General features: G+C 44.0%; 2 protein-coding genes across 2 annotated transcripts; both read left to right on the plus strand.

Moving 5' to 3' along the window:
• Positions 1 to 18,535: 18,535 nt before the first annotated feature.
• TAF1B (TATA-box binding protein associated factor, RNA polymerase I subunit B) lies at positions 18,536 to 68,171 on the plus strand (the record flags this gene model as incomplete). The annotated part of the gene is made up of 15 exons (XM_084262021.1): positions 18,536 to 18,553; positions 19,413 to 19,511; positions 19,990 to 20,077; positions 21,990 to 22,087; positions 22,379 to 22,474; positions 23,074 to 23,203; positions 27,837 to 27,993; positions 34,597 to 34,696; positions 55,493 to 55,640; positions 57,779 to 57,956; positions 58,264 to 58,310; positions 61,053 to 61,143; positions 61,597 to 61,667; positions 63,728 to 63,953; positions 67,979 to 68,171. The coding sequence occupies 15 exons, from the start codon at positions 18,536 to 18,538 to the stop codon at positions 68,169 to 68,171; spliced, it is 1,740 nt and encodes a 579-aa protein (XP_084118147.1).
• An 8,872-nt stretch (positions 68,172 to 77,043) lies between these two features.
• On the plus strand, positions 77,044 to 116,403 carry GRHL1 (grainyhead like transcription factor 1; the record flags this gene model as incomplete). The annotated part of the gene is made up of 16 exons (XM_084261768.1): positions 77,044 to 77,090; positions 80,101 to 80,287; positions 83,213 to 83,283; positions 84,774 to 85,164; positions 85,944 to 86,020; positions 86,828 to 86,984; positions 87,469 to 87,580; positions 88,554 to 88,648; positions 100,994 to 101,152; positions 107,739 to 107,826; positions 110,012 to 110,151; positions 112,012 to 112,049; positions 112,152 to 112,240; positions 114,048 to 114,133; positions 115,612 to 115,676; positions 116,289 to 116,403. The coding sequence occupies 16 exons, from the start codon at positions 77,044 to 77,046 to the stop codon at positions 116,401 to 116,403; spliced, it is 1,917 nt and encodes a 638-aa protein (XP_084117894.1).
• Between the last annotated feature and the right edge of the window lie 2,377 nt (positions 116,404 to 118,780).

Here is a 118,780-nt window from a genome sequence, read left to right on the forward strand (position 1 = left end):
AATTATTTTTGAAAGGATTGAGTGTCTCAACCCTGTCTTTGAAACGCTTTTGCAGTCTGCCTTTTGAAACTGGTGGTGGTGGTGAGCTCAGCCCCAGCAAAGTGCTGCTGTGGGCGGAGGCCTTCCTACAATAACGCTTACAAGCGAAGGATGATGGCACTGATTCATGACTGAATAGCTGCTCAACGCTCCACAAGCCCTTCAATTACATCACCAGAAGTCCTGAGGTTTGGGGTCGTATTTTTATGCAGTCAGTGACCTCTACTGATTGCTGGATTGCAAAGATCAAGGTGTTGGACTCATCTGTAAGTCTGTAAGGTGGGTCAGACACACAGCACAGATGCTCTCAAGTACTCCCCAGGCAATTGTATCCGGAGGAATCATCTTGCCTCTGAGCTGACATGCAAAAATGCAACACAAGACCATGACTTAGCAGTAAATGCTGGACACTACTGATAGCTGAAGTTAAGCCTAAATTTCCTATTTACTATTGTGTTGACATTTTCATTTTCTTTTCATATGTATGCATAACACCAACATAAAATTCCAGTGAAACTCTCTTTCTGCTCTTGGTTTTATCTTTCTCCTCTGTGCATTTGTCACCCAAACCCAGGCTGTTGCTAGGAGCCAAAACATGTTTTGATAGCATCACCCAGCTGCTGGACTGTGTGGCTGTATTTCCCATATTCAGCTAGAAAGCTGAAGTGAAATATTATTTTCCTGTGCCTGCTGTGATTAGCAGGAGCTACCCATCGGCCTGTTAGAACTGACTGGTGTAAATACACACACGTGTGCCCGCTATACAGGTTTTCACACTGTACAGGTCTTCACGGTTCACAGTCCAGAATGGAAACGGACTCCCCTTGCCTTTCAGGCCGTTTCTGTTGATAGAAGAGTGTGAAAATAACTCCAGAGCATGAAAAAACAGGTTCTTTATTTTGCATCCTTTTTCCCTTGGTGTATTGCTTTTCCTAAGAAAACCAAGGGAAAGAGGATGTAAAATGGGGGTGCCACCACCTTCCTCATCCCCACGGAGTAGATAGGGCCCACTGGGTGCTGGGAGGTCAGCTCGGATTGCAGGAAAGCAGCGGGCTGCACCAGCCTCCTCTGCCATCAGCAAAGATTCAGGAACTACCCAAAGGAAGGCTTGGGGCACTACTGCACAAAAAGCAAAGGAGTAGGTTTATGCATGAGGAGCAGGACCCCCCAGGATCCTCCAATGGAAAGCAATAATTTGGTGACTGCAAGTCAGTCACGACTACTAGAAGGAGAAGATGGAAGAAATGTTCAGCATATACCACAGAGTCTTGGGAAATAAAGTCATCCTGCACCAAATCTCCCTGGCATGGTGAAAACCCCTCATAAAGAGAGCTTTGAGAAGAGTTTGGATTTCCATGACACGGTTTTCCCTCTGAGCACCTGCCCGCATGTCGTGTGATTAGATGATAAATTCTGCCTTGCGATCACTCATCAGGCCAAGTAAGACCAACAGGCACAATTAAATGCTGGAGGAAAAGATAAGGATCACTAATCAACTTGCAAATCATCTAATCAAACCATGCTGCTCACATCCCCCTGTTCCAGTGGATTTATAACTGTAATTATCCTATTTTAATTTTTTTCCCAATCAATTTTACATGAGCATTTATTTTTGTGCTCTAAACATATTGTCCTCCATAGACACGAGGAGTTTTTTATAGTCATGCTTCTTAAACAGCCACCTTGCATGGCAGCTCTTAACCTTGACACATATACAGACACAGACAAAAAAAAAACATTTATAGGGTATTGCTCTTAGCTAAAGTTCAGCATTTATGGTGTGTGTGTATATATATGTACATTTTGCTTATATGATTTTACTTTTCATTAGGGATTTTGTAAAAACCCTGAATATTTGTAGATGTTTTAGCTGCACTATAAAAGATAACAGATTAAAAGACAGACTGCGAGAGGTTGAATAATTTTTTTAGAATGGTTTGATTCCTAGAACAACTGAAATCCTCACATCTTTGCTGGTTTAGTTAGACCCTGTGTGGGCCTTGTCTTTTCAGTGAGACTTCATACATTATATATTACAAGAAGAGTGTTAATGAGAAGGAAACTATATTTAGGCTACCTAATAGTTTACATTCTAAACGTTTTTTTAAAGGAACTTTTGACAGAGTTTACTTTTTTCCATACAGGGCAACAGAAGTCCAGCAGGAGTGAGGCCTGTCTTAGACTTCTGAAAAGTCTCTTTTGACCTCGTGATGTTGAAAAAAGCCAAGGATCCTTTCCAGTTTTGTGTTCCCCAGGACAGAAAGCACACTGGAAAGGCATGGCAGGGAAAGCCAGACAGGTATAGGTTCAGGCGTATATATACCTGCTAGCTGGCTTCAATAGCATCATGCCTTAATGACTTTCGATAGCATCTTGCAGATTACACGAGCCGTTGAGTCCTGGCATGGGTTTTGTCAGGTAAGCACTGAAGTTCTTGGCAAGAAATTCAGAAGCCTCAGTCGAAAAACGGGATGGAAGCCACTGAGTTCATGAATTACCCATGCAGGAAAACGTAGTCCTGTCCGCTGTACTGAACCAAGGGGTAAAATGAAACTATGATTTCTGTGGGTAAAACTTGTCCTAAACAATATTGATGACAGTACATTTATCTGGATTGCATGGTGTGTAAAGCCAGGAAAAATGTTAGTCACTCTAAGCATAAAGCTTTGGAGCAAAGAAAGGGATCTATTTTCCACAGCTATAAATCAATCTTCACCTTTATTCTGCACTATTCAACCTGCTGTGACAAATCCCACCACGAAGACCCTTTTATGGACCTAAGAATTTCAATCCCCAGCCATGACTTTCTCCACTGCAATAAGAAGCAAAGTGGGACTCATCACAGCAAATATATGACACTCAGGATATTAGAAAGCTTTAGCTAAAAAGAAAATAAATCCCACCTTTTAAATCAAGTAGCTTTTGCGATCATTTATGTTTTCCATATGTGGTGATAGTGTAGGCTGAGCCAAGAACATCTTTACATCTCCAGTCTTAAAGCTTAGGGGTAACTGTAACATATCAAGCACAGCTCTGTGCTGCTACTGGAATAAAAGACTTCACCAAGCTGCCAAAAATAAAAATAAAATAAGCCCACTTTCTCAAATGCACTCCTGTATTTCAAACGGTGGAGAGGGGGTGACAAATAGCTGGCAGAGACAGCAGTTCCTTGGATCAATAGATAAAACACCTAAATTCCAGAAGAAGCCTTGAGAATGGCATTATTGAAAAATAAAGCACAACTGCCGAGGCAGCTCCTGCAGTCAATCACACCACACATTTAAGGCAATTCTGCTCTTTCTGGGTTCAAGGAAAGTTGACCAGGAAAGAAAAAAAAATCCCTGGAAGACATACAAAAGACAAAAGAGCTGCCTCTGCAAGCCTGGCTTTAGGCCTCAACTGGGGGTTAATCCAGATCGGCACTAGTAGACCGGAGTTTTCTGGCTGGGCTCCCCCATCGCAGCTTTACAAGCAGTAAATTCAGAAATACGAAATGAAAGCGGAGGCTGTGCAGCCCCCGGCTCCCTGTCTGACTCACGGCCAGCGCAGCTCCCCTGCTCCGTGGGATTTACCGAGTCTGGACCCAGCTGTCAGCAGAGGCTGAGTGTACACGGGAGACGGGCGTGGGCCCGGAGAAGAGCCGTGTTCAGGACTGCGCCAGGCAAACCTCCCCAAGGACCGGGGGCTGGCTGTCGGGATGCTGGGCACACTTGTCCCGCTGCCCAGTGGCAGCTGAACCACACTGAGTTCCCAGGCTGGTAATGGGATTATTAAATCTCTTTGTAATTCTGGCCAGATGTGAGAGTAATACCTGTTGTTTCTTTCTCTGAGCCATGCTGAGAAAGGATTCCTACAGATCTAGCTAGTTGAGCAAAGGTTTTTTCCCTGCACGGATGACCATGACCCATCCTTCATCACTGCCTCGAGAAAACTAGGTGTATACTGGAAACTGTCAAAACCCCTAACACTTCCAAACTTGCAAGGCAAATCAGTAAAATTAGAAGTGGAAATCCCAGAGTGACAGAAACTCTGGGAAGCCAAACATGATAAAGGAGTGGATGCTTACAGCTCGGCACTGAAGCCGCAGACACAAGCCCGTAGTATTTAAAATGTGTGATGAATTATCTGCTGTCAGTCTCAGTGGGACAATCCAGATAAATCAATGCAATGTTTAATGGGACGCTGGTGTGAAAGCAATGTTGGGATTCAAATAAAGAAAAAAAAATCAAGGTGACAGTGGAGGATTACATTTCCATTCATACTTACTTCATCAATGATGGGGACAACCAAGTGCACTCCACCAGGCTCCTGAGCTATTTATACACCAGAAAGCTGAAATAAGTGAACCTTTAGAAACACATAATTTGAAACTCTTATTTCTACAGAAAAGTCTTTGTTAAAGACAAGCTGTAAGATTTTCCAGAACAGGGATGTAAAGCTGTACATATGCCTCAAGGGGATTTTAAAATGTTTTGTCAAGTGCAGGTAAAAAATTATCTAAGGACAATGAGCTGAACATGGTGTTCTGAAGATGGTGGAATTCCAATAAGGAATTCAGCCCAATTGTATTATTTGGACACACGACAAATGATTCGTTACCGTAGTCATTTGCTTAAGGGTTAATTAATAAATATTTATGTAGCTGTTTCTGCTATATAAGGTTTATCAGCAGAACTTAATACTGTATGAATTATGTCATTTTAAACCAATATATATTTAATGGTTTATTCAAAGATAAATTAATGTATGATATTAAAAGTGATTCCTTTTTTTTTTTACTGGGAGGCATCCAGATACATACATTTATGGGAAGTACAAGGATTTGTTTATTAGATGGATTAACTGCCTTAGAGTTATTACACAAAAGCTTTGAAAAACACATTAGTAACAATTATGTGCACAATTTGAGATGGAACAAGTACATTTCTGAAAACAATATGCTGCGAGCATCTTTATTTGTACTGCTTGGAAGTAACATGGTGTCATTTGATACTGCAGAGTGTGTTAGGAGACTTCAGCCTCCATCCCTCTTGCAGGTGCAGCTCCCAGCTCCAGGAGAGGTTTGAGAATAAGCCCTACAGGCAGTGTCCTGGTCCTGGGCTCTCCAAGGAGGTGACTCTCTGGGCAGGAGGAAATGGCCTTTTACATTCCAGCCAGTTGAGATGCTGGCAAGGTCTTTGGAAGGGCTGGAAAGGAACTACACCCTGTTCTGAGTGGACTGGTTTTGTCTGACATCCTTAACCCCAAATCACCCAAAGGAAACTGGGAAGAGAACTGAAGCTCTCTTCCTAATGTAAAACTCACACATCTTCTCCAAACGCTGTTTCTGCCAATCATTTCCCCAGCTGAGATGCTGGAATCTTGCCCTAACGAGACACTGTGACTTTCTGCCTAATTCACTGTCTCACTGTAACACAAACGTGCCTGTCTACAGCCTGGATCCACATGAGATGACACAAGTCCACAATCAGCAGTAGGTGTAGGAGCAGTTGTGCACACACAGCTTACTTGCTCCTATCAATATTTTAGCAGGACCCGTGTTTCTACACAGTGCTAAAATACTGAAGTCGTAGATTCCATCACCACTAATAGTCCTGGGGCTGCACCTTTTTTTCAGCATGGAGACAATGTTTTATGCATCCTACTTTGCTTGTAGGACTGAACCTACAAGTAGGTGCACACATATAGGCACTTCTTTACTGCTTCTCATTTTCTGAATTAGTTATTTTTCTTTTTTCTTTCTTTTCTTTTTTTTTTTTTTTTAAGGCAATCCCTCTGATCTCCAGTAAGCTTTTGCTTCAAGAACATCATTACAAAACTTCCCATAGCTGTTATTTCTAAAGGCCTCAGAAAACCCTGGTTGTCTTGATGGCTCTGCAGCAGCTGAGGGCCAAGAGCCAGCCTTGCAGCTCTGCTCCAGGGCTGGGCACAGCTGCAAGGGTTGTGCAAACTGGGGCTGCATTTGAAAGTCTGAAAACTCCTTTGCACTCTCTGTATTTGTTTGGCCATATTTACTTGTTTCTGATTTGACAATCAAGCATATAAACGCTATTGGAAGGCAATCTGTGTTACGCAAGGCGACGTGGTGATACCAGCCTCATGCAATGCAGCAGCCAAAGCAAACTTCTGTCACGGTGTAGAAAGCTTCTTGAGAGGCATTGAGAAGTGGTTTAACAGTGGAAAGAATAATGATTCTTTAGAAAGTGTAATATGTGAAAAGAAGCTACCAGAGTAGGGGATGGGAAAGGAGGAAGGGGGTTTCCTCCAGGCAGGTTTGACAGCAGTCACTGCAGCAAGGCAGGTGGGGAGGTACAGCAGTGATACTGTGTGCCGTAGCAAACCTCCACAAAGCCCCAGTCTCCTCTAGCTGGCATCAAGGGAAAAGGAAACGGGGGCAGATAAGAAAATCTCTTCTCAGACAGGGAACTGAGAAATATATTATTTTTTAAGGTATCCTACGCCCTTCAGTGTAAGCATGAAGGCATGCAATTATGGAAATAGGGGCATATTGTTCCAGCAGCGCCTACTGCTTTGGGAGCACTTCATGTTTATCACACTGCCTCCTTTAGACATCTAACCCAAATATGATCCAAATGACTGAAATTAGCACCTTAACTTTATTATTAGATGTTCCTGATAAGCTGACATGAGAGGACTGGAGTGCACTTTCTGAGTGAGGGTACCATTGTTTAGTAGATGGGGGAATGGCCAGGCACAGCCTCTGCTGGGTAAAAAGCTGGCTGGATGGCTGGGCCCAAAGAGTCATTGCAAATGGACCTATGTCCAGCTGGAGATCGGTCACAAGTGGTGTTCCCCAGGGCTCAGTCCTGGGTCCAGTTCTGTTCAATATCTTTATCAATGACCTGGATGAAAGGATCAAATGCTCTCTCAGTAAGTTTGCAGGTGACACTAAACTGGGAGAAAGTGTTGATCTGCCTGAGCATAATGGAGGCTCTTCAGAGGGATCTGAACAGGCTGGGATGAGGTTCAACAAGGCGAAGTGCAGAGTCCTGCACATGGGACGTAACAACCCCGTGCAGCGATACAGGCTTGGGGAAGAGTGGCTAGACAGCTGCCTGGCAGAGAGGGACCTGGGGGTTTTGGTTGACTGCAGACTGAGTATGAGCCAGCGGTGTGCCCAGGCGGCCAAGAAGGCCAGTGGCATCCTGGCTTGTATCAGGAACTGTGTGGCCAGCAGGTCCAGGGAAGTGATTGTGCCCCTGCACTCAGCATTGGTGAGGCCACACCTTGAGTACTGTGTCCAGTTCTGGGCTCCTCACCATAAGAAGGATATCATGAATCCAGAAAAGAGCAACCAGGCTGGAGGGCAAATCCTATGAGGAGTGGCTGAGGGAGCTGGGGATGTTTAGCCTGGAGAAGAGGAGGCTGAGACGAGACCTTATCACCACCTACAATTACCTGAAGGGAGGTTGTAGAGATGGTGATGGTCTCTTCAGCCAGGTGACAGGAGGTAGGACAAGGGGAAACGGCACAAAGCTACACCAGGGCAGGGTGAGATTAGATGTTACGAAAAAGTTCTTCACTGAAGGAGTTGTCAGGCCTGGAACAGGCTGCCCAGGGAGGGGATTGAGTCACCAATCCTGGATGTATTTAAAAGATGGGTAGATGAGGTACTCAGGGACATGGTTTAGCAGAGGATGGGTATGGTTGGATGCAGTGATCTCAAAGGTCTTTTTCAACCTAGTGATTCTGGGATTCTGTGAAGAAGGCAGGGCAGGTGACTGGAAAAGAGGCCATAGGCATGCCACAGACAACAGGCTCCTGCATGATCACTGTGTACCAACCACAGTGATCGCATCTCTGGAGAACCTCACACTCTCCTGGTGATAAGCATCCCAGACAGTAAGAAAGTTACAGACCCTGGGGTTCAGTGACAATGAATTTGTGATTCACGAAGAGACAGTTGAAAAAAGTAGCAAACATTAATGTTTCTATATTGTTCTGCCTCAGACAAAGACATAGAGAAATATTCCATATCCTCTGGTTTTAGTGATGATGTTCTTCATGGTGCTTTTCTGAGTTAGGCCTGGAGAATATTTACGCTGTGTGTTAATTCATCCACAAGCCCCACTTCTAAATGCAAGACATACCCAGAAAGTGATGGTTGAGTGGAGAGCTGTGAGAACTGCAGCTACACAATACACTCATATGTATAAAACCAGCTATTTTTGCTTCTCCCCAGTCTCCTCATGTATTACTTTAGCTTCCTTAATGATGAAGTCTCTGCAGCAAGGAGTGCATAACAGCATTTTTCTGGGAAGTGCCTGGTAAGCCTAGGGAGCAGCAATGTCACAGCTCTGCCAGCCTGGCACATCCCCAGCACCATCTCCCCAGATGTTGGTGTACGCTCTGAAGCTGTTGATCAGCATTTGAGTGGGTCACCCAGGCTGTGGACATCAGAGAAAGCTGTAAAAACCTGGATCATATTTTCCATCTTTTTTTATAGCATATATGTTTTAGCCATTCTATCTCTTGATGGTTACACCCTATCCAAAGGGCGATGTGGAGACACAAGGATGGAGCATTCAGACCCAGCTGCGGGTCTCTGATCTGTTTGCCAGGTTGGACTTTCTGCTACCCAGCCGAGTGCAGTTTTTCCTTCACAAGGATAATTCTGGGCTAGACTGTTTTGTTTCCCTGTGTGCTGCTGCAGAGCTACTCAGCCATGTATGTTTTCCTGTGTGGGTGGAGATAATCTCTGTGCCTTTGCCAGCACCTTCTTAACTCTTTTGAAGCTAAGGGTCACATACAAGTACTTTCTGTTGTTGTCAGCTTGCGTTTCAAAGTTATTTCAGACTTGCTTTGTGACTGGATTATTTTAACATACTTTATTATATAATCTTGTTGAAAGAACATGCTTGCAAGTTTAGAAATCACAAAGTTAACTAATAAACCATGTGCTGTTTTTTCTCATGGGTTAGTGAATGAATAAGGGTGGAAAGTGGATAGATTTTCACTTCAGATGTTAATTCTGCACCAATTTCATATATTCACTTTGTACCTGCAGACTGTTTGTTTGCCAGGTGAAAGAACACACTGGGATTCAGCTGAGAGGCCAATTTCTCACTATCTTGCCAAAGCTCGAGATATCTCAAGGACCATCATCCTAAAAGTTCAAACCTCATGCCCTAGGCCCTAAGCATCAGGCAACTAGCCACACTTTCTTTGGAGAACTTGTGGATTTTGAGCTCTCTCCTGATATTTCCAAGACTTTCTTGTCCTTGGGTGTAGGCAGGGGAGAACTGTGGTAATTCCCACACCGCTGGAACATCATCCCTGATGCAGAAGGTCTGTTTCTCCTTTCATCTGCACACCAGTCCTCTTCCACACACCCATCCAGCCCCAAGTGCACTCCTCTGCCTACTCAGGGAGTCCATAAAACTTCAGACAGAGGGGAAAACACTGCGGGCTCCTTTATTCCACCTTCCCAGGTCTGGGGTTGTGCTGAAAGACAAGAAGGAAGACAGATGAAGGCAAGTCAGAACAGATGGGTTCTTCCTACTGAATCCCAGTATCTGAGAGGTTAACCAAGTTATGGCTCAGTCAGGGCTGAGAGTAAGCATGGTCTCCAGTATTCAGGCCAGCAGTATCACAGGGAACATGCCATTGCCTAATACTGTATGTTTTCACAGGAAAGTGGAAAAGATTGAACTGTGTGTGAGCTGCAGAAAAACATTTGGACAACTGAAGTATATGTCATTTTTCAATTTTTTAGCCCAACAATTATACCACTGTGGATTTTAAATATTTCATGGAAAGGTTTTTCTTAGCATTTCCCCTTGACATTTCCATTTTCCTGCAGCACAAAATTTATGAAAAAGGGAGAAGAATTCCCCTGATACCATCCCCCCAATTTATTTTTTTCAAACCTGCTTCTGCCTTATCTCTCCTTTCCCCACTTCCCTGCCTCTTGAGACTGAAATGGTGATCAGATGGGGTTTCCTTTCCAGACTGAGCTTTGAAGGGCTTCTCCCATTTTAAACAGGAGCTCCAATCCCAGCAAAATGTTACGAGCTACAGGGGGAAAAAACAACCAACCAACAAATGTTGGCAAGAACGCAAAATACAGAGTGTGTCTGTAGGAGGAATATATTCTCAGGCTGGGGAAATACTGAATTTTCACAACATTGAAGCAGATAATCTGGAGGAGGATGGAATTATTTTTTTTTCCCTAGCACTCCCTAGTACAAATAAACACCACTGAGAAAACAAACTTGTTTAGGTGAGAGAGGGTTGAATTAAACAGCGGTATCCATTTGTGGTCACCTAAAGCTGCTTCTATGCAGATCGCTTATCTTTGTTTACTGCTCTAAATTGCCTAAATGGTGTGAGCAATTCTGGGGATGGGTGTATGCTGTTTATGCCTTTGTTTGGGTTTGCTTGCCCTTGTCATATGGACAGGGGTAAGATGAAAATAAGATTCCTGGCCTGCCTTTCAGATCTCCTTTTTCTTACTTTGCGATGATTGTGAAGGATGTTTAGGGAGCATTAGGATTTTTAAATCAGTAGGAGTAGTTAAGTGACCCCTTCCCTACATTGAATAAACTCCCAAATTACCATGTAGTCTTACATGCATGGCTAAACAGAAGAAATGGAATAAAGATGGTGAAGGCAACAGTAATTTGGGCACGTGGCCTTTTTACCGCACACTACATTCATGTGAGAAAGCAAGCATCTATCTGGCTACCATCAAAACAATGCCCTGCGTAAAATCAAGCCCCAAATCCCAGTTCACACGCTACCTTCGGAATATGATCAGACCACTGAACAAAGATGACTTTGCTACATAGGTATGTGCTGGCTTTTCCTTGGAGCAAGGGTGGGATTCCTACAGTGCTCCATGAGTTGGGGATTTGCACCCCACCTTCCCAGTTTCAAAGTCTCTTCTGGGGAGAGCTCATTTGAAGATGAGCTCTAGGAGGGCAGCAAGAATAGGGAAAGAGAATTACTATCTTTTTAAACCTCTACAACCAATGTGAAATATTTTCTGTGTGCAGACTGACCCAAGAAGTGGGGCTTGTGAGAAAATTCATTAATTGTAAGTTCTTCATGTGCCAGGAGTAGAAAAGATGGTATAAATAAACAAATAACGAAGACACGTCAGGGAAAGGAATCCCTGATGCAACAGTGAGCTATCGCTCCCGAATTACGTGCTGCAGGACTATGCGCTGATGTGACTAAGAGAACTCGTGGTGTGCAGATCTACAGACCCATTTGCAAGTGGCGACAGCGATACTTCTGTTTCCCAAGGGTGAGCTAAGGCTAAATATATTCCCCTGTGATAATACACATATACCTAGCTCAAGTCAGCGTCCAAGAGGGCACAAGCCAAAATCCACTGAAATTAAGTGTATTTTTTCCCTGGGCTTTGGATGAGATCTTCAAGTTTATACTTTAATGAGCAGCCAAATAGTTTTATGGTTAAAACTAGGAAAACAACTGGTGCGGGAACACAATGAGTATTTTATGGCATTAAAAGGCCACCAGATGGAGAATTTTCAATCACAATTAAATCACTGTTCTTAAGTAGAGACAATATTTTTTAAAAACTAAAAAGTCTCAAGATGAAACATATCAATAAGCTGAAAAAAAAATTAGTCATCCCTAGTTTTCCTCTTGTCATCCTTACTGCGTGAATCTCCTAAAAGTTGCTTTCAGTGTTTTTCTCTTTATTATAACCCATGATCCCTTTGTCACTGCTAAATGCATCCTCTTAAGCCAAAAATTTGCCAGAACTGATAAAACCGGGCTGCCATTCCATTCGCTATGCTCAAGTGGCCTCAGGTGAATCTCAGTCCTGGCCAGAGCCTTTCTGCGCTGCTGATATTCCAATCAAATAATTGATACCTGACCCAAGGCATGTGCCCTCTTCAGCTTCTCCTCTGTGACTTTTCCACAGATCTACAAAAATAAGTTGTTTTAAGGATGTTACGTAGGGGTGAGACAAAAAGGAATCCTCACGGCTCTGTCCCCTTGCCATGCCCGTGTACCACCACCGCCACCACAAATGCCCCAGTGCACAGGTGAGCTTAAGCCGGTGCTGAACCTTGGGGAGGCAGGATATATTCACACTGGTGTGAAGCCATTGAGGTCCCACAGCACGCTGTCACTTACAGGTTTAGTCAAGCTTTGAATAGGGGTGGGGACCTTTTTCTTCAGAAACAAAGGACATAAAAATACATGGTGAGAAAAGGAGGGCAAAAGCCATGGCAAAATGAGATTGTAAGTCAAAGCAAACCTATGGCTCTCTTTTACTATGTATTAATTTTTGTTACTATAAAAGCAATTGGAAGTATTTTTCATAGCCTCCCCCTCTTTAAAAAATAGCTCGTGAACCGCAGGGCGTCCTCAAAATTCCATTGCAATTATTTTATGTTGCAGTTAGAATAGAAAATACATATTTCTAAACTCTCCTTTAAGCTCCACAATCCTGCATAAGTACCCACAATAAAAGCCATCAAAAAATCTGTCTTGTAGGTGGAGAATAGAGAATAAGAGATTTTTTTCTTTATTTAAGGGTATATCAAATATTATTTTCAGTTTATTTTTCATTGCAGAACATTCACTTTGCCAGGACCATGTCTAGTTTAGAATGGCATTTATCAAACATCCTTTGTAACCCTGAACACAACAGAGTTTTTGTTTTGAAGAGTACAGCATCCTGGCTAGGGTTATCCTACTGGTTCTTCTGGATCCTCCTGAATGCTGCTTCCTTCTCCTTTTGACAGAGACAACTTGGGAAGTGTGGGCTTGAGTCCAAAGCTTGGGAATGTTCTGAAAATACAGGTTTGCTCTCTATTAATTTCTATTACTTCCAGATTTGGCTCTCCTTCACTTCTATGTATTCTGTGGAATTACCTGTCGTGGGTCTTTTGGAACAAACACTGGAAACCTGCTCCTGGTGCTCTATGGATCCATGCACTGTGGCCTCTTGGAAGCATGAAGGAATGAAGTATGATAGGGAACGGTGCAGGGTTTTTGAGATTTCTGTGTTTTGGGAACCAGAACACCAGTTGTTGGCTCCTTGCCGTAGCCTTGGTGTGACTTTTAATGAATTTTCTCCTACTACCACGTCATCTTATATGTGGTTACATTTAAATTACATGGGGAAAAATTAAATCAATCTGAGGCAACCATTAAGGGTACCAATAGATATCACCTGTTTACAAAACAATGTTTGAACAAAAGGGAAATCTAAGCTCGATTAAGCATAAAGGATATGCTGGGCTTGTCTGTTAAGACTTGGCCTAAAAAGAATGACTTCTCAGGCTGCTTTCACACGCTCCCTGCTTTGTACCATGCTTTGGGGTGTCAATGACTGCTTGGCTAACACGGATTTTGAAAGTGGTATCTTTTTTTTTTCATTTTAATTTAACTTAGAGCTCTGCTAGTGTGTAACTAATTAAAAAAGCTTCTGGAGCTGAAATGTAGCTCACTAGAAGATGGTTAATAGCGTGTCAGACCTCTCACTATTCAAGTCCTGCTCTGGACTTGCCTGTGTCAGGATTCAACAACCAGAATGACTGCCAGCAGATTACGAGCCATTTACCTCAGCAATGGCTTCTCTAGCACCTGGAGAATGACTCTCACATCACAGTCCCTTCTTTTTTGTGTGTTTTTAGGTACATAAGGTCTAACCACTGAGGGAGACTTCTAAAATCTGTGCTTACATAAACCAAATTTTTTTAAGACACCATCTAATAACAGTATGTGCTGAAGATAAAATTGCTGCTGCATAAAGGTACTGCAAAAAAATCAAGTATCTCTTTTTTTTTTTTGTAAGACCATGTGCTAGTTTCCACATACTGGTACTGACAAGCAGCTCAGAGTTCATCATGAGATGGGAGAGAAATGGTAAAAGAAACATATTATAGCCCCTATTGTAGCTTAAGATCCAAGACTAACTACCCTTTTGTGCAGGATCAATGACCAGTGAATACTTCCAGTTATGGATTATGCCCATCAATGATTCCATCTTTGCTATTTCTCTGGTTATGGAGGACGGGCAAATATTTGGGCTCTGACAATCCTAATTCCTGATGTTAATGAATGACTGCAGGAGAAAATAAGCCCGTGACATACATCTACATATAATGATTCCAAACCTTATCAGCACTTTTGAGTACTTAATTGTCATATGGTGAAAAATGCCCTGCGAACACTCCCATCCCCCAAGGAAGGCTGTGTAGGACATAACGAGGGCATGACTTTGCTTCCCCAGTTCTGCTGCTTTCTGTATTTCCCCGTGAGCCTTACAGTCCCACCTGCTGCTGCCCATGGGTGTCTTTCTTCTCTGCCCAGCTTTAATCAGCAGAGGAGCTGTGCACTCTGCACTGAACACATGCAGACATGTGTGTGCTTACCAGATTACCAAACCCCAGGATCCCCTTGGATCTGAGTTGCCAGCAGTGAGTAGCTGTTCCCAGCAGCATTATTTGGACCCCTTTCACGAACCCCAGCTCCACAAGGTGGCTCTCGATTCCTTTGAAAATACCACTGCATTTCTGGATCAAACACATCCGACCACAGTGATCCTGAGAATGCTCTTAGGGGCTCTACAGACACAGAGTCTACAGTGTACACGAGATCCCCTTCAGTATGTTGTGCAATTTTCTTCCAGTAAAGCTGGAAATTAGGCAAAGTCTAACACTACTGGATTGAAGTATTACAATTTGAAGGAACGTTTCGTGAGGTTGACTGAGTTCAAGAACTGTCTGGATAATGCACTCAGTCCCATGCTCTGACTTAGCTGGCCCTGTGTGGAGCCAAGAGTTGAATTCAATGATCCTTACAGGTCCCTTCCAACTCAGGAGATTCTATAATTCTGTTTGCTGATGGATAAAATCTGAAAAAGGAAAAAAGAAAGGCATCACACACACCTGAATAAGAAGTGGGACACTGCAACACCCTCTGTCTGCTCTGTTCCTTTGTGGCTGCTAACATCACCTTCTCTCCTAAAAGTGTCCCTCCCCTATCCTCCAGCTCTGTGGGATCAGGTTAACATTGTGACCAGATACTGGGGGGTGCAAGCTCTGCTAATACAGAGAGATAGCAGCTTGGTGCTCCTCAGGAGAGATCCTGCTTTTGAAGGTCAGAAGCCACAATGAGGTTTCCACTTGACTCCAGCTAGGATGTCAGCATCCCCAGGCAGACCTCCCAAATCACTTTGCTGCTGACCACAGGTTAGCATGGCTTCAGATCACACAAGGAGGAGAGTTTTACCTCCTAGAGCAGATCATCTGAATGTGCGGTCCTCCCTCGTGCTACTCACATCCTAAGAACAGCTTATGAAAACTTGAGTAAACTTGAGGAAAAAAAGGTTACCGGCTTTCTCTTGGTTTGGATGTCTGAGATCTTAGTTCAGGTTCAGATCTTAGTTCAGGTTCAGATCTTAGGTTCAAGTTTTGGACAGCAGGGCTAGGAGTCCATTTAAAAAATAAAATTTGAGGGCTGAAGCTACATAATAAACACTAACTATCACAAGGCAATGCTGGGTGTGCCTAAGCTGTAACGTTAAATTCATTCTTCTTGTCGCTTCCTTCAAAGCTCCGCTGAGCTCAGCCCCTCCCTGGTTATCCTCCCCTGCCCAGCTTGCTGCAACCCCTACGCTTTGTGGCTGCTCCCACCTTTGTCCTTTCTCCTGCTGGCTCCTTGCACAACTGTCTCTGTGTCTTTGCCTCTGTCGTGCTTCTGCTTGGCACAGCTTTTCCCCATGATCCTTCTTGTGGCATGGCCTCTTTTAAACCATCAGTTAGAGGGAACCCATCTGCTGCTTCTTCCTAATTTCCCTTTTTGTTTTCTGCCTGCCTTCAAATACGGGTTCTTCCACGGAGAGGTGCAAAAAGCAAATTGGGGGGGGCTAATAATGATGTGTATTTCCTGTAAACAACGCTCTGGTAGATCTGCCCTGTGTTCATCTACACAATCTTCAGAGCAGTTGAGGTTGCCTTTCTCCTCTAACTCTTTGTAGTAGCAGTCTCACAACAGGTATGGACTCTGGAGAGCACCTCTGCTACCGAAGTTTATATCCTGGAGCCAGCACAATTTCATGAGCAATATCCCGAAGGACAGGCCAAGGGACATGTCTTTCAGGAGTCAAATATGTAGTTTCTACGTTTTCACATGTAGAAAGTCTGCAGTCAAACACCAGAAATGTGGTATCAGCAATGGAACCCAGTTCATTAAAAATTCAAATCAATGGAAACAACAGGACATATTATTTATCTAAGCCTTGAATCAATCTGACTACTACGCATAATGATCTTAATTAGAAAAGTAAGCCAAAGCAGGAAGACAGTCTGTCTCCTGGCTTTGAAATTATCCTACCCCTATCAGTATGCTTGGGTAACTTGTAATTAGGGACAAAGGTTACACATAATTTTATATGCTGAAAAACCGGTTTTATACATGTCATTTCAAAAAATGTTTAAGAAATAGATATAAGACTTGCTACCCCTACTATGCTTTGATTTTTTGCTACTAGATTACTAGTCTGCACTAATTAGTTCATGGTCTTAAGAAACACCGATAGAAACTTTGCATTTATATAGAGCCTGGTACTAATAATTAACTAGCAGTATCAGTATTAGTCTTTGTACAACTTCCCAAGTTTGGTAGCTTTCCGTGTCTGTTTCACCTGCATGGAAAAAGCAGCTCACAGGCAGTGTGTGCTGTCCAAAACCTGAGAGTAAGCACTTGCCTGTCCAAAAACTTCACTGGCACGGCACACCAGTATGCCCAGAATTATGCCAACAGAGCTCCCTGGGCAGCCACCCACCTTTTTCTCCTGATCTTCAACTGCTGCTGTTGAATATGAGAAGTTCTGAGTTTGACAAATTGTCAGTCCCGCAATTACACTTTCTTTAACAATTTTTTTCGACCAGCTGCAATTAGAAAACAGATGATCTAACTCCAAGGTCCTGCCTCATCAAAGCAGTCACCTCCACACTTAATTTAAACAAGTTCTTTGGTGCAGCTGAATCCACTGAGGAGACCCATTGCCTGCTCACAGCGTGGAGTAAAACATGAGCACCGCTCTCGGAAGGAGCAACGCCTTAACTTCTGAATTGGGACACAACTCTTCCTGTTTTTTCACAGATACAGCTACCCTGATTTTCTTCAAGGTAGTATTTCATCTCAGAAATTCATTAGAAAAAGATCAAACTCTTTCTGTCACACGCAATGGCCTTGCTTTCCCAGAACAGTACTTCCACAAACAAAAAATATGGAAATTAAAATCACAAGTAAGATCTGTTTCATCAAACTATTAGCTACGTTTCTGTGAGGCTGACAATCACCTTTTTAACATGTCAGGAATTAAATGCGTAATTCTCTTTAATGGGTGTTACAAATGTTCATCCCACACTGAGAAAAGATCACAGTTGGTATGAGTAATAACTTTTTTCTTGAACATAAATAGTTCCCCTCTAGCTCTGTACGTATCCTCCAACATCAATGTAACCACAGCTGTCAAGGCAGCCTCACCTCTCCCTATGTATATTTTAGCTTTAATTTTTTCCCATGCTTTCACTTAGTGGACTTTCTTTTTTTTTTTTTTTTCTGGGGCCTAAACCTGTTCCCCAATTTTGTGGGCAAATTCACTGCAATAACAGATCTCGGTGTTTAGACGTCTTTAAACATTATTATTAGCGTGCAAGAAATTAGAGACCTACACGAAGATCCGGAGGTTTGGGTGCTTCTTTTTTAATTGAGAGTGAAATTTCGGATCACAGTTTCTCTCCATCAGAGACCTCCAAGCGCTTTGCATGGTGAAATGAGTTCTCGTGGCCTCCTTTGGTACATGGTCCCCCTTCCACAGCCTCAGCGGCCACTCGCATTGCGTACCCAGCCAGGGCGATGCTGGGCAAGGATGCAGGAGCTCAGAGAGGCAGCATGGCAGGAGGGATGTGTGTTCCCTCTGGTCTCTATGACACCGCGGTTAGGAAGCATCGCACGTCCCGCTGAAGCACCCAGTCCTCTCAGGGAGGCCTGAAATGCCCCTTGAGGTGAAGCACCCACGTCCCCTCACTGAGGCACCTGTGTTCACCCAGCAGTGAAGCACTCACACCCCCTCGGCGAAGCACCCCGAGCTCCTTCAGAGGGGATGCAACCACGGTCCCCTCGAGTCCTGCTTTCCCCCTGGGGCCCGCCTAAGCCCCCGGCCACGCAGCTGCCCCCGGCGCTGCCTCAAGCAACGCCGGGGAGCAGAAACCCCTCAGCACCCTCCAGACACACACACACCCCCACAGCTCTCGGATGAGGGGAGACGGGACAGGATCCAGGGGCGCCCGGAGCGGACGGGAGGCGGCGATCTCCCCGCTGGCGACAGGCCTGACAAAGCGAGAAGCGCGCTCAGGGGGCCTGGGCCCGCGGCAGGCCCGGAACGCAAGTGCCGGGGCTGCCGTTTCCAGGCCGGCCTGCAGTGCGGGCGCTCGGCGCGGCTTGCCGGGTTGCGGGTCACGGCGCGGCTGCCGGCATGGACGAGGAGGCTACGGTGCGGGCCGGGCGGCTCCGCGGCGCAGGGAACGGTGGGGGCGGATGGTTTCACTGGGCCGGAGGGAGCTGGCGGAGTGTGCCGGCTGCGGCCGCGTGGGAGGCGCTTCCCCGCCGGGCGTTCAGCGGCTGGGGGCCGGGGGGGTGGGGGGGAGAGGGGTGTTCGGCGGCTCCGGCCGCTCCGGCGGGCGAGCGGAGGCGCCGCTGGGCGCTGGCTGGCCCGGCCTGGCCCTGCCCCGCCCGCCTGGCACGGCCGGGGCCCTGAGCCGAACCCCTCTGCTTGGCGGCCGCGGGCTCAGTGCTTGGCAGCCCGCGGTGGCGGGTGCTTTGTCCTGGCCGGGGGCCGGTGAGGAGCCGCGGGTGTGCCGCCCCCCGGGCCAGAAGGGAGCTGCCAGTCCCCAGCACGCTCGTGTGGGACGCTTCTGAAAAAAACTCCTTTAATCTGTTCTTTTTCCTCTCTTCTCTCCTGGCAGGTCGCCTCACCAGCTTGTGCAGGCTTCTTCCACTCGCGTGTTTCCTCCCGGTTCTTGAAATGTATTTTTTCTTTTCCCTCTCTCTCTCTCTCCTACTCTGCTCCCGTTTTGGGTGGGTGGTTTTCTCCAAGCCATGTGTGGATTACTGTTCCCCTCGTACTGATGTCCACATCCACATGAGCTGATGCTTGCCAGCCAAGATTACTTCCTCACAGTTATCTAGCCTGTGCTGTGATTACTTCTTACCATCCTTCAGCTGATGTAAAGGGCATACACTCCTCTGTGTGAATAGTGTCAGAGGCTGTGCAGTAGCCTAGCAGTAGTGCCGTTGGTTTTACTTGGACACATGTGAAACTCTGTGGTGATGTTTCCTTTTTTTCCTTTCAGAGAGATTTTAATGAACCCTGTGCCCAATGTTCAGAAGTAAACTGGGGTGTCACTGATGGAGGCAGATTTTACTGCAGATCTTGCCACAATGTTACTGAGGTAAAAAGCTAAGCTGTTGGCCTTGGGAAAGGCTTGTTTTGATTGTTTCTTGGTTTTCTGTTAAGAAAATGTTAGGGTGTTTTTTTCTTTTTGGCATTAGGACTTGAAGCCAGTGTTATGGTTCTTTTTCATGCTTTACTTGACACTGTTTAAAACCAACATTCCTTGAAATCACAAAGCGTACAATGAGCTGTCTCAAAATACTGTGTTGTAGCTGTGGTGCCAGCGTGCTATCTGGATGCCTGAGAAGTGTTGCCTGGGTATTGCAGTGCTTTGGTATAGTACCAGGGTAGGCAAACCCTGATGCATGTCACCTGTATGTCCAGCATAGTAGTTCTTTACTTTTGCGTTTTCTGAATGAAAAGCCCAGCATGCTCTCCCTCCCTTTAGTTTAGGAAATTTGAACAAGTTCCTCCATGATGCTTTAAGTTAGCTAGGCCTGGCCTTTTTCTTGCTGAGATATATTTCTGTTTTGCAGAGAACTAGAGAAGTTGTAAACAGTGAGTTTCTCTCTAATTCAAGAGTCCAGACAATTTCCAAAGGTTTACGAAAACAGGAAAAAAAGGGTATGTATGAGTTTCCCTCCATATTTTGCATAAAAGTGTCTGCTCAGCCAGGGTTCACCTAACCTAGTATGTCTTTGACAGTGGCCAAAACCAGGCTGCTAGGAAAGACTGTAAGACCAGGAACAAAAGATGCTGTCATAACCTTCAGCAGTCATCTTTGGTGACTTCCTGTGCAACAGGTGACCTCTGTAAGCCTGGTGATGTTTTGGGGGTTTTTTGCATTGAAGAGATGAATACACTACTGCCACTTGGATTTGTGGAAGCTGGTACTGGCTGAGGATACTGGTGGCATGTATTCAGATGCAGTGATTTCCTTTGTTCCTTCCTTGTGGTGTCTTTCACAAACTAATCAGAAAAGTTATCCTTGTAAGTGAGGTGTGACAGTGGTCCAGCTCTTCGAATGTCAGCTTGTCTTGAATTACAGGGACTTGGCCCTGAAACCTAGACACAAACCTACACAAAAGAGATTTCCTGCAGTTCCAATAACTAAACCAATATTACACCTTTCATCCAGGGTCACCTCTATACTTTTAATTTCATGTTTCAGAAGGGTAGTAATCTTTACATTACGATGATACAGGCCGTAAGGGTGTTATGGTAAGGCTGCTGCTGTGCATGTGTGGTGGCTGGAAAGGTGTTCTACTGTTGTGGCCACTTTCAAAAAGCAGAACTGTGTTACAGTGCTGAGTGGAGCATGGTGTTGTTTTGTCTCCAGTACCTGAGTTATCTTTTGGTGGTGGCAGTGGATTGCTACATTCCTTTGGAAAGAACGATTGTTGGGACGTGAAGGGAGGAATGAAGAGGGGAACAATTTTCACGCCTCTTGCTTGCCTTTATATATATTGGTTCTAAAGTCTGAGCTGTTCTACCACTTCATGCTTTTTATTTCTCCTGTTGGGAAGGTCATTAGCCATCCTCCAGGCTTCTTAAGAAAGAAATCCTGTGATGGAGCAGCTTTGGTGGGCACCTGGCTTCCAGCCAGGGTCAACCCAGCACAGCTCCATACAGTCCCTCCTGTAAGCAGTTACATGTGCTTATGTTACATATGCTATGGCAGCTTAGTTACATATACTATGGCAGCTTATTTTTATGCATTTCTAAGAGTAAACTATATCTGGGGTTAACAGTTAACACCAACATTGTTAAAGGAAAGCAGAAGCATTGGGCAGATAATTTCTAAGATGGTGAGATGTGAGCTCTGACTGGAAGGAAGAGTAATGAAGGACAAATGGGAGGGGAATGAAAAGTATATTGAGAAATGCAGAGAAAATTTCTCAAGACCAAAAGCCTGTAGAAAAGGAGATGTAAGGGCAAAAAGTAAATGTAGCGGTTTGAGGGAATAATGAGTAGATTGGAGAAGGCCTGTGCCTTATGAAATTCCCGTTGTGCTGAGATTTGCTAAAATATTTGAGCAAGTCTCTTTCATTTAAATGTGGTAAGATCTGGTGGGCGAGAACGGTGAGTCAGGCAAAAACAACCAATATTGCCACATTCTTCACCGTTCCTCTTCAGAATGCAGCCCACTTCCCTGTGCCAGGAATGGGAAAGAAGTGATTGTATTTCATTTTTTAATGACAGGTTCTCAGGTATTTTTAAACTGGTCACTTAACAACTCTCTGTTGGATTGCCACACTAGAAATTATAGAGAAGTATATTATTCTTGGGAAATGTGTGGAGAATGGTGCTTGTTCAGTAGCTTTTCTTCTTGACTAAGCCTGTGAATAAATGGAAGTTAATGGAGCATTCAGGGTAGCGGGTCTTGCTCTAGGATATGAAATCATTTAATAGAGAGACATGTCTTTATCCTGATACCAAGTGGAATTAAGTGTGTGTAAGGTTAAAAAACACCCAAACCAAAGCAGTACGAACAAAAAAAACCCATACTGTTTTGTTTTGTTTTTGCTTTACTTAGATGGAGGCTGTGAATGGTATGTTTGTGAAGGGTTTCAGCTTGTGCTCAAGAAACAAGCTGAAGCTTTGGAAGCATTAGGAGTATGTCCACAAATGAAGGTATGAGGATATAAGTGTGAGTTCTGCATGCTGTAAGTGTGTAACAGGGTGTTGTGTAAAAAGATTGTCATTTTTAAAGTGAATTGGATGACTCCCTGTTTAAAAGCATTGAGCATATGAAAACAGTCTGGGTTTCTCTGGTAATTTTAAAACATAGTTTATAAATCACAGTTAATAAAACTAAAGCTGGAACATTTTTCAGATTCCCGAGTTAGAAATTACCCTCAGTTCTCTCAGCAATTTCTGATCTTGTAAACTTTGCTGTAATCACTGTCCATTGGTATTTATCAGGATGAAGTTCTGGGCAAGTTTTGGAGGCATTACCTTCAGAAGAGCAAACAGGCCTATTGCAACAGATCAGATGGGGAAACTGTCCAAGCATTATCAGTAAGTGAAAAGTTCAAATCCCATGAGATGTTGGGCATCCTTTTAAAAAGTAACAACAGAAACCTTCTTTGTTCAAGCTACATATCTAGCTTGTATTAGTGTCACTTCCATATGAAGGATGTCTTCTAAACGAGGTTCCACATGTCTGTTTTGTTCTTTGGGTTTTCTTTCCCATTTTGAGAGGCAAATAATTCTCTGAATATGGACAACTGCTTATTTAAAAATACTGATTTCACTTGGAATAGGTAGTCAGTAGGTAGAGCAGAAATTACAATGTAAAATGCATCAGGAGCTACCATACTTTCCTGAAGTTACTTAACTTCACCGAGCTCTGATCCTATGTATTGCCAACATTCTTGTCATTGTAGCAGATCAAAATGCAATGTGATCACTAGAAATCTTTTATCTTGAGATATCCTTTTAAAATACTTTTTTTTTCCCCCTCAGGGTTTACGTACTGGTGATTCATAGAGAAATAAAAATATGAACAATTCGGGTTTAAACTTAATTTACTGCTGATCTTGCATCTGTCATGCTTTACTGGAGATTGAAACAGTAGCTACCAGTAGATAATAGAATGATTTATGTACGAAACACAGGTGTGTGATAGCAGTACCGATGTGGACAGTGAAGCGGAGAGACCCAGCCTCCTTCACTTCTCTCTCTCAGAAAGCGAGGGGGACCTGCAGACTGATTGCAGCTTTGCCTCGTCAACTAGCAGGGTCTCAGGTAGGAGCAATGAACTGAAATATCTGGAAACCACTTTTGTGTAGTTTTTTTTAATAGAAATAAATATGACATTTATTTATGTATGATGAGTTGGAGGAACTGGTTAGGAAGTTTGCCATCAGAGCACTTTATATTCTACCAGAAATAGAAGAGTTTCCCCCCACCCAGACCCCACCTACAGAGATGAAAGTTGAACAGGACCTGGAAGTGCAATGGGAAATGCAGGAGGAAGTTCTATTTTATAACAAGCTTGCTTTGTACCTCCTGTTTGGAGTGGGGAAAAATTGCTATTTTATCTGCAAAGCTGGATGTTCACAAACGTGTGAGCTTTGAAGAATAAGCACTTGTTTAGCTAATAGCAGAGCTGTCAGTTGTGACTTTGATGTTTAAAACCCATGAGTTTATTTGAGGGGGAAGACCTTTTTTTTCCTCTCATAGATATATTTAGCTTTCTCATTTTTTTCCTTACAGTATTTTTAGTACTTCTGTATCTTTTGTGTCTCTTTCCCTATAACACCCTCTATCACAAATATTCTAGTATTTCATCAGTTTCTTCTTTCTGCCCATAATATCAACTTGAAAATATTTGCAGAACCCTGAACATGTTAATTAAAATGTTATAGCAAAGTAGAGTGTTTGGTGTTTCTGGGCAAGTGTAATGCCAGGCAATGCTTCAGTGTCTGATATTGGAAATCATTTTGAAGATACATTTTAAAGCTTTTGCATGCATATTAAACTTTTGTTGTTTTTTTTTTATTATTTATTTGCCTTTCCCTTTTTCTGTTTCAGTATTTGTTTTCCCTTATAATTTACTATCCTCTTTATGTCTCACTTCTGTTCTTCTATGAATTTCCTGTCTTCCCTCAGAAGAATGCAATCTTGTTCTTTTATGTTTGTCTCTCTATTTTGTCCAGGAATGGTACTAGAATGTGAAACTTGATCTGCAGTAACTGAAAAAAAAATAATTAAAAAACTGAAGGGTGGGGGGAGGTAGGGTGAAGTTGCAAAAAATGGTGGCACAAACTTTTGCCAATACAATGTGAGTACCTTTCATCCTTACATTTTCAGGTAGAGTCACTGTAAGCTGTTTCTTAGCAGGAAAGGTTTCCACTCTTCAAGTAGCCAGTGATGCCTGAAGAGCAGATCTCTTCTTCAGTTGGATAGATCATCTCTTTAGTGCCCAGTGGTTTAGCTTATTTTTTGGGCTGCATCAAGAACAACGTGACCAGCAGGTCGAGGGAGGTGATTCTGCCCCTTTACTCTCCTCTGGTGAGAGCTGTGTCCAGCAGTGCTGTGTCCAGGAAAGACATGGAGCTATTGGAGCGAGTCCAGAGGATGCCACGAAGATGATCAGGGGGCTGGAGCAGACTGTGAGAGTTGGGCTTGTTCAGCCTGGAGAAGAGGAGGCTCCAGGGAAACCTAATTATGACCTTCTAACACTAGTTAGAAGAGAAATTCTAACAGGAAAGTGGGAGAGGGACTGTTCACCAGGGAGTGTAGGGATATGACAAGGGGTAATGGCTTCAAGCTGAAAGAGAGTAGGCTTATATTAGATGTTAAGAATAAATTCTTTACTAGGAGGGTGGTTAGGCCATGGCACGGGTTGCCCAGAGAGGTTGTGAAAGCCCCCTCCCTGGCATTGTTCAAGGCCAGGTTGGATGAGGCTTTGGGCACCCTGGGCTAGTGGAGGGTGTCCCTGCCCATGGCAGGGGATGGGAACTAGATGGGATTTCAGGTCCCTTCCAACCCAAACCAGTCTGTGGTTCTATTCTGTGAGTCTATGTAACACATCTTGGGTGCTACACAAAGATGTATTTTATAAAGAGGAAAGAATTGAGTGAAAAAATCCTAGTGCCAGTGTTCTACTGACTTTTCTTCCCCTTTTTGATGTCCAGAGAAACTCTGTTCTTCCTTGGTATTTGTGCCTTTTGTAATTACTTTTTTTAGAGTTATAGAACAGCTAGAGAGTCTTAAGATAGGCTGTAATGTAACATATTCTTGGTCTGGTGTTTCAGAGATTGAATTCAGCTTTAAGTAGTCATACTGATTTCACTGAAAACATTTGCAGTGGCTAAGGGTTCAGTGACTCTAAAAGTACTTTTTGGTGAAATCAAACACACACAGGAGTTATTTTGTGTATTGAATTTTAAGACAAGTACTACTAGATGCATTGTAGTTGATTATACATTGTTGTGAAGATTCATTCCTTTTTCTGTGCCCCTTTTATTGAGGTGTTTAGCATAGGAAGGGAATGGTTGGACTTGATGATCTTCAAAGGTCTCTTCCAACCTTGTGATTCTGTGATTCTGTGTTATTGCTACAGACTGGAAACCTCAACACCCTTTTTTCCCTAAGAGGCTTGTTCAATGTGCAAGCATTCTTGTTTTGTTACTCTTGTGTAGGGTTAATAGCAGATTCCACTGAGTGTAGGGCTGAGATACTGCTGGAGAAGCCTATTAAACTCTTACATTATTCCATGTGTGTAACTGTGTGTTGTCATGCCTTGCGTAAGCTGGAAGGAATAAAAGGAAATTGTGCACCATCATTAAGACCACAAATATAATGAGGATTATTTTAAATTGAGTCGAATGTGAAATTAATAATGAAGCTTCAGTTGTGAAGCTGCCTTTAAGCACAAGTATTCATGTAAAAGGTGAAATTGCTGCCTAAAAGGATTAAGTGATGTTACTGCAGTGTTTTGTTCTCCGGCACACCTATGTGCGATAGACATGGTAGGATGCTCTCACTACACCTTGTCCTTAGTCTGTGCGAGGTGTATGTGTGAGCCTGTTCTTTTAACCTGTTGCAGCCTCCCTAGAGCTCCTGGCTGCTGCTTTAGGAGCCGGTAGGTGGCATCAAAGACCATTTCTGGCTCAGGAACAGGCTACTTGGCAGTGTCTGTCTCCGTACTGCATGTCAGTGGGCGCTGGACCTCTCTACACACCGACCACCGTCGCCCTAGGAGCTTGGCTGTCAGCTGCCAGCATAAGCGTGGAGCTGCGCTGCCAAGCTCTCTGAAGTTTTAAAGTGTTTCTTTGCAGGCCGCTTGCCGTGGTCCTGCAGCTGCCAACTGGGGAGCTGGGGATCCAGCCCCTGCTCTTCCCATCCAAACAGGGGTACAGTCTGTGGGAAAGCATGCTGAGAAAATCTCTGCAGAATGGATACTACTATTTTGTGCTGGTGTGCTTTAACTACAAAACACTGTAATTTGTCCTGGCTGGGTCTTGGTGTAGGGAAGAAGGGGTTGATTTTTTTCTCTTCCTCCTTCCCTGAACTCACAGGTTTCACTGCCAAAAAGTCATAAATCACTCCCCTAAATTAAATTTCTCATTGCTACTTCTCTTAGTTTTAAGTGATTCATCTCAGTGAGGAAGTAAGGAGCTTTGGTTAGTGTTGGTTGGTGATATTTATCCCCACCTTTGTTACCATTTGCTCTGGTTTTTGTTCTAAAGGCAGTTTCTTTTTCACTGAATGTTGATATGTTGTTTTAAAAGAATACTTATGTTTCGACATGGTTACATACCTTAACCTCAGTAAAATTTCTGCAGTGTAAATTATGTTCCTGTCAAAGCCTCGACTGTGAATTCAAATCTCCCTTGTTTTAATCCCAAATCTGAGGCATAGTTTTAAGCACCAAGAATTTTCTCTTGTTTCCCCACTGTTTGTTCCTTTGTCTCTGGAATGGAAAATAATTAATATTTCCAGCTTATAAGTTGTCGTGGTTTAACCTGACAGGCAGCTACAACAACCACTGAGCCATTTGCTTGCACACTCCCCCCACAGTGGGATGGGGAGAGAATCAAAAGTAAAATGAAGGTAGAACTCCTGGGTTGAGATAAAGGAGGTTCAACAGGGCAGCAAAGGATAATGATAATAATAATAATAAAATAATACACAGGACAAGTGATGCACAGCACAATTGCTCACCACCAAAAGCCAATGCTCAGCTAGTTCCCAAGCTGAGCCACCTCCCAGCCAAACCCCCAGTTATAGACAAAGCATGACATCATAAGGTACGGAATATGCCTTTTGCCAGTTTGGGTCAGCTGTTCTGGCTGTGTCCCCTCCCAGCTTCTTGCCCCCCCCACCTCCAACCTTCTCCTTGGCAGGGCAGTATGAGAAGCTGTAAAGTCCTTGACAACTAAAATACCACTGTGTTACCAACTTTATCCTCATCCTAAGTCCCAAACGCAGCACTATATCTGCTTCTAGAAAGAAAATTAACTAACCCTGCTGAAACCAGGACATAAGTACTGATAGTTAACGTGTTATATAGGAGTTAATGTCCTCCTAGAACTCCAGTTTTAAGTCTAGTTCTCAAGAAAAGGTCTGTTTTGATGGGTACTAGAGTGAGTTTTGTCTCTTCATGTGATCCAGCGTCTTGGTCAAGTGACGTAGCAGTTTATGAAACAGGTTGTCATCTCGTATCACAGTAAATTAATAAATTAGGGTTAAGCTGTTTAGTAGAAAATCACCCAGACTACCAAACTACTCCAGGTAGTGATTTCAAAACGTTACTAGTTGCTGGACAAGGGTCTGTGTATGTTCCTTTATCTTGTTCTCTGTATACCATGGATCGTGTGTATATCATATTAATTACTTTTTTCCTTTTCTGTTTTTATCTTAAACCCAGAAAACACCTCTGTGTTCTCTGGATCGGTGGATGGTAGGTTTTATTTAATGAAGAACCACAAGGAGAAACTGAGGATGACAATGCCAATGACCCTCTCATTTTGTTACATGGCACTGCTGTGGTTGAGAGAACCAATGACGTTATCTGAACTCTTAAGGTATGAATAATATCCAATGAAATATTTGTTGCTTTTAGCAATAATACAGTAATATTTATTTATAAAAATTTACATCTACAGTATTGCCCTCCTACAGATTTGGTCAGAAATAGTGAGAGGTTCTCTCTGTTTAGTTGTCTTTTCTTTGACAATTGTGTTACAATTTGTATTGCTGCTTTCGGAGAATGCTGTCCCCTGTTGCTTGCAGTGAGTCTGAAAAACCTGTAAGGGAAAAGGTTTTGGAAGTAGAGAAGTTTTTATCCTTCTTCAGAATTTCTTAAGATCTGCTGGAGGTGTGTGTGCTCAAACTTTTGCTGCTTTTGCTGTTGTCAGCATGATGGAATTAAATGAGTAAACATTCTCTGGGACTTACATCATTGTCATCGTACAAACCATACCAGCAGCATGATCTGAGTGAATGCAGTGATCTGAGAGGCAACTCAGTAGCTTCACGTAGGGAATGGGGCACAGAAATTATTATAGGAAATCCTTTTTTGCCTGCATATCTTTGTATCTGAGTTCAGAATCAAATAGCTTTTAATATAGTAGAGATAAAATGCTCCAGTAGTAAGGTTTGACATGCTCCAGTAGTAGGGTTTGATGCTAAATGGAGACTGACAAAATGTTGCTGGCAACACAGTTCCCTTGTCCCCTCTTCCAGGCTACCTCCCTTTACTTCCAAGCGTGTCAGTGTCTAAGAGGCATTTAGACAGTGCCCTCAACAACAGGCTTTAACCTTTGGTCAGCCCTGAATTGGTCAAGCAGTTGGACTTAGATGACCATCTTAAGTCCTTTCTAACTGGAATATTCTATTCTACTTAAGGAATAGAAAATAATTCAACTTTTCTTGTTAGCAATAAATATTTTAAATAGGTTTTGAATAGTTTAAATTAAGGAATTCACAGATCTTCCTTGGAAGACCTTTTGTATGTTATAACCCCTTTTTAACAAGTGTTGAAATACCAGGTATTTCTAAAAAATGAGGAAAAAATATTGCTTTGCCAAAATTTAAGGAACAGAAACACTTGAGTAAATGTACATTGGCAATTCAAATTGCAAACTCGGACAAAATAAAGGAAAAACTGATTCAAAATTCAGTTAATGCAATAGATTTCAGTTATTTAATTTTTATTTTCCAAATGTATAACCTGTGAGCTAAAAAGCAGGGCAACGAGTCCATCATCACCAGCCTGGGGTGCATATAACTGGTATAACTGCTGAAAACATGATGAATGAAGTTTACCCCTGGTCTCCCATCACGGCCTCTCTCCCCTGGAGCACCAACTTCCACCTGCTACATTTGAGCTTTGTGCAAGCTTTCTCAGAAGGATGGGTCATGGAGAACTTTTTTTGGAAGTACTTTTTAACAAAGGGGAGGTTTGTGTGTCTTGAAGTATGGTAGTTAATACTAGCTAATTTATTTCTATGCAAAACAGTGTTTAACTGATTTAACTCCAGGGGAAGCCCATTGCCTGCATCGATCAGAATTGCACCAATCATTGTGTATTTGCATAACTGGATATGCTGTTGCATAAAAGATGATTTTAAAAAGTTCAGCAAAATGCTACAGAATTCAGACTAGCACCCTGCAATACACAAGTATTTATTGTGTGGATTAAGAAATAGGAAAACTGAAAAATAGTTTTCAATAACAACATTTACAACTGACTAGTATCTTCCTAAGGAAGTTCTGTAGGAGTCAGAACTACTGTAGCATACTCTGTTTTTGTCAGTGGTTAGGAAATAAATATATCAATCCTGCCTGATAATGTTTGGCAAAAATCCAAGTAGTGAATTACAGTCACTGGGATGGAGCAAATAGTTCACAGTAGAGAATTATTGTTCAGCCCATCCTGTTTAGAGAGAAAAACATAATTAAATATCAATACTTTGATTACTGTATCTTGGAAGCTGTCTCTGCAAAGCATGTGAGGTCATATGAGGCAAATGTGTCCTTGCAAGTTCGTCTCTTAGTGTGATGGTGTGGTTTGAAATCAACCAACAAGAAACCCCCTCAACTGTCAAAGTCAACTGTTAAGAGGAAAGGTAGGTTGTGTGGCTTGCATATTAATGGTGTATTGCATTTGGCACTTTAAAAATCAGGGCTGCAGAAAAGATCCAGGAAAATGATTCAGAACCGGGAGAACATCCTTTGTACTGAGGTTCTTGAGAGATGCTTGTGTTTACTTGAAAGGATTTAGAGGAAACAAAAACAATTTAAAAAGCTGGGAAAATGAGAGAAAAAAATGAGGTAGCAAATGTAGTACAGAAAGGCATAATCAGAAACTAAAAATTGGAAATTGAAATAAGATTATTTGAATGTGACGATGCCATTTACTTTGATACAATTTATGGGTGTAATACTCTTAAAGGTGGGTAAATGATAATGATTCGGTGACTTTGAATGCACTGAAAGTATGGCCTGAATTAAATGCAGACAGTGATGTTGAAAAGAATTGTCATTTGTATTGCAAAGTTTTGCCATGATACGATAGTTATATAAGACGGTAATTACATTATCATGCTTCCCTCCCTACCCTTAAGGTCTTCGCCTTTCACAAGTTTGATGAAGAAGGGAAAATCATTTTAAATCGCATGAACTATCATAAAATACTTGTTTTCTAACTTCTGAATATTTAAATTTAAAAAAATCAGACAATGTTCACATTTTTGCATGCATTAAGATACACAAATCCAAACAGCAACACACCAGAGATGAGAACTATGCAGAGAAAACATTAAGTATTCAGCATTACCTTTTAAATCTCTGTAGGCAAATTGTTTCATCTAAACCCACTGAATTACAGCTGTGCATAAAATTCTACCTGATTTTTTTCCTTCAGTTTAGTTTTCTCCCTACCCTGAAGTCCACTAACTACAGCTCCTCCCCTGTGATACATGCTTAGGCACTATGGTAGGGCAGTCTGCCAGCTTTTAGAAGATTTACAACACCAAAAATACACTCCTCCTTGCTACTTGACACACTTAGCAGAAAAACACCACAATTACCTCCTCTGACAGGGACATTTTAGTTTTAAAATAACATTTTTAACAACCCTCTGCTCACATCTATCCATCACATTAAACCCTTTTCCATTGTGAATAGTCTCACAATGCTCAATGTGTTGTGTATTATTTATCTAAAGAATAAAATTGTTGACTTGTGGAAAAAGTTTCAAGGTGCTAGACTTGGAGATTGTGAGAACTAATGCCTTTCAAATGAGGTTATAGCTGTGCTGGCAAGACTAAACTTGTAATCAGTTTGTGGCGTTACTGTGTGGCTTTAACAGATGCATCGTTTCCTTGTAGCATGCAGAGGACCAAGGGTTTTTTTTTTTCCATGCTTTGACCTTACTAATGTGTGCTGCAGCTGTAATTAAAAGAACATGGGCTGTGTGCTTTATCTGCCAGTCAAGTTTTCAAGCACTTCACTGGTACAATGTAGTCTTGCAAGTGTTTTTGATCATCTGTCTGTTAAATGAAAGGTTTGGAAGAACAGCAGAAGAAACTGTTCTGAAGTGCTGTTCCAAATCTGGGCTTTTGGAGTAAGGGTTAAAAACCTGAATCATCAGCACGTTGTATTCATAACAGGGTATTTAGGCCGTTTCATGTATTTTTAGAATATACAAACACCTCTTAACCTGAGGGAGAAGAGCATTTATTTTGTAATTTCAAGCTAGGAAAGATGCCATTATTCTTTAAACAGTTGCAGTGCTCTGACCTGGTACAGCAGGTTACTGAAGACTTCTGTACTTTTTTAAAAGCTATTTAGGTGGACATCACTTGTCTCTTGCAGTTCCAGCACCAGTTGAAATTCATCAGAGTTTTTGTTTCTCTGCTGCTGCATAAACATTCCTGCCCTTTCTCTTGCCCTAGGTACTAGCATCCATCCAGGTTGTGGTGTAGTAGTTGAAAAAATATATATATCTGCAGAAAAGTAATTTTGTAAAACAAATTTTCACTGGACATTTTATCACAAGCGGATTGTTTCACCACAGTCACTGTCCACCACCTGCCGTCAGCTGAGGCTGGAAATCTGTCTGGTTGAAATCAAACCCTGGAAAACAAAAGACTGCTTTTCAACCTAATCCTCTGTCTGAGAAGTCACACAAGTGCTTTTGTCAGCAGGGAGGAGTGTGTGGCAGAGGACTGAAGGGAGGGTGGGATTCCGCGTTTGGCGGCAGCAAGCTGTCCCGGTGGTTTGGCTGCAATCACCACTACACCACACCCCGAGGAAGGTCTCCATTGTTTGTCTTCTTCCAGCTGTTGCTGTGCTGGCTCAGGAGGTTCTTGCTGCTGATGTCTTGGTACCAGCTCTTCAGATCTGACAGCTAATGGTGTGATTGCTCCTTAACACATGTCATCCAAAGCTTATCTTCAGCTGAGCCAGTAGTGGGTCACTGTTGCTGAAAGAGGAAGATCTTGCTTCTCTGTCTTCTCTCCTCCTGCCTGTGGGATGCATCCCCATCTTTCTTCTGACTCTTGTGCTTGTTGGAGCCATCCATGAACCTCCTCAGTTCATTAGATGATGGGAAACAAGCTTTTCTTTCTTGAAAAGGGTAATGAGCAATCTTTTGCTGCTATTGGAGTTCCATATGTGGAAGAGGAGGATGAGCAGCAGGAGCATACACCTAGAGCAGGAGCATGGAAGTACAACTTTAGGTTGAATTTTTAGGTTGACTCGATTAATTTTGTGAAACCATCCCTCAGGTTTAAGTTCTTCAATTCAGTGCAGCTGACCTTGACTCAAATTTGCTACAGAGCAGCCGTGCAAGCTGCTCAGCAGATCAGGCTGGTGCTGAGTTTGGGCGGTAACCTCACTGACTATATGTGGCAGCACATATCTCCACTCAGGGTGGGGAATTGTTCTTTCCAGTGGTTGAGGCAGCTACTGAAATTTTGTTAGTAAAATGGACATCACAGGATTTGATTATAAAGGATTATGTAGTGAGTTTTACCTTTTAATTTAAGAAGCTGACGTGTGGAGCTTCAGAACAGAAAGTATCGGGCAATGTGATTTTTCAGATTGCTGGTATTTTTCAGAAATCATTACAAGGGGTTAATTCTAACAGAGTTTTGATTATTTTTTTTTCATTTTAATCCTGTCTTTAATTAATTTTTTAATTAAACTGAAAATTCGGTTAAGAATGTTTTAAATTAGAATGTAACTGTAAACTTCACAGGAACTGCCCTTTAATTAGGATTTTATTCAACAGATAGACACTACGTAGCGTGCAACAACTGATGGTTAGGGCACTGGACTAGGAAAGGGAAGGTGAGCTTGTGAATTGCCACAAGCTCAGGATGGAGCTGAGTCCTCCTCAACAGGGGCTGCTCTGTCTGTGAAGATGTTTGGTGTTATTTTTGGTTTTTTTTTTTTTTTTTTCTCCAGATGCACTTTAAATGAAAGTGGCAGAATGCTTGTGCTTTATGAGGAACTCAGGTGTTTCAGTTGGTGGGATGGGATCCAGCTACGATTGCAGTGTTTAGGTACTGCCCTGTGCTAGGAGCAGATGCAGAGCTCAGCCCTACAGCTACTGTACAAGCACAGGAGGGACTTGAGAGCTCATAGACTGAGAAGTTTGTAATCTGTGTAGCAAGACCAGAGAGATACAGAGCAGATAACACAGCTGGCAGGAGAGGAAATGTTTTTAAAATCTCTAATATTATTTAAAGACCAGGGTCTTCTCTGCTTGAAATGTTAATTTATTCCAGTTTAAGGTACTCTCTTAAAAAACAGAATGGTTTTGCAGGAGACAGGAAGGCAGTTCTAGCTTAGTCCTGTGGGGACCCACTGACACGCTTTGTTCTGGAATGAGAGTAATGCCTGTTGCCTTGGGAGGATCCGTGCTTGTTCAGTGCTTGCTTTGCCTGGTGTGAATGTCAGGAAGAGCAGGGGTTTGCTCTGGTGGTGACTTTTAATCAGTACCTAGTTAAGTCCCGTCTCATGTATATGAAGAAGTAAAGGAAAATCCTAAACAAGACTGTCAACCACTTAGCAATGTAGATTTTTAACAAAAATACATTATTTGAGGGCAAATACACTTTATTAGTATGCAAAGTTTTATTAGTATGCAAAATCATTTCTATTCATACCAAAACAATACTTTTTTCTTAAGAAATCAGAATACAGATGTAGTTAATGGGATTTTGGTTCTATGTGTCTGCTCCTCATTCTGTGACTTTTCCCCCTACCCCATTACCTGTCTCAAACTCTTCCAGCAGAAAGTGTGTTTTTCAAAAGTAAAATTTACTTAAAGCTTTAGAATAAAGAAAATAAAAATCCATACTATTTAAAGGAGTCCTTAAGCAGTTTCAGAAATGAAACTGAAGAATGTGAAGAACAAACTCTGTATAAGCATGTCAGTTGTAAGCTTATTGCCATGACATTATCTTATGTCATTCATACCTGGACTGTTAAATGATTGAACTGGGTTTTTGTCCTGTGGAGCATTTAAGGTATGTAACTTCACATAGAATTGCTTAGGAGCATAATACTGATGTTATTTTAAATCAGAAGTTGACTTGTGTATTAATTTTAGAATAAATATGCACATTTGTCATGTGAAATACTATTTTAATTTGGTCTTTTTCTTAATGCAGGTTTGTTGTTGAAGGTCATATTCCATATTTGAATGTTTTTCAGCATTTTCCAGAGAAGATGAGATTATGTGGACTTGATCTTAAGATCTTTTCTGTAGAGGTAATATTTTTTCTTAAAGGAAAAGATGAAAAATAACCTACTAAAAACTAGTTATCTTTTAGTATTTTAACTTTTTTGCTAGACTACTGATAAATTGATTAAATCTACTCTTGCCTTGTAGAGTTCATGTTTCGGATTATTGGAGCCTGTGCAGAAACCAGTATGCTCTGTGTCTCTTGAGTGCTTTAATTTTTAGCCAGTCTTATTAAACTGATTACCTAGGTTAAAATGAAATCAATAAGTACTTGTGGAGGAACAGGTATTCACAACTGTTCTTGGAACAAATAGGATTTGGCTTCATGTCTAAGGGCAATATATTATCCTGTTTGGTGCTTATTTAAAATATCTTTTGCTTTTTAAAAAAATTCCATATTCTTTTCATAAAATGGGATTTAGATGGTATCTCTTGTTCTGTTTCTTGCTGTACTTGTTGAAATACATCCAACCTAAAATCTGCATAAGGAGTTACCGCCCTTTTAGAAGCTCAGTAGTGATGGGCAGTCTTGAAATCCACATTTCCCCTGTTTAAGGTTATTGTGTATTGTAGTAATTGTTGCCCATTGGTGTTTGTGTTGCCTGAAAGAATTTTTGAAGTGTGCATGGATTTTTTGAAGCGTGTGTATAAAATCTTAGCCTTTAGGAGCAAAAACTGGCAATTCTACTATCATGGAAAGCGAGGTTCTGGACTGCCAAAAGGTGTTTGTAGCCCAGGCCCTCAGCGATGATGTTGTGAGTAATGTTACCAGGCTCCAAAATGCATCTTATATTCAGCAGGTCATGAGTTGTTCAGAAGCTAATCTGTAGCTTTTTTTTTAAAAAAAAAAAAAATATATATATATATATACACGCACACTATTGCTATGCTGTCTGGATAAATATTAATGATCTCAGCTTTTAAAACTCAGGGGATAAATTGAATATAAAATTTCTTGATTTCCTTTTCTTAGATCTTTCCTTAAATGGTAAAAATACATTAAATTGAACAGTGAGTGTGAACTGTTGCATTTTTTTAAGCTCTGAATTCTCAGTCTCTGTCATTCTTGGCCTCCATCCTTTGGAGTTGTTTTTGTCTCTCAAAAATGGTTGCATAGAACTTTGTATTCTGGCCTGACTAAATAAAATATCCCCTCCCCTTATCCTACCAATCTCACAGATAAAATTTTTGTATGAATTGCAGCTGTAAAACTTGTGCTGTGTGTGGGAGATCTGGTTTGCAAAGGGGAGATGGCAGTTGCCCTTGGAGGATCCTACTGCTTTCTTTTGGGACAGAGACAGAGCTGTTTCTGGCATGCAGGATGTTCTGGTGTCAATCCTGAAGATAATTTGATCCATCCCTATTAGTTTGCTTTCTTCCAGAGCTGTCAGTTTGGATTATTCTCTGCTGTCCCTCCTGAAGCACAATTCCACCACAGATTGTAACATGTCCTGATGTGGGAGTGGGACTTCACAACTTGAGAGCCACAAGTTGGCCAACTTAATATTGCTCCACCTTTATATGAAAGAGGAAGTCTAACCACTTCACCCTCTGTCTTAAACACTGAAATACTGTATATACACTTTACTTTTTATCACAAACCAGGGGAAAAAACCCAAACCTGATATTTTTGTCTTAATATTACCTATGATGAGTCTGGATCTAGTGTGGTCGGCTATTCAGCTTGCAGGAACTTGCTGATCTAAAAGCTGAATTGGTGTAAGTTTTGACTTCTGTCTTGCTGGTCTATGACACTGACACCTGCACCCCTCACTTCTGAAGTGTAAGTTGAGGTACATACTAATCAGGTCACCTCTTAAACTTGTTTTCATGGAGATATATAGCTAAAGTTCTGTAAGCAAACTGTCTAATTTGGTTTCCAGACACTCCAATATTACTATGGCTTGTTCTTTCTAGGAATATCTGTCCCTACTTTGTTCCTTTAGTAATGCAGCCGCAGGTTTATTTAGTTCTAACATTTTTTACTACATCATACTGTCGTTTTTGACATATGCCTTACTAGCTTTTTCCTGCATCTTATGTTTCAGAACTGATCTTGCTGCTCATTGCAGCACTGATATTACCAATAGTTTACTGTATCTAGTTTTGACATCTGAGTTTTGAGAAATTCAGGGGATGAGGTTATTGTCCTGGAGCAGGAAGTCAGATTGTATAAAGCACCATCTGGAAAATGCAGCCTGCATTCTTTTCTCCTTGGTGTTCTGTATATAATATTCTGTGGACAATTATCTTCAAAACCTTTATGGGATTATGACTGCTAATAACCAGGCAGGTAAGATGTTCTAAGGCCATTATTTGTTGTGTTTCAAGTCTGGTGAATACAAGCTGCAAACATGTTCAGAAATCTTGATAAGTGGCAGGTCTATTCAGTATGTGTTCTTTTCACAGTGAGCGGCCTTTTAGTGCATTTCATTGTGTCCCATGCTCATTCCCTGCTGCCCAAATTTGAATCAAGTCATGTCATAGTAGCTTGAAGGATTTGAAGCCATGCTAAATACCATTTTATCAGTAAAGTAGAGATGAATTCTAACTCGATAAGGCTTATAGTATATAAAAACGTTCTCAGTGGCTTAAAGTTTGTTTTTTTCAGTAACAACTTCCCGATACCAAAAATATGCTGAAGTTGTACAAGGTTGAATTTTTTATTGCTTTAAAAAAATAAATGCAACCATTATTCCAAGGTGAGTCATACCTACTGTCTTTCTATGTGGTAACATGTGCATGTGTACATGCACAAGGCTGTGCCTCGTCATTTAGTAGTAGTATTTCATAGGCAAGGAACGTGATGAGTCTCAGGCTTCCCAGCTGATGAACTCCTGTGCTGTGCCATACAGGGAAGGAGTCCCTATCACTGGCAGTTCTTCCGTGTCCTGGGTACAGCTTAGCGGCCTCTGTCCTACACGGAGAGGCTGAGAGAGCTGGGACCGCTCTGGCAGAGGAGAGAAGGCTGGGGGGATCTCAGTAACGTGTGTTAACACCTGACAGGAAGGAGTAGGAATGGGGTCAGGCCTTCTTGGTGGAGGGACACAACAGGCACAAACTGAAATACAGGAAGTTTAAACATACAACTTTTAACTGTTAACATGATCCAACGCTGGGGCAGGCTGCCCTGGACTGTTGCTGAGTCCACATCTTTGAAGATGCACAAAACCTGACTGGACACAATCCGGAGCCACTTGCTGTTGTTGACCCTGCTTTGAGCAGAGGCGTTGGACTCCAGAGGTCCCTTCCAACCTCAAGTATGCAATGATTCCAGTGGTATAGTATGCCTTGTATTCTATTTCACATTTCCAGTGTAGGTGTGGAGATCAGCCCTTCCTATTTCAGCAATGGAACAGCTAATAAGAAGGGCATCATTTTTCATTCTGCCAAAATAGAACGTTATTCAAAATATTTGCCACAAAATTTTATCATAACTGGACACCTCTGTCCAGAAATCTGGGAGCTCTGGGTGTAATTGCTCATAAATAAAGAGAAAAGGAAACTCCACCTCTCTATATCATCTTTATTACGATGTATAACTGTTAGAAACGTCACAGGTCCTAGCTGGAGAGAAGTACTACCTCACAAGTATTTCATGAAGGATATAAGTACTTTATAAAAAATTGTGTTGTGTAAAAGGAGTTTTATTTTTCCATTGCTCTAAGTCTCTTTTCTAAGTCTTCACTTCATTAGTCATCCTATTTATCCCTTCCTCTACTAAAATGATCTGTAGGTTAGAAGTTAGCCTGTGGTTTTACCTGGATGCACAACCTGAGGTTTCACAGGGCAGATGACAGCAGATGGTCCTGCTTAGCTTTTAGCTCAGAAGTTGTAAGTTGCCACCCAGTACTACAGTAGAAAAGCAAATTTTCATCTTGACTGCAAAATTTCATTTTTCTACAACAAGTATTCTTATTCCATTTGATCAAAACTTTTTTATGCATCAAGAAAGAATTTGATACTTCAGTTTTGGGATTTATGCTATGGAGGAGATCAAACTGCAAACAGCAAGAAAACAAAGAACTTGTTTAACTACAGTAAATCCGCTGATCTTGATGCCTGTGCCAGTAGCAAATGCTTCTTTGCTGAGCACAGTTATCTTTTCTCTTTTAGGTGGAAGTCATCTTTATTTCCTTTTTAATGCACAGGGTATCTATTTCTTTAGAAGCCTGGTAGCATAGGAGTTAAATTTATAAATTAGCAATATTATATATAAAGTTCTGTGGCTAATTTGCTTTCAGCCTGTTTTATTTTTATTGGTAGTTATCTGTCCTGCAGTGGAGGTGCACACAGGGAAACATCCTTAAGATACATGTCCTCTATTTTGTTTTGGGGAATTTATCTGTATCCTTGTACAGGATTGATTAAAGTATCCCTTTACTTTTGAGCTACCAACAACTTGTCCTTGCCATAGATCTAGTTTTCTTTACATTTTTGTCTCAGGACTGTACTCCTGGTTATTTTTTATGTAATTATTTTGTTTGTGCTTTAGTTATTCTGCTTTGCTGGCTCAAGACTAACTTTCATTACTTTCTATAAAATGAATTACTTTTTGGTGTATTTTACTCTTTAAGCATTGTGGATTTTTTTTTTTAATGTCCAAAAATATTTTTTTTTGTTTTGATTCTCACATTCTTCACACACACACACGCAAAGTTAAATGTAGCTGTATGTATAGGTAAGCAGGTCACTCCCATGGCTGTTGGGCAACTTGATTTACTAAAGTATTGAAGATAACAAACACGTCACTTTGGGGTATGTGCTGCATGGAACAGGATAGGTGTAGTCTCATAAATATCTTTCAGATCCTGTTGTTCTCAGGAGCTTTGGGAATGGATGTCTTTTTAGATGCACAAGAATGCAGACTTGGCAAGGAGCCCTGAGTGTAACCTCAGAGTTGTTCCCTTCTCTCAATCTCTCCTGCAACTTTAAAATTAAACTCCTTTCTTTCTAGAGTTGTTAAGAATATTGGTTTTTTTCTTCTTATTTATTTCCATCAGTGTTGAGGAGACTATGAGAAAGTTGAGCTTGGTGAGTGTTAGATGAGATCTGTTCAGAAATTGTCCACCAACCTGCCCGTGAATACAAAAGGAATGGGTATTTATCAAATTATCCTTGCTGCAGCTTCTGCCCTGGAGTGGGGTCATGGAATAGCATCTCTATATGACCCTTTCTCTTTCTTCTTCATTTTTATTTTTTTAACCTTAGATGAAAGTAGGTGCATAATTCTAAGTCTGTCTGAAACATTCTGTCTTCTGAGAAGGCTGCTGAGTACTGCAGTGGAGACAGAGTGGGGTTGATATACCTGCTGTCTAGGAACCTGTATCTTAAAAACACTTCCTTTTTTTGGTTATCATTTAATGGCATTCCTGGGGTTTATTTTTGTTTGCTTGTTGGGGTTTTTTTAAATATAATCCACTAATTATTGCTGCCTATAACAATGAGCGTACTTATTTAGACAGCTTTGACCTTGCAATGTGAGAAACTGAATATCCAGGTTAGATTTTGGTTGTCTTGGTATATATTTTTTTTTCCCTTTTACACCTCCCACCTCCAACTTAGCCATATTAACAGAAGCATTGTTTAGTTTGAATTCTCCACATAATTCACCCATTTCCATCTTGATCCCTGAGTAATTCCTTGCGTTGCTCTTCAGGTTTTTCCATGATACAGAATTGCCTTCTAAACTTCCAGCTGAGAAGATGGAAGATGTTAACATCCTCCTTACCTTTGCCTACACTAAACTAAACTCTTGAATGTATCCTGATAAAGTGATAGCAACATGTTGTGCTTGGCAGAAATCAGTGCTGTGGACAAGAGGAAAATAATCATGACGCTCAAAAGCACATCTCAGTTTTTTCTCCCCTCACTTCCGCCTAACTGAAAGGTCTCTTGTTTCTTTCTTCTCCCTGATCTCTTTTTTCTTTCAGGTTTACCTTTTTACATAAAAATGTTGCCTGTTTTTGCCTGTGTTACATTAGGCCAGTAACTCTGGGCAGTTGAATAACAATTTTAGTTCATGCTCTGTAATGAACTGAGGTTGGCTTTCATGGAAAGAGGAAGAGTTTAAAAAGAAGTATTTGCTGCCCCAAGTGAAGGTCTAATTCATTCAGGGTCTCCCTATTTATTAAAGTAACCATTTGAAGCCAGAACCATAATGTATTTACAGACTGCAAAACTTGCTCTTTTGGGAATGTGCCGCTTCAGTGTGGAGAGTTTATTCTGTGTGATGCTTTGGGTTTATTTTGAGTTGGAGGGGTGTATACCTCGCATGCATGTGTGCACAGACAGACCCTCCCTGGCTTGGATTATTGAATTCCTTTGCTCTTTTATTTGGGAATTGCTTTAATCATGGAGGTATGATAATTTTGCTCTACACTGTCTAGAAACTTTCTGATTCTTTGGTTTCTTCTCTTACAGTATCCTATAGCTTGTATTTTCTTTTGTTCTCCTCTTCTGCTTCTTTCTAGACTAGGTTGTTGGGGTTTTTTTAATGTTGCTTGATTTTATTCTTGGCACTTTGGATCCGTACTGCTCTGCCACTAATCCTTCTGCACCCATCTTTCCGTGTCAGCTTCAAACAAATCTCGCTTCAGTTAAGGGTTGGAGAGATTTGATTTCTGACATGAATTTGCCGAGATTTTCCTCTGCTATCAGGGATGCTTCTGTTCTACTCCTTTGTTCTGCACGCTTTGATTTCCAGCAGAACAGCTCTTGAGCCTTGAGTATAATTATGAGTTACAGTCTTCCAGTGAGATTTTATGACTTAAGGTTTGTGGGGTTTTTTGGTTCCCCTTTAGATACCTATAAAGAAAGAAGAATGTTTTTCAGAGCAGCAAAACCCGTAGATTGTGCTGTCTGCCTTGTGGGAGCTGGAGATTCAGTCGTCTCTCTCCTCTCCTGACCTCGTGAAGATTGCTTGACTGACAGGATATTTTTAGCTTCCATTTTTCCCACTGCCATTGTATTATTTTGTTCAGGATCTGTGCCAAGCTAATCATTCTAGAGTTCCTGAATCTCCCTTTTTGCATTTTTTTAAATACTGCATATTAATTTGGAGAGTCCTTTGATGTTTAGAATTTCCTAAGATTATTTAAAAAACAACATTTGTGTTTCAGAGAGCTCCTCAGTTATTTCCTTGAAGCTTCTTGTGTGTAAATTTTCTGGGCCTCTCCTTTGTCAAATACGAAGTTCTATCAGATCCTGGTTTGCTTCTTTGCAGACATAATTCTTCTCTTCCTGACGTGTTGTTTAATGGGATGGATTCCTTTTCTTTTTCCAGTTACAGAACAATCTTATTTTTTCTTAATATTTGTTTCATGGTTTACCCAATTACCTGTGGCCTTGAAATTCAAGGGTTTGGGTTGTTTGGATTTTTCTTGTTTGTTTGTTTTTTAGCTTCCCTGCTGTTTATGGCTTAGTCACTTTTATGTCTTGTCTCATTGCAGATTATCTGTAGACCTCTTGCCTTTTTTTAACCAGATCATCCCTAAGCACCATGGAATCCTATCTCCCCTCTGCTTCAAAAGGGGGATATTTTATTTGTGGTTTTCCCTTTATCCCATTATCCCACAATAAAAAGAGGGAAATGACAGACTTGTCTGGGAGTGTAGTGACCTACCAGGACTGTATTTGGAGAGGTCTAAGGCATGTGCTTCCTTATCTAGGAGCTACATTTTGTATAGTTTCCTGTTTGAGGACAAGATTTAATCCTAGGTTTGTGTCCTTGTGCAGTATTACCCAGTGTGGGGCTTGTCTCCCGCATTCAAAGAGATGCTGTACTGTTAGTCATTTATGTTACAGCTTGCTTAAATGTTGCGGAGTTTGACTATGACAGGAAGGTTGAAGATACCAAACCTCAGATTTAGCCCCTCTTTCTGATTCTCTTCATTACAGGCAACATTAGACTTGGAATACAGTTACTCATAGTTGCGCTGTGTAAACATTTTGTCCCTTGTGACCATCTAACAACTCAGTTGCTCGATAAAAACTGTTTTGAATTGAGTGGGGACGTGCCACAAAAATGTATTTGAATCAATTCAGCATTGTTCAAGCATAGTAAAAGCCATTTTGTTTTGTAAATTTAGCTGACAAGTTTAAGTAGTTTAAGACGCCTCCTGATTTTGATTTCCCTGTGAATGTTGGGGGCAGAAGAACTGTCAGGTAGCCTGGAGGAAAACATAAAATTGGAGGGTTTCTCATGGCTTGAGAAAAGATGATTGCTCAATATTTTGATGATTACCTGCTATATACAAACCAAAACTAGGATTTGGTTCTAGCCTTCAGCTTTTGAGGCTGGTGGCTCAGTTTTGGAAGTAGTTTGGCATTCAGTCCTCATAAACTTCTAATCATCTCTGCCAGCTTGTTATAAAGTGTAAGGGGGTTCATGTAATTTATGCTGCTAGGATTAGTTGAATAATTTTGGCTGTGTTCTGACGAGAAGTAGCATCAGCATTACAGGTGTCTCAGAAGCTGGTTGGTTGAATCTACAGTACTGAACAACACATGGAAACTGTCTCTGACTTGTGTGTCGAAGTGTACTGCTCGACTTACCTTGGAAGAACTTGTTAGTGTTTCCTTGTTAGATGCTTTGCACTGCTGCTGCTGCTCCGTTTGGTTTCCTTCGGTCAGGAGCGCAGCACAAATTGATAAAATATTTTACTGTGTTTGAAGTGCCTAAACTTAAACAGATAGGATCTTCCTTGGGAGGCTTTGAAAAGTAGCTACCTCTCTCACTTACTGGGAGCATTTTCATTAGATAACTTAAACGTAGATACTGAAGAAGCATAGATAGAGATTAGCAGAGGAACTGTTATTAGAGTATTGATGCTTCTTGCCTACGCTCAGTTCCTTTCCTGGAGGGCTGGGCAAGCTCGTAGAGTTTGCATGCTGCTTTCACTCATGGTGGTAACTCTTCCCACCTTGCACTGAGAACAAAGCCTAAGTACTTCTTCATCATTCTTTTAAATACAGAAAAAACTAGTATCTTCTCACACAATAAAGTATTCGAGCGGAGAACTTTATTGCAGCACAGGAAAGAGTGAGGTCTGAACTCAAACCTTGAGATGTTTAGGGAAGAGCATGATGTCTGTGAGGATGATGTGACTTGGGAATGGCTGTCGAGCACACTGCTCATACCTGCTTTTCTCCACACACAGAGCCAGGGGCTAGATATTCTAGGTAAACTCTAAGCGTGTATGGCATAAGATTATTATACAAAGCTGTAATATTGACCACCAAAGATGCTTAGAAATTTCATGATGGCTATTTTCAGTGTTGCTAAAAATAAGGGTGTTTGTCCTGCTCTTCAGGCTAATGCCTGCCTCAGGTTGCTGGTATCGTTCCTTGATTTGTACCCCAGACTGGCTGCAGCTTGGCCAAGTGCTTTTATACAGCAAACAGTATTTCATTCCTTGAGATTGTTTTATATCAAAGATGCTATTTATGGCGCTATAATTTCATTAACTTAAGCAGAAAGATTAGCATTTGTTTCATTACAGAGTTTGGGTATATGAATAGAAGTTTATAAACCTGACAGTATTTCTTAAGTGCTCATGTTTCTTTGGTTGTGGGTGTGGATTTAGTCTTCTAATTACAGTACTCTTCTAGGAGGGGCAGATGAAGTGAATCACTGTTCTAGGGCTTTATGTTTTTTGTCCCACTGCCTAAGGAGGGATGAAATTCCTCTGTAAACTTTAGTATTCTGAATATTGCATGAGGTCACTGTACTGAGGTTGTTACTGTGGAAATGATTTCTACCATCCTGGTGACTGCTTTGGTATTGCTAATTTGATAGGTGACAACAGTGCATTCTCCAAACTGACATTAGTGTTTTGAATGCTGAAATGTTAAATCTTATTTTCTCGTCTGAAGGTGGTTTTTAAATTAAAATGGTCTGCTGACCATTTTTGATGAGTAAACCCTGTAGGAAAATGTAAATTACATATCATTGATGCAGGAAAGACTACCTACACTGGCAGAAGCAATTTTGAAAGAAGAGTGATAATTTTAAACAGAAAAATCTCACTATAAACAAAAGCATGCCTACAAATTGCTTAGTCTTACTCATTCTATTCAGTTTTGGTTTTTCACTTTTATTCTTTTCTTTCTTGATAAAATTCTTAATCCTGTGTTATAAGCAGTTAGGAACAAGGCTAAAAAAATGCTACCCTCTTGATTGGCTTTATTGGGGATGAACAAACCTTCCCTGTTCTGCATGAACTGAAATATATAATCTCTGAGCTTCACAGGTATGAGAATACAGATGGAGCAAATGCAGCTTGAATTTTCTCAATTTTTCTTCCTGTCCAACAGTTGACATAAAAAAGTATCTTGAGTCTATTGGGAGCAAATAGTAGTAAGTAAAGAAAAATTGACTGGAAGGAGAAGGCCTTAAAAGACACATACAGTGCAGATTTGTGGGGGGGGGGTTGTATGACATTGTTACAGTAAGTAAGCATTACACATTAGTTTTTATTTGTTTGGGGTTTTTTTTATTATTATTATAATTCATTGACCCATGAGCTGATACTAAAACACACAGAGATACTTTTATTTTTTGGCCCCACTAATGTCTGGTGTCCAAGCTTACCACAAGGTACCTGTCAATCGACAGATTTGTCTGTGCTACTATGTTTGTTAAACAGAAAGTGATTTTAGTATTTATTTTTATTTTTCCAATACAGATTGTAGCATTCTCTGAAAGCTGGTGTTATCAATGCTGTTATGTTCATGTGCTAGCCTTAGACAAATATCTGTGTGATCTTAATGATACAGCTTTCTGAAATCCCGTCATGATGCTGTTTTCAAACACACAGTTGTTGTAGTCCAGCTAAGTTGGAATTATATTCTAATAACCCCTGACTTCTAATAAAGGAAGAGGGAAAACAACTTTATATTAATGTGTAAATCTGTCATGCACCCATATCTTAAATACTATATGGAATTCTGGTTGGGTTTTTTTGATTTTCTTAGCCTCCCTCTTCACAAGTATACAGAAGAACAAGGAGGTACCGAGAATCACAGCAAGGATCATCAAATGCAGGGACAAATTTCCTACCAGAAACAATTAATGTTATCTACTTACCTTTGAACCTTAAGAAGAGGTGACTAAGAGGAAGGGAGATGTGGCGATAGTTTGTGGCACATCTTTAGGAGGCGACTGTTTGGTGTCTCTTCCAAGACAGGACTGGGAGAGGTTGCTGATCTGCAGGTTCAGAATCAAGCAACAACAGATATGGCTTCATACATTTTGTGGGTAACTTGTGAAACTCCTCGTGTTAGGATGTTCTGGATGTTAAAACAGCCAGGTAATGACTGGACAAAAGCCATGAAGGAAAAGGCATTTGGAACTAAAAAAATAGAGATATCTCACTGCTGATTCAGTCACAGATGATGTAAAGCTGGATAGATACTTGGTAAAGGGTCATTGTGGCTTCCTTGGTTCTTAAATTCCTCCCTACAAATCTCTCTTGCTCACTGCTGGATGCAAGGCTGAATAGATTTTTTTTTTTTTGGATTGATGTGGTACAGCTACTCTTGGTTTTTGTTCCAGGGTTTCAGTTAGTTAGGGTTTCGCTTTGTGGTTTTTGTGTTCTGCAGAGACTTTTTTTAAGATCATAAAACTTCATTTTTCATTAACTAGTTATCTTGGAACAAGTCTTTTTTTTTTAAGTCATAGTTCAAGCCTTTAAGTTAGGTGGACTAAATACCATCCTTTAAAGTTTCAGATTTAGAGATCTCGGGATGTTTCTTATTCAGCTTGAAAAAGGTTGAGCGATGATTAAATGGTAAAAGTATGTGAAATCGTTGCTTAAAGGGGGTATCTCTGGCCCCTGGTAAAGAATCCTAAGCAAACTATAAGAAAACTATAGTTTTCTTAAGCAATAGCTTCATTTTCTGAAATAAAGATTTTGCATGTTTGTATTTTTCTAGTGATCTTTTGTTTGTTTAGGTGGAGGAGCTAAAGGAATTGTTTAAAACCTTGCAGTGTAAAGTTTCTTACTTGATTAGTAGTGATGATCCCAGTGCTACGAGGAAGTAGGAACACTTGCAAGAAGTCTGGCCTAGAAATGTAGCAAGATGAGAAATGTGAAAAGCCATGAAAGAGTAATTCCAGGTCATGGGGGATCCATTCTTGAATAGCAGAGACGGCAGCTTAAAGCGTTTTGCACTTTACCCATAGTATTTCTAAACAGCCTTCAGTCCTGTGCGAGTCGCTTTTTGGCCCTAAAAGTAAGTCTAGCTCTTGGATTTGTGAATAGATTAGCTAATACTGTCATCTTTTCATGTCTTTGAATAGCAATTAAGGTTTTAATGTTAAGCATTTGGAATTTAAGAATTACTGGAATGAGTTTGGTTTTAGCTGAGACCAGTGTGCTAGGGTGTAGTCATTAATCATTTCATCTCGTATTGTTTCTAAATCAAGATAGCGTCTTAGTGTAGCATGTGGAAAATAATGAGCTGCTCCATGTGTCTTTTCCTTTTCTTTATTGAACGTGGGAGCTGAAGCCTGCTGGTGGGTGCTGTGTGTAGCCAGCACAGTTGCAGAGTATTTGGTTCTTTCTCTTCTCTCCATGCTGGTCATTGCCGCCTGTCACGCGACGGGGCCTTCAGGGCCTACAGCATCCCCAGCGGCCGCTCCTCCAGGCCGGATGGTGTTCTACTGCTCTGTCACAAGGTGGAAAACTGGGACAAAGAGACCTGCCTGAGGCAATGGGGTGGGCTTGTGGCACCATTATGAAGAAACCTGAAGATTTCCTAAATCCTGCAAAGTTATTCCCATGTTTATTTGTTTTTCACACACTGGCTTTTCAAGAGGATTTCATATAATTTAATAATCTGCTACTGGCTAATACCCATGTCTTCAAGTCATCATGTGTTTCATAGGAAACTCTTGTTTGGATTATTTTACACTCCAGGTTTTGGTGGATTGCATATTTATATTTTAGTTTGGGTCTGATTCAAAGTAATTCCTGACTAAATCTATTAATAAACTCATGAATGAAGGTCAAAATGTTTGCTATGTTTTCCCCCAGAGTGCTCAGACTGGAATGACAATGGCTTTCTGCTTCCCTGGAAAGTGTACCCACCAGACTGGCTTTTAGACACGTTCCTCTGTTTGCTGAGGTCCTTTTCTAAATCATTCGAGGTCTGATGTATAAGAGCCTTTTTTCCTGACTAAAATTTGGATGAGCTTAATTGCCATATGATTTATTACCTTTTTTTTTTTTTTTAAATGGTAACTATTTAAAGAATTCAAATGAAGACAGAAGCCGGTCATTCTTGTTTTTGGTTTGGTTTGTTTTTTAAAATCTTCTAAGAGGTTCTAGCTGTACAAATTCTGCTAATCAGCTATGCTGCTTTTACCTTCCAAAACAAGCAATGATTCCTGCTTTAGTCTACTGGTGTTTTGAGACACCTTGTAATCTTAGTTTTGTCGGGAGTGAGTGTCTTTGTGGGATCATTTATTTTCTAATTCTGTGTTTTTCTGTGCATTTTAACAGGTGCACACAGTACTTGTTCAGGATAGAAAATAGCGCAGAATGAAAAGAAGCAAGGGTGAGGCTTTTATTTGAAAGAAAAAAAAAAGCTGAGGAGGAAGTTCACTGCTGAAAGGGTTATTGTAATCAAGTTTATCATGGGAGCTTGCTGTTGTGTAACAGAAACTCTAGCTTGTCCATACCTGTCTTGAAGCATTACTTAATGAAGAAAGAAAACAAACCTATCAAAATATTTATGAAATTCAATAAAATTTGTTCCCAAACTCTTACATTTCAATACATTATGACAGTTCAGCTCTTTACTAGATTGCTTTCTCCATTTGTAGAAAGACTGCATTTTTTAGAAGAGTGATAGTTGCCAGAGTTAGCTTGTGACTGTGAACAGGCTAATACTCAAGCACGTGTCTCCATTGGTTTAATAATATTGGAACTTATTTATTCAAAAACCAACTTTAGCCAGGAATCATGTAATAACCAAGGTGTCTTCCTCTGAAAGTAGCATGTTAAAAGGTCTGCGATGCATCAAATGAAATTCTTTCTTTTTTTCCCTGGTAAAGGAACACATCTGTACTGGATGTTCAGTTAACTTTTTCTCTTCTGTAGGGGTTATTGCCTTGTCCACGTGCCATCTTGAATTGTTCAGTAAAAACACGCCTGTGTTGATTCAATGCAGTTTAGTATCCTAGCACACCTAGATTTTTTTCCTCTCAGAAATACATAAACATTTATTGAGTCATCTTCTAAAATTAATCTTTTTTTCTATACAAATATCCTTCTCACATTTCTTCTGTGACAATGATCGGGGTAATTTGGGATTTTAAGATTCAGTAGCTGTTTCAGCAGAAACAATTGCAAAAGGAGAGAGCAAGAGAGAGGCTGCCAGTGTGATGACTACTCTTAGGATTTTCAAAGTATCTTGACCTTTTTTCTAGTGGAAGAAGCCTCACGAGCTGCGTATTTCTTAGCAGTTATCTAGATGGGGTTGTAGCAGTTTCACCCGTCTTTGTTCTTCTTCTCTTTTGGTTCCCTTTTAATAATTCCAGGCACACCCTCTTGCTGTTACATCAGCACCTGTATGTGATTCATGGATATCAGGGTTTGAAGAAATGTATCTGCCCCTTTAGTCGGCATAAAAAGGGCTGCACCACGTCAGGCTTGAGGTTCGCTGAATCTTGTCTCCTGTCTCTGACAGTGACTTGGGGAAGGATGTAGGAGCAGGCTGCAATGTCTCTCCCAGTATGCTTTCACAGTCCCCAGCAATTATTTCTCTATAACAGAGATGTTTTGGGTTGGAAGGGACCTTTTAAAGATTCCCTTTAAACATTCCTCACGTCTTTTTTTATATACACTGTGCTCTGGCAAAGGTGGCATTCATGAAGACACCATGCAGAATCTCCCTGTGCCACAGAGTGGACTACATTAGTTTTTTTCTAGCTATGTTAGCTGGCAAAAAAAGTTTTAGTGACTGTTGTTTATTTTCTAAAGTTTATATTGGTAATAATACACAGTGTTAAAGCACATCTGATTTGTGTGTGATGGCTGTCGCATTGATTTGCTGTGGTTCCAGGTGGGATGGTGCTAGTCCCTAAGAAGTGGATAGAAGCTAGGCAAGGATGGAGGAAAAAGTAACTTAAAAAATATGTATCAGTGACATTTGTTGGCGTGGGTTTGTATGGGCCAGATCGGTGGTACTGTGAGAATACACAAAAACATGGGAGGGGGAACATAATCTTTAGTAATCTTGGAGTTTGAGCTTGCTGACCACATTAAGGATCTGGTACGTAACAATTGCTTCACAAGGTCATTTCATTCAGTTTATGATACTAATTCTGTAATACTAATTTAGGTGTAAATTTCACATCTGATACAGTTATTGTCTTTACTGTGAGTTCTTTTATGTAAACTGCGTGCGCTGTGCCTGGCATCATCCCACATCACGCTTTGGCTGCAGACAAACAGATATATCTGAACCAGTTGAGCAGCAGAAGCACAGTAAGGTGAATAGAGCACCGAACTGCTGTGTTAGTTCTTCATTCACTTCAAAGCTAGTTGGGAGGTCCTGGCAATGTGTGTTTCAATGCAGGCCACGTTCAGAGATGCTTTCACGTGTTAGGGCATCAACTTGATTTATTATTTGTGCAATAAATATACTTTGATTTATTAACATGTCTTGCTTTATGCAACGACTGAACCAACAGTCAGGATTGTATTGTTAAAAAACCCTTTTCCAACCTTCCTAACCTGATGTTTCTCAAATCTTCAAATTAAATTGCTTTCTTAATCCATCCCCTGAGAAGTCTGGTATACTCTTTTTCAAACTTTTTCATCCCAAGGTTGACTTGGTCATCTTAAAAGTGATGAAGTCTGGCTATTTTTAGATAATTCCAGGCATATCCAAACTCTTAAGTGTCAGAGATTCCCCAGAGACCTACAGAAAGCCAGTAATGAGCAAGTGAAGTGCTGGAGAGGTGAGCAGAGGGGGAAAAATATAAAAGGGAGAACTGAATAGGACAAGGAGCAATGGGTGCAAGGTGGAGCATAGGAAGTTCCATGTGAATGTAAGGAGAAACTTTTTCACTGTGAGAGTGATGGAGCACTGGGACAGGCTGCCCAGAGAGGCTGTGGAGTCTCCTTATCTGGAGACATTCAAACCCATCTGGATGTGTTCCCATGTGATTTAGTGTAGGTGATCCTGCTCTGGCAGAGGGTTGGACTAGATGATCTTGGAAGGTCCCTTCCAATTCCCAACATTCTGTGAACACAGCTCTATAATTAGTTATTTTCAGAAAGTATAAAACATTATCACAATAAAATAAACTCAACTGTGAATATGTAAGTAATGGCTGCTGGGATATTGTTTTGATACAGGAGAAGAAAAAGGCCCTGTACAGTCATCTGAGAGTCAGACTGCATTTAAAGGAGAAGCTATGAAGCCTGTGAATGAGTCTAGAAAGCCAGCTGGTGTATACTGTTTTCTACTTGTTGATCAGCAACACTGTGATACTGTCCAAACAAGCAGGAGAGGCTGCAATCTTGGCTTAACCCAAAACAATTACCTGTTACTGTGATCTGATTATCATGCTAATAGTTTGGCTCATCTGGTTCTGAAAACCAGCTTGCTCTTTTCTAACATGGGTGAAAAATCCCATGTAACTTTGAAAGATAAAGGCAACCGATTTAAATAGTATAATGAATATTTATCATCATGAAAATCTTGTTCTAGACACTTCTTCACCATCTCAGTAGTGTGTATTTTGTTCCTCCTGTGTCTAGTTGAAGATGGGGGGGAAGAAAAGAAAAAAAAATATTCTCAAGTAGTGCTCATCATTCCTACTGCTTTCTGGAGGACTTGAAGTCACTGTATTTGTCATGTGTGGGAAGAAGATAAAAAGGCTTTAAAGACAAAACAGTTAAGAAGAGTTCATGGTAACCTCTGTACCCAATCTAGACAAGTTATAGACTCTGTCAGCGTTGTTGATCAGTCTTGAAGAAACCCCAGCTTGCGAAATGCCTGGAAAGGCTAGCAGGTGGCATAACTTTAGAAGAGTTTTCTGTCAGTCTTCCTGAAATTATTAAGTGCCCTCAAGGGTTTGTAACTGAGTTTTAGTATGTGGAGTGTTTCCCAGGTTCACGAAACAAAGTGTGAGAGCTCAGTAACTCCACGTGCTGATGGACAGGGGAGTTGTTCTAATATTTAGCACAGAAATACAACTTGAAAATATGTAATGCGATTTTTTTTCATTTACTATGGGATAAGTGAAAGTTACACTTGGAGAGCATGTGGTCTATGATCTAATGCTGTCCCCTCTTGTCCAAGTACTCCTCCCTTGGGGTTTAATCACGGGGCGCTGGAGGCAGAGTTTTTTCAGCTGAAGGTGGGAGGCTCCAGCTCTGGATCTTGCTTTCCTAGTTGATTTGCTGGTTGACTTTCATTGCAACTTGTTTTATCAGGTTCTTTTATTTTGGCAGAGATACAACGCTAGGTAGAAGGTGATAACTTGTATTAGTTTTGAGCTGTTTTTTTGCTGTATGTTGCTTCTTCTTCATAATGTCCTAACATTTGCTGTGGTGGTTGTGTGGAAGTTAGGTGGTGTTCTGTTTTAACCCTCCCAGTATGTATGAAACTTTAGAGAACAAGAGATCTGCTGAATGAACTCGTAGCTCTTTAAACAGGGTATGAACAGGATATGTAGTGGCTGGTGAAAATTACCAGTGCTTGATTACTGAAATGCTCTACAGTCTCCTCAGTCCTGAAGCTTTCAGCCTTCAGCCTTTTGCTGTGATGAGTCCTACTGAGATGTGATCTTGTGTTGGATCCAGCTTACGCTTGCAATTTACAGTCCAAGAGATTACTGCGTGCTCCTGGAAGCACGGTGTTGGGTTCGACTGGCATCGTCATGACTCAGCGCTGTGTTGTAGAAACATGAGCACTGCAGTGAATGGTTTTAAGCTTAGGGGGTTAAGCCCTGGAAAGTAGCAATTGATTTGGGTGATATTTATGGAGGATTAGTATGCCCTTCCTAAGTCTTCATGTCCCAATTGTGTTTACATCTCTATATGAACACACGCCAGCTAGGAACAGTTTTTGTCTGCTCACACTCTCTTTCAAATAAGCCAAGTGGTAGCTCGTGGTGTTAGTGTATTTATTTGTAGTTTTTACACCACTTGTGTTTGCTCTTCAGAAGCGAACAAACAGCAAGCCTCAGCTGTCACTGCGAAGCAGAGCGGTTACTGGCCATTTTGAAAAAGAACCAAATTGCCTTCTCCAAACCACAAACAAAAGCTTTGACACCCAAGTCAGTGTTGGGCATGAGGAGGAAGGGATGATTCACTAATACTTGGGACAGGAAAGCTGCCTCCTTACCCTGATACTGTGAGAGAAGCTCAGGTCTAAGATGGGATGGAAGTTTACCTTGAGTTTTCTGGTGAAGAGCTATATGTGCCTCAATGTTAAATTTGACTGTTTGGATAACTTCACTGGTGATAGTTTAATGCCTGAGAATGGGAATGCTTCAAATGACATAATTCCCAGTGTCTTAATTTGTTTTCATCTGTGATATATTATTAAGAAGCTACTAATTCAACTGCTTTTCATTAAAGGGAAAAACATGTTTCCTTTATATCTAATTAGAAATAGTATTTCTGCAATGCTTTTATGGAATTATCTGAGACTTTAATTTTTTTTTTCCAAATGCACTCAAGAGAAGCTACATATGATTCAGGTTTTGTTCCAAGATTGTTTTGGTATTCAGTATAGCACTGCTTTGTAAGAGGAATGGAAAGCACTGTGCGCCTGGTTCTTCTCTAGCAGTCTGGTAATGCGTGTTTTTCCTGTTTCTCAAGATAGTCCTGTAGCAGTCTAAGCCAATTTTTAACACTGTTTAGAAAACATAATGAACATGATACAACTTCCTAACTGTTACAAAAAGTTGCATGTGTAATATAATAGTAAGCGACAGCAGAATTACTCATTTGCTTTAAGCGTGTGTTCACACAGGTAAGCAAGTCTGAACTGCAGTCTGAGGGGAGAGCATGAAAAAGGAAATGTTGGCAGTCATTCAAAACAACAAAATTTGGGCACTGGCTCCATAGCTTATATTAAAATAGATGAAGCCAAATAATTGAATAAAAAGACGGTATTTCAGTCTTACTGCTGTGAACAGGATTGCTCTGGTTTTAGTCTGGTCTGTAAGAAACCCAAAAGCCTGGATTCACTCTTGCTCAGGAAAGTTTTGGACCTGTGCACAAAATACAAACACCTCCTACATTCCTGTTAAAGTACCTTATGCACAAATTACCTCCATCAAATACAAATACGTAGCAAGTGCTCTGCTGAATTAGAACCACTGACTAAAGCAGAAAAAGCATTGCTGCTTATGTTTAAAATCATGAAGTAGCCTGAACAGGCGACAGTTACTGCTTTAAGAGAGAAGTTCAAGTCATCGTTTATAACACAGAGAATTAAGGCTGTTCAGTAAAACCATTTGGGTATTAAGAACTAGGGGTCAACTCATACAGTGCATACTTAGTCAGACTTCAGGCCCTGCTGAGTTCATTGTCATTTTTGAAAAGTCATGGTGACTGGGGGAGTGTCTTAAGGACTGGAAGAAAGCAAACATCACCTCTGTCTTCAAGAAGGGCAGGAAAGAGGATCTAGGGAGCCAGAGGCCTGGTACTGATCACATGCCTGTTGATAAATATGATGAATAAATACATGAATATGTATTGTGGAAGAACCACAGACACCAGCACATGCTGGGGGGGACCAGCTGGGAAGCAGCTTTTCAGAGAAGGCCCTGGGAGTTCAGCTGTGAAGATGAATGTGAGCCAAAAATGGGCCTTTGTGGCAAAGACCATCAACAGTCATCCTGGCTGAGCATTGTCAGCAAATCCTTCCCCTCTGCTGAGCACTGGAGAGCAACTTCTGGGGTGCTGGGTCCAGTTCTGGGCTCCCCAGTACAAATGAGACATGGTTGTACTGGAGTGAGTCTGGTAAAGGGCTGTGAATGGGATGGAGGGATTGGAGCATCTGACAAACAAGGGGAGGCTGAGAGAGCTGTGACTGTCCTGCCTAGAGATGGAGAAGGGTCAGAGTGGGTGTGATGCAATACCTGCAGGAGGGTGAAGAGGAGGAGAACCATGATGGTCCTTAGTGGTATCCAGTGACAGGATGAGAGGCAACTGGCACAAACTGAAACACAAGAAATCCCATTTACACAGAAGGAAAAAACAAAACATTTTTCTTTGTACACTGAGGGTGGTGAGACACTGGAGCAGATTTCCCACAGTGCTTGTGGAGCTGCTGTCTCTGGAGATACTCAAAATCCAACTAGACATGGTCCCAGGCAGCCTGCTCTAGCTGACCCAAGCAAGGGCTTGGACTCGATGGTCTCAAGCAGTGCCTGCCAACCTCCACCCTTCTGTGGTTCTGTCATCTCTTAGTTCTTCAAAGGGTTCACCCTCAACTGTGTATGTCTGGGTTTGGGTTTTTTCCATTGCTCTTGTAGCTTTTGAGCATCTGGAGACATACTGATCACTTCACAGGAAAGGTGGTGGCTTGTTTGCAGGTCTGAACCAACTTTCTATTTGTTCCTTTTATGTTCCATGGGCTTTAAAACAACTAGTACATACTTCTCTTTGCAGTACTGAAGTCCAGCTCCATTCCCACATGTGTGTTTAGTCAGAGAGGCTTAAAAGAGTCTGTATAAATAATAATGTATTAAATAATATGAAATGTAACATTGATAACCAGTTTTAAATCGTTAACAAATACAGCAATAGAGCACGTGTATGACACCCTCTAACCCTGTCTTTCAGTCATGGCCTGTATATGAAGAAGTACACACCAAAATGCTTGAGCTTGCAGCGTTTCTAGACCTGCCACGTTTCCCAGATATAACAGACAGCTGCTTTCTTCATCCAGACATGCTGTGCATGAAGTACTTGATGGAAGCTAATTTACCTGGTAAATATTTTCCCAAACCCGAACTGATAAAATTTTTCTTTGGTTTATTAAACTCTAGCAAAAAGACTTGAATTGGTACTTTAGAAGTACCTACTCTTTTCCTTTTAATTTACACCCATTTAAGCTTGAACAGAAAGATAATTTCTATAGAAAGCGCCTTCATCAAACATTTAGAGTATGTATTACAGGCCCTGATATGCAGGTGCACGCCGACACTGGCTCTCTCAAGCTGTGGAGTGGTACTTCATTTCAAATCTCTCAGTATCCATGTGAACTAAGAGGCACTGGTTGGATTCACGTGATTTATTAACTTTTTAGCTAAGTGATTCATGGAGCTGGACCTCATTGCCTACCACTGGAATAGTCTCATATAGAACAGTGACCATGTATTCTATAATATTGCATATTAGCATTCATTTTCATTTTTAATTTTGACAATTCAGCTGCTGTCTCACACGATTTACAGTATAAATACTGAATGGTTTTGTTTATCCTAAAATTAAGTTTGAATTGCCAAAGAAAGACCAGTAAGTCCTCGTATGTGAACGGTCTGCTGGGCTACCATACTTTCTATCAAATACCACTGCTATCAAAGATGAGTTATGCAGACAAATAGTCTGCAAATTAATTAATTTTTTTTCCTCAAAGCATTCCAACAATTAATAATTTGGAGGGGGGAGGGCATCTTATTTTGCAAGTAGTTACCTTGAATAAAGGTACTTTGACTGAGTTCAAGAAGCGTCTGTATGATGCCCTCAGTCCCATGCTCTGACTTGGCTGGCCCGGCGTGGAGCTGGGAGTTGGACTTGATAATCCTTGTGGATAGAATTACCAGGATAGGCTATCATTCTGTGAGTCTACTTGGCTTTTCTGTTTACTCACAGCTGAATGAAGAGAAGACAGCCAACAGATTTAGTGCTACAATTCCAGAGTAGAAATTCTGGTTTTGTAGTTCTACACCCTGTAGAACTGTAAAGAATCACATTATTTCTCAGATTTAAAGTATTAGTTGTATCAAAGAAAAGGCAGAAGTTTGGCATTTTCACATTTATTACAGAAAAATACAAAGCTAGGTACTCTCTGAAAATTACTGTTGAAGAAGAATATATTGTCCTTTATCCATGCAACTAAGCTTTTTATAATTTTTTTTTTACAAAATGAAGGAGGACTGCTTTATTATCTATCAATTCCTAAATAAATAAATTAAGCAATTAATTTTTTAAAACACTAAATACTAACAAAGCAGCCATTTTAAGTATCTGAAATAAAATATACTAACAGTGTTTATAGGAAAATCAGGGTTCCAGATTTTGCTTTAACTTTTACTGTTACGTAGGAGAGGATTAAGAATGGGTTCCTACTGAACTCTTTGTAAGCAGCCAGGGAGTACTAAGTGTGGCTGGATTAAGGTTGTACTTAGTCATACATTGCTAACCTTTGTGGAATCTGATGGTGATGTAATCAACTCCTGTATTTCTTGCTGAACAGGAAAGGTGAGAAATTTGGGGGATTTGTATCTGTGAAAAATAAGCACAGAGTAATAAGAGACTGTACAGATATCATTCTGCTGCCGTTGGAACCGGGGCTGTATCCTTTTGACATAACCCGGCCTTACAGCATAACGTCAGGTTTAACCTCGGCTGGGATTGTCTCTGCCTCAGCCGCCAGCGTCGCTGGGCTGGGCTGCTGTTTGTACCCAGCTGAGGTCTTTAACACCAGCCCTGTTTCTCTTTGCAGCACTGAATCTGTCCTCCCATTCTCGTCAATCCGCAGGAAAAACATTGTGACAAGTTTCTGGCTTTGGGGGACTGAATTTCTGTAGGTTTAAGATATGCTTCCCCACAGCAATGTTCAGAATGAGCTAACGTCATTCAAGTAACACCAAAACACAATTAAAAACACGATTTTTTTTTCCTCCATGTGAATATAAAATGTCATGACTGTTTTCCACACAGTGAAGGTTGCCCAGTATTTTTTAAAATACCCCAAAATACTTTTCAGCCTGAAGAAAAGTGCTGTCTCATGGTCCTAAGAGGCATAAGTGTTGTTTTCCTTGACTGACCAATATATTTGCACTGTAAAAGTACTTCTAGCTTGTCTCAACATACTCATTTTATATTTTTGTTTACATTAATCAGATGAATTGCATAACTGGACTCGTCGAGTGGTGAAAAAGATCTGCATTGGAGAAGCGGATTTCCTGACTCTTGTGCCTGGAAATAAGTCAACAAGAGCAGTGAAATACGATGTTCTTGCCGTAGCAGTTATTGTAGTAGTGCTCAAATTACTGTTCTTATTAGATGATCACTATGAATGGTAAGTGTATAGGTTAATCAGTAGCAAAACCTAAATTTCAAATAGTGCAAATTATTGTCTTGGATCATTCTTTCCTTAGTAATACTAAATTTACTGTATTTGAATTTTGATTAAGTTTGGTTACATAAAACATATAGACTTGAAGGCACTTTAGACATTAAATGTTACTTAATTTGAAAGTCATCAGTTTGAATCTGAAAATTGGAATGAAACTTAGGGTGTAATTTTTGTTGGTTGCATTTGAACTTCATGTGAAAAGCATAGTATTTGGCTCTACAAAATAGGTTTTTTGGGTTTTTTTTTCCAGGTCACTTTCAGACTTTGCTGAAGAAAGAAATAAAAATAACAAAGAAGGTACATAAATATTCTAGTAGAAGCAGTCTGATGATTTTGTGGACAAAATGACTTTGCAATGAGACTTGGAAAGACTTGTCTTATTGATCATTAAAATGTGGCTTTGTCATGTGTTTATTTAGGGCAAATCTTTATTCAGAGAAAACAGTAGATCTTGTTGGCGTACATTAGTCTCAGTTTACCTGGGAAATTCTTACTGTACATGGCAGGGGAATTTGGTGCACATTTTTTTCTGCTTCTCTTTGTGCATGTTTGCCTCTTGTTTTAGAACTTTCTGCATGGTAGGTGAAGATGAATGGATGTACCGTGAAGGGGAAAGCACTTTGATCGTAAATAGCAGATACTTATTAGGGGCATCAAACCACGTTTATGATAAAATCCAAACTTGTTTAGTCTTGTTAAATAAAATATCTTAGTGCGTAACATATTTCAGATGTAATCTATTTTCTTAGGCCAAATAATCCTGCGAGAGTGTGGAAAAGCTAGCAGCAATTAAGATTGAGAAGATAATGGTGTGAACATGGTTCTTTGAGGGCAGAAACACTAAATGAAAGATTAGAAATCTTCAGGAAGATGTTCCATGGCCTGATCCAGATCACAGTTGAAGATAAGATTAAATATGTGTTAGTGGTTTATCTTTTAAGCCTTCCATCCAGTTTTGTGTCTGTTTTAGCCCTTCTGTTACTTTTTTAGAAATTTAAGTCAATAATGAAGTCAGTGTGAGCTATGCGTGAGCACAATTACTGTTCTGTCTAGAGATTGTCAGCACTGTTAACTAAAACCAGTAATTCTCATTTTCAAGTGGATACATAAACTTCTTCTGGACGTATTTTTTTTCCCCTTGAAAACTTGAAACACGTAATAGTGACAAGAGTAGAAGTTGTGCAACTGCTTACAAGCTGAGGCTCAAAGCCATTAATGTCTTAATGGGGTTTCTCCCTTATTAACAAGTCTCGTTGCCCTTGGGAATTAACAGCTCATTCTTTGCCCACTCTTTTACTTGAAAATTTACTGGTCCAAAATGGGCCATATGCTGAGTTGTCTTCCCTTAAAATGTTGGGGTGATGGTGAGCAGCTGCGCAGAGGAGCTGATGTGAGAATTTCTGTTAGAGCGCTGATCAGTGCCAGAGCTCAAAACTGCCTCTGGCATTTTCCCAAAGTTTGTGTGCTGAAGTGAGTAATAGTTAAGACTGAGTTTTAAAGATCCAATTTATGTCAGCTCCGTTCTCAATTTAACTATCCTCACTCCAGTCTCTCTTTTTTTTAATTAAAAAAAAAAGGTATTTCAGCTTCTATGTGTTTTCAAGACAGACTGGAAGCTGCACAGCAGACAGTGCAGTTACCTGGTGCGCTTGTGTGTGCTCTATGAACTGCATGCATGCACAGGACTGTTCATGTTCAAATACAACACATGATTGAGATGTGTGTCTATCACAGAGCTGTGTATTTTCCAGTCAGCTCAGCTATATCAACATCAGACCAGCAGTACTGGCCAGGTAATAGTTATTATAGCGTAGTGTCATCTCTCTGACAGCGATTTGCCTGTGACAGATGCTTAATAATTTATAGGACGTTTAATAAAAAATTCCAGGCTACCCTCTCAGACTGCCATCCCAGCACGTTAGGAGTACTTACTTAAACCTCTGGGTTTAAGGAGTTTGTAAGAGGAGTTGTATCCCCACCTTTGAATTTTAAAAACAACTGAAGGGTCTTTCTTCCTTTCATTTGTGTGTTGCTTTTTGAGTCCATCCATACTTCTGGCATCTAAGGCATCCTGTGGCAGGATAACCTGAATATCAAAAATGCAGATAATACAAAACTTAGATAAGCTTGATTGTAGTAACAGTATTCGCCTTCAAAACAGTTTAAACAGCTAGCTGGCAAAGCTAAGCATGATGCAAGCATCACATGCAGCACAGCTGGGGTGATGGGGAAATGCAAAGCCTGGTTAATTGACAATGCAGATTATCCACCCATGGGTAATATGAGTTGATTATACTTTAAATATATAAATCCAAACCATAGTACTGATTGAAATTCTTAAACTTGCTGTATGTACCCAGCTGGTCTACTTCAGTCCTGTGCCTCTTCGATGGAGCTTCGATGACAAATGTGCTACTAGGATGCCATATGCCTCAGTGTCTTTGCACATGCTGATAAATTCCTGTTCATGTATCAGAGAATGAAGTTCCTGTGCTCAAAAACATGGCAGGCTGATACAAAGTCAATACAATCATCAAGTTTATCTTTCCAGCCCTGTAAGGTTCCATGGGTAGTGGGACAGACAGTGGGGAGTTTATGAAACTTCACAGTTTTACATCTGAGCTTGTGTTGGTCTTTGTTTAAACTGAATCTCGATGTTTAGTTTCATTATTCCCTTCAAATCAGCGTTCAAACAGGTGAAGAAAGCCACTTTGTACTGTGGAGATCTAGATCATGTTGTAGAGAGGAGAGAAACTTTCAGGCCAGGAAAATGTTTGACTTGTGCTAAATCTAGGAAAACTCTTATAGACTAAGGAGCTCCTTCACAGTTTTTATGACGTGCTGTTCTCTCACTGCATTTCTGCATCTCTCCTTTTTACAGAATTGTTAGATGAAGTATGTTTACTTTAAGCACACATAATTCAGGATAGGTTTGGGTGCAGGTGGTAGACACGGGGTCTGACTGTGTGGAGACCACCTTCTGTGTACTACAGGTTTCTTTCACTTCTTCCCAACCTAAAATGTGTATGTTTTATTCAGGTGGTCCCTATTTTGAGTTCAAAAAGTGGTACAAGGTTATAAAATGTTCCTTGGACGTGGAGCAAAAGAAATTGGATGAAGAAAGAGCCAAGTAAGAAGTTGGGTTGGTTTTTTTTTTTGCTTAGGTAGTCAGTTTTACATGAAATCTTGACCCCCACAGAAATTAGAAAGGTTAGGAATTTGCCCCATGTTTCCATCCAGCGAGCTTGGGTGAATAGAGTGATTAAATCCCTATCTTAATTTTCTATTTACACTCATAATGTTTATCCAGCATGTTGATTTAATGCTCACTTTTTGTGACAAGCAACTTGTACAGCTGAACAACTAACTGATGACAGTAAATCTGTGCTGACATGCCTCAGTTTGTCTACTCTGAAGACTTCCTAGATGTGATGGGGGGCAGTGGCTTTAAGTAGCACCACTCATTATGGTGTTTTCATTTCTTTTTTAATTCCTCTAGCAGGATTTGTAATAAATTACCATTCTTTTACTTGCTTGCTCCAGCTTGCTTTTTCCTGATGGTTCTTATGTCTCTTGCTGGTAGGTACCTGTGGAGATGTGATAAGCCACTCTTCTATTCAGCCAGGAAGAAATCTAAAGTTCTTAAGAGAAGACGTGAGTAAACCTTGTCTCTCCCCAGCAACACAGAAACCTGCTCCAACTTTTCCCATCGTAGAAAATCTGCAGCTCTTGACTGTGGTAACACTAGTGTCTTAAAATAATTTCTCCCTGTTCTTCCATCTCTGGGTGCAATTAATGTAGTAGTATTTGCAACCCATGGCTGGACCTCTAACAGAAATTTTCCTCGTGCTTAGCTGAAACTGTCTTTGCCAGTCTTCATAATGACCTACTGAACCTCATCTCAGAATGAGTACTCTGTCCTGCTCTATCAGGTGCCTTTTATGTAACTGTCATCTTCATGAATTGTCACAGGTCTTCCATAGCTTCCCTGTTCCTTTTCCCCTTTACTTCCTCATGTGTTTTGGTATGGATATCCCAGCGTGTCCTTTGGTAGATCTTGCATGTTCCTCTTCTCTCCCACTCCTTCTTGCATAGACAGTGAGGAAGCTTGTCTGAACGTGACTGTACTTGAATAGCTAGCTGTATGTGGCCACAATGCAGGTACATCTACTTCATTTTAGCACCTCTTAAAAGTACTTAGAAGAAATTACTGGGAATTATGTTGCTGTAAAAGTAAGTAAAACACCAGAAAACCCACTTATCTGTGGAAATATGGAAAACCAGATTTTTATTCAATGAAATTAGATACAAAGTTTTTCATTCTACATTTAATAGCATTGAGTAAGCAGCAGCAGAGAGGTGTTGAGTGTGGCAAGTGATGTTTTTCCTTTTGTATACTTTTCTGTTTCTGAACATGACTGGTTCAGGGACTTCTAAACAAGTTGTATAACCCTATATGGTCTGTACAGCTTGTTGGTTTTCTCTTTCAAGAATGTCATCGGGGGGGTTTTGAGTGTTCTTAGTGTTCAAAATTTGGTAGGGGTGATCCTGCCGTGAAGTCATGTTGCGTGGAAAGACATCTTTAGGTTTGTTTAGCCCAAGCTGGCCGTCTGCTCTAGTTCTTGAGTGTATAAGGCAAAGTGAGTAATCATTCATTGTTCATCACTTCTGTAGCACTCTAGATTCCTCTTCTGGCTCTGCTTCTCTTGAAGCTAGAAGGTGACCACTTAGATGGTGGACTTTCACCACTGGCTGTTGCAATCAGGAATATCACATATTGTCATTGTAACTGGGAAAGACTCATCTTAAAGCAAACTTAAAACACTAGAGACAAAGAGTGCTCTAAAACACTTGGATGCCAGACACAGGTTTTGAGAAACCTTCCTCAGTCTTTGTTTTTGATGGTAGATTTTGATCGTGCTGTTGAAGGGTAAACTTCCCAGACCTTGGATTGCTTTAGATGCCTCTCCTGCTTTTTTCCCAGTTTTTGAATGAGAGTATTCAGATACAAGTTATAAAAAGAAGCTGAAGCTCCAACAAGTGTTTTTTAACCTGTTTATCTTAGGGAAACAAGGGTTTGGCGTTCATATGGGGTGTGCTGATTCAGCATCAGACTTTCTTTCCCTTCCAGTAACTTAGGAAAGTTTGCCATTCTTTCACTAGCAGCAGAGAAAGGTGGAGTGGTTTTGTTGGGGGGGTGGTTCCCCACTTGAAACGTGCACTATGAGAAGCCTAACCTTAATTCCATATGTGTCCATGTACAAGAGCAGCCTTCCTAAATTCTGATACACAGGAAACTAGTAAAAAAGTCTTAGCCAGTCAGCGTGATAGCGTACCACCAGGTAAATGCAGCAAAAGGCACCCTGGCATGTGTTTTCTGTCAGAATGAAAACACCAGCAATATTAAACAGATGATACAAGTTTTACTTGGGGAACAATTCTGCAGTAACCTGGTATTAATATTGTTAGGTATGAGAAATGGGGTAATTTAAATTATCTTTCAAAATCTTTCCCTAAAATGTGTGACAGAATTTTTAGATGGAATAGGGGAGAGAACATACAGACCTTTGAGGTTTCTCAGTAGTCCACTCAGAGGTTTAAAGAAAAAAAAAAAATTTTAAAAAAGCACAAATACCTCATTTTCTTTCTGTACTAATTGTCTGGAAACAGTATTTTAATCCTGGCTTTGTGTTTGTTTGTTTCTGTTTGTACAGAAATGGTTGTGAACTTACAGAATCAGTTTGGCAAGCTGTCCGGTTCCCTGCGACCTGCTGAAAAACCAAATCCTTCGAGTTTTCAGTTCAGTTGGTCTGAAGAAAACACAGATGGGAGTTGTTTTCATGGGCATAGCCTGAAGGGAGTTTTGCAAGAAAAACGTGGTTTACTTGCAGCCAAGAACCCTGACTATTGGCTCTGTACACTTAAACTATGCAATGAGCAGTAAGTATTCAGATTTGTTAAATATATTTTGAGAAGTTCCACTGAAAGTAAAGTGCCATATAGATGTATTTGTATAAATGACAACTACAGGGTGTGTACACAGCTATGTACTCACATATAGTTAAAATCATTTGTAGAAAGGGGTGTGTGCAGGATGGTTAGCCTTGGATTGGGAGTAGACAAATTGTAATATGAAGAGTGATCAAAGTGAGTTGTTGAGAAGAGAGGAGATGAGACAAAATCAACAAGTACAGTCACATGGCAAGAGTAGCAGCTAGATACAAATATTCAGTTATCTTCCTTCTTCATAGTATTTTATAAAGATCTTGTGTCACAGCTCTCCAGAGAATGGGAAAACTATTCCATTCTTTTTTCCCCTGGACCCCCAAAAAACCACAGGAAATGAATTCTTTAAATTACTGTCCTTTTTTTGTGGTGCCCTTAATCAAAATAGAATTTAAAATTAGCAGTTGGAGTTCAATTAAGCAATTAATGCCTCCAGAATGTATTTTTTTAAACAGTAACTAGGACTGAGGAGGACTCTATCACCATTTCATATATCAGCAATCAAGAGTTGTGTTTTTTGCAAGCAAAAAAATAAAAGAAGAAATCTCTTCTACTGGAGAAGTGAAAGAGAAATAGGGGGAAATCTTTTGTTCTGTTAAGGAAGCTTAGTGTCTGTCTTCACTAGAGGTCTGTTCCCAAATCCTGACTTCACAAGTGAAAGGAATTTCATTTTTTTTCAGCTAAGGGTATATCAAACCAGCAACACCATTAGCAAAACTATTTCCTTTAAAGGACCTAAGTAGCAAGGAGAACAATAGCCCAGTCTTCGAAGTTACAGAGACACCCATTATCTGCCTGGTTTGTTTCCAACTTCTCACTCTTCCTTTAGTATCTTCTCCTTGTGCATCCAACTCTGCAAAAATGGGTTAGTTTCCCATTTGGTGGGTGCTGGCAGAGAATCGTGGCCAGAGACAGGGCAAGACCCCGGCTGAGGGAGTGTAGGAGTTCAGCAGCATTTACTCCTGAGTTATCAAAATCCCTAAAACAGCATTTCTCACAGACTCCCTTGGTGGTGTAGGTGAGGTGCCTGGATCGTACACCAGATTCCGGTTCACCCATTAGTTGTGTCAAGAAATCCCAATCCAGAAAATGAATGTACCAGTGAGCATCAGGGAAAAGAGGAGCTTTGTGGATGGCTTGGGTTTTCCTGAGCTTCTTGCACGTGCAATCAGAGGGTGCTTTTTGGAAAAGAGCTTAGGGTACATTAATGTGACATGAGACTTCATTAGTGCATTGAGTAACATCTTAAACCTTTATCTGGTATATACTTCTCAGTGCTAAGAGAGCAACAGCCCCAACAAAACCTTAGCAATACGCTGCTGATGTTTAAAACATTAAATATTCCCCTTGAAAAATAACTGGCTCTTACATGCATGCAGCCTTTTCTGTCTTTCAGTGGATTTATTTGCTTATCTTTATTTTCTTTTTCATATTACCTTTCACATATCCACCGTGACAGAAATGGGTTGGAATAATGTAAACACAGTGTTATATTACAAGAGCTCTGGCTGTGTGGATTCATTCTTTTCTATGAATAAGAAGCTCTTTTTTTTTGCCTTTTTTTTTTTTTCTGAAGGGAGGAGGGGTAATAATCCTTTTACCACAAATTTGCGTAAATCTTATGTACACACTGAATGAGTGGGTATTTCGGTGTATGTTTGTGTGAATAATCTTCCATGCAAAGTCTGTTTTTAAGCCTGCATTTTCATATGTAATATATTGAAATGTTGATGGAAAACTGTCATAGCTTCATGAAACAAGATTTGAATTTAAATTCTTACCGGTTAAATTTCCCATTATATCATTTGCAATGCAAGTAGTTAATTATACATCTGACACTTACTTAACTTTGGAAAACATCATCTACTCCCTCAGATAGGAGGTTTTATCCTATACAAGTGTGGGTATGTATAATAGAACTGAAAACAAACTTAGAAATTCACTAAAAATCAGCATGGTCTAACTGGGACATCTGAAATCCTTTAATCCTAGGACTCAGCTATGAGCTGAGATCCATCAAATGGTTGGCAAAATGCTTTTATGAAACATAAAACATATCTTAAAAACTTTCAATTTTAAACTGAATTTAGAAAAATCATGTGCTATAGAAGTCTTTAGGTGATAGAAGACGAGGTATTACAATATGTGAAAAATGTTGAGACAAATTAGTTTAGAAAGTCTAAATTTAAAATCACTTGGAATGTTTTTTAGCTCTTCAGAGATGCTTTCAGGGTCAGTAGCACAAAACGACTGTGCTTAGGTACTCTTGTGAAAAGTGTAACTCCAGCTAATCAAATAGTTCCTTTACAGTGTTGATGTAATTTGCATTTGCTTCAGAATATAGAATATCAGTCCCTTCCTTCCCTTTCCCAAGGAAAAAAGAGATTTCACACCTAAGTTGCTGTAAGAGCTGTAATAGCTGAATCCCAGGGGTAAGGCTGGGACAGAGCAAAATGTCTTAGTGCACATTAGCTCAAAAATGCAGCTCTGATTCAACCAGCATTTCCCAGTGAGGCTCAGATGTCTCACATGGGTTGGGTTGTAGGGTCAGCTGATTTCTGATGACGCTGCTGAAACATCTGACCTAGGTAGTTTTTGTACGAAGTCACTGGCAGCTTTCGGGGAACCTGAGGCCTGGCAGAGGATGGGACCTCTCACACAAGAAACCCAGGTTCAGATTTCCAGCCTGCCAGACTTCAGGAGGCTGTCAACAAAGACTGAGCTCCCCACAGTGTGCCTTGCCTGGCACTCTGGGACGGGTCCGTCTGTTCCTCCCGTTTGAGGTAAAATGTAAATGTTTGTTGGGCCAGAGGGAGCGAGCAAATGACTCTATAGTCTAGTAATTAGCTCACTTGCCCGTAAATTGGGACAGGCAGGTTCCAGTCCTTGTTCTGGTGAATATTTAAGACCGCTACTCTGAATCAGACAGAGGGGAAATTTTAACTCTGCTGCTCCACATCCCAGGGCAATGCCAGTAAGTCAGGAGATGCACAGGGCTTACACGGTGAAGAGCACCTAAATCCCTGTGTGAATGTAAAAGGTCTTTAAAAAATAGAGGCAGCTGGATTTTATACTATCTTAATCTTACCATTTTTAATAGAAACAAATTTGGGGCTAACCCAGAACAGGGTAGTTTTCCAACCTAAACTGCTGAATTCAAGAGTTTACAGAGCTATTTCTGCGGTCTGGCCCCTGCATCATCTTTTGTTTGGTCTGACATTTGTTACCTGCAAGTCCAATCTATTTTCATTATGTACTTCAGCAGTAAAATCACAACATCATTTTTGCCACGAAAGCTACAAAATAATTTAGCAGAAGGCTGCTATGGCCCTAATTACTTCCTGTTGACCTGGCCAGTGTTTGCCCCAGCGTTTCTCATTTGCTCCACTGGCTTGAACTTAGATTTTCTCCCTTGTTTCTAGGCAGGTAATTTATGTTTAGCACATGAAGGCAGTGAAGAAGAAATGGATGGGTTACAACCACACGGCCCAGTGTCAGGAAGAGGAGAGTGTGGACAAAGAGAAAAGAGCCTCTGGAGTCTGCATGGGGTGGTCTTAGAAATTTTAGAAATAGGGAAAGGTAGGCATTTTCACACTTAGTCACATTTGCTAGAAGCTGGCAGAAGGAACGTTGGTTCAATTTAGTCCTGAAAGGCAAAGAACATATTCTTTGCCCGGTTGAGTACGTTCCTGATTTGCAGTATAAGAAGCTATGTGTGCATCTCCTCCTTACCGTGTCTGCACCATCTCTGAACACATCTTGGTCTGGCCCTCTTACTTCAGGGTTTTGTGGGAGTGGATGCCTTCATAGAATCGACATTGTAGACCAGAATTGTGATCTGTGCTGTTGGTAAAACGTAGTTTCCCTCTGATTACAATTAAATACATAAATGCTACTTAGATGCAAACTAAATACGTTTGCAATTTAAGGTGCATTTTTTTCCCCTTTTTTTTTTCCAGATTGTGTGGTCATCTGGCTCATTACAGAGAACTGGACTTTCCCCAGAGCTACCATTTTGTACTACGGCTGTTCTCCTTCCTCCTGAGGATACAGCCCTCTTACATCCACGACGAGGTGTGTGTGATCGAACAAAAACTTTTTCATAAAAAACTTTGTAAAAAGCCAAAACACAACAGACACATAAGGAAGTAAAGGCCTAAAAATAACACCATTACAGATGTGTAAATGTGTTGGTTGGATCCCAAACCATGGTATTACATCTAAACTTACACTGATCCTTTTGCCTCCATGGAAATTTTCTGTTAAATAATAGTGCTGAGAGCTACTTTAGTTGTTGTGTCATTTTATCTATAATTTAAGTCACATGTTTCCAGCTGGGAAAGTTACTAAGGAAACCATTTATCGCAATTTATATCCTCACTTTGCATCAGAGCCAACAGGAAGCTATGAAATTACCATTTTTTTGGTCATAATTGTATATACTTTGATGTACTGGGCAGCCCGTTAGCATCTAATTACGTTGTGAGATTTTGCAATTAAAAATGTTACCTATTTTTTTACCTACTCTTGTATGATGCCAAGTATATTTCTGTATATATTTGTTTTGAAATAGTGTGTTAACAAATAAAAGGAGCCATTGGTTGATGTTCTCACTGCACTGAGTTTTTTAGCCATTGTTCCTAACCAGGTTGTTCTGGAGCAACTCTGGCACCATTTTCTATGTGTCCTTCCATCCTGTGTATCCCCCAGCCTGTCGTTGTGCCTGATCCTCTCCCAGGTCCGTGTCCCACTCCAGGCCTCACAGATTTTGCAGCTACTTTTGCACCTTGCCCTGCCCATCTTCTGTTTTGTGCAACAGTAACTGCCAGGTTCTCCTGTCATTCCTCCATTTCAAGGCCACTGTGTTTGAATTTCTTCTGACTGTTTTATAATCCAGCATCTTCAGCAGCTTGCACCTCAACCATTCTTCTGCCAGTTTCTCATGCTCGATCTTATTTATGCACCGTGTTTTCAAAGTGTCCCAGACAACGTGTAAATGAAGTTGGGTGCTGTCACTACATTAAAGAACTCCATAACATCATATACATACATTGAACAGAGATGTTGAGTAGATACCCAGATGAATAATGCTGCTTTCAAGTGAATGAAACAAAACCGTCAGTACGGAATGCAGAAGTTGCCAAATCTGTTTGGTAAAACCCAAATCAACAGCTGTTTCTAAGCATTATCATAGACAAGAAAAATGGTGTCTGCAGACTTGAGAAAGGGTAATAGCTTCCTTCCTGAGCAGGGGCTTCAGTGAGATGTGATCTGGGAAGGTATTCAGTTCTGCAAATAGACTGAGTATGATGGAAGGGTTTAAAATCTGTTGCAGTTCAATCCGTGAAAAATTGCTACCAGGAGAGGAACTGGGCTGCCCTGCCTGTCTGGAGCAGGGTGATCAAGCAGGATTTCAACCATGGGTAGAGCAGGCAGGACTATCAAAGTTAAGTTGTAGTAGTTGCTCAGAAATACTGACAAACAAGGAGGCTTCACTGGCTGAGTAGAGGCAGAAGGTAATTAAGCATGGTGTCCTGACGTAAGGTGACAAATGATACACAGTTTGGGTGAAAGCCTCTGCTTTTTCACTGCAGAGCAGAGATTTAGAGTGATGGTACTATAAAGTGATTGCAGCATGCAGAGGAGAAGGCGTCGCTTTAGCCATACAGAGCTCAACTGTGCCTGACAGGGAAAGAGGAAAGAGCAGAGTGAGTTGTTACGTGTTCTATATGTCCAAGATTTCCTAAGTGAGTATGGTTTAGTAAGTCTGAATCTATTGCCACGTGGAGCTAGGTACCTCAGACTTGTGAGATGTGTCTTGAACTGGTGTTTACATTAATGGGCTCAGAATCCACGGTTTGAATCACTTGCCTAGTGTTTGTGTGTTAAAATCAGCCATTATCTATTATGTTTCACCTCACCTGAGTGAATAGCTGAAGTTTGTAAATATTTAGTAACACTATTCTCTCCTGTTGTTTTAGATGAGTATTTGTATCAGTTAAAAACCTACAGAAGTATAATGTGTTGTCACTTGGTGCCTCACTCTTTTTTACTCTAGTATCTGTTAAAGTTCTGAATTAACTATCTAAAAGACTTTATATAAAGGATTCGTTTAATTCAGAAGTCTTTATTTGAAAGACTTATAGCACTTAATTATAGGTACACCTTTCTTTTAAAACTACTGTAGTAGTAAAATCTGAGCTTCATAAATTAAAAATACCGTACTCATTGTTACATTGTTACAAACGTAACAAAGCTCCCTTAGATGTTAGAATAAATTAAAGCTGCACTTTAATAAACTGGAATAAAGCTTGCAGTTAATCATCAAGAGCCATGTGCCTTCTGGACACAGAGGTTAAGAGTCGGATTTGAAAGTAGAGGGTGTGCCCCTAAAATACTTAATGTTAGTTCTATCCAGTTTAATCAATCAGCACTTATGTCGGGGTAATGATGTTTCAGAAGCCCACGAGCCACAGGAGTGCCTTATCTTCACTGAAGTGTCCTTGAGGTCTCTTAGGACAACTACTTCGAGTCCAGTTAATGTAACCCTGAGGTGGAGCTGCACTGGTTGAAGAGACAGCTTGGGGCAGATAGCTGAAGGGTAGGGTGTCTGCCACAGCCCAGCACTTCGAACTCCTTTATCTGCTTTTAAGTTACAGCTCCTTTCTCTAACTATTTGCTGAAAGTGTCCAGGGAAAGCTCAGCTTTGTGAGAGCTGCTCCTTTTTGTACCTCTCACTGTGGAAATTTTAAGTAAAGAGGCTCGATTTGTTTCTTACTCTAGAAGTTGAATGAGAGTTCTTAAGTATACAGATAAAGGCAAGTAGGGGTTTTGGTTGGTTGTTGGGGGTTTTTTAGGTTAAGCTTTTAAAATAGTATATATTGAGAATACTTAGAATAGTTAAATAATTATTAACTTAGACAATAGCAAATCAGTTATTCTGAGACCTTCTAAAGTGAATTTAGGCTTTTTCCTAGTTTGTGTGTTACATTACAACATGCTGGTTTTTCTTCTCTGAGAGTGCAGAAATAATCTTGCTTTATGAATTCCCTTAAGTAATGCAACCTGTTGTTTCAGTGGAGTATGACAGATGTCTTGCTTTCTTTTGAAAGGGGTGGCCTTCAGCAGAACTGGTATTTTGCGAGTGTTTCACTACCTCTGTGTGTCTACAGTATCAATACCAACTTAAGTCTCGGTCAAATACATTTTTCCTTTTCCATTTTCCAGGTATGAGGGAGAGGTGTTTGACTTTCTCCTTAACCTCTTAGGCAGAGTGAGGGCTCTGAACCTGATTTAACTGGAGAATGAGATTCAGCAAAGCCCAATGCCTGCAGCGCAGTGCTGCTCTAATTTATTGGTCATAGTGTGTTCTATGGGCTTCACTGCAATTACATCTTTCCTAACCTATTCTTTTATCACAACCCCTGAAAAAACCTTACTTAGAAGGTTTGAGAAAGCTTCATGCAGTGTTGCAAGCAATGCAATGAATAATTTGCTTTCTTGTAACTTCTTGGAAAGCTCAAAAGTTCCTTCTTCAAAATTACTTTTCTCCCTTTATGGTCAAACAAGTATTGAGGTTAAGTTGTCAAGAGGATGCTTTTGCAGAGCCAGGAGCAAAAGATCCAGGACCTGCAGTGACTTTGGGAGAGGTAAAGTCTAAAACTGTTAAGTCCTCAAGCAATGTGTCTGCTCCCTGGTTCATCTGGCCTTTCCCCATGTGAGGCTGAGTAAGTTTTATCCCGTTTCACAGGCTGAAAGAGTCAGGATAATGCTGGTTTGGATCAAAATAGGAGATCTGTTAAAAGAAATGGGTTTCTCAGCATGTATCATCATTATCTGTTTCCTGGTTGAGCATGTTAGTATGTGTGCTGCTCAAAGCAGTGTCTCAGGATGCTTTTGTCCTCACAATGAATGCAGAATGCTTGCTTTCCAGTATCTCCTCTGCAGTTACTGGTCTTGTTTCTCCTCACATGTGAAGCTCCTTTGTTCCAGGGCAGAGGAGATGAGGGAGAGCAGAAAGAGGATGCCAAGATATGGAAACAGGCGTATGTGAGCAAGCTTTCCTCACTGCTGCTTGTGCTTGGATGTTGCGGAAGCGGTGAACAAGAGAGTGAGTAAGGATTGGCAGAACAGGAGATGATGAATGCTTGTCCTCACCTGAGGTCATAGCTGCCCTTGTACAACTGTTAATGGCAGCATTTTGAGAGTCAGAACGCTCCTCCCTGATCCTCCACATCTGCAGTCTGCCTCCGGCAGTACATCAGGTAGGTTTAGAAGAAAATACAAGCACATTCCTCTGATAAGCTCCCATGGTTGCTCTGTGTTGTGGAAGCATTCTGTGTCTGCTCATAGCCTGCCCCGTTCTCCGAGCACCAGCCTTGCTCACAGGCTGCAGACCCTGCCGTTGCCTCGTGAGAATGCTGCAGAGTGTGGTTAGTGTCTGTGCTGTGATCTGACAGCTGGGTTGGGATCCTGGGGTGCTTCTGAACTGCCTCCTGTGGGGGTACCTGCAGCGGTTGGAGAATGAGCGTTGCCTGCCTCTGACAAGGCTGCCCTGTGAGTAGGAGGGGTGAAGACGCCACCCCTTTACAGGCCCAAGGAAGGAGAGAAGGGTGGCATCCAAGTGCCCCGGCTCTCAAGGTCAGGCTGTCAGATGGCAGAGCTAGGGAGCTCCTGGAGAGCTGCTGGCTTCTCACGAGCTAAGCAGGCTTCATGGCTGCAGGCTGCGACTCTGGTCCCTCAGCACGGTGCAGCAGGGCTCCCCGTGACCGCCCCTTGCCGTTTGTTCGGACACTGGGATATGATGGGATCTCACCCTGGACCGCATCAGCACAGCAAGCGATGCCGTGTCGATAGAAGACTGTGACAAGACATCTTTTGTTTACCGAACTGAGACTGGTGGCCGTTGCAGCTCCTCACTGGGCAGCTGAGCGGTTTCCGTGCTGCGGCGCGGGGCGGATTAGGCAGGGAACAGTGCGCAGGAAAGAGCTGCACACGCTGTTCTCTTGCTACACTGCTGTCGGCACGGCGGGACCTGTGGGCACAGAACTCGAGCCCAGAGGAAGCACAATATGCAGCAAAGCCAAGAAGCGTGCAGTGAGGCTGACAGCACGCTACGGGTTTATCCTTGGCACAACTCGAGGGTTTGGGGTGACATTGTTTTTAATATATAGGCTGCAGCAAAACTGATGCCTCTCCGTGGTAGTCATGTCCGAGTGTGCTCAGGCCGATGCAGCGGCACCTCCTGCCCCTGAATGGTCTCTATGCTCTCGACAGCGTTACGTTAGGGCTAAATACAGAATCAGAAGGGGAATCTTTTAAGGAATGCCAGCAAGATTGCATATATAGGGATGTGACTGAAGTGAAAAGCAAACTGCTGCTCCTCCCCGTTTCGCATTTCACACGTGATGCTTTCAGTTATTTCTTTCCCTTTCCTTTTTTCTTCACGAGGTTTTTCCATTTTCCCTTTTCCACCTTCCTTTTCCCCACCACTTGTCTGTTTCTCCCTGCAGTGCCTGCTTTCACCTCTCTTCCCAGTGAGTTTGTGAGCCTCTTCCCGAGCTTTTCCCTCATTTTCAGCTCTTTGATGCCTTCAGACTAGTTCTGGGGGGGATCAGTGATCAGTTTTGGGCTTACTTTCTCAGTGCTATCGTTAGTGACCACAGCCCTGCTGCAGAAGAGAAAAAGCCTGCCTGGTGTGCTGCGTAATGGAGAGAGGTATGGAAGATTTGCTGTGTTTTCCAGCCAGCTCTGCAGCCTGGCTCTCGCATTTTAGGGGTTCAGGTTAAGAAGAAGGTATCTTGTTTTGACTCCCTGACATGTTTTATGAAATCGAGTACTGTTACAAACTTGATGCAACTTGTTTGTTTATTACACAGGTGTGAATGGCCAGTGCGTGTAGACGGTAATTAACAGGTATGAAATTTTAAAGCCTTATTTGTTAGGTAAGTCATAACAGTAACTAGACCTTGTCCAGGATAAATCCCAGTTTCTCTAGGTAGCAGTGCCAAAAGGCAGACTAGGAAGGGGTGCGAGCACCTTGAGACAGCCCTCAGCCAGCTAGTTGCAAACGGAGTCTGAGTTCAGCGGGATTCCTTATGTTTCAAGTGGGACTGATTTAAAAGGAAACTAACCTGTGAGGAAGGGAAGGAGAACACTGAAGGCAGGACTGAGGCAGGGAGAAAGGTGAAGGGAAGGGCCTGAGAGGCAGAGCAGTGAGATCGAGGTGAAAGGGCTGAGCGAGGGAAGAAGTTGAACAACAGTCAGCGCAGGGCAAGGGAAGTCCTGCCAGAGCGCTGCTGCATCAGGCTGGCACGGCGTTACGCCTGAGCCAAAGCTCTGCTAAATCCCTTTGTGCTCCTTGCCTGATTTTTACTCTGTGATGATGCAACCCAGTCAGTGACATCACAGAAGTACACCTACAAGCGGTGTTACAGTCTAGATTGTGACCGGCAGATTAGCCAGTGGTGTCACAACTCAGTGTTTATATCATTGTCTCCTGAATGTGGAAGTGATTGCTATGTCGCTAACCAAGTTTTCATCGGCAGATCAGGCTGTTAGGAAAAGCCATCCCTTTTGCAGAGGCAACAGCTTTGATTTCTTTGGAATAAAGTCATGGAACATCCCAGCTAAGTAGCATATGTGGCACGTTTCTGAGCTTTTAGCACTTTGGGGGCAGTGACTGGGCTTCTTCACGTACATACTGCATCGGGGTACTATTAGATATTATTGGTAACAAGGACTGTGCACGTGTGCCAAAATGTGGGGATGGAGCCTGTGCATCCCAGAATGGCATGGGCAGAAGTGGGAAGCGTGAATAACACCTGAGAGAGTTAGCAGTCCTTTCCAATTTTGAGCTGATTTTGTAATCTGGATCAGAAACAAGTGTGTTACACTTGCTTGGAATAACGTGATTTTCTGACATCTTGGCTGACAGTATTTTTTTTTTGTGTGCTGGAGCAGATAAATTTTCTTCTACATAATCTCCAACTAGATTTTAAAATGGGTTAAATGTGGGTTTATTGCATGCCATAAAGAACAATTTACATCAGTTCATTTCACTTTCTAGGGCAGGATCCTACTCCAGTGACGATATTTACCTTTTGCCGTCCTACTGGCAATGTTTGTGGATCCAAACAAAGCATTTTGTTTCTAGAACACCAGTTGTAATCCAGTCAGAGGATATTAAGCAACTTCCAGGATTAGACCCTTAGTGAAAGTTTCTTCCCTTTAGTTTCATGTTTCCCTCGGCTGGCTGCTTGAATTGTCCTTCTATCCTTTTGCATTGGAGTATATCCTGTACAAACAGGGAAGAGATTTTGACCTAGAAGGAGAGACCTCTTATTAGCGTGCATACTTTCAGACTGCAGGAGATATCTGAAGCATCTTGACACATGACAGATAGCATTGTTGCCGTATGGGTTCGATTCAACTTGTTACTTAAACAAGCCACCTCCCACCCCTATTTCTCAAGGAGAAACTTAAGATCTTTCTGATCTGAGTCCATGCGTGCCACTTTGATCCGATGGATCAGCGATGCCGCTGCTGTTGAAGCAGAGGAATGAGGTGCATTCCCAGCGCAAACCCCCCTGTCCCTCCGAACCCGCGCCCACCCGAGGCTGGGATCCGCTGTACTTGGGCAGCCGGCGCAGGGCTCTTCGCGGTTTAATGTGCCTTGCGCCCTTTCCAGACTTCCCGAAAAAGGGGGCTGGTGCAGGGAAAAGGGATGAGGTTATACGGGAAAAGGGAAACCCGTTTTTAACGCAGAAAGGCTCCCAGGGCGCTTCCCGCGTACCCTGGCGTGAGTCCCGGCCCGCGGCTGGGCCCCGGGAGGCGGGACCCCTCTCATGGCGGCCGGAGGAGAGGGCTGGGGGCTCCGGTGCGGCTGCGGCTCTCGGCCCCCGCGAACGCCGGGCGTGCGGGGGAAGGTGCGGTCGGGGGGAAAGGGTTTTTCCTCGGAGCGCCGGCCTTTGACAGCGGGGGCGCCGGGGGGGCGACGCCAGGGACGCCCCCGCCGCGGAGAAGCGCTTTCCCGGCCAAGTTTTACTCGTCTTTTACTTGTGCCGCCCCCCGAGTTGTACTGAGGGGGCTGCGGCGCGGATCGCCCGCGGCTCGGATCGCCCGTAGCCTGAGACCCGCCACTCGCCTCAGCGCTGCCTCAGCAGCGGCGGCGCCCCGGCCCCCGCGGAGCCCCGCACGGCCGCCGGCACCGCCTCTCCCCGCCCAGCCGCCCAATGGGGGCGCGGCGGCTCCGCCCCGTGGTCGGCGGCAGCCAATGGGAGGCGCCGCGCGGCGCCCGTCCACCTGCGGCTGCGGGAGCCACCTGAGCAGGCGAGAAAAGCCGACAAAACTCGTCGGTGCGGCGGGCTGCGCGCTGCACTCTCCGCTCGCCCCCGCCTCGCCCTCCGACCAGCCGGGCCAGTTCTGCCGCCCGCTGCCTCCGCCAGACATGACACAAGACTACGACAAGTGAGTGAGCCGGGCGGGGAAGGGGAGAGAACCGGCTCCGGTCCGACCGGTGCTGCCGCCCCTTCGGGGGGCTGTGACGAGAGGGGCCCGGGGCCCGCCGCCCGCTCTGCTGCGGGGCCGGGCCGGGGGGGAGCCGCTCTACCCGGGGGCCCGCCCCTCTCCATCTTCTTAGAGGAGTAACCGGAGGCTGCGGCGGGGCGGTGCGAAATGGCGGGGGAAGGGGGATGAGCCCCGAGGGGAGGAGAGGGGGGGGGGCCCGGCGCAGCGGGGCGACCCCGGCGGCCACCCCGCCCCGCGATGCGAGCGGCGAGGCAGGGGCGGCTTTGAAACCCGACACCCGCAGCGAGGCGTGGGTCAGCGCCGCCGCCCCCCACCACGCCGCGCCTTAAATGCGGGAGGCGGCGGCGAGCGGGCCGCGCCGTCGGGAGGAGCGGGCGCCGCCGCAGCGTCAGGCTGCCCCTCTCCCGGGGGCTGAGGGAGGCGGGCCGAGCCGCAGCGACCGGGCTGTGCCCCCGCCGGAGCCCCGCGCCGCTGCCCGGCGGCCGCAGCGGCCCCCATGGATTTCTACGAGGCGCACCCCTCCGGCAAGGTGGATTTCGGCAGGTAAGGGGGTCGGCCGGCGCACGGCCCCCCTCCTCCGGCGGGCTTTCCTATCGGTGGCTCAGGGGGAGAGCTGAGCGTGCGGTGTGTCCTCTGGAGCTCGGCGGCGGAGAGCGCCGGGGGGAGGGACGCCTCCTTCCCGCGGGCGCCCGGCGTCCCGGGCTTGGGCGCCGCGCCTGTCGCCGCGTCCGGCTGGAGACGGTGGCCGCGGGCGCCCCGAGGAGAACGGGGTCACTCCGGGGCGGTACGAGGAGCCGCTTGTGGAGTTACTGCGCTTCGAGTGACTCAAGCGCGCTCGTCTCCTGCCGAAACCAGAGCGCTGCTGCCGAGGGCTGCGGCGCTTTTTCAGTGTCCCGCGTCCTAGGCGGAGCGCTCCGATGCAGCAGGTCGCTGGCTTCATCCTGCGATCAGGATTTTTCTCCTTTTTTACCTTCAGTAACTGCTATCGCCTCGACTACTAAGCGTCTAGTTAAGCGCGATTCGCTTTTCGGGCACCCAGGAGCCGGCGGAGGGAGGGAGGGGGGGGGGGGGAAGCCGCCTCCGCTGCCTCGGTGTGCCGGGCGCGGGCACACGGGGGCTGAGGATCTCCAAGCACCCGGCGTTAAACTGCGCTTTGAGAGGGGAGCGGGGCCGGTTACGGGTGGGAACAGTTTCCCCGATCTCAACCCGCAATGCTGCGGGCTATGGGATCAAGCAAAGCGAAGGGAGAACATCCGCCTTGTGCGATGGTCGCCCTCTGCTCCAGGCACAGAGAAAACGAACTTTAGGAGTTATTAAACGCTTATTTCCAGCCTTTATGGGACACGTCTGCTTCTTTGTGAGCAGATCTAGTGATCTTTGAGCGTTAAACTTGAGAAAAATAAATGTTTGCCTTCGCTTTTGAACGCGTTGATGTTGTTCTGGAAGAAGCTGTGGCTCTGTTAAAGGGATTGGGTTACTGCCGAGCCCGGGGCTTCTCTTGGTAATTCTGCAGATAGCTATTTCTACGCTGCTTTTAGGGGTGTAGGTTACCTGTAGGCAGCGTGCGTTATATTTAAGTGTTGCAATGACAAATCGCACAGAAATAGGTCAGACTTGCGTTTGCCACGTTTCTGGTGAGCGGCTGCTTTAGTTCTCTGTATTTTGTGTTCTCCTGGCTCCTTCTTCCCCTGTGGGCACTGTGTGGCTGGTGGGAATCGGCTTACTGGTCTCCAGACTCCCAGCAAGGCTGACCCGAGCTAGACTCAGTGATCTTCATGGGTCCTTTACAAATCAGTGTATTCTGAGACTTGGCCCTTCGGCTTGGCAGGCATGGATCAAGGGAGCTGCACCCAGGTTACTTCAGCTGCCTTTTGCTTTACAAGTAACTTTATCTTGAGAATGTAACTGTTCGCCATGGATATTCGAGGCTTCTTCTATCACGTTGCAGGAAACTAGGAGCTTGTACCGTGTCCCTAAAGGGAATTTTGCTTTCTCTTCTGCTGTGCAGTCTTTGATAGACGATAGAAGTCTTTGATGCAGAGGCATCTGCACCAGCGTGCGCACAAATACGCGCAAAGACCCTGTAGAAAGGGCTGGGTGCGAGAGCGCTCTCCTTTTGTTTGCTTTTTTCCAGCTATGTAATACAGATTTATAGCTGCAGAGTGCTTTTACAAGTCCTGGAAACTCCCACTGGCTTCAGGTGTCTTGGGCTCAGCCAGGCTGTCCCACCGAGAGGCTCCTTGTGTAACTGATAAAGGATCGAACGCGTCATTTGCGAAGAGCTTTGCAACCTTTTCGGTAGAAGGTGGTGATAAATGTAGGATACTGTTAAGCTGATTGCAGCGGCTGGAGTGTTTCACAACTTTGCATTTCACAACTTTTTGTATTTGTAGGATATTTCAGCCTCTGAATGCATCTGGACAAATAGATTAAAAAGAACGATCATCTGTTGGTGAGGGGGTGCGATGATGGGGGACTGTTGTGTTTTGGGGTTTTAAATAATTATTTATCTTAAAATATTACAAATTTGTTTTAAAATGCTGACTTTGAGATTACTTGAGAAAATAAAAAAGCCTCCCTGCTCTCCCTGCCAGCCTGTGGGAGACTAATGTTTGGCTTTTGCTGTAAAGAAAACTGTGTGAGCTGTTTTAAAAGTCAGATTTAAACAACATTAGGTTGAGCTGACTGGAAAGATGAAGCATGTAGTTTACCAACAGAACCAAGGTCTATGGGGCTGCCTTAGTTGGTAGGACAGCATTTTCTGCAGATGTCCCACTTTCTCTTGTGGGCAGAAGGTCCAATTTGTCTTGTTTCCAGCAGTCTCAAAATGTACAGAGAAAATACTATTGTGTTTTTTATATGCTGGCATAAAGGGAAAACTTCCAGTTGTCTGTCTGTCCCCCCAGTCATCAGTTGAGGCTGTTTCAAATCAGTGCCATGGATTATTTCAGCAGTAACCGGGCAGTATGTTTTTCTGACAAGGGGAACCAACATACTTACTGCCGAATTGCTTTGAGGTCCCTTTGACCAAATTTCCTGTGTAGTCTGCAACTAATCGGCAGCTTCTAGGTGGTGGTTTTAGATATGCTCTTGAGTGGGAAGACACCATCTGAAAGGTCTGGAGGAAAGAGGTGTTTTGTTAATCCACATTTTCTAGTCCTATGTGTGAACTGGAGCAAGTTGTGGCTCGGCACTATTAGGTAGGATGGGCTAGAGGTTTTGTACATGGTAGACCAGTAAGAGTGTGTAACACCTTTTTTTTCTCTGGGTTGGATTTAGAGCGTGAGCAGGCCTGTGGTGCTCTTGGACATCTTTGTGATTTTACATAGGCTGGTGTAATCCAGCGGAGTTCAGTCAAATTAATCCTGATGTATGTTGAGCGTGAGCGAGATCAGAATTAGGTTTCTGGGCTTTTTGTGTTGACTAATCCTTGCAGTGCACTGAATCAGAATATGAATCCTGTGAAACTGGGGCAGCTAATTTTGAAGAACTTTAGGAATGTTTTTCATGTGTTCTAACAGGTGGTTTTTCTTTTTTTTTTTTATGATTCAAGTAAAAGACCCGTGTTGGTTCTTCAGAATGACTCTCTCTACTCCCAGAGACGTCCGTACACCAGCGAAGATGAGGCCTGGAAGACCTTTCTTGAAAATCCCCTTACAGCAGCTACCAAAGCTATGATGAGCATCAATGGTGATGAAGACAGTGCAGCAGCCCTGGGACTGCTCTATGATTACTACAAGGTAGATTGCTGTGGGTACACTCTGGCAGCTGGCTGAGCTCTTGTTCCACCTGCAGGAAAGGTGTCATTTGCTGGAGGATTTTACAGACACTATGAATAGGTCACAAGGACTTTAAACTATGTGGGACTTAAATGGAGAAAAATCCATGTCCCTTTTTAGTGAGAATTTGTTTATTTTTAGGTCAGTAAAATAAGATCCCCTGGGTTTTCATGTAGTGGCAAAGCACAGCTGACACTCTTGGCTCCAGGTTCTGCAGCAGGGGATGTATTCTAGAAATAGTAATGGAGAATGAGGCTGTCCCTGCCTGAGTGTAAATACACATGGAGGAAAAAAATCCCCTTTTGCTCACATAATCCTTATTCTAGTGGGACCATTGGCTTTTGCTGGGGCTTCTATGTGCTACCTTAAGCTCAGCTGATACTAATATATAACTGCAGAATTTTTTGGTGGTGTGCAGGGCAGAGGTAACTGCCTGAGAGTTGCTGCTGTAATCTGTTATTCCTTTGTCAACTGTGGATTTCTTTCCCTGGAGTTCACAGTCTTCTTGGAGATACACACCTTCCTAGATGCTCCCAGGTGACTTGAATCCAGTCAAACAGATAACCTTCATGTTTGTGTGGGATGCACTTTGCTGAGCTTTTTTTCCTAAATACCAGGGTAGTTCTCTCTGACCTGTGTCAGTGGAGGCCAGTTGGCATTTCCAGGCAGGGAGGTGTCCTGCTCACGCTGGACACCTCTGTTATGTGACCTGGCTCACTGGGTGGAGATGCCTGTTTTCTCTTTGCTGATGGTGCAGGGAGGCCAGGAGGCTGACTTGGCTGGCGTGCTGAACACTTTGGCTAGTGTCTTTTAACAGTAGCGAGTGCAATTAGCAGCCCTGGTATGTGTTTCAAGCACGGGGAGAGGCTTTGTGCAGATGAAATTCTTGCTTGTCCTTTTAAGAGTTGAACACGTCTTACGTATCAAAACACTCTTGTGGTGCTTAATATGATTAGCACTCTGTGCTCACCCGACAAAATGCCACAGGCTCCCTGATGTTGATGTTATTCAGCTAGTTTTGTGAGGCAAGAACTGGCTTTCTGCTCTGTGCCTGCACTTGCTGTGCTTCTGGAAAAAAACCCAGCACTTTCCCCAGAACAATTTTAATCCACAAAATCAATTTTGATTTCTAAACCCGTAGTTTACAAAGCAAATGCTGATGTTGATCTTTCATGCTTGGCAAAGCAGAAGGGATTTGCTGTATGTTAATGTCTAATTCAGGGTTTCCTCGTTATGTCTGGGTATCAGCAGGTGTACAGAAAAATCATTGGAAGAACAGGTATGCCACACACTTGTGTGAAGCAAAACGGTTAGAGATTGAGAGATCTATTCAGGGCTGTTAACAAGTGATGTTAGAGGGATGTCATTAGGCATTCCAGATACACCCTCCTTTTCAATATGAATGGCAGCCAATAAGATCAGCTTTGTATTAAAAAAGAAAACCCCTAAAACCAACAAAACTGAACCATTTTTTTCTTCCATTTGACTAATGGGCTACCCTCACAGCTCAGCTGTGCCTAGTAAGGCCTTATGGAAACAAATAAAAATCCAGAGTTCAGGAGTACTAAAGGCCAAATGCAGCTTGGAAGATCCTTTTTTTTTTTTCAGTGTCTAGTTAGTGGTGGCCTCCCAGCAGTCTCTGGCTAGAAGTTCTCCAGACTTTGCTGGTTACTGTGGGAAATCCAACCGTTCTAGCATAGAATGCTAGTAGGAGATTCCAGGTTATGTGGAGGGGCCAAGGCTTTGTTTGTAGTCAGGGCCTGTTTTGGGAAGCATGCTGTTCACACAGCTGTGCTGTCAGTCTTTGAGTTAGCCGGGTGACGGTGGTTCCTTACGTTGCACCCAAGCTGGCAGACGCGGGCAGTGTTTGAGCAGGCTCCAGCAAAGGAAGGTGGTGGGAGTTTATTCCCCCATACACCACAGTGTGTTTTTCTTTGCTCATTCAGGAGATGTGGTGAGGGTGGCAGAAGTCCTGGGCACTGTGTGTGTGTTTGCAGAGGAGCTTGCATGAACTTGCACAGTCAAGGGGACCTGAGCACAACAGGCTTGTGCCAGTGGTGGTGAGACCTGTTCAGGTCACTGGGGTGCTGGCTGTGTGTGCTGGGTGACAGAGCTGCCATAGATGAGAGAATTCACCTTCACCTGCATGCTTTGGCCTTGCAGCGCAGCCAGGAAGATGGTGTGTGTGTGTGGCTGTAGGGGAGATGGCTTGTGTCATCAGGGTTACAGTGTTTTCAGGGCGAATCCTGTCCATGCTGTAAAATACCCAAGAGTATTGAGGTGTATTAAATCCAGAGCACTGGTGGTGACCTTTCCTTTCTAAAAGATTTAATACTGTTTGAGCCACTGTCTGTATGTGGCCATATAGAAAGTGAGCTGTAGCATCCCAGTATGCTCACTGACCCTGGTCCTCCCTGAAGTCCCTTGTCTCTAAGGAGAAAGGAAAGCCTCAAGTAATCTTGAGCAGATGCTTGTGGAGAAGAGGCTGCAGAGCAGTGTCCTGTCACAAGCCTTGAGCTCTTCCAGCGTGCTGAACCCTGACAGCTGCACCACCAACACAAACCTTGAGGACCCTCCTCCTGGTTCTCTTCACCCTGGTGCTGGTGCTCTGGACAAGGATAGACAGGTTTTGGCACAGGTTTGCCTTGTGCTGGCAGGAGCCCAGGGCTGCCACAGCTGGCTGGGTCAGCGACATGGAGATCTGTGGGGCATCACCTGGGGCAGGGCTGTTGCCTCACAGCTCTGTGAACATAGGTCAAGCTGCCATGCTAATAAGGATTGGTATTAGGGAGCTTTCTTAATTTGTCCAAATGGCTGTTCTATGAGCTAATTTTTTTTGTTGTATGGGAAAAAGAGTGCAGGTATAGTATGCCTTGTATTTCTTAGGTTCCAAGAGAGAGGAGATCTTCAACAGCTAAACCAGAGGTAGAGCATCCTGACCAAGACCACAGCAAAAGGTATTGATTTTTACTATTGCATGTCTACTTCTCTCTCTTCCTAGAGTACCAAAGCTGATGAAGGAAAGTAACTTGCTGCACTTCCATGTTGTGCTGGAAGAGAGAAGCTCTTTGCTTTTATTCTGTACCCTGAATTCCTGGATGGAATTTAGTATGGGAACAGGAATGTGGAGAGCTAAGGCCCAAACTGCTTCTCCTCACCATCTACCTGCTTTTTATATAATCAGCATAGCAGAAGCTGTTCTTCTAAACAGCAGACACAGCCTGGCAGCACAGGCACCTCTTCTAAAGGCTGTGAAGGTGACCGGTGACCCTTTTATTTTTGCATGTGGTTGCCTTTGTTGCTCACTGCTGATTTTGTTCTCAAACACCAGCAGCATTGCTTCTTCATGCATGTGCTGATAGGGAAGGGCTTCAAAGTGCTTGTGATTTAGTTTTGGTTTTGTATTGTTTGTGGACTTCTTTTGTATTCTCTGAAGGTCCTTTCTTCCTCTTCCTGCCCTCCCTCTCTTGTGCCTCCCAAGCAGAAGATGATACTGATTAAGTAAATATTACAAATGTGAGGTTCATTCAAGCCAGGCTTCCACTCCTACCATCCTCTTGCTCTGGACAGACTAGAATGCTTTAAGGATCTGAGGTGAGGTTTTGTGGTCTGGATGAACCAATCAAAGCACTTCTTGTTAAGAGCAGTCTGGTTCCCAGCTATGTGTTCCCACTGCTCCCCTCATACCAGCTCTGGTCTACTGACCCATAACCTAGCAGGAAAAAAAAAAAGCAGCTAGTTTTCTGCCAGTGGAACAAGCTGAACTGGCTCACTAAGGGGATGGGGAAGCATCAAAATTGGTGCTAAGGAGAGAGCAGGACCACGTTGTGGGGGGAGAGAGAGAGCAAGCTGACTTAGTGGCTACGAAGTCAGGCTACTACAAGGTCAGCTCAGCCACAGAACTCGGTGGTGTCCTGGCAGAAATGAGTGTGGTAGAGAGGGAAGTTATGCAAACCACTCCCAGGAGTCTTTGGAATGGATTTTCTCAGCTGTCTGTGCATGAAAAAGGAGTGTAATTTACCTGTTAGTGCTTCCCAGGTGGTCTGCAGTCCTAGGCCAGAGGAGCAGCAACCTTGATCTCTCAGTCCTCCTCCATCCACCAAAGAGTAGTTTCATAGACCCTGTGTGTGCTGACAGATGGTGGGAAGAGTCTTGAAGGGCTTGGGTTTGGACTGCTGTCTTCCAGGCAGTGAGGATCTGAGCTGTGAACCCTCACCCTTTGCTCCAGGGTAATTCATCGCCAAGGTGGGGTTGCTAGCAGTGGGTGAGGTTTCTTTTCTGAATGAGTTTCTCAGCGTTCCAGTTAGGATAGAGCTGCTCTGCACAAGGAGGAGAGTAGGTATCATCTGTCCTTGTCCAAAAGGCTGAGAAATATTTGTAGTGCTTGTTTAATGAGAAAATAAGCTGCATAATTTATGCATGACTTCTTTTTCTTTGCCCTTTAAAGGAACAGCATCCCAAATGTGACAGAACAGTCACTCATTTCTGCTGGAGAAAACAGAGTCCAGGTTCTGAAAAATGTGCCTTTCAATATTGTCCTTCCACACACACCCCAGATGGGGATGGACAAGAGAGGCCACCTTACCACCCCTGACACCACGGTCACCGTTTCGATTGCCACGATGCCCACCCATTCCATCAAAACAGAGACGCAGCCCCACGGCTTCTCGGTGGGCATCCCACCGAGCGTCTACCACCCCGAGCCCCCCGAGCGGGTTGTGGTCTTCGACAGGAACCTCAATCCTGACCAGTTCAGTTCCAACACCCAGCCCCAGAGCTCCCAGAGGCGAACGCCGGACTCCACCTTCTCGGAGACGTTCAAGGAGGGCGTGCAAGAGGTACCCAGAGAGGCAGCCTGTGTTTGTGTGTGTGTGTCTTTATGGATGGAGACATCCAGTTCGGTCTTTAACTGCTCTTGTCATGTGTGCCTGAAATCTACCCAGTGAATTAGGAATAAAACACTCTCAGAAAGGTGCACAAGTGTAACTTAGTAAATGAAATCTACGTAACATGAAATTGTCATCAGAAGCAAATAGCTAACCTTGCCAGTGACAGAGCTTTGGCTTGTAGGGAGTGGAAGTGGTTTGGTTATCTTGATCTGCAGCACCAGGCTAGGATTTGCAAGAGTTCAGCACTCAGCAGTGCCTTTGCAGGACTGAAGTGACTCTGTAAGCTTCATTACTGCAGTTTCTACCTGTGGTGTGAATGGAGAACAGTTGGTGTATTTAGGGATCTCGAGTGAGAGTTAAACCTGTATAAAAATCCATGGGGTTTCATTTTATGGTATCAAATAAAAACAACAGTGTAATCAGCACTTTTTTTTAAAGCCAGACCTCAAGGAGATCTGTAGCTATGCACTTTCTTTGAGATTTGGGAAAGCTCTACTATATTGCCTTAAGCTGACTCAACGGCTTGTGAGATGTTATGCTTAGTTGACACCCAAAAGTTTTGAATTAGAGCTCTGCTTAAGTATCCTGTTTGTTCAGACCCAAAATTAGTTATCTCATGATCAGTTCGCTTGCCAGAACTTCTGTGGTAAGGAGTATCTGTTTAATCTTGACTTTTCTTGTTGCTGCTGTGTTAATTGTTGTGTTGTTTTGTTTTGTGTCTACCCCAGGTTTTCTTTCCTACTGAACTGAATCTGCGGATGGCCAACATGAATTCAGAAGATTATGTTTTTGACAGCATTTCTGGGTAATGCTTTAAGACCCCCGTTTGCCTGTGTCCTCCTGTTCTCTTACAGTTGGCTTGCCTGTGAGCAAGTAGTACAGCTTGTTCCCTTCTGCACCATCTCTGTCAAGAACCAGGCGGGCTGTGGATCTCAAAACCACAATGGCTGCCTGCTCACTTGAGTTTCACAGTTGGAAACCCTACTTGTATTTTTAAGGAGAACTTTCTGTGGGGTTGGAAATACCACCTGGTTTCCGTTGCTGTCGTTGGACCAGCTCCCCATCTCATGGGAAGATGCAGTGCTTTGTCAGCTCTGCGGTGTCTCAGAGTTGGCTTCCTGCTGTGTCCATCTCCCTGGTCCATTGGTCTTGCTCTCTCCTTGCTGGAAATCTACAATAGAAATAGGAAACATGAAACTCATCTGAGCTATAAGAGAGGGGGTAAACTAGGTGTTTGGTTAGTTGCAGCTGTCCAAGAGGGAAGAGGAGAAGATTGTGGCCACTGAATGTCTTACTGGCTTTTGAATTTAATGTAACTGCTTACAGATACTTTCCTGTGCCATGAGAGCCTGCTGCTCTCAGCCTGAGTAGGGAGCTTCCAGTCTTGCCTGCTGATGTGTCTTGGGATTTAGCTTGCCAAGAACTTCTCTTAAATGTTCATTCATGAAGGAAATGATTGAAAAAGGGGCTCATCCTGTTTTCCAACTTCCTTGCCTGTTGATGGTTTAGTGAGTCAACTAACAACTTTGGAATTTCTCCAGATTAAATGTGGAACATTTAATCAGCTTTCCAGGAAAATGCCTTAGCAGTCACTGCCCTCTTCACTCCATAGGAATAACTTTGAATACACTCTGGAAGCCTCCAAGTCCCTCCGACAGAAGCCTGGGGACAGCACAATGACTTACCTGAATAAAGGTCAATTCTACCCCATCACTCTGAAAGAAGTCAGCAGCAGTGAAGGAATCCATCACCCCATCAGTAAAGTCCGAGTGAGTGACAGCTCTTGTGGTTTCTTGGGAAAGAGGGTGTGTGCAGTGGTAGCCTTAAACTCTCCAAGTGCAGCAATCTAAACCAGAGCATCAGCACTAAGGCCAGCTTACCTGCTCTCTTACGTCAATGTTCATTCCTTTGCTGTCCACCTACTTCCAGACCAACCCATCCTGGCTCAGTCTGTTAAGAAGTGGTGTCAGCACTTGTGTAAAGGTGATGCAACACCTGGAATGAGATCCTTGAACTCCAGTTAGGAGAGCAGTTCTGCTCATCTCTGTTTATGACCCAGAAAACGCCGCTCGCTGCCTTCCTGTTTGGCAGCGGCGTGCCAGCTACGCTGTGATGTGTCAGGTGGGAAAGCCTAAAGCAGAAAACCTGATACCAAGGAAAACTTCCAAAACAAATGAACTCTGTGGCCTTTTCTCTTTCACCTATTTGCATTTTATTGTATTTATTTTTTAATCTTACTCCCTCTCCTTTCAGAGTGTCATCATGGTCGTGTTTGCTGAAGACAAAACAAGAGAAGATCAGCTCAGGCACTGGAAGTACTGGCACTCTAGACAGCACACAGCCAAACAAAGATGCATTGACATAGGTAAGGAACACTCTCATTGCTGATGTCAGACTCCAAACCCAATTCCTTGGCAAGGTTTGGCTTTTCTGCTAAAGCTTTGTTAACTTAAGGAAACTTTGGATCACATGCTCTGCCATCCATAGCTTTGCTGAAAACCTAGAGAGAGCTTTTGATTGCTTGGAGCTAATGCTGTAGGTTTTGGAACTCCTGAAAGAGGCAGATTTTTGGAGGAGTTTGCTTGGTAAGCTGGCTGATCTTAGGGTTTTGCACTGGGAGAGGTAGCACACCCCTCCAAACTACAGGTGCTTTGGCATACCCTGGTGCTTGTAGGTAAATGGCAGCTTATAGACTCTGTGGCTGTCCTAAATATTATGTTCCTTCAAAGGGCAAGTTTCTAGTAGAAATACCTCAATGCTAATGATCCTCCTTCTCACAGCTTCGCTCACAACTGGTCTTTGGTACATGTAAAAAAGAAAACACTGCAAATTTCCACTTGCCTCCAGACAAGGCTGGGGCTGGCTGGCTTCCAGCCTTCTCTGGCTGAAAGCTGGGTTGTACTCCTCGTCCCTTCCTTCTGTGAATAAAAGCAGGGATTAATCACTTGGCACTCGAAGCAGACGCGCATGCAAATCTCTGTTTGTTGTTGAAGGAGTTTTATTGAGAGCTTATGCCCTTGCTGTGCAGGGCAGGGTTTCCCGCACACCGCAGCTTATGGGACGTGGGAGATTTGGGCCGTCTGCCTGCTGTAATGGAGTGTCCAGTTTGGAACTTCTGCTGGGTCCCGTTTTCCTCCTCCCTCCTGCTTGTCCCTTTGTTTTTGCATGAGAACCATTTCCAGCCATTTTAATGATCTGTTCTTAAATACAGTTCAGCTTCCTTTGCCCCCAAGGACTTGCTGAGCAGTTGCAGTTTCTGGCTGCTCAGTGTGATTAGGGACTCCAGATGGTATTGCCTCTTCCTCTCCCCCTCTCTCATGCATCCTTCTTTCTAACAGCTGACTACAAGGAGAGCTTCAACACCATCAGTAACATCGAGGAGATTGCGTACAACGCCATATCCTTCACTTGGGACATCAACGAGGAAGCGAAGGTATGTGACCATGATTTTATTTCCTGCCCTTTTAGCAGATTCTGGGGCTGGGGGAGGGGAAGGGTGTGTGGCCTACCTGGTGATTAGCATGTAACAAGTTTGTTTACGCTCTTACATTAGGCAAAACCTTCTGTCTATTTCTTAAGAGGGTTTGCATGTGCAACCGAGGAGAGCTTTGCAACTGCTTTAAGGTTCTTGGCAGAACTGCCTACCTGACAGACAAGTACCGACAAAAGGAAGCACAGATGAAGTGGCACAGGAGGTGTGATGGAGCTTAGCTGAGCTTGGCAGGGAGCACAGACTCTTGGAGGATCCTGGCAGAAGGTGGGGAGCACCTTCTGAGGGGCTTAAACCTGTGGCAATGGGATTGCCTTTAGCAGGGAGAGAGCAGCTCCTGCTGTTCAGCTCCCCAAGCATGTGTTGCTGAAACCACGGAGCCCAATACCCAGTGACCTATTTCAAGTTAGAGCAGCCTCCTGGTGAACTCTGGTTTGCTCTTTTTTCAGAACTGTGGGTACTACAGTAGGTCTGTAAGTACGGCAGCTTCCCTGTAGCTAGTAGTGAAGTGCAGCTATTTGAAGCTGCTCCAGCTTTTGAAAAAGACATGTATCTTCTGGGTGCCAGGACAGCAGGACAGAGGCAGGCTCTCTTTTGTTCCAAAGGCATTTCCCGCTGGTTTATTGCTGGAGTCAAAGTGCAGGTGTTTTCTTCAGAGAGTTTTCTGTTCCTGTTAAAAATTGGGACCAGTTTCCTTCTGGTTATGGAGGTTGGCTATATATTTTATATTATGTGCTACTCACCACCATCTTGGGCTGAAGTACTGGTGGCTGCAGTGTGCCATGTCTAGGGAGAGCCTAGCTTGGGGGACATAGGAGCTCTCAACAGAGAATGCAAAGGTCTGCCTCTGCTGCTCTGTGCCCCACTGTGCTCTGCAGGAGACACAAGGGTCTGTGGCACTGTGCAGAGCTCGCTGTCACCATGAGCCTTGCTCTCTGTTGCACAAGGGCTTTGGAGAAGAGAGACTGGGAGAGGTGGTGTGGGGGCAGCTGTTGGATTTCAGCTCCGTGGGAGATGTTTGGGGCACTTGGCAAGGAGCTGTGTGTGCTGCTGGTGACAATAAATGCATATGTGATGTTACTTCTGAGGCTGGTGTTGGGTGCCAGGCTTCCCTGTTCACCACATTCAGCTGGCTTTGGCATTGGCTGGTTTGGGGGGGTGGCAGGGAGCACCTTACCTGCTGGAGGATGCTGAAAGCTGGATGTGAATTATTTTTATTTGAAGCATGAAGCACCTTGTTTACATAGTAAACAGCTGAAACTTCAGAAGGGCTGTCAAAAAGAGGCAGTAAATGTTCCCAAAGTGGTATCTTCCTGCTGTAGCCAGTCTGACATTTTCCTGTTCAAGGAGCTCTGGTAATTCATGTCTGTGAGGTACTCAAGGTCTTAGATTTGCATGCAGGGGTGGATCACACAGAGCAGTGATTTCAGGTCCCTAAGGAGTCGGAAACACTCTGAAGCTCTGCAGCTGCAGGGACAGGCTGCTAACCCAGGAGTAGGGCTTACAGCTGGTGCTGAGAACCATGTGGCTGTCCCAAGAAAAGCCACCCCTTCCCACCAGGAGAGAACCCAGCCCTGTAAAGCTGGTGCAGGTGGTTATTGCCCAGGTGCTCTTCAGACCCCTGAATGATGAGTAGCTTCAGTGAGCGTAGGTCTGGAACGAAACTGATAATACAACCTTGGAAAGGTCTGAGGACCCTCAAAGTGGTATTTCAGCTTGGGGCTGAACCTCATGGGATGGGGAGGTGCTGGGAGGCATGACCAAGACTCACTTTACCTCTAGCAAACATACCTCTGGAGTCACAGTTTCTGTGAGTCTCTTAGTGAGCAGTGGATTGTACGAACCTGCAGAGAGGACTGGTGATAACACGAGTACAGCCTTGGCTCCTGGGATTGGTATTGCATTTGGGCAAAAATACTCTGAACTTCAGTGTTCAAAGAACTGGCATTTTTAGCAAGTGCTCTGTGTGCTGAAGTGTCTGTTTAACTTGAGTTCTTTTCCTTGAGTGGATGCGCTTTGTCAATGGTCGGATTTCTCACCAGTAGAGCTGCAGTTCTTTCTCAACCCCTGTGATCTTATCAGCAGATGCCTCAGCCAATTTCAACAATTTTATTGCATGGTTCATTTACCTTGCATGCTCTCTCCCTTTTTTTTTTCCCCTTCTCCCTTCCCCCCCCCAACATATTTCAAGACTGTGAAGAGAGCAGGGAATAGACAGCTAAGTTTCTGATGCCACAAAGTCTTCCACAGTAATAAGTACAGTCTTGAGTTTAATAACAGCAGCAGCGTTGCATAGATGATACGTTTAACCAGCCAGCAAGCCTTGGTTATTAGAAACTTGCTTCCTGAGCCCTCCAGTTACCTGGACCAGAGTCAAATGGTTCTTCTGGGGTTGCTGCTACTCCCATTTCTCTTTCTTTTGCTCCCAGTTTGCCGTGGGAATGATTTGGTCCTGTGCAGAGGTGTCAAAGGGGAGGTGATGAGGCTCTGCAAGTGGGATTTTTGGTATTAATTGTCCACTTAGGCCCCCAGGGCTCGGTCTGTGTGTCTCATTTAAGGGAGAAGTAGTGTGTGATAGCAAGCTGTCCCTGGCAGTTGTGGAACCAGGTACTTGGCTTTGCTGTGGGGATGTGCAGGAGTACTGGGCCTCTGCTGCTTTGTGCAGGAAGGTGTCACCTGCCTGAGAGAGCTTTGCCAGTCCCCATGGGGCACTCTGGGGACTGTGTAGAATACAGCTTTCGGGTGAAGAAACGCTGTTTTCGGGCGATACGAGTCATCTGCTCGCTCTTCTGCAAGGAAAGTGTGTGGATTTTGCAGCTGCAAAGTTGGGGGATGAAAGTAATGCTTGAGATGCCCTCAGCAACCAGTATTACCCAGTTGGGTTGTGCTGGGACAGCTGGGGGTCATGCCAGGGCTTCGGATGCTGGGTGCAGCAGACGGGTCTGGCTCTGCACAGATGGGGTTGTCGTGCAGCAGGCTGCCTCGGTGTGCTGTCTGTGAGCCCATTTGTGTAGAAACCAGGAGCATTTCATGCATGACAGACACTTCATGCTCTGGGACCACACAATGTCCACGGGTTTCCAGTAAATGCTTTATGCTGCTTTCTGGCAGCTCCTCTCTGCCCTCTTCTGTTGCTTTGGGACATCACAGGAGCTGGTAGAAGTGGCTGCTATATAGAAGAGGGGTGGGTTAGTATCTTCTGACCTTGGCAACATTGTGCTCAAACTGGAAAAGGGCCTGGGATCCAAAGCCTTCCTTGCCCTGAGAGAGGGAAAAGAGCCGGGGGTGGGAAGGAAGGCCCGGGCTTGGAGAGGGAGAGACAGGCTGCCTTGGAGTAGTGCTCTTGAGATTGCAAGGAGGGTGAGGTAAGTGTTAGGAAGATTGACAGGAGACTGCAAACTCTGGAAGCAATGGTTTGGGTGGGCTTCCAGGCATCTGTGCAAGAGATGAGGTGTGACCTCACCACCTGACAGACTGGGGAGGGAAACAGTTAGATGAGGAGATAGTTGCGCTTTGTGAGAAGAAAGGGTGAGATGGGGAACTGGCACATTAGTTGATGAACTATGAGGCTGGGTGGGATATTTAAGAAACATAGCTACTCAATGAGGAGCCATCCTGGCTGGGTGGAAGTGTGATCCGATGAGTCTGTGTAGCTGATACATGCAACAGGTAATGCTGGAGTTACCCTGGGGCTCATGTGGAGACTTCAAACAGTTTTCCACCCTGTCCTGTATGCCTCTGTTAGGCAGACGGTTGAGGTGGGGTTCTCCTGCAAAGAAGCTTTTAGATGTCTGAACACAAGCTAATCATCTTTTGCTTCTATGATTTCATTAGGGACAAAGTGTCTAGAGCTGGGATAGAGCTTTCTCTGAAGGTGCCTGCCCCTCCTCACTGACTGAGTAGGCTTGGCCATCTTTAAAATTAGGGGATTTTAAAGGCAGGGAAGTGGAATCCTGTCCTTGCAGCCCTTTTTGTCTCTGTCTGTATGTCAATCAAGAGAAGCATTTATATGTTTAGGTCATGAGTTTTTGAGGCCAGAAGCCATGTCTTCCCAGGTCTGCCCAGCATGCCTGGTAGTTGTTCTCTTGCTTGGTACCCACTGATGTCTTCTAATGAAAACTGCTGCACGTTTCCTTTGAGTGTTTCCTGCTGCTTCATTCAGAACGTTGGCCACTGTCCTGTTACCTCAGTGTTACCCGTTAGGCTGTGAAGCAAACTCGCTGTCCCTTAACTTCAGCCTGGGGACATGGCCTGCGCTCGGGTCAGTGGCAGTTGAACAATCTGGACAGATCGGTTTCCCCAGGGTTGACTGGCTCTGCTGGATCCTGCTTTGTTCCCATCCTGTCTGAGCTCCTACCTGGTGGAGCAGGAGGGTTGGGGCCTCTGGTCAGAGCAGGGCGAGGAGTTGTCTGTGTAGTGATGGTAAAGGCCTCTTCCCTCCATTTGTTTAGTCATAACGATGCAAAGGCCTCTGCTGTTGTGCTGGGGCACCCCTTCCACACTTGCCAACAGGTCCCTTCTGAAATGTAGCTTTACTTCTGGCAACTCCCAGAGAAGGGCCCCTGTGGAGGTCTTCTGCCTGCTGGTCTTGCTTTAGGTGGGACTGGAGCCAAAAATGATGTCACTGCACATTAAGGACTCTATTGTCCTCCCACTCCTTCCCTCAGAAAAAGGCATTGTAAGCCAGATGCTGTGTGTGAAAAGACCTTTTCTACTAAAAAGGGATATGTAACAAGGGTGTAACAGGGCGTTTATTGCTGGGAACTATTGCAGTAGAATTTTTGGTGCCTTTCCACCAAAGGGAAGGTGCTATGGTATCTCTTAAGTGATACCCTGAATGACAGAGGAATTTGGTGGTTTGTTTCTCCCCTTCCTTGTCCCCCAAGAAAAGTGGAAGGGTCCTATGTTGAAGTATTTTGAGGCTAATTTGAGTCCCCCTTTAGAAATAGCAGATTTGGCAACAAGGGTGGTCTTCTGGGAGGTCTTTTGTGTTGACTGCAGCTCTTGGGCAGGATTTTTCAGATGAGCTCAATTTTTGGAGAGGGTGGATCTCTTGCTGCAACTTGAAGTAAGGCTGGGGTGTATACCACTGATCTTATTTTCAGTGTTTATTCTAGTATAATCCTTGCTTGGTGTTCACTGCAGGGAGAATTTCAGCTTTTTGATTGATGAATATTGTATGCATTTATATGAATGCCATTGTAATGAAACAGCAGTCATGTCCCTCATTAAAGAAGGTGTTGCCACCTTCAGCAGCATTGAGGAGGTACAGGTTTGGCTAGTTGGAAATGAAACTATGAAATGTGATGAGTCAAACATACTTAAAGGGAAGAGATTGGTTTGAAGCCAAGGCTGCAGACCACAAGTAACTTTGAGGCACAAGTACACGCAGCCTTTGGAGCAGCGACGTAGGAAAGTCATATTGCTTACCTGCCTCTTAAGGCAGGCCTCTCCCTCCTCTGTCCTGGGTTTGCTTAAAAACAAGCATGTGTTGCCCTTGATTTTAATTGTTGCAAATTAGAAGCTGTTTTTAACACAGTTTTTCTTCAAAATGTGGTGTCCCAAACTCTACCATCCTTCTGGTCTTCCAACCAACTTCAGAGCTCACAATAAGTTCCTTAACGCTGGAAGAAAAACCTTCCTGTAGCTAGCTCTTCTGCAGAGAGAACTGGGAGGTTCCTTTTTTACTCCATTCATTTCATACCTGAGAGCAAAGCTTGCTTTCCAGACATCTCTGTGCCTCAGTAGGTGCAATTCTTTCCTGCATTGGCCTGTGTGTTGGGTTGTTTGTTTTGGGTTTCTTGTTGAGGTTATTTGGTTGGATGGGTTGTTTTTTGGTTGGTTTGGGTTGTGGGTTTGTTTTTTCTAACACTGCTGATTTTTTTGCCAGACTACTGCTTTTACTTTCCAATAAACTGAACAAAAGCTGACACCTGGCCCTTCACCTTTATCTTATCAGAGTGCAGTGTGTGAGGAAGCATTGGTAGGACTGGGAATCTTTATTCCTGCCTCTCCCACGTGTTTCCCACAGATGTTCCTGTGTTTCCTTACCTCAGAACAGGTTGTAATAACAATCAGTGTTGCTCTTTGTGAGGAGGAATATATATTTTCCTTTCATTATCATTAATTTTAAGTTTTTTATGGAGTAAACTAGCTAGGAGGATGTTCTCTTATCCAAGGCTGGGTCATATTTCCCACTCAGCATTCCTTGGTGTGGTGTGGGACCCGCCATGTGTTTTATGTCAGTCACCCAAATTGGGCTTGGTAGGCTTGAATGCAAACTAACTTCCTCAGGGCTGTGAGCGGGACGATGCTGGGTCTGGCTGAGCAGAGCTGGAACGGATGTGGCCCTATCACACATCTGCCAGACAAGCCTTATTTGGAGCATCCGATCCCAAAGGCAGGAGGTGGCTGAGGAGCCCACAGGTGCATGAGTTGCCCAATTTTTCTCTCTCCTTCCTGGCCCACCTCCTGCTGATGCAAAACCTGTGGTGCACGTGGGAGGTGAAGAAATGAATGTGAGAGCAGTAAGATCAGCCACCTCTCAGGTGATCTGCACCAAGGTGGTTTCTTTCCCTTCCTCCTTCTAAAGACAGAGCAGCCTTCCCAGCACGGCTCTCTTGGGATGTGCCGCGGCGGATGTGTGCGGGCAAACCTGTGCTTGCCCTGCCTGCACTCCCAGCTGCCTGGCTGGGGCCCAGCGCCAGTCCTGGAAGCCAGACGGTGACGTTAAGGCAGCAGAGTGCCCAGCCTGACAGCTCTGCCTCTCAGAAGGGCTTGGAGCTGCTCTGGTGTAACTTGTAAGGCTTTTGGGCTGGAGGGGATTCAGATCCAGCCAGCTCGCAGCACAGATAAAGTGTGTTAAGGCCTATCTTGTACACATTCACGTGGACAAATCTTTAGAAAAGACCTTTTATTTTCTTTTATGTTTGTATTTGTCCAAGCCTTAGAGAAACCACATGCTTTCAGCTGTCAGCACTGAAGTAAAAACATTTGAGCTTCCGGGTAATTTTTTGTTAGTGGAGGGGTGATAAATGAGTCGCCTGTGGAATCTGGGCCTGGGGCCACTCCTTTGGCTAACCAGCGAAAAGTGCTGCCACCACTTCAGCTGCATACCCCTGAATTGCACATGCATCTGTGGAGAGGCCAAGCGACCTGGTGGCTGCTGGGCTTTGCATTGACATTCCCAGAATTCCTGCTGGGAGACGGGATGAGGAGCTGCTGTGTCCTGGTGTTGCCAAGGCTGTGAAGCATCCTGGTCCCTCATGGTGGATGGTGCACATTTGGGTTCTGTGAGGAGTCTGTGCGTGTGGCAGAGGATGGAGTTTGTTTGTGTCCTCTAGCCCATACTCAAGTCCTTTTATTTAGGTCTAACTGATCCTTTACCTTGTTCCTCTGGTTTTTAATGTGCTGTTGTAGCTTCAGAGGCTCCTCTTCCTGTCAGTTTGAGGGTTTCTATGACCTTTTGTCCTGCAAAAAGTGAAAAGAACGATGTCAGCTGCGCAGTGACTGCTGCCCTCCCCAGGCAGAGACCACAGGAATGGCCTTGCTGCTCCAAAGGAAAGCAAAGCGAGACATGGCATAAGTGGAGTGGGTCCTGTTCCGCAAGGAATGTGTGTGGGTTGGACTGATGTGTGAGTATGATGCGTGGTGATCAGTCAACAGGCGAGACGCTGCCTTTGTGTTGGGGAATGGTCCCAGGATGCACTGGAATCTCTTTGCCTGCTGAGTCTTAGGCAGGACATTGAAATTACTTGCTCATGGTCAAGAAAAACAGTATCTATCTGCATTCCCTGGAAAGAATTGCTGTTTAACCTGTCCCTGGTGGTTGTGTAGTAGGCTCCAAACTCTTCTGTACATGCACAGTCATCCAAAATCAAAAGTATCCTGACAGCTTTAAGTTGAATGGCTCATAAAAATAAGAGGGTTTTGCCTACAAGTGCTAGAAAAAGAGCTAAAGCTTTTCTGAAGTCTTAGTAGAGGGGAAAAAAAAAACCCCACCCAGTGGATTTGGATTGTCAAGCAGTGTCTTTGTTCTCTGGGCACAACAGTGTAATGAAGCATAAATAGGAAGAGGTGGGTTCAATTTGCCTGTCTTCTGTTGAAATGAAAGCCACATGGAGCAAGGTGGTCAGGCTGCAATAGTCCTGAGTCCATCTCTGTAGTTAGTGCCTTATGCAGAAGGACATATGAGACTGATGGGGGGGCAGGGGGCGGGGAGGGAAGATCTGCTCTCTGGCCATTAAAAAGTCTTACCCATGTCTGTGTTTGCTGGGGACTGGCCAGAGCTTACGGTGTGCTAATGCCCATCCGAGGTCGGGGCTGTGTACCTACCTACGGTTCCTTTGCAGTGAGTCAGAAGAGGCTGCACAAGGTGACACCTCACCTAAAGCTGCTGCATATGTAGCCTTTGGACTGATCAAAACCGGTGATGCTTTCTGTGTGACAAAAGAGCAGAGCGTCCAAGATAAACGAAGGAGAAGAGCTCTGGGTATGCAAGCCTTCATTTCAAAAAGGCATCTTTCATCTCGCTGACAGCGAGGTTCCTGCAGCACTCTGATTACCCTTTAATTATGCCTGTTTTTCCTGGTTTGTTTGAAAGGCAGATCTTGTTAGGAAAAGGTGCTGCGTGGAAAACTTGGCTGTCTCCGCTGCCCTTCCTTGAGGCCATGCAGCAGAGCTGCTGGATTAATTTTCCTGTTTCTTTTCCGCTTTATTAAAATGGAAGGTTGTTTCTTGTACATTTGAATATAGGCATGGTGTGTTTCTCCTGAGTTAGGTGAGGAGGGGCACGAGTGGTCGGGCAGTTAAAGCAAACCAGGCAGTCATGAAGTCTGGCTCCTTCCCACGCTGACTTCCAGCGTGATCCGGGAGGAGGTGCTTCAGTCCTTCTGCCTTCAGTCTTCCCTTGCATGTGGCTGGATTGCTGCTCATCTGCCCCAAGGGCTGCGGGGAACCCAACATGGCAGTGGGTGGAGGAGGGTCTGTAGCATGGTGGGGTAAGTGTCAGGTGGTGGGGGTGGGTTAGCAGCTCATACCAACTCACAGGTTTCACACTGTTTGGTGTTTTATCTGGAACCCTGCTATTGCAGTCATTTGTTCTGAAGAGAATATTGGCTTTCATTGTGACAACAAAAAAAGCAAGCCTGGCTTTGGAGAGAAAAACCTGGAAATTCGATTCAAATATAGGCTAAAGGCTTAACTGCTAAGCAAGCAAAACAACTCCAGAACAGGTTTCTAATCCTTTTAGAAATCTCGGTTTTAAACAAAATCTGCTTAACTTTTGAGGGCTTGACTCATGTTTGTAGGTGCTCAGGCTTGACAATGCTCTATTTTTAAGTGCTGTCTTTATGTTGAATCTTGGGAGGCAAGATGAATTTTTTTTTTAAGTAGCAACAAATCTTAATATAGCTGAGAATGCGGAACTGCCCTTAGAAAAATAGGTTGGACACACGAAAAGGAATCCTGCTCAGCAGGCTGAAGACGTAGAGCAACTTCTGCGGTTACGTTTTTCTTTCTTCTGGCAATTTTGGGGTGGGGATGTAGCTGGCTCAGTCACTTGGCCTTACGTTTCTTTTCAAAGGCGAGTCCTATCTTCCTGAACAAAAAGCCACTGGCTTAAAACTGTTTTAGCCCAAACTGGAAAAGCTCTTCGTTAAAACTCTTGGTTTTGAGGAACTTGAGGCAACCTGAGGTTGCTCAAAAATAGGGGCTACAGGATGGGTAGGGAGAAGCAGGGGATCCTCTTGAACTGAAATTGCTTTGCAGAAACAGAAGGCAGGCTGGTGCTCTGTTGCTTTAGAGAGGTGATCAGGTTTTAGTTGTCATCTCCTGCCCAGAGCCCTGAAAGCTTAAATGGCATGAAAATGAAGTCAGCTGCTCAAAGCCAAAAGTAATCAAATGAGGAGACTCTCAAGTAGGAGGATGATCTTTTGTCATGTGACAGGCAATCCCAAATTCCCATGGGATACCCATGCAGATTCTGCCTTCAGCCCAGTGTGCTGTGTGGGCTTTGCATGTGAAGACTCAGACATGAACTTGTTAGGGACAGCTTGTTAGGGAACTGGTGGCTGCTGGTGCATTTTGAGTCCGCTGGTGTCCAGCGATGTGAAAGTCAAATGAGGGATTTCTCAGCAGTTCTGAGGCTGTGGGTGACCTGCTGGCCTGGCTGCTCAGGAATCCCCTCTTAAAGAACCCAGTCGTTTCTTCATACCCACCTGGGAGTTGTGTGTGAATATTCAGTAAGGGTAAATAAATTCAAAATGGAAATTTAAAATGTAAAAATATGCAAACACCAGAGTTGTGGCTCTCTTAAGCTAAACCCCTGCTCAGGGAACACGATTATTCAGGCTGTGCCTGCATCTGATTACTGAACTCCCAAGCGGTGAGGCAGCTCTCCAACCTCCCTCAGGCTTTCCCCCGGGGTGTGCCAGCGCTGCCAGCCAAAGGCCCTGGCAAAGCTGGCTGGCAAGGAGGGAGGGGGTGGATAAAAGCTGGCAAAAAGCTGCCATTTGGGTGAGTCTGGAGGAGATTAAGAGCTTATTTAAAAATAACTTTCCTGGCTTCAATTTGGGGTGTATTTAATGCTTGTAGAAGAACCTGTGTTTGGGATGCTGAGCCCTGGGCTGGTGGGTGAGCAGGCAGGGAGTGCTGGTCAGCTTGGGTGCTGCTGTCCCCATGGGATGTCCTGGCTTAGGCCACTGCAGAACAAGCAGTGGCGTGGCTGGGGATGAGCTCTGCTGGTGTGAGTGACTTGTCCTGTGTATCCCCATGTCCCTGTGCACAAGTGGGTGTGTTGCCAGCTCCATGGGATGGTGTGTGTGTGTGTGCAAGGGAAGGCATGGGGGCTGTTTGTCAAGCTGGTGTGCTGGCAGCTCATGCTCACAGGGACTATATGAGCAAACAGCCCCAGTTTTCTTATGGTACTGTTATACACCAGGGGAACAGGTTCTGTCTCTAGTCTGGCAATAGTTATTACGCTTCCATTTCCTCTCTTTTGTTAAAAGTAGCAATGAATGTTGCAGAACCTCTGTGAAGAAGCCTGTGAGAAGCACTTTGCAAACCCACAGATCCAACCCCATAAGCTTTTCAAAACCTTCTTTTGGCTTTGCAACACCGGGACGGCTCCGGGAGGTGGCACTAACTCACTGCACAGGCTGTCAGACGGCTGATAGCACAGTAAGGGAGCATCAGGTGCTGGGACTGTGTTCCTGTGGAATATCTGGCAAGGTGCTTCTGGCTCCTAAGGCTTTGATCTGATTGATTTTATTAGCAGTGGGATCTCCCCTTTTATTCTTGAGACAGGTAGGAGAGTAGCCACTGCAGGACTTATTACCAATAATTTATGGGGTAATTAATCGTTGCAGCTTCTTCTGAGATGCGGCAATACCAAGCACTGTGTCTGGTACACAGCAAGCCCATGTTCTGGATACAAAGCACTTCTGTCTGTCTGCTCATAGTATCAAAAAGATGTTTCTTTTTTCCTTCTATTGAGCAACATTGGGATTGGTTTTTGGTGGTGTGTCGTTGGATTTTTTTTGTTTTGTTTGAAAATGAAATTAGATATGCTCAGAACCACTCAATTCATTTTCTGTATATTTTTTTTATCAGAATAATGGAAATGTGAGCAGTATATTATAAGTTGTACTAGGGAATAGTCACAATGGTGTTCATCTTCTTAAGGGTAAAGCCCAGAAACTTTCACTGAAATAATGGCATTATTCCTGTGTTTAAGGATAATGTGTTGCCTGCTGGTTTGGTTTGGTTTTTTTAAAGCTTTTAATGTCACTTACCAAAAACCCCCACCTGAGTAGCTTGAAGCATGTGCTGTGCTCACAGCAGCTTAAGTAAAGCTCATGGAAAGGTTTGTTTTAACTTGCCCAGAGTAATGTGAATTTTCTGAAGCGTGGCTGTTTCACCAGGCCAGTGAAGCACCGGGCAGTTGAGGGCTGGGTGTAGGAGGATTCCTGTTGCTGAAAGCTCGATGACAACATTTGAGAACTGAGGTGGAAATACTTGGGAAGGATGGGTGGAGTCTTCATAAAGTTTGGAGAGTTTGTTGAAATTCATTCTGGACAAAGCAGCATGGGCCCCTGTAATGGTGTGTATAATGAATGATGTCATACTGCTGCCTGGGGACTTCACCTGATCTCTCAGAAAAAATGAGATCCCACCTGTAGCCGCACAGAGTGGCCTTTAGATCTTGGCACACTCTGATCAGGCCCTTGCTCAGGTGCCAGCCAGGAGTCCCTGTGTCACCACTGATGTCTGCGCTTTCCTCTTCCACAGGTTTTCATTTCTGTGAACTGCCTCAGCACAGATTTCTCCTCTCAGAAGGGAGTCAAAGGCCTGCCCCTGAATCTTCAGATTGATACCTACAGCTACAATAACAGGAGTAACAAACCTGTCCACAGAGCCTACTGCCAGATTAAAGTCTTCTGTGACAAGGTAAGGTTGGGTCAGTGTGCTGGTGACACTCAGAGAGGCTTTTCCACAGCTTAGCAGCACATCTTTTTTCTTATCCTGCCACTTGCTCTTTTGGCTCACTGAAGAGTCCCATCTCCCTTCAGCCTTTGCAAGGAAAAAATTTCAACCCTTTCTACTTGGCTCGTAGCTGTTATGATGACCTCAGATAAATTTGTTGCTGTCAGAATGCTGGAGCACTGAGAAGTGCTCTATCCTGAGTGCCTGTCCTGAGTGTTGACTTTGGAGAAAGGTCAGTCAGTGGCAGGAGGCTGGCTGTCGATTTCCAGCCTCTGGAGTAGTCCTGCAGAGTGCCTTCAGTAGGAGAAATCATTGCAATTGAATGGAGCAAGGGGAGGCTTGCCTGTGTCCAAGCTCTGTTGTCCTCTTAAAATTCCTTGTGCATTTTTACAATACTTGTTATTAAAAAGAAGCAAACAAAAAACCCCACCCCAGAAACCCCAAAACCAAAACAGCTTGTACATTGTGTAAAAAGAAAGTGTTCCTGTTTTCATTGTGCCCCTGTGAGATAGAGCAGCATAGTGAAGCCAGCTTACAGGCTGGACTTCAGAGTGACCAAGATGTTTCTGTGCCAGAGTGAGTGCTGCCCAGGCTTCCCCAGTCCCTCTTCTGACCACTGAAGCACTCCAGTGTCCCGTTTTCCTGGCATCCTGCTTAAGGCCTCTCGGTCTTTCCATCCAAACTGTGTTTTCATGGCATGGACTGTTAGTGAGATCTCATATCTGAGAGGTCTGTGCCAGGCTTGTGACCCCTACTCAAGTGCCACGCTAACTTGGCACTGATGGCATACTCTGTGGCTTTGTCTTGTCATCCTTCAGGGCACTGCCACAAAGACTCATCTCCTGCTGCCGCTCTGCCTCCCAAATTACGTGGGGGCTTCTACAGTCTCCTTCTGCTGTAGCATCTCATTGACTCATCCTGCCACATTTTGTTGTCTATCCATGTGGTTTTAAATAGGCCCCTCAGCTTTCCTGCATGCTTGGGAGAAGCTTTCTGTAGCTGCCCACCAGTGTAAAGCAACTTAATCACTTTCCTGTACATCCCTCCTAAGATAGCTCCAGTTGTGAAGATTCCTGCAAAGAACAGACCAGGGAGTTAACAAAAGCTCTCCAGAGCTATCCTAAAGACTTGCCAGTAAGCCTAAGAGGCTTTGCTCTCATGGGCTTTCTTCAGGCCTCTTTAACTCTTACTCTTTTACTTTTTCTCTTGTTTTTCTCCTCTAAAATGAGACTGAGACACGTGTGTCATCTAAAGCTCTGATTCTGTTAGCTGGGAGTCTTGTGTTAGCAACCTGTGTTCTGTGTGGTGCCAGTCAGCACTGGTGTGGTGCAGGGAAAGGGCAGGATCTTTTACTCTGAACTTGTCCTGTAACTTACCAACACTCTGCTAAAATTACTGAAGCTTCTGCCAGTGTTAGTAAGACCAATCAATTCATAAAAGGGCAGATGTAGTCACTGCACAGTTTAGAGGGAGCCATTTGAGCCTATACCATAAATTACTTGTTTGTATTTCATTAGTTTCATGTTCATTCTGTGAACAAGCAGCTGATGTGGGGGTGCTGCCTGAAGATTCTGCAATTTGTGTTTACAGAAACAGTGTTAAAACTTGCTGCCTTTCAGATCCAGTCCTGGTCCAGCCATGAGAGCTGGGAACAGAGGCCAACAGGCTGAATACTGTTTGTCACCACACTGAACCAAGCTTTGCACTCAAATGCTTGTCTGAGGTGCTGGGCAAGTGCTCCTCTGAGCAGCTCTGTGTCCTTACAGCTGCTGGTGGATTGGCCTAAAGCTACTCTGTCACTGCCCTCCTCAGCTGGGAGAGAAAATCTAATGAAAGGATCCTGGGTCAAGAAGGGCAAGGGAGAGATCAATCACCTATTACTGTTCCAGGCAAAACAGACTCAACTTAGAAAAAAATTTCTAATTTATTACCAGAGTTAAGTCAAATAAAAACAAGTCTCAAATCACCTCCCCCCACCCCTCCTTTCTTCCTAAGCTCGTCTTCTCTTACTGATTTCTGTCCCTCTCCCTCAGGGGCATTAGGGGAGGGGGAATGAGGGTTGTGCTCAGTTCATCATATACTCTCAGCCTCCTCTTCCTCCTCAGGGGAAGGACTTCTCACACTTGTCCACCCCTCCATTGTGGGTCCCTCCCACAGGGTGCAGATCTTCAGGACCAGACTGCTCCAGCTTGTGGCTCCACAGGGTCACAAGTCCTGCCAGAAAACCTGCTCCATTGTTGGCTCCTTCATGGACTGCAGGTGGAATGTCTGGTCCACCGTCATCCTCCATGGACTGCAGGGGAACAGCCTGCCTCACCGTGGTCTGCTGCAGGGTGATCTCTGCTCTGGCACCTGGAGTGCCTCCTGCCCCTCCTCCTTCACTGACCTGGGTGTCTGCAGAGCTGTTCCTCTCACACAGCCTCACTCCTCTCACAGCCTGCTGTTGGGCAGCAGTTTTTTCCCCCTCTTCTTAACTCTTCTGCTGAGGCACTGCCACCATTGCTGGTGGGCATGGCCTCAGCCAGTGGCAGGTCTGCCTTGAGGCCAGCTGGCATTGTCTCTGGACACAGAAGTTCCTGGCAGCTGCTTGCATGAAGTGGGGCCTGTGGTTCCCCACCACCACCCCGCAAAGCCTTGTCACCTAAACCAAATACCCTGGCTCCTGTAAGAGCACTGGCATTTCAGAAGGAACCTGATTTCCTGCCCTGCTTTGAGCCTCAGTCAGTCAGCTGGCCTTGAATGTTTACAAGGCCATTGTTGCTATAGTATCCACACATGCTGCAGGCCTTGGTGTGTTCTCATGTGGCTGCTCTTACCACAGAAGTGCTGTTACCCATGTTTTCTTCATGGAAGGCCAAGTCTATAATGTAGAGTTCTGTTCAAAACCCAAAATGCTGGAGTTGTGGCTGCCTCCTGGGGACAGTTCTGTGTAGGTCCCTTCAGTTCCTTTGTTCAGGCTGTGTTTGCATTGCATACCTGAACTGACTTTGAACCCAGATGCTGGCATGGCAGTCCTCTGCTGTCTCTGGGGGTGTACAAATGGATAGAAATCCTACAGGAGGTCAGATGGTTTAGTTAATGTTGTGTGGTGGCCTCTGCATGGGAAAACTGCCAGAGAAGGGTTCCCATGGTTGGGGTGGGAGGGAAAGCTGCTGATATGTTTCCGGCTTCTGCCTCTGAGCAAACGTCTTTATGCGTTTTTGTCTCCCCCTGCATGTTACCTGTGTGGAAATGGGACCCGCAGGTGCCCGGGACACTAGGTGTCCATCTAGACCCTTGTGGCTTTAAGACACAAGTAAATGGATGTAGTGGTGTCATCCTGGGACATGTTACAGCACAAGCTGGGTTCAGGCTTCAACTTCCAACTCCTGATGTTCTGTGGTTCAGGCTTGGCTGAGCAGTATTTGGGCTGTGCAGGGATGGGGATCACCTGTCCCAGAGGAAGATAATCTTCTCTTTAATGCTTAGCTAAGGCACAATTTACAGCAGAAAAGGTTAAGTAAAGGATTTCCCAGGCCAGCATTGTCCTCTGGGATCTGCCAGTGATGGATAGTGTTGTGGGAAGGTTTTTGTGGGATGGTAGGAACAAGTGAGTGAGATCCTGTTGGTAGGAGAGAGATTGTGCGAGGCAGCTGGGGGCAGCATTGATGTGGGTGAGCAGTAGCCAGGGGCTGTTCTTGTTGTGTGGTTTGGGCTGGAAGAGACCCCAGTGATCACCTAGTTCCCACCCCCTGCCAGAGGCAGGGTCACCCTTCGCTAGCGCAAGTTGCCCAAAGCCCCATCCAACCTGGCCTTGGATACTGCCAGGCAGGGGGCAGCCACAGCTTCTCTGGGCAGCCTGTGCCAGGGCCTCACCTCCCTCACTCTGTACATTAAATAGGACTATTGCCCCTTGTCCTGTCACTAAATGCCTGATTAAAAGCCTCTCTGTTTTCAGAATGCCCCTTCAGCTACTGGAAGGCTGCAATAAGGTCTGCCTGGAGCCTTCTCCAGGCTGAACAAGCCCAACACTCACAGCATGTCTTAATAGCAGAGATGTTCCAGCCCCCTGATCAAGCCCTTCATGGCTTCCTCTGGACTTGGTCCAACAGCTCCATGTCTTTCCTGTACTGGGGACTCCAGAGCTGGACGCAGCACTTCAGGTGGGGTCTCACCAGGGCAGAGGGGCACAATCTCCCCCTTTGACATGCTGGTGATGCTTCCCTTCATGCTGCCTGGGACACAATTGGCTTATCTGGGCTGCAATTGCATGCTGCTGGCTTGCACCCAATGTTTTGTCCGCTAGTGTCTCCCAGCTTGGCTGCTGGGGCCACAGGGGACAGGAAGAGCTGGAATGGCTTGTGGGCTGTGTGCCAGAGCTGTACCCAGCATGAGAGGGTGTGCAGTGAGAGCCAGGAAGCAGTCCACTGCTTTGGGAGCACATCTGATAGACGCAGCCCATGTGCGGAAGTGGGGAGCTGCCTGGCGTCACGAAGGGTCTGGATCCCACTGTGTTGTGGCTTGATATTGCATCATTTCCCTGCATCTCTGTTGCTTACCAAATATGCTGTGATTCTCTGTGGGAGGGATGGCAGCTTTCCCAAAAATGCTGCTTCCTTTTCTCAGCCCAAGGGTTGATTGTACAACTGCAGACAGAGGGAAAGAGCAACAAAAAACCCCACCCACCCTACAGCCATTAGTACCTAGAGAAGACTATGGAATCTTGCTGTTCAGAATGTAGGCTGTTTTCTAGGTCCTGAAATTGTGGAAATCTCTTTTCTTATAAACTTATTTATTCCATAATTGCCAAATACAGTGTCTTTTCTTCAAAAGTATCTGATCCTGGCTGTTGCTTAGCTCCTCTGACAAGGCAGAAAAGGCTGTCACCAAGGCACATCATCTTTCTCTTTTTTTTTTTCCCTTTTTTCTTTATTTAGAGTTTGAGATGTGTTTAGGTGGGCCTCTGTAGCCTGGAGCAAGTTGACTTTCTGGCAGAACTCCAGCTGTAGGTATTGGAGGGCAGAGGTTTTCTAAAAATGTGTTCTTGATGGATTAGCGTGTTCTCCATGAGAAAGCAGGTGCCAGTCTGTAGCACAGTGTTTGGGGAGCTGAGCATGATTACATGAAGACTAAGGCTGGAGCTGAACCTTGTCTTCCTGCTGTTCAAGCTGAGATGTTGTGACCCTTCTGGTAAGGGAAGTTGCCAAAGGGTGTGGGTCCAGCAGTGTGGAGGTTTAGGTTGGATGTCTTTGCTGTATGGGCTGTATCATCTTTGTGGGGTCAAGCAGAGCTGGCAATGGCTGTGTCTTCATCAGTTTTTATTTTTCCCATGGCTGCCTGAAGCTGTTTTCTCCCACTTAGCAGCAGGGGATACAAAGGTGATCTCTGTCAGTGCACATGAAACATCTAGGTTAACTTCCCTGTCTATTGCTAGTGCAGAAGTGCCTCCTCCTACTGAACAGATACAGGCATCCTGTCACCTACAGAGCATTGGCTTACTGGGAGGTTAGGAGGAGGACTCTTGCCCTTCTGTGCTGTGCTTTAGGCACTGCTTCCTGCCCTATCACCACACTCTTTTTAACATCATTTGCCATAGCTACTCTGGTTTTCTTCCAGCAGGGATGTGGGTGTGTTTGCAGCTTTGCAGGGGTGACATGAGAAGTAAGGGCTTCCTGTGGCCAGAAAACTGTTACCTTTAACCCTACTTTGTAGTAGGGTGTTGGGAGACAGGTAGAACTTGTGCTTACCTATTTGGGCAGTGATCTGGTGACAGGATTGAGTCCTGAGGATCTACTGTGGGCTTATCACCTTGTGCAACTGGCAACATGATATCCCTGACTTAACCCACAGTCACGTGTGAGGTCTGGGCAGAGCTGGAGGAATGGAGACAATTCCAGTAGAAACCTTCCTTCTTCCTCTCTCTCTGTGCCATAGCTGCCTGTATGGTGCAGAAAATAGGTGTTCTCCCACTCCTGCTTGGTTTGGAGGGCCAGGAACCGTGTAGCTATGAGCCCAGTTAGGTGTCTATGGATTCCACCACAGCCTGGCCACGGTAAAAAGAGAAGAAGTAACTCTTGCTTTAAAGTGACACACATCTGCAGCTTGAGATCAGTGAGGGTTGATATAACTGCTGACAGCTCCACATGCAATGTGCTGGAGGTTTCCTTGCATTTAGTGATCCAAGCATGGCATGACTCTGGAACAGGATTTAGTGATGATCTAGTAAACTCTTAAACCTCAGTAACTTGCAAGCTTTTACTGTTTTAAACTATTTGGATATATTTTTATCTCACACTTTATACAGTTGTTATAGTTGTGGAAATCTCTTATCATATCTTCATCTGACTTAAAGTGGATGCATCTTGAATGTGGTTGTTAGATGTCATTAGATGACAGGACTCAAGAGTAAGCAGACCTCAAAGCTGGCACACTCTGAAAACTTGCAGTTCGGATACCACGGAGCTGACCTGCACAAACACAGCTCTGGGAGATCAGTGTTCCTGCTGCTGCAGTGAAACTCTCGAAAAAAACTAAAAAGTCCTTTTTTCTTTCTTTTCCTCTTGTCTGGCAGGGAGCAGAGAGGAAGATCAGGGATGAAGAGCGAAAGCAAAGCAAAAGAAAAGGCAAGTGCACTGACCCCAGCTCTCAGTTGAATGCCTGTAAGTAGAAATTATTCCATCGGTATTTTAAATAATAGATCTCATTTTGGCAACAGATAACTTGTGCAGTAGAACTCTTAAGTCAACCTTTATCCCCTGTGGAATGGTGTTTATTTTAGTCAGTTGCTTCTGGATCCATTAGTTGTGTTTTGCAACATAGTGGGTCACTTAGGGCTGCTACGTAATTCTTCCTGTCCAAGACAGGGTCCTGCTGTGTATTCAGTCAGGTGTGGGCTTTACCAGCTGAAGGGACAGGGGGAGGGTTGGGTTTTAGGGCACTGCTGGAGCCCCCACAGCTCCAGGTGGCAATGAGAACTTGGGCTGTTCCAAATACTCCCAGCTTGATCCTAACCTTAGGCATTAACTTGGGTTAAAAATGTGTTGATGACTCTCCCAAGGGTGCTGCTGCCTTGTGCTGTGCCTCCAGCCCTACGTCTCTCCTCTAGGGCAGAGTGGTAATGTCACAGAAAGTAATGTCAGTACAAGCTGCTCCTGCATGGACAAAGGGTGTGAAGGCCTCAGCGCTGTAGCGTACAAAGGCTGTGGAGCTTCATCCTGCTGACCACCTTCCCTTTAATTGCTGCAGATGACTGCAACAGCTCTTGTGTTTGGATGAGTGGTAAATCACCAGCAGAGCTGCTCAGAGGAGAATTCATCTCCCTGCTCTGCCTTTGCACGAGGCAGGTGCGTGCTCTCCCCTGTCTGCTCAGTGTGCTTGCCAGAGCCGGGCCCTTAACAGCCCGACTGGTTCAGCAAGCATGTACCTCACGCCTCGCTGGGCAGGATTCTTCTGACACAGCAGGTTCAGGCTGCTGGAGCAGCTTCAGAAGAAGATAATGCTACAAGGGAACCCCTTGGCTCCAGGGCAGTTGCAGAAGGGGCTGGGTTTTTTGGTTTCTTTCCCAAATTACATCGTGCAGGGTAGGTTTAGCACACCACTGGCATGTTACAAATGTAGTAGCCCAAACGGCTCCCAAAAGCTTACTGCAGGCAGCTCATTGCGTAAGGGCTGGAAAGCACAAACAGTTTCAGTTCAGATTTCCAGGATCTTATGATTTTACCAAAGCTGCTTTCCAACATGAATTCCCTGGGCTTGGGATTAGCCTGATGTGACCTTTGTTTTCCTGGAAAGTACAATCCATTGCTGTTCAGTTCTTGTGTGGGAAGCTTTTGATTGCTTTAAGCCATAAGGTATTGTACCCACCCCCAGGATCACAAATTCCATGTGTACATGGACTCATCAACAGCAGAAATAGTTTGTGGCTTCTAGTCAAACTGATTTTGACAGGGATTGAGTAATCTTTTAAGAAATCAGGTTTGCAAAGAGGACAAAAAGGTGTATTTTCCACTGGCAACATGAGGAATAAATGTTTGTAGCTGGTTTGGCCTAAAGAAAAGTTTCCAGCTGGCAAAATGAAGTCTTTGAAGTGTGATAGAAGGCATCTCCTACCTTGTGCTCTCCCAGGTTGGTCTCTGTGGGTGAAGTCTGTACACTTAGTGGCTGATGTTACATCAACTGGTGCGTCACAAGAGCCGAAGTGCTCTGTGGGAGACAGTTCTGGTCCTGGTGAGGAATGACCTGGGTTTTTTCAGCTTAAGGTGACCAGTATGAACAATGAGAGGAACAAAAATGTAAAATTTGGAAGCATAGAATGGAAATGTAACTTCAAATGGCACACCTTGACAGAAACAGTGTTTGTGCCACCTCTGCAGCAGCACGGTAGTGCTTCTGTGGCGCTGTCTCTTTGAGATGCTCCCAGATGGAACCCTGTGGGTTGTGGGTTGTCTCTTTGTCTTCTTTCTGCTTTTCTGATATGGAAAATCCCAAGGGAGCGGATAGGGAGAAGAGGGGACTCAGACTAGCTCTTGCTCTCTGTTTAGGTGGTTTTCTTGGTAGATAGAAGCCCTAGGTTCCTTTGAGGTGAGTGCCCAGACCGTTCTCTGACCCAATTTAATACCTGAACAGAGTCAAGCAGCTGACTTGGAGTGATGAGGCAAAATTCTACTACTCTGAAACAAGCTGTTTCCTCAGGTAGACAACCCAGGTTCAAACTTCTCTACGACGGGAGCTTCTCCCTTTGTTCCTGACTACAGAGTCCCTTTGTTCAACAGCACGTGTGCCTCTTAAATGCTGCAGGAAAGCTCCAACCCCGTCAGTGCCTTCACTGTCCTCTCTTCTCTGCAGTTTCTGATGTCAAAGTGCCCATGCTTCCCTCACACAAACGTACTGACATCACCATCTTCAAGCCCTTCATGGATCTAGACACTCAGCCTGTCCTTTTCATTCCCGACGTTCACTTTGCAAACCTTCAGCGTGGAGCTCATGTAAGTAGAGCTGGTGGATGTGGGGATGAGGAGGGCTCTGGGATGCATTTGCAGGATTTGCAAAAGGCATTATGCATATACATGTGAAATGACAGACTGTTTGGGTTAAAGCTGTAAACAAATACAGACTGAGTCTCACATGAGCAAGAGATGTTGCTCCTAGTCTCGTTGGCTGAAGTTAACTGGAGGTGTTTCATGAATAATTTTCCTCCTGTATCCATGAACCTGTTTTCCACAGCATCTCCAGCTGAGAGTTCCTTGAATGAACTGCGGGCTGGTTTTCTCTCATAAAGTGCACTGGGTGCTGCTGTAAACCTCGGGCTCCTCCAGCCTGCTGCTGCGGGGTGAAAAGCCCTTCTGTGGAACTGGCAAGTGTGTCAGCTCTGTGATCCGCTGCCAGCATGCCCTGCTTCAGTGTTCCTGGCAAGCCCCAGCTGATAGAAAACTGGGAGTGTGCAAACCAGCTTCCAGACCTTGAACTCTCCTGTGTTAGAGCTGTGACAAGCTCTAACAGAATCAAACCCTTACTTTTCAAGAGCACTGCCTAAACACCTAGCAGGGATGGAGAGTAAACTTGTATCCGTAAGGCTGACTTTTCTGTGTGTCTTCCTGTGAAGGCTGTAGTTCCAGTCTGTCAGAAACCTGTCTGAGCCAGGCCAGGTGGAAAGCTGGTTAGCTCTTATGTTCCTCCCTCTCATTTCTCTGTCCATTTCTCTTTATGAAGAGAGGTAAAGGTGGTGCTTACTGGCTTTTGGCAGATTGAGCCGAAGTTTTATTTGATACAGGTTTGAAAGATAAGAAGAGGAAGGGAATTCTAGTTTTGGACAAAAAAATTCCCAACCCTAAGTGCAAGTAGTATTTGTGTATTAAAATGAAAGCCAGTGTTTATTGCTTGGACCAAAGCATCAAAAGAAGCGTGTCCAGCAGGTTGAGGGAGGTGATTCTCTTCCTCTACTCTGCTCTGGTGAGACCCTACCTGGAGTACTGCATCCAGCTCTGGGGTCCCCAGTACAAGAAGGACAGGGAGCTGTTTGATTGAGTCCAGAGGAGGGCCACAGTCAGAGGGCAGGAGCACCTCTCCTATAAAGACAGGCAAAGACAGTTGGGCTTCTTTAGCCTGGAAAAGAGAGAGCTCTGAGACCTTAGACCAGCCTTTCAGTACCTAAAAGAAGGTGAATTTAATTGAGATACGAGGAAGAAATTCTTCCTGGTGAGGGAGGTGAGGCCCTGGCACAGGCTGCCCAGAGAAGCTGTGGCTGCCCCTTCCTGGCAGTGCCCAAGGCCAGGCTGAATGGGGCTTTGGGCAACCTGGGCTAGTGGAGGGTGTCCCTGCTCATGTCAGAGGGTTGGAAATGGATGATCTTTGAGGTCCCTTCCAGCCCAAACCAGTCTATGATCTTCTAGTGGTGTAGTCGTGGCTGGCTCCTTACTTGAGAGCTGTGGTTTCCCCTGTGTCCTGTACTGATGGGCTTACAAGTGGCTTGGGTGGGTGACCCTTCTGCCTATCCCTTGTAGTTCCTGCCATGGGCTCAGGGCTTCCCTCTCCTTTAACTCAGTGCTGTTGGACCTCTGCTTATGCCGGATGCAGCAGGCCTGGTGTTCCATGGCAGTGACTGTAAGGCAAACACAGCCAGTGCTAAATCACTATTATCAGATAGCACTTGGACAGCTGGGGAGAGTGTTGCTGACCAGACCATGTCACACCAGCAACGAGTCTGTTGTTACACAACTTTGTTTTGTAGTGTTCAGGGCCCTTTGTGGTGTTTTCCAAGGACAGGGCACCACAAAGTTCTCACTAGCTGCTAACTCAGTGTGGGGTTTTCTGCCTATGTCAAGAAAATCTCCCCTTTGTTTTGAAAGGTCCTTCCTGTTGCTTCAGAAGAACTGGAGGGTGAAAGGTAAGAGTTGCACTACTTGAGCCTACTCAAGTCTTGCCCTCAGATCGAGGGGTGAGTCCCTGTAATTGTACCACTGCTCACTTCTTGCCCTGTCACTGACAGCTCCAACCTGAAGAGAGGAGCCTATATAGGTGAAGAGGACTTCATCCCCACCCAGAATAAGATGCCCAGAATAGAAGAACCAAAAAGAGGTATTGTTTCATTCTTTCAGAGACTGAAGTATTGGAGTATTTGTCCATTGTGATAGAAAGATGCATCAGAGGTTAAAGAGTTATTTTAATTTATTATGGAGTATAATTGGGCCTTATTTTTCTTGCTGTGTGTAGCAATAGGAGTTTGTAGTAGGATGCAGTCCAGCTCTGCAAATCTCTGACAGTGTCTGAATTGCTGGGGGGAGGGAGGGAGGATTTGCAAACTCAGACACTAATTGGCTCTGAAACCTGTAAGGAAAGAGACTGAGAGGAGGTGAGCAGCTTACCAGTCTCCTTGGTGAGCTGCGGGAGAGAATTCATCACATAACCCACTGCAAAAGGCTTTGTTGATCTTCTCTAGGGCTCTAGGCACTGAGTGCCAGGAACTGATTCTGGGTAAAAAACTCTTGCATCTTTCATGGTGCCAGAAGATGGGCTGCTCACTGCTGAGAGCCAAACTGAGAGAAAGTTCTGCTTATTTTTGACCTCTTGTCAAGCTTTGCAATTTGACGTGAGAGCAGATGTTGCTGTGGTGTTGTGGAAGGAGGTGAGAGGTCCCTGTGGAGGTGTTGTGGCAGATTATCTGCCTGATGATAGTCCTGTGTGGAAGGACTGTGACAAAGCTTAAAGGATTAAAAGAGGAGGATTTAAACTTGTGTTGCAGTGAAGGTTAAGCCTAGTGAGTCTGACCTTAATGGGGCTGTGCTTCAGTAGTCTGGACAAACCAGTAAGGAAGGGTGGATTTTATAAAAGGAAACCTGACTTTGTATTTTCTTGTTGGTCTGTGCTGTAAAAAGAAACCTGTGGGGTGCTCTGTCCTTTGGCTGGCCTATCATCTGACTTGTGCTGTAACTGAGTGGGGGGGGGTGCTGTCTGCATTTTTTTAATCTACAATCCTTTTTGTGTGTGTGTGTCTTTTGGAGCCTGCCTTTAGCAGAGGAAATGCACCAAGGTGCTGTGCTGTCCTGAGATCACCTTGCTCAATTAGATATGCCAGTAATTGTTCTGTGGTGCTGGCGTGTCAGAGCTGTGGCTGAGGAACCCTTGTAAATAACCCAGGCTGCAATACCGAGTCATTAGAAGATGGATTAAAGGCAGCAAAGCTGTTAAAGCCCAAGCTTTCTTGCGCTCATGGCTTATTCCTCAGCCTGAAAGCAGTTTTAATGAGGCTGATGTTCCACATGAGGACACTGTGCTTGCTTGAGAACACTAGGGATGCTTACCTCATTGGCATTCTCTTTTTTTATTTCCTTCCTAGTAGGAGACCAAGTCCATGTTGTCTGTCAGCTGGGGTGGTATGAGTATTGCTGACACACAGCAAGGGGCAGGAAGAGAGATGAGGCCACAGAGGAGGAGCTGAGGGCTGTACAGATGAATTATTTAAAAGTGAGGAGGTGGCCAGGATGGCTTCACCTGGTCTGGTAGCATCTGTCAAACCATTTTATTGCGCAAAGTCCTATGGCAGATGACCTGTGAGACACAGATACCCAAGAGCCTCAAAGCTGTGTGTCTTGTGTTCCACCTTCCTGAGTTTCAAATAACAGAGAAAATAGCAAACAGAGAAATCTTAAAAGTATCTTGACATTGAAGATGTTTGAGCACACAGTACTAATGTGTGCAAAGGGTGTGTTTCCAGCTAACCTAGCTATTCGTGGGTTTGATGCAGTCTTCAGTGTATATTGAATGTATGTCTGCATATCTCATGAGATCCTCAGTGTATGTTCCTCTGCACTCAGCCACTCTCATGTACAGACTGGCTTTGAGGAGCAATTGTGGAGTCAATTCCTCTCTCTGATTCGCTTTCCAGTGTTGCTGTATGTCCGGAAGGAGTCAGAGGAGGTCTTTGATGCTCTAATGCTGAAGACACCGTCTCTAAAAGGCCTGATGGAAGCGGTAAGTAGTAAGGCCAGTTTACAGTCCCTGCCTCCAGTCTGAAAGCACGAGTGTAGTCCCCTGATGGACAGTCACAGGAGCTAGACTTGTGTTTGCAGCCCATGTCCACATATTCCTGCTGTTCCGGATAAGAAGTGTAAGGCTCACTTCCTTTCAATAAAAATCAATCTACAGACCACTACTGTGGATGTCCATCAGGTCAGAGTATTTTAATTAGAAGATGGAGTGATAGCCAGAATGCGTTTGGTGGCTTGGATTTATTTCAGTCCCCTTGTTTGGGGGCATCCCTTCCCCTTTCGTAACCTGCTTACAGAGAGGCCCAAGTCCCAGCTTCTGAGTGTGCTTGGAGAGTTTTATGTATCTGTGCACATGTGTGTGAAACTGCTCTCTGGTACTTGCCTTCCAAAATAGCCTTCCATGCCCCTGCTGCTGCTATGCTGCGAAGGAAATGCAGAGCTTAACTCTGAGGGATGGTGTAATGGCTGGCAGGAGCTCAAACCTGACGTTTCTGGCTGCCTCTTTCTGTGACTAATGCCTTGTCGGCGCTCAGAGGATGGAGGCTTTGCCGCTGCACAGCCAAGTCTTGGCATGGGCTTTGGGACCCAGAGATGGTTCTGTAACCTGAAGCACTCTCTTCCTGGCTGAGGGGCTTTGCCAGCACGGGCAGGCTGGAGATGGGGACTAACAGGGAGGAGGAGTGAAGGCTATGATGTCCTCCCTTACCCCGTGGTCCTGAGAGTGGAGCTGTGCCTTTGTCCTTTCACTTGCACTTCTTAATACAAGGGACCAAGAGCTCACAACTGCACCTTGGAGGAAACCCCCTGTGTGTTTGCATCCTGAAATGGCACGATGCTTTGGGACTTGCTGTTGACGCAGTAGAGCAACCTGCCAAAGTAAACCAGGCTTAGGTTACTGACCTCGTGACTTTCTGGAGGTTCTGTGATGAAGTGCCATGATTAGTGGCTGTGGTTTCACACTGAGGTCACCCTGCTGGGTAAGGGGGACATTTCTGATCAGCTCATGTCCTTGGCAGTGCAGGTCTTCACTCAGTTGCTATTTTCTCCCTGCCCCAGACGCTGTGATGACTAGTTTTCACCTGATCCCTCTGACACTGAATTCAAAAATGGTTTTCTGTATGCTAAGAGACCAGTGTGCCAGGAGAGGATGGGGACCCAGGCGGGGGGGTTCTGCATGGGCTTTTCGTTGTGGGGGCAGAGGGTTGCTCAATGAGAAGTCAGTAGCTGGATTTAGAACACAGTTAAATTTTTCTGCATAGGAGTTGGCAAGCTGTGGAGGCGGGGTTCTGATCTGTAGGCTGGTGCTGTAGTTCAGGATGTAATATTGCCTTTGTAGAGCATGGTGTTTGTTTGGATCTGCAGTCTTTCTGTTGTTCCTTTCTGTAAAACAGGGAGTGGAAGGCAGTGCCAGCAGTCTCCTGGCTTCACAAATGCTTTTTTTTTTTCCCCCTTCTGTTCTAGATATCGGATAAATACGATGTTCCTTTCGATAAAATAGGAAAAATCTTCAAAAAATGTAAAAAAGGGTGAGTATGTACCTATGCAGCAAGGGGCTGAGAAGCTGAACTCCCTCTTTCTAACTCACAGGCAGATGTGCTGTGCCATTCCTCTGTGCACTGCACTGTGCAGGTGCCAATTGCAGATGCATGTGTGTGCATGCAGTGGTCTGCTATCCCAGTGTCATTCCTAGAGCAGGAAACTGGGAGGGTCCTGGAGAAATAGGTAGTCTGACTTCCTGCATAAATGGAACCTCTCTGAGCTAATTGCTGCTGGAGTCAGAGTCCATCACGTCCGGTGGAGTGGCTGGGCACTGGCTGTTTCTTCCCCACAAGCTCCACAGGGTTTTGTGCTGACAGTTTATAGCTGTCAGATAAACCAGCTCAGAGCCCCAAGGCTGCCCAAGTGTCTGTAGCTTTGGCAGCATTTCTACCAGTTCCAAGGTCTCCCTCGTCCAGGAGCCAGTTAACCCTTCCCTTCAGATCCTAGAAGTGTGGCTGCAAGCCTTGGTGGCAGGTTCAGGTAAGAACAGCTAGATCTGCTGTAGGAAGCCTTTACTTCTCTGGGATTATGAGGGCCCTTTTGCTGTCTTTGGCATCTAGAACTGTAACGTTTCCCTGTCTGGCTTTTTATTTTTCCAGAATTCTGGTCAATATGGACGATAACATTGTGAAACACTACTCTAATGAAGATACCTTCCAGTTGCAGATTGAAGAAGTTGGAGGATCTTACAAGCTCACTCTCACTGAGATCTAAGATCGTGGGTCCTCTGGATTTTAAGCAAAGGTCTCAACTGAACACTTTCCCATAATTTAGTATGTTGGGCAAAACACTAATTGCCTTCTCCAGAAGAAAGCCAGGTGTTGACTTGTTCTGGGGAGCAGAACAGTGTTTTTGCTTAATGCATTTGTTGTAATGCTCATGACCTTATTTGCACTTGAAATGAGCGAGCAAAGACCAGCGATTTAATAGAGAGCATGTATAGAACACTAGTAAATACAGGAGGGGAAAACCCCTGGAAGGTGGCCTTTTAGAGTGGTGATATCTTATTTATCTATTTGGTATCCACGTTTGAGCCCGTTGTTCAGCTAATACTGTTTCACTGGACTGTTTTCTGCTAGGTAGAGCTGCCAAGCTACGAGTTGGTACTGGTAGGAGTTGCGTGCAGGTTGGAGAAAAGTCTTTATAATGTTTACTCTCGAACAGGGCAGACTGTTGAAATCACTTGTGTCGTTTGGGGGAATGTAAAACTGCCTTGCTTATGAAGAACTCGCCTTAGGAACTGTGTGAACTCTCATCTGATGAAGCTATATTGTATATAAGTGCAATATATTTTTGAAGGTCTGTAAATGTGTACATACAAGTGATATATAATATATATGAAACATGGTGTTCTGTATATACCGTGAATATATGCAACACAGCCCATCTGAAAGGATGCCATATGTAGAGAAAACTGATATTTAACGTAGCTATTTAAAAATGGACAAACCCTTAACACACACCAAAGGTGAGCACATGTTTGTACGTTCATAGAAGGCACAAGAAACCTGCTTGTTGAACATGGATCTTCCTGCATGGAAGGAAGAATGTACTGGCTCTCTCCTCCACCCTCCCACACAGCCAGGCGACGGCACTCCTGGCTTCTCCTGTGAACTGCTGGTTTGAGCCTTGGAACGGCAGTGTGCTGCTGCCCTGGGAGGTAATTTGGGCTGAGCCTGAGAGCTGGGTCCTAAGAGGGGCTGAGCGATGTAGTTTCCTTGAAGTCTCACTTCTGGGGCCAGGAGAAGGTCTCTGGGGGGTGGGGGTGGGGAGGGGTGGGTTATTTTACTTTATTTTTCTGTAGCAGTGCACTTGATGCTCCACTGGACGCTGCCTGTAACAGCAGCTCAGCCTGGGTGGGGTCAGGGCCAGCTTGCAAGGTCCTGTGATGTTGACAACTGGAAGGACACAGGCCAAGGCTTCTCAGAGAGGAGTGGACCAAGCATGAGTGGGGCCTGAGTGCTGCGAGCAGGCTAAGTGTTCCTGCTGTGTGTACATCACACTGACCTGCTGCCGAGGCAGAGACCCCAGGCAGGGCAGCTGGTAGCAGGTGTCCTGAGCCTCACTCCAGCTGGGACTGCCAGGCTCTGCTCTGCAGTAGATTGTACAGGCTTTGCTCATCATGTGCATGTGCTTCTGAAGAGAAGGCACCCTCTGGTTAGCAGCATGTGAGGGAGGAACATTTGAACAGCAGCACTTGACTCTAAGGCAAAAACCAGCATTACGGGGTGAGGGTATGAGCGCAGGTACCAGGTCCAGTGTCTTCCGGTGCTTTTGTTAGGGATCTGGGTAACAAGAGAGGTGTTTAATGTTTCCTGACAGCACAAAGCTGCACATGCCTCACCCAGGATGTGAGGGTCAGTCCATAGGCTGGAGAAGTAGTCTGGAAAAGTAAGGTATGATGCTACATAATGGTTAGTGAGTCTACTTAACGGTTAACGAATTGTAACTATGTTGTTCAGCTGCATCATGTTGGTGTTTGGAGGAGGGAGGTAAATGCCATGTTGAGTTGATAAACAGGAGCATGAAATAGTAGACCCGCCTTTTGCTCTACTTGGCATTGCCAAGGCCTCTGCTGGAGTGCTGAGCCCAGACCTTCCAGTGGAGCCTGGTCCTATCACATGTCCCAGTAAGGGCAGGACCACCCGGCCCTTCAGCCAGAGCTCGTGGCTTCTGAGTGGGACAGGCTGCATGGTGAAGGCTCCTCTTCAGAAGGGCAGGTTGAGGTCAGCAGCCGCCCAGCATGCAGAAGGGTTCCCTTGGTCCATCACAAGCACAGTGAGGAGGAGGAGGCTGAACCTCTGGAAGTTTGGGTTAGATGTTGGGGTGGTGTTTTCTGATGAGGAGAGCAGGTCGCCCAGGGAGGCCGTGGGGTTTGGCATTGGTCTTTGGAAAGGCTGGGCAAAGGTACCTCTGGACTGTCACAGGTACAGTTGACACTCCCCTGGTGCTGAGACCAGGTGACCACTTGAATTCCTTCCCCACTGTGTTTTTTAATTATTTACGTGAAATATAGTATTTTGATGTTTGTGTTGGGACCAGTCCCGAGCTGGTTCATAGATCTTTCTCCCCCATCGATGTGCCTCGGGAA

Source organism: Gallinula chloropus (assembly GCF_964237585.1).
Source record: "Gallinula chloropus genome assembly, chromosome: 3".
Taxonomy (NCBI): Eukaryota; Metazoa; Chordata; class Aves; order Gruiformes; family Rallidae; genus Gallinula; species Gallinula chloropus.